Source organism: Notolabrus celidotus, chromosome 11 (assembly GCF_009762535.1).
Source record: "Notolabrus celidotus isolate fNotCel1 chromosome 11, fNotCel1.pri, whole genome shotgun sequence".
Taxonomy (NCBI): Eukaryota; Metazoa; Chordata; class Actinopteri; order Labriformes; family Labridae; genus Notolabrus; species Notolabrus celidotus.
The window spans coordinates 25,192,532-25,336,710 of NC_048282.1; the positions used below are offsets into that span (position 1 = coordinate 25,192,532).

General features: G+C 40.3%; 3 protein-coding genes across 3 annotated transcripts; 2 read left to right on the top strand and 1 right to left on the bottom strand.

Annotated features, from left to right (window-relative positions):
- Window positions 1-22,577: 22,577 nt before the first annotated feature.
- On the top strand, window positions 22,578-42,109 carry LOC117820881 (EMILIN-3). Its single transcript, XM_034694807.1, has 6 exons — window positions 22,578-22,762; window positions 35,985-36,107; window positions 37,082-37,401; window positions 37,514-37,860; window positions 37,952-38,302; window positions 40,112-42,109. The coding sequence occupies exons 1-6, from the start codon at window positions 22,578-22,580 to the stop codon at window positions 41,243-41,245; spliced, it is 2,460 nt and encodes an 819-aa protein (XP_034550698.1). The 3' UTR covers window positions 41,246-42,109.
- A 5,123-nt stretch (window positions 42,110-47,232) lies between these two features.
- On the bottom strand, window positions 47,233-83,890 carry b4galt5 (UDP-Gal:betaGlcNAc beta 1,4- galactosyltransferase, polypeptide 5). The gene is made up of 9 exons (XM_034695243.1): window positions 83,172-83,890; window positions 57,264-57,383; window positions 56,862-56,975; window positions 56,255-56,382; window positions 53,458-53,574; window positions 53,166-53,353; window positions 52,950-53,072; window positions 52,327-52,428; window positions 47,233-51,652 (listed from the first exon to the last, which is right to left on the bottom strand). Exons 1-9 carry the CDS (start codon window positions 83,275-83,277, stop codon window positions 51,505-51,507), a joined length of 1,146 nt encoding a protein of 381 aa, XP_034551134.1. The 5' UTR covers window positions 83,278-83,890; the 3' UTR covers window positions 47,233-51,504.
- Window positions 83,891-84,833: 943 nt separating this feature from the next.
- On the top strand, window positions 84,834-109,804 carry slc9a8 (solute carrier family 9 member 8). Its single transcript, XM_034695242.1, is given in 17 exon segments — window positions 84,834-85,203; window positions 87,292-87,473; window positions 89,603-89,683; window positions 90,715-90,773; window positions 98,201-98,284; window positions 98,778-98,879; window positions 99,142-99,176; window positions 101,413-101,556; window positions 104,557-104,698; window positions 104,784-104,889; window positions 105,007-105,123; window positions 105,208-105,290; window positions 105,382-105,493; window positions 105,958-106,178; window positions 106,889-107,008; window positions 107,010-107,036; window positions 109,035-109,804. Coding segments are annotated over 17 exon segments (1,971 nt in total). The 5' UTR covers window positions 84,834-84,961; the 3' UTR covers window positions 109,149-109,804.
- Window positions 109,805-144,179: the final 34,375 nt, after the last annotated feature.

Here is a 144,179-nt window from a genome sequence, read left to right on the forward strand (position 1 = left end):
TGCATTTCATTTGGCAACTTGACTGTAATGTCAGAGGAAAAACATTTCACTTGCCAATAAATGGCTCTATAGGAGTTAGTTCCTTACAGCAAGTATATAACATGTAACACAAAAAAATGCAATACATTGCAATATGCAATTTTAAAGGAACATCTGCCACAAAATCAAGCAGCTGTAACAATCACTGTAAAAGCATGCCAAATCCGAAAGGGGCTGCATGTTCATACATACATACAGGTATGTGCTGGAATTCACACACATATGTACTGATGTTATGCTTCTATGTTTATTGGCACAGGTGCATGCAGCGGCCTAGTCCAAGACTTTGAAGATGCCAGATCAGGAAGCCAGGAGAAATAGGAGGGGTTCTGATGAAAGGGAGGTGTAGGACCAGTGAAAGGTGTAGCTGGATGTTTTACTTACTCCAGATGGAATCGACAAGTGGTTTAAAGTATTCATGGTAGGGCCTTATATCGGACTTATCCATCCTGTACAAATTTGAACATTGCTGCAGAGACTGCAGACGTTTCTATTAAAGTTTATGGATAACAGGTCCTCTACTGCAAACCTGACTCACGTCCTGTTCTGTCTACAGTCATTAGTGTGTCCAATATGTTTTCTGTTCAGACGGTAGCTCTGCTGTTTGACCCCTGCGCTGTGAAACCTCCTAATTGTGGTTATATCGTGACGGGAAACAGATGCAGCAATTAGACTCCCATTGGGTTTAGGTGGAGGAAGAGCTGCAGAGGAGTATTTGGATTATGTCTTTCCTTACTGCTTTAAAAGTCTCCTCAGAATGTGAGAAAAGAGAGCACGCCTGTAATCAAAATATCATAACAGTGTCTATGCTTCAGTTGTATGTCCAGGATACCAGTATTTAAAGAAAGCAGACTGTGTTTCCATGAATTTTAAAATGTAGCCTGAGTTTGATGTCAGAGCACTACGTACAACTAGCAACTTGAATTGATTAGGTGTGACACAGGAAGACCTATTTTAGATTTTGGTTTGTGCTCAATAGGGCCTTTTCAAGAACTGAAGTACACTCACATTCAAGGAACTTTCTGCAGGAAATGCTGCACAGTTACCCTTTATTTAATCAATGTGTGTCTGAAATGTCATTGCAGTCTCAAAAAATGTCAACAGGATGTGTTATTTTAATTCAAACAATAAAATGCCATAAATCAGGTTGTCAGAGTCGCAGCAATGACATGCATGCTCCATTGTGTGTGCAAAGGTTTTTACTTGTGTATTTCTGCCTGTAGTTATATCCTAACTCTTTGTTTGAAGGTCCAGATCCAAGGTTAACATCCCCAGATTATGGGAGCTAAGGACTGTGATTGCAGTCTAAGCTGAATCTTCTAAACAAGAATCTTAAACCACATCATTCACTAAACACAGTGATGTCATTACCCAGACCCAATACTTTGGTTTTTCAGTCATTTTTCACTCTCTCTGGCTCCTTCTGCAGCCTCTGCTTCGTGGTCTCTCTGTGGTGAAGTTTAACATAGCAATAGCTGCTGGCACCAGCCAATGCGGCCTCTGCTGGGTTTCCTGCTTTTCCTTTTAACCTAATTGCTCACCACATATGTGACAAATGACGCCAGATGCCACAATGGAGAAAATCTGGCTCTTTTAGATTTATATGCTTCAGAGAAACAGTTGGCCTTATTTATAGAGGCCTTTTTACTAGACCTGGCCCCAGGGAGTGGAGAGGGACTGGACCAAGTGCCAATACAGACTGCCGCACGTGTGAACCATTAAATAGTTGGATAATTCAGTCAGGTGTGCGGAGCAGCAGGTTATGACTAAGTATGTTATTAGTGTGGAAAAATAGGAGAGGAGGAACAAAACCATAAATTTCAAATCAAAGCTGTTTGACTCAAAGTGTGCAATGTTTCTAATAAAATAAGTTGTCATGGAGCCCACTTTCTTCATTCCCTGTGTTAAATTTCCTGTTTTTTTTCTTAAATTGCTCGATTCCATTTTCATTATGTACTTCATGATCTCATGTCAGTTTTAATTATGCCTCTTGAGAAGATAATGATTGTTTCTATGAAAGACCAGCTGAGTTTAACTGAAAGGAAGTAAGGTTGATACCACCTAATCTGATGCCGGTAAAAAGGTATAAAAGGTTTTGTAAGACACAAAACTGGTTGGTATATTTTTTTCCACTTTCCAGGAAAATGGAGGTGGGAGCAGTGCCACTGTGCTGTGAATGTTTGTTTTACTTCAATTATCTGCAAAAGAGTCAGAGAGGTAGAGCCAATGAACTGCTTTTTCTACTTTGTTCAAAGTCTGAATAGATGGACACCGTAGTGGGGAAGAGCGGGACTGTAAACGCATGAGTCCAATGGGGGAAGGAGACTCATGATGGGCCTGAAATGAGAAAACTCTTTAAGTTATAACTTTCACAATTAAAATAAAATTGTCTGGAGTAATAAACATGGTTCTGAACTCTTAATCTGGAAAATATGTGAAGTGAAGTGGCCCCTCACACTCCTACGTGAATTTTAGTCTTCTGTGCAATAGGATTGATCTGACAACAGAGAAAAGAGGGAAGTCACTGATGCTTGAGAACCATATCTTCCCTCAAAAGAGAAAACCTGGATTATTATGTTAAGTTATTGTAATTAAGCTCATTTTAAGAAACTCAAAAAAGATAATGTCAATGTAAGTATACACTATTACAAAAATTCTCAGGGCTTCTCTTTGCCGTTAGAAAGCCTTGTGGAGGGGCAAACAGGGGCCAATGCCCCTGCAAAACTGAACATGGACCCCCCTGTGCCCCCCCCCCCCCCCCCTCCACACCGAAATAATATTATACAATAAAAAAAGCTTTGGTATCGCGCCGATGTTACAGGCAGGACACATGCATGTGGCACTTGGTTCCAGTCCCTTAGAGTGCTAAGGGACTCATGTTGAGTGTAAACAACCAAACAGCTGCAGTCAGTCTGCATTTTGATATAGTACACAGTAGTATATATGTCTAGTATAAAGGGATGCACTGATGATTTGCCAGTTTGTTCTCAGCTGGTCCTCGCCCTTCTCAGTCTCTTTTGTCAGGGTTGAATATGTCCCTTTGACAACACCCTTTACCCCAGCCTGGCCCCCCCAGTAAAATTGGTCTAGAACCGTCACTGCATGGCACATGTGTGTTCCTCCGCCTGCAGTGCACTTAGCAGCTGGTTGGATCTACAGGTTTCAAAGAGACAAAAATACAACTAACTCAAAAAAGTTTAAGGATTCTGCAAGGACCTTTGCAAACTGCCTTGCAAAAGTCAAATTATATTGAACAATCATATTTATTCGCCTTCAGTGGAAGACTTTCCATCTCAAACGAAGAGCATTTTTTTGACTGCGACAGCCAACAAGCTGTATTCCTATGTGTCCATTATTCATCCATCTGTGTTCCTTATTCCCCTGTTAAAGTCACTTTAACCTGGAGTTAAGCTTCTTGGGGCCACTGTACTAATACACAACACACCCAAAGGATCAGATCAATGCTGCTGTTTCTACCTCAGAGAGTGGTGAGGATCCTCAGCTTGGTGCAGTGTTTGAAATATTGGGCGGTACGTTTGATGATTCTCCCTCGTCTCCTCCATCCTGTCTCAGCTTCCCTTGGTATGCAGGCCAGGGGTTCTTGGCATCTACGGCTAGAGACTGCAGTCCAGATGAGCCCTGCTTTACTACATGTCTGCTGCGCTCAGCTAACAGGAAATTATGGAGGAAAGAAAAGGGGAGCTTAACCCCTGAGACATGATTTGGACATTTAATTTCAGCTTTACTTTTTATGATCTCAGTTGAGTGGGTTGTGCATTTAGGTTAAAAAAAAAGGTGAAAAAGTAGAGACATATTACACTCATTTTAAACTTGACAATAAGTCTCCTTGTGGGACAGAAAATAAACCCTCCCAGCGTCCAGATTCTGCTGTGGATGCTGAGAGAGTCATTCATGAAACTCATAAATGTCACTGACATGAGGTATTTCTATTTTCTGCTGAAAAAAGTGCTTTCAAATGTTTGTATGCGTGTGTTCTGTGAGTGCTATGTTGGCGGTGAAGGTCGAAAAAGAAAAACAGATTACAAGCAGTGGTAAAAGCCTTCATCGCGGGCTGAGATCACAGCACGGTAAATCGTCCCCTCTTGGCCTACAGCTCCTGCCAAACGCTCCTCTTTTCTTCTTTCTTCTTCTCTGTCAGTGGTGTTTGTAAATCATAAACTCGCCACACAGGCAGGGAAGCAGGACTGCTGCGCTCCATGGACTCTTTCATATGAATCCATAGCGCTTTTGTACGTGCCATTTGGAAGTAATGGCTTCACTCCTCTGAAAAGGCTGTTGTAATGGAACATTTTAATGCCAGGTAGATGGTGAAAAATAAATGATGTGTCTATTTCTTAAACCAACAACCTGTTTTCAAATTTGCACTATTTTTTATCATTGTGAGTGGAGTTTGTCAGATATGGTTCATATTTTTAAAAGTATTAAATATAGTAGCAAAAACTTAAATCTGCTGGCTGTTGATGCTACCCAAAGTGTGATAAAGCCGTGGGTTTCACCAATGGCTGACACAACTGAATGCTGGGTGGTCCTGATCGTAGTCCTCAGTAGATTTCCCACGTCTTTTTTAAATCAATAATCAGGCCATCTTTGGTATTTTTTTCTTTGTTCTCATTCAGACTCTCAGGGGGGTGATGGCTTTATTTATTGTTTTACAAAGTGGTTGTTGTTCAGTACTATAATACGGCAACTTTGATTTAAAGATGTGAATAAGCCCAGCTTGACAGGGGAATGATTTGAGGGGATTGCAAAAGTACATTTTTAGATTTTTTTTCTGCAACAAATCACAGTCTGAATAACTTTTGGGTGGCATTTACTTCTTTTTTTGTTGGCTGGATTCATTTTTAGAAACTCAAGTGGAGGGGCTCCAGGAAAGGCAATGTTACTCCATCTGTCCAAAATTCAACTAATACAGTTGTGCTCATAAGTTTACATACCCTGGCAGAATTTGTAATTTTTTTGGAGATTTTTCAGAGAATATGAATGATAAGAGAAAAACTTTTTTTTCACTCATGGTTAGAGAGGTTGGGTGAGGCAATTTATTGTCAAACAACTGTGTTTACTTTTTTTATATCATAATGTCAACAGAAACTAGCCAAGAAATCATAAATTCTGCCAGGGTATGTAAACTTATGAGCACAACTATATATCTCAACAACCATTGGTGATTCCACCAAAAAATTCGGAGCAAGCATCGGTGGTTTCCGGGGGATTTGACCACTGTCAATAGGGACCCCATCCAGCTTTAGTGGCTTTTGAGTGAAATGTCTATCACACTGATCATTAAGTTTGGTGTACACATTGTGTTCATCCGCTGATGAACTGTACAGTTGCTTTGATGGTTCACTGATTTTCATGTAGTGCCACCCAAAAAAATACCTCCCATGTTGAAAAATTAAGCCAGCCTTGAAGTGGAAAAAAACTGCAGTTCCTCAAGTGTCCACTTGAGGCTGGCTCCAAAATCCAAGGAGACCCCCTAGACACAATCTTAAAATGTTTACAGCCTGATGCAAAATATTGTTTACAAAATTTACACTGTTAGGGAGAAGGATTTTTTTTATATACCCTTTTTGTTTTTAAGCTATCACAGCTAAGAGTTCTGCTTGGATTTAGGGGGCATTGATGCTTTTTGCCAGGATCCCAAAGGCCCACCTCAACCCCTCCTATTAGTCTATTTCTAGGTGGATGAAAAGATACACTGAGCCAGCATTTTCCATTTTGGCGACTTCCATTGTTTGACTTCATTATGCCTCTTCAGAAACCAATGGGTGGTGTCACTGAGGCTACAATCTATATACATATATAACACATATAACTGTGGGACCTGGGTTCAAACTATTTACCTTACAATTGAGAGATCTGCTCTACTACTGAGCCATAGCTGCTAGTATAATGGAACTTTCCTGTATCAAGATAACCATGCAAAATTCTGACTTTCCTGTCAGTGTCAGCTGTGCTTTGTGGTTATTGCTAATTAGCACATGCTAAAATGAGTCAATAGGATAGTGACTATGATAATGATAATGATAAATATTCAACCTGTGAATAGAGCATATCAGCAGTGTCAATTGGAGTATACAGTATTAACATGTTGTGGAATTTGGATTGCAGCGTTGCTCTTTTAGCAAGCTCTTCCGAGCTGTCGACATGGCTGTAGACTACAACTGAACTTTTAGGAACTTTAAGTTGCATTTAGTCTACAGAACATATGTGTAGGTGTCAACTTTGTAAAGACTCAGTTTGATTTAACCTCATTTAATAACTTAGTGTGGAATATACCCACTTTGTATACAACACAGAAAGGTTCATACACAAAGAATGGACTGTGGCTGTTAAAAGCACCAAAAGTACAATGCTTGAAATCACTATCTTCCCTGCTAAAAGGTTTGATTCATTCATGGCAGTGTTGTTGTTGTTGAGTCACCAAAATGTTAACTCTTAGTCAAGTCTTGAGTCCCTAGAGTTAAATTCCAAGCCAAGAAAAGTCATCATAGAAGAATCTGAGGCCAGTCCAAGATAGGTCCCTGTTACAAATTGTATTGCGCAAACAGAACAAAAAATAAATAAATCTGCATCTGGGTGATATTTGCTGTCTGACTTGCAATTAACCATGTGGCAAAGTGTGACTGTGCCAAGGACATAGCATTCATAAAATCTGCATCCTGTCAAATAGTGATTCAATGCTGTCACTACTATGATGTCATGAGTGGTTTGTTGACAACCATTTGTAAGTCTCAAGTTCGGCATTGAGAGGCCTTTATACTGGTGAATGGGTCCCTTTCTGTCAATCACACAGAGCTGCATCCTAAAGTATTTTCTGCTCATTCTGTAGATTTAGCAGGGGCAAAATTGATACAATCCTTTCCTGACTTTGTCCCCTGACAGTGCACAAATAGAGTTGTGTGTACTTAAGCAGTTGTTCACCATGTATGCCTTTTTCTGTCATCAATTTTGGAACTTGTGTCTCTCACTACCGCTTTGACGACCATTAAGCATTACCAATTTGAGCTCCTTCTGTCTCTCGGGACTAAAAATAAGTGGCTGGGCGTTTGAGTGTTGTTGTTTTTGACTGACACTCCAAAGGACCTTTCAGTCAAAGGCCTTTAACACAGACGGGCCAGGAGGAACCAGTTGGCACCAGTCGTGATACTTTGGAAAAAGTGAAAGCTTATAGTAAATCCCAGTGCCTGGTCTCATTGTAAAGAGTTGTTTTGGACTGTGTCCGAGTATTTCAGAGGGTGGTGACACCGGCACCAATGGTAGTTAACGCAGCACAGAATCAGCTTAGAGAGGGAGCCAAGCTGGGGGCTGGATAACTACACTGGCCAGCCTCAAGAATTAAATTCCTCCATTATGATGGAGCGATGAAGGAGAAAGGGGCGGGGGAGGGAATAGAGAAAGAGATTACTGTCAGTGTTGCACCGTGTGCATTGGGAAACAAAAGGAAAGAAGTGACAGAGGAATGAGACCCGACAACTTTTTCTGCCAGATGACTGATATTTAAGGATATTTGCAGGGAAAGGCAGTGATGGCTTTAGTATTGAGAGTTTATGACCCCTTTAAGTGTTGACCTCAAATGAACCATTAACAGCCCCCTGGTGTGTGTGGGAAAAACACACTTACACACTTCAGCTTGCACAAATAGGGGCACACACAATCACACAACTTTACACACCACGTAAAGTTGTAAGAGTGATTGGCTCATTCCTGTTGTTTTCACCACAAGCCACAGGAAAGAGAAAACAAACACAAGAACAAAAGGCTGCTATTGTGTGTTTCTGCCTCTACTGAAGATAACACCAGTGGGAAATTACTAAGGCAGATTTCTTAGATTGATTTAATGTCTTCGCCGTGTGATAACCTTATCTGAAGTGATATAAGAGTGCAGCAAAGAGAAGCAGGGCTCACTTTTTCCAACTTCTCAAACCAAGCTATACAAATAAAGAGAGAGAAAAATGATTGCCAAGACTTCTTCCACCTCATCACCCACTTAAGCCACAGCAAACTGAACCTGTTGACCCTGAGTGGGCTAAATGCTCTGGAACCCTGTTTCAAGTCTCTCCAAATAAAATGAATTCCTCTTCTTCATGTGTGTCTATTTTGCTGTTGGAGATGCTTCAGAGAGTGAAAAAAATGGTAAAGACCACTTCTCACACACATGGAGAAAGTTATGCCCATTCACACACCCTGCAGTGCTATCATAAGACACATCAGCCTGGTGTATAGACTCAGCCTGCACTGTACATACTAAGCTGTGGACCCCAGAGAAGTGATAATATTTAGCCTCATACTCAAACTCAAACACAGAGATTTGCTTTTGTTGTAACAGTGAGCGCTATTTAATCTTAATTGTTTGAGGAAAGTGATTAAAAATGATCCATGGTTCCTATAGATTGATATTTTGCCAAAATACAAACCCATGAACCATGTCATCAGTACATAGTAAATAATCGTATCAGAGGAAAAGCAGTAAGGCCTTGCATATTTACAGCATTTTGGTTTATTTTATCAGTATTCAGCCATTACTACAGGGCCCATATTTCTGTCTTTTTAGACTGTGAATATAGAAGACACAACACAAGAAAAAAAAAAACAAAAACCCACAAGATTAGTTTTTATCCCACAGGGCAGAGTGAAATGAAAGAAAAATATGAACAAAGAGGTCTTTCAAGACACACTGTAGAGCAGGGGTTCCCAAAGTGTGGGTTGGGACTCCCTGGGGGGTCGCAAGACACAAATGGGGGGTCATGAGATGTCTTCCAGAATTTTCTTTTGGTATTATTATCTAAAAATAGTAAATTTTATCCATGATAGTAAAATATATCAACAAAAATAGTAGCTAAACTTGAAATAAAACCTTGAAAATAGAAAATTTGATGAGTTTTCTGCCTTTCTTTTTGCCAGATGACTCCTAAGTTTAGGGTTAGTGAACAGTTAATTATCAAAGCATCAGTAGCAGTAGGTTAATTCATAACGGAACAGCAAACACAACCACATGCTCATAAAGGTAAGCTTCTGCAGACCAGCTAAATTAAGCTACATTAAATCACTTTGAGGGACAATGGGGGTCACAAGACTTTGGCACCAATATTTTAAGGGTCGTGTGCTGAGAAGTTTGGGAACCCCTACTGTAGAGGAAGTAGGGGAGAAGTTTGACTTGGTAAGCGTAATCCTTTTCTGTTTTCTTTTTTCGTAATCTCTGGAAAAGGTCAAACTGGTGGAGATTGGCAATCCAATTAAGAACTTCTCCACTCTTGCATTATGTATTTTGCTGCATAAATAAAGTATCAATTTGGAGGTACGTGTCATTAAATCAACACATTAATGACGATGACTTCATGGTAAAGTGTCTGTCAATCATCCTGATGTGTGGTTATTGTAAGGCTGCTTAAGTAAAAGCCTCATACAGTGCATGCCTTGTGCTACAATAATGTGACGTGTTTACCTTCTGCCAACTCTGGCTAAGCTTTAAATGATGTGTGTATGCATGAGTCCAAGTGTATTTTTGCCCCCCTTCCTGTGTGCATGTGCCTGTGTTTTTGCTCGCCAGCGTATGTGCAGGCCCGTCACTCAGCCCTCAGCGCGGCAAACCTTGAGGATTGCGTCACAGGCAGAGAAAAGAGCAGCCCTCGCCAGTAAACTTGTCTTTAATCGCTTTGCAACTGAGAACACATTGCCGAGGAAACAAGGGGCTCATTGTGAGAGCGTGTTCATCTTAACACACCTCATATTTTTCTGCAGGCCGCTGACCCCCACCAGCTCCAGCACCAGCATTTACAATAAAACACAAAGCAGGCAATTAAAGTAGCGAGTGTTTGCATGCACGCTCACATGCAGACACTATTAACGTGTGTGTCTGCACTTCCATAGGCTGATGTCATCTTATAGCAAGTCAAGATGCTATGTGTTTAAGCACTGAGGATTAATGTGAAGTCAGCTTGCTCACAGGAGGATAAAGTAAGTAAGTAATCTTTATTTAGTATAGCACCTTTCACAGAGCGTAGTCATAAAGTGCTTCACAGAGTTTCAACATCGACAAGACAAATACAATGTGCAATAAATAAGACAATAATGCAAGCAGACAAAATAACAACAAATCACAAGATGGTCAAAAGCCTTGATAGACAAGTGAGTCTTAAGGTGCTTTAAGTCTCAGTGGAATCAGCCCAGCGCACTTGGGGCGGAAGATTTTTCCACAGAGTCGGAGCCACATGCTCAAAGGCACGGTCACCTTTAGTTTTCAGCCTAACACAAGGCACAGCAAGCAGACCCTGGTCTGAGGATCTGAGGGGGCTACTGGGGATGTAAGGGTGGAGCAGATCCTCCAGACAGACAACACTGTGCTTCTGTCTCACTCATGACGAGGTATTAAAAATGAGTGAGATTAAAATGTGTGTGCATATATGTGTGTGTCTCATGATAGATATGGTTTGGGTGGTGGTCGGCATTTGATGTAAACCAGATGTGGACTAGATGCAGAGTTTTGTACCCACTGCAGTGAGAAAGAAGCCTGTGCGTGCATGTGTGTATGTTGGTGCATGCAGAGCGCCAGCATTGATTACAGATCCAATGTAATTTTGCATCGCACCAACCGCATTTGGCAGAGCGTGGATTCTGTGCTGGCCTGGGGTGAGCTCATGCTTCATATGACCGAAACATAAATCATACAGACTGCATACAGCTGGCACCGTCTCAGGGCCATGCAACTGGAAAATACTGATATTACTACCGCCATTTAAAAGCTGTGTTAGATAAACTATGTCAGTACATGGGGGTTCTCTTTAACCTATAAACCCTGAGGTGTACATGCTGCTGGTTTCTGTTGGTGTAGAGATTTTTGACAGGGGACTAGGCTTGAGATTTATTTCAAAACCACTTTCCCAGGAAGGAAACCATCTGAAATTCTTAACTTATGTAATGAATGAGCTGAAACTGTTTGCAGAACTTCTGAATTAGTCAAATCTAATCAACCTTTGTGCTCAGGGCAGAGTACACTGGGTTCATGTTGGCAACACAAAAATTGGCAAAACACTAAAACATGTAAATAAGCAACGATCCAAATCCCCAAATCTTCAAAAGATGTTTCTACTCTTCATCATAGTTTCGGAAATTACTGAATGAAGAGAAAAAAGACCAGATTTTGATCAAATGTTTTCAACACATAAAAAGAGTGAAGGGGCATGGATTGTAAAAGTTATACAATAGGGATAGTTCTGTGAACATTTTCCAATTTAACAGATTTATTGTTGTATGAAAACAATCTGTGTATGCACAGTCTACTGGCTCTCAAAGGCAAAGCACCTTTCAGCATTTATTGAAAGTGTCTTTGCCACCTTCCACCTGATGCAGTTATCATTTTCACACTCAGTTTGTGTAAACAGCAAGTGTACTTATTCCCATGATGTGATGAGTCGATGTTTAGTTTAGTTTTTTGCTCGTGTTCATGCCTTGGTTTTTCTGGTTTATTCTGCATTAGTTATCCCTTGTAATCCATGTCTTTTTTTGTACTTAATTGTGTTTCTTAGTCTTGTCTGGTGTTCTCTGTTTTGTGGACCTGATCCCTGATTCAAGTTGAGTTACTTTCTGTCCTTGTGTGTTTCCCTCCTTTTTGATTACCCTCATTAGTTTCACCTGTGTCCTGTTCTCCACTCCTGTGTTAATTACTCTGTGTATTTAGTTCCTTTGTTTCCCCTGTCTCTGGTAAGATCATTATCTACCCCACCTGCATGTACCTCTTGTTCCTCTGTTCCAGTGGTTCCATGTTCCTAGCGTTCAAATGTTTTCCGTGTCTCCTGTGTTTTTGTTCAAAAAGTAAGTTTTGTTAAATTCCTAATTTTTTTAATCTGCATTTTGCGTCCTCTACTTCCTTCATTTTACCTCCTAACCGTGACACATTATAACTTCCATGGGTGTGTTGGTTTTAAAATGAGGTGAGATCTGACACACAGGTGACATCCTATTATCTTGAGGACACAGAAAGCCGCTGATCATTGAAAAGGTGTACAGGTGCCTCAGCCCTGCACCAAAAACTCCAGCTTAAGACAGACACTAAGCTCTTCATCATGCATGCCTACCAGTGACACTAACAATTGTGCCCACAGGTTTACAGACTGCTCAGTGTCTATAACACATATGGCCAAGTGATCCATGGGGAACAATAAGTAAATAAAAGTTTACAGCTTACCTTTCTTTGATGAAGTGCATGAATGTAACTGATGTTCAACATGAAAAACTAGACAGCAACAGACCCTGTCAAGTTTGGTGGGCAAGTCCATGGATAAAAAAAAATATGGAGTTATGCTACTGTGTTGTTAAGGGGCACAGTTGAAGGAGAGAAGTTGAATACTCCAGCTTGAGCCTGGTTTATTTGAGTAGAATGGCAGAAATCTGTAGAGTAACAGTAACAGGTACACCCAGCTCTTAAAGAGAATGAAACACCATGAAAAATCAAAGCACTTAATCCAACCTTATGCTCCACTTCTGCATTCACTTCATACACAGATTGTGCGCCAAGAGTAAATGCTAGTTGGACACATCCTCATTTCATTTAGGTTATGCCCTGACCATGCCCTTTAGGTCGGCCCCAGATATGGCATCTGCGCGATGACATCACTCGATGCCACACCTAGCCAACCTTTTCTGTTAAGGTTGAGTAACAGTGACTTTGTAACTATTCTTTTAGCATATCCAACCACTGAGGAGCACATACTATATGTATGAGTAAATCAAGGCAATCTGCTGGCATGCCTTATACTGTTGAGACTCACCAGCTATGCTGAATTTCATTTTGCTTATTTGAGCAGTGTCATTTTCAGTTGGTTTTATGTAGGATTGATAAAAAGCAGATGGCCAACACTACATGGATATATGCTAAAGTTTAGTGATGAATGCAGTTGTAATGTAGCATCAGTTTAACCTCTAGGGCAGTAACATTGGCAATCACAATCCATCATCGTCCTAAGAGCAAGCTGTCAGATGTTTTATTTTGCTTTAAAATTTTACACTAAGCTGAAGGTGAACTGCATACACCATGCCAAACCCCAAAGAATCCCAATATATATATATATATTTTTTTACAATTCTTGCAAATCTGGATCATATCCGGATGTTCTTTGAATCAGGACAAATACTGAGCAGAATTTCTGTCATAAAACATAACGTGTCCAGATATGTCAAATGTTACATGCACATCAAGTAAAATGCCCAAATATACCCTCAAGCCATGTCTTAAAATATATGGACTCGATATTTGGCTGGAGTTCTACGAAATCTTTGGCATATCATTAATCTTTTGATTAAACTTTAGAAATACTGACATTAGTAATGTTACATGTGTGTCATTTAAAATAAGGCATCTTGCGGCCGGCTTCTCCTTTGGAATTGCCTTGGCCTCAACCAGGCATGTGTCGGCCTTGTGGACGCCGACACCCGCAAGCAACCCTCCAGAATCCTGGCCGGCATAGCGCGCAGTGCTCACATGTAGCGGCATCCGCTATAAAAGCCTGGGCATGCTTGAGACCCATACACGCGATACAGAGGGGATTGGTGGTCTCTCCTTGAGATGGTGAACCCCAGGCAGCTGAGCAAGGTTGAGACATGATATCCCTTCCCTTGCCACCACCCGCGTCTCCCTGAGCAGCGGTAGCCAAAAGGAGGAGAAAATAATGGTGAAGGTCCGCCAACGACACGAAAACATCCCCGCAACAAAGACTTTTCTTGACTAAAAGGCAATGAAGAGACTGTAACGGTCTCAACAAAAATTACTTCCCATCAAGACAACCATGGTTCTGCGCACTACCTTGAGCTGCGACTGTGAACCGTTGAATGGAAATCCAATAAGTCAGGAGCTGAGGAGCTAGTGATCTTCACGGGGAAGAAAACGAGAATGGGTGGTGGGTGCCAGGGTCCCGTTATAAAGGTGGAAGGGCTGGCCCCTACAGTGTAGATGGTTGGTCTTTCCCACGACAGACGTGGTGATAGTAGAGCTTCCGTGATTGATCACGCCAGAGAGCGCTTCCCATAGTGAGATACCGAGCAAAGTTTGATAGAGAACTGAAAATATCTAAGCCCCATATTCTGATAGTATAAAAGTGGTCCCATCCCAAAGGTCACATATGATTAGATATGACATTTTACAATGCTGTGGTCGGATAATATCCCATACCAATCATTATATGGAAATATCCAGGGAAAAAACATCTTGATTGTGGAGTATTTTGTGAAGTGATATGTTATATTTTTTGCATTACAGTATATATGTTTGCCTAGACATGTTTAACAAGTCAACATCAGACATGCCAACCTTCCCATTACACTATACCAACCACAACAGAGTGATGATTGTAGTGTGGAACCCCCAACATACACTCACATATATATTCTGCACTATGGTTAAACTTACATGATGAATACATCCATACTCCATCATATTAGCATTAATATTTCATCACTTCAGAAACAGGTTGCATGAAAGTACCATAATACATCACGAGGCTTCTGTCAAACAACATACAGATGAAAATGACTCTGGCTACTGCGGAATGAAAAAGACTTCTGGCTCAGATCAGCAGCTTACTCAACTTCATTTTCCTTCTTTTGAAATTTAACTACAAAAGCAAGATGGCCAAGCAGAAAACCTGTCTTTCAACCTTGTGTTTCTGATTGACTGTAAGATACTGTTTAATATACAAAAGTTTACATGTTTCAGATAATGAAGACAGAAGTAAAGAGTATGGCAGAAGCCCAGTTTATATCCACCAAATCATCTGATCAGACAAGATGAGCAATAAGGAATTGAATACTCACTGTAGTAATAGTATGGCGGGGCAACCAGTGGACAGGCCTGACGATCAGCAACTGGCTCTATTGCAAAAGCTGCAGTTATTACTGTAAGACATTCTTGTAAACAAGTTATGCAACAATCTACTGTTACTTTGCAGTAACCACATTTAATTTCTTAAATTCCAGCAGCCTTATGGTACAAATGCTGTAAACAGATACTGTGTCAGTAGTCAAGAAAAATCAGGGAATGATTTTACCTCCCTGATCTTTTTGCTGTCCTAATAAATGGCATATGGAAGAATGTAAAATGAAGGAAATTAAATACTAAAAGCTCTGTACTTTGTGTATTAGATTGACATTGGGCTTAGTGTCTTCAAAAACGTATGTCCAGAAGTGTGCAGAAGGTCTATTTTCTTTTATGTAGATATGTAAATGAGGGGTGGAGGGAAGGTTTGGATGAGTGTGTAGTAAGAATGTAGTTTGCATTTCATCACAGACCTGCTGTATTGTTTTCATACATGCACAAAACTCTTAAAAAACTTCCCAAAGTTTTCTGGGTGGGCTGCATGTGTGATCGCAAAGTTTTCACCTTGAGATTACTCCAGCCTGCCCCAAATGAAACTTCCACATGAAGAAAGGATGAGCTGATTTGAGATTGCAGCAGAACATTCAGCAAGCAAGTGAGTAGAAGTGATTATGTTTATATCTAAACCTGGAAGAACAACACATACACAAGATAATAAAAACAATCCAAAGATGAAGAAGGAGAATCAATCTCATGCCGTGGGAGATGTCTGCACATCTGTCTTCTTGCATGAAGCATTGAGTCTTTGTTGCTTCATTGTCAACAGTACTCTGTGGTTTTCCTTGGCATGATCTTGATGTGATGTCCTGCCTCCTGAAACTACCCCTCACCACAGCCCCACACAAAAATTCAGTAGTTCATAAATGAAGTGGGCATAATAGATTTATTACCATATTCTTTCATTGGCCTCACTGCAACAAAGTATTCACATTAACTATTATGTGATGACACCGACAAAAACATCTAAACTTTGATGTAAAGTCTAGCACTGTTGTTAGTGCAAAATGCTGTGCCAGAATTGTAAATCATCAAGGAGCACAGTTGCTATCTCGTGTTAGACACTAAACCAAAGTGTTCAAACAAAGACCCACAGATACAGACAGCAGCCAGCTTTCTCATCTCTCCAGGATAAAACCTCCAGGAAGTGCACAGGTCAGCTCTGACACTGCGTCTCTGTTTCAGCAGCAACAGTTGTCACATTCCCACAGCCACGACCTACCAACACAGACTGAATGAGAAACCGCTCTGTCTCAAACACATACTGTATGGCGTTCCACCTCTCTCTCTCTCTCTCTCTCTGCATAACCCTTTGTATCCTCCTTTGGCTCATTTGAGGCTATGAACAGACAGTAAGCAGTAGTATACCTGACATGGAGTGACAATGACGTCGAGGAGGGCTTTGGGACTAGTGTGGCTGCAAAGAGAAGAGGAAAAAGTGACTGTAGTGGGTCCATGAGTACACACTGAAATGCCATTCCATTCTCACAGCTACTTATTTATGAGTGGACATCCTCCTGGTTCTGTTGTGGAAAAAGAAGCTGTTTCCATCCCAGGAAGGCCCCTTTGACCCCTGTGAAAATCCTGTTTGTCCACTCTATTTGAGGAACTGTAATTGCTAAATTCATTATGGATGTTCTTCGTTGAATTGTAAAAAAAATAAAAATAAAAAAATAAATTTGGAATATAATGTTTTTTTTGGGGTTTTTTTTATACAAAAGTCTGGAAGATCAAAACTTTTTTGGGATTAATGTAACTTACATTAAGTAAGCATTTTACTGTGGCACTCAATATATTAACAAGCCAAAATGAGTTTAAACCATTGGAGGAGGCATGTTTCTATGAAATTATGATGTTTTAGTTTAGTTTTTAATGATGTTTTTGACCATGTTTGCCTTTATTGGACAGGTAAGCTAGAGAAAGATCGGAAATGCAGTGTATAGAGTGGGGGAAGACATGCAGCAAGTGGTAGAGGCTGGAAGTCAAACCTATGACCACTGTGACGAGGACTTTAGCCTCTGTATATGGGGTGCATGCTGAGACAGCTAGGCCAACAGTTTTTGGTTTGTTTGTTTGTTTGTTTTGCACTTATTGTCAATTATAAGTTGGTGTTTTCCTTCATTAAGGTTTTCACGTCCCACCTCCCTGACCCAGAGGACCAACTAGCTAGCTGGCAGTTAAAGCTCGTCATTGTGTTTGTGTTTGCATTTTTCACATTAAGCTGTGTAAGCTAATTCAAAGGCCAGGTGATAACAGTGACAAGTCCCTCCCATGGACTGTATAAAACAGATGGATGGATGTAATCTCAGCAATGTCACGTAGGTCTCTGGAGTAAAGTAATGAAGCCAAGTGGCAACCGCCGGTCTAAAAATATGAGTCCAATGCGGAAGTGCTAAAAACTGCAGTTCATCGATGATCCACTTGAGGCTGGCTCCGGAAGTACCGGAAACCACATACACACCAATTTAAAAAAAGCCGATCTGTACAGCAGAAATAAACATGTTTACAGCCTGGTACAAAAGATGCGTGTGGTCTGGATAGCCCATTTCTTGATCGGGACACACTGTACGGGGGGTGAATTTTTTTCTAATGCCGCAGTTTCGAAGATATTGAGATTACGAGTCTTCCAATGAGAGGCACAGCTGACTTGATTGACAGGCGGAAACACTGTAGCTACTGGCTAGGAGGCTAAAAGCCCGCCCCTTTACGTCACAATCGCTCAACAGCAGCAATATGGCTGCCGCCGCCGATTGGCCTCAAACAGCGCTTCAGAACAGATGGATGACGTCACGGATACTACGTCCATATTTTTTATAGTCTATGAATGAAGCCCAAACATGGCGGTCGCCATATTGGAAATGGTACAACCAATTTGCAGCTAATCTACGAAGTGGCAAAGAGGTAAAACCTGTATCCTCCTGGCAAACAGCTGGAATTTTCCCATCAGTCAAATCAACCACGCCCCTAATTATGGAAATGTATGCATAACTCTTGGCTTTAATCATAGTTGCACAAATTGACATTTTAATATGGGCTTTAATGGGGATTCATTGGCTGTAGGAGCCTGCCTCAAGTGGACACTTGGAAAACTGGAGAGTTTTGCACTTTTCATCAACTTCATTTTTGAACAGGTTTGACACCTCACTAGATCCCTGCTTTTAAAGGAAACATGTAAATGTGTAGAATCAAAAGCCCTTTGCTAGTCATGTTCAACTTGCTTCATATAGAATACAAAAATATGAAAATTCCAAATAAGCACTACCCGCTTCAAAACAAGTGAGAAGAAAATTAAGTCCGAAAGGATGCTCTCAGGGCCTAAACTATGTTTGCACCTCATCAGTTCTTCTGATAGGGACTTCCTGAAAAGGCCACATTTTCCAAGCACTCCACATGAAATCTTACCATCCCCGAGCACATTCAGAATACTTCCTCTCCCCTTTTGGTTGGATACCTCCAGTGGGTCTTTAATGCCCGCAAAGTGGAGAGAGTGGGTAATTTATCACCGTCCATGTTGAACTGTTGTAGATGGAGGTCTGATTTTACTGCTGGTGTCACATGTTAACGAGCAGAGTTTATGGTGGAAGTGATGGAGGGTCACACCACCTAAGAGATTTACACCCCAAGTGACTCAAATGTAAATAAATCTATTTTCATAGAAGTTTTTTTGCAGGGTGATGTCCTGTAGGGTGCATGAAGAAATACGCTGTTACTTTTCACACTTCAGCTTCAGCTTTTCTTTCACACTTGTGATGATTTATTTTGAAAGAACGTGAACAAAAACGCTTTGGGAAAAGGGAAGTAAATGACAGCAATTCCCTGTGTCTTTATGCCTTAATGAAGTTTGGGTCACTTCCCAGGTCACTACTGTAAAAAAGGATTGGGTTTCCTCCTCATTGCTAAGTAGCTGATGTCACTAAACTGGAATCTGTCCAATTTTTTTTTTCTTCTTTTCTTTCTCTTGGTCTGTGTCCTAGTGTCTAAATCTGATAGAAGTATGTCCTGTGAGAGTCCTGGAAAAGACTGATATACTGTATATGCTGAGGATGGTTCATGGTGGGGTTAAAGAAATAAAAACGTACACATTCATTAACTTATGCATGACTTTTTTGCAACAACTGATGGCTCCTATCAGAAGGAAGAAAGTGGACGCAGGCAGTTTGTCAGTTTTAAAAAAGGGATTAAATGCTGAGTTCAAAGTCGTATAAAGATAGGGAAACTGAAGTATGTTTTGGGTCACTTCACTACCTTTGTATTCAGTATAAAATTCCTCAACAGGCTGCAGACTTTCAAAAGATATCCAGATATCAGATATCCACTTAGAATATGGAATCGGTCAGGAGCAGATAAGGATACTTATCTGAAACTGCTCACAGATGTAGCACAGAAGACACGCAGTCTAATATTGGAGAGGACGACCATGCACTCTGCGTTAAACACAAGAATACCCTGAAAGCAAAAAGAACTAATTGAGCACTTCTGAGGCAACAGAAACTGTCAGGGTTCACTAATTACAGTAATGACTCCAACAAATTGCAATTTTTGGCAAACATATTCCAATCTTACTAAATGTTTTTTATGTAATTTTTTCCTACTTCATGTGTTTTGGTTGAATATTTTGCCTCAACATGATTTTATTTCATGCTCTAAGTCATGCTCTAAATACTCATAAAGTAACAGCGAGAGAGTCACAGATATCTCTCGTTTCCCTTCAACATCTGGACAGTGTGCTGCGGCAGACCTCTGAAAAGTCTGCCAGTCATTTCTGTGAAAAATGGTATGGAAGAGCAGATCTGCCTGCCAGAGAAGACAAAAACTTGGAAACTGTTTCCATCTTACTGTCTCACTGCTTTCTTGAGGTGAGAGTTTCTGGAGCTACAGGGTGAATCTTCAGCGGGAGGATGAACACTTGAGCAGCTTCACTTACTTTAGATAGAGTGACCACCTGCTCACTTCAAATGATCCTGTTAATAACCTGGCCACCAATCAATGATGCAAGCATTGATGAAACTATTAGAATCTGTTGGCTTTTCCTTTCCACTAACCAGTCCTGTAACACTGCTTAATCCCATCGCGGGTTGAGGTTTGTGGTTGCTTCCCTCTGTAGTTTCTGCTTTGTTTGTTTCCCCCTCTCTTCTTTGTTACTTTGGTGGTGACTGGTCAGCCACTAACCAAAAATCACACTGTTTCCCAAATGTATTAAAATTAAGATTAAAGATATCATCTATATTGTTTAGCCTACTGATTTAAAACACTGAAGAAAACAAGTTTTGCCACAATGTTCACCAATTAATAATGCTAAAACATTGCTTCAGTGCCAAGTGGGAGAGATAAAATGTGTGGGAACTCCTATTTGTGGTTTGACGTGTGTGATTGTCCCTGGCATTGCTCTTCCTAATCAGGATTAATTACTGTTGTGTTTGGGTTGTGACCAATCAGAATCAAGTATTTAACACAGAATTAAGAAAGAGAGCTGGATTATACGAATTATGCCCAAAGTGCAATCATTGGAATAAGATATTTGATATAGAAAACTATAACTTAAAAGTGTTTTGCAGGTTTTTTTCAAGAGGCGTTGTCCTTTTCTTCAACGGCTAGAACTCACATTGTCTATTTAGTATTTGGAAACTCTTCCACTTATGGGTCTCTTTGCATACCGTGAAGTTGTGTGTTTTTCTTTCATACCAACCTGTAAATGAAGAGTAAATAAAGCAGGGTTAATGGTGCGTGGTCCTCACACAGGTGAGAAGGACACAGCAAACCAACTGGTCAAACAAAGAGGCTTATTTAGATACTGGCCTCTTTCACAAAGCCCTCCTACTTAGGGTGACCATCACTGATAAGTCAAGTGGTTAAAGCTGACCAGAAGTTGAAAAAGTAAAATAGAATACAAATTAAAAAAAGTCCACAGAAGCATCAAGGTCATTGCTTGGGGTGGACAAAGAGGTGCACAGAACTTTTTCACATCAATTTATACTCCTGGCAAACTGAACATTTGTAGAGTTCTGACTTTCAAAGTATGATATGTCCCATACTGAGGAAAGTTTCATCACTTGAACATTTGTTTTTGTTTCTCTTGCACCACAAACAGACTAAGTATGACAGAGGTTTGCTGCTGCACAACAGAAAAAAATAGTTACGACATCAAGAGGCTTCCAGGAAACAACAAAATCTGGCCAGCTGAGGACGCCAAATTATGTCTGATTGTGCCACTCATTTATGTAACATCCTGGAGTTTCCAAAAGCCTTTTGTGGCCTGAAAGAAACACAACTAAAGATGTTGTGGATAGGATGTGAATATTAATTACAATCAGTTTCACTGTTATTTTCTTCAGTGGCTTTGGTTTCTTGTAACAGTGTGTCTCGGACAAGTCAAAGCAGGACATTGACACTCCAAAAATGTATATAACCAGCATCACCTGACAACAATCTCCTCTGATATAAAAGGTTCAGAGAGATTTTTCAGGCCTGAAAGAACTTTAATTCAGACACTGATCAAATTCTGAGGCTCTCATTATTGTAATTGAATCACTCTGCCTAATTCTCAGTGCAAATCCCCTGAAAAACACAGAGGGAAGCAATGCTCGAATTCAACAACTACATGGAAGAGCAGCACAACATAAGCAGGGGGTCTGGGTGTGGATCGCAACTGAAGCTGTGACTGGGATTTTTAATGAGTGACCGCGGTGAGGCGAGGAGGAGGTCCATTGTGTCCGGAGCTACAGCGTCTTATGGCTGGCAGCGGCCGCAGCCACACACTGGGGCTACACTTTGATGTACAGCTGCTGCCAGAGCAGATGGAGGAAGAAAAGGAGAGGGTAAAGAAATGAAAAGTGTTAAGGGATCAGAGAGAGAAAAAACTGAAATTCTTTGAGATTGGAGAGAAAGGGGAGAGAACAGGATAGGGTATGACGAACAGTCCTCAAGAGGGAAAACTAGAAAGAGCTGTTTTGGTTCTTTAGTTTTGATTTAAACATGTGTTTTATGTGCTTTTGAATTTCTGTGTTTTAGAAAGATAGAGAGAAGAAAGGAATGACCAAATCATATTAGCCCTCACTCCCCCCCTACACCAGCAGAGTTGGGGTGGGATATGCAAATCCAGTCTGTCTGCCTGCCCCTTCAGAGGCAGGAGAGCAGCACGCTGCTGCTTGCACACACACCCTCACTCATGCAGAGGACTCAGAGGGTCGAACCTATATAGTCTGCAGGTCCCACACACTCGTGCATGTGTGTGTATGGAGCTGAAACTTTCCTAGAGACACTTTCTTCCCTCCTTCTCTCCTCTTTCTCCTCTCCTTTCCCCTCCTCCTGCACACCTTTGTGTTGTTTTCCTTGCCCCCTCTTCTTTCCTCTCCCCTCCCTCTTCAGCCTCACTAGTTCTCCCTCTGCTCTGTCCTGTGTGCTCAGACTGTCGGTGAGTGTGCAAGCTGAAGGGGTGTGCGGGGCCGAGATGCTGCTGATGCTACAGCTGTTTGGGCTCCATGTCTCCTTCAGGGCCCGCTGAGGAAGACGAAACTGCATGTAAGCTGGGGAACTTTAACTCAACACTCTGAGAAGCCTGCCTCTGTCACTTTTCAATCTGTTTCCCTCCAAAGAAGTTGCATTTGAAGACTCTGGAATTAACTGAACTTTTAAAGACTTGCAGAGAAAAACAGAAAAAATGAGGACCAAGTTTTGGAAACTGATTGCACAGATCCTTCTCTTAGGAGTGTTGCTATCTGTGGTGGACAGTAAAGGAACTTTCTATGGGGGCCCAGTAAATCCTTTTTATGGAAACAGATACAACCTGTACAAGGCTGGACTCAACCCTCACCATTCACCAAACAAGCCCATGACCCGTCACAAGTAAGTGCTTTGTTTTTTGGCCTTGTCACAGGCGCTAATGCACGTTTTATTCCCTCCTTCCCATCCTGCAGGGGATTGAATCCAAAAAGCATTCCAAGCAGGACCCACCTCATACTGTATTTCCCCTGAGAAACACATGTCACCGGCAAACTGCAGAGAAAAATATGGTACTAGTTAGGGGCATCGGCATCGGTTACAGATCCTTGAATTGACTCTCTGTTTCTCTCTTACTCACCATCAGCTCTTTTCTGTGGTTCACACCTAAAACCATCTGTGGCCGAGGATAAACATTATAGAGCAACAATGACATGCTGCTTTATGAAAACAAAGCCGTCATTATGGTCTTTATGGTGCAGCTAGGGGGGGTGCTGAGTTGATGACAACAGTATTGATCCCTTACAGGCGTTGGAAGTGTGTGTTGGTGGGAGGAGGGCTCAATTAGAGGCAGGACTGACAGCACAGCTGGGGACCTGCTGCCAGAAGGGAGTGGTACAGCTAATCTCTGATCAATGTAAAAGAAATATCACAGTAGTCTCATGTGAGTTTGCATGGGAATTGCTGTTGAGAGCTTGTTTTCCCCCACCAAACTTCTCCAGTGTCAACAACAGGAGGGGAAGGAGCCTCATTTTTTAAAATCAGATAATGCTGACACTGTCAGGACAGTCAAACCACATTTGCACGGAGGGATAAAATCCCAAACTCTGCATGCTATTTGAGAGGGATGAATCTGTGAGATAAACCAGAGTCTTGCAGATGTATTTTGCCTGGAAAGAGACGGCTCTATGTTTGGCCTTCAGGGCTGTTTCAAATGTTTTTTGTCTTCCTCCCTTTCCCCATCTCTTTTTGCTTGGCTTCCTCTGAGAGCTGTTATGTCTTTGGACAGCTCCCCAGCTACCTGCTGCTTCACTCAAACTGCCACAGAGCACCGCTGATCACCCAGCCCTGCTCAGTATGCCATGCACCCTCTCCTCCGGGGAGCAGGCTCTTCTGCATCGCTCACGCTGAGCGCAACATGTTTCTCCACCTTTCACCTACACTGTAACCTTCTTCCATCCCTCTGCTTACCTTTTTCAGTTTCCCTGTCTCTTCTTCTCTGACAAATAAAGTGTTTGTTTGTAAAGTGTTCTTTACAGACAACTCTTTGAAAGATGTGTCATTACTCTTTAACTCTTTCTTTCACCACTGCTCAATCAAATGTGCCTTCAAAGAACTACAACGTCACCCATCACAGGTTCTTTAAAATTTGATATTTAATGATGGATATCTGTATCATGCTGCACCACTCCAGATACCAGGAGTCCTATAATCTTAATGAAACTACAAGGTTCACAAGTTCTCCAGTTGTCCAAATCTACCTGATATAGCCAGGGAGTTCCTGAATGTAAGCTTGTCAGTTTGATTGACGTTAGCAAGCCAACTATGAACATTCAATATGTTACAGTAAAACTTAGTTACCAAGATTACTATCAAAATTGTTGGAATATAAGTGCTTTAATCTCATAAGTAAATGCGTAACAATTACTAAATCTGATCTTGATTGCATTCTTGCTGCCACAATTCAGGTTGAACCAATATTATTTTTGGTGCTTCCAGTGCTTTAAGGTCTGTGTCCACTAACAGCATTTTTTTTGCGCTGGCAGTGCCCAAGACCTCATTTCAGAGTGTTAACCTTGGACTGTCGCTACATTACAAAAGTTCTACTTCCAAGAAACCAGTGTGGTCAGGTTCTCTTCTGCATGGACATCGAACACTGTTGCTGATAAAGTTGATATCAGAAGTCCCACCCCTTCTTGAGTTTGATTGGTTTTATAGGGAGATGGGGCATTGAAGAGCATGGTGGTGTTTAAACACTGAACTATTTTCAGTTGAGAGTGCTGTTAGCTCAGCTAGAAAAAAACAGCCGACAGTAAGGGTGTTTTTGCGCTTAGGTTGCTGAGCACTGAAAACGCTGAGCTGCAATGGTTTTGTTTAAAAAATGGGCTGCCAGCACTAAAACGCTGTTAGTGGACACAGGCCTTTACTCCTAATATTGCTGATTCAACTTTATTTTTGGTCTTTCCTTTCCTTTTATGTCTTTCATATCCTGTTCAAGTGCTTTATGACTCATGTTTTTAATTCTTTGTGTTGCTTCGTATCAAACACTTTCTTTTGCCCTGTGGTTAAAAGGAGCTGCAAAAATAGATATGGCTTAATTTTCCTGCATCTTATTTTTCCTCTATCTCATACTTTCACTTTGCCTGAATCCCAAGATTAATAGATTAACCAGCCGTTATGGATTGTCTTATTCAAACTAAGTGATCAGCAGAGACAGATGGTCTGGCTTGTAGTTGGTCGCGGCTTCTGTTCCCCCCACATGTCTCTGTGTCCAACTATAGTGTTTATACAAGCACTGCTGACCCACCTTGGACACAGTGGGCCCCGAGGACGTGTCAGTGTCAGACCACCACCGCAGATATATGAGCTCAGTTGTTGTGGCCTTACTGGTCAGTGGAAATAGAGACTTAAAAATAACACACGTGCCATGACGTGTGTGTATGTGTTTGTGAGTGTTGATGAGTCTATGTTTGTTTATGTGTATTTTTGTGTGGGATTCAACCCATGTGCTTTTACAGCTTGTAAATACAAATGTTTGTTTTATACTGACCACAGTCACATGGACAAAGCAGAGCAAGGTCATGCTTTTTCTTTGTCGAGACATTTAAAAAATTCTCAGCTGTCGGTGCACCTCAGACTTTTTTCTTCATGTCGAATTATTATCTGTGTTTTGGCAGCGACGTCAGTGATTTGATTTCACAGTCATTCCTTTCACTCAGTGCAACCCCATGCTGCAGAGAGAGAGAAAAAATGTTGGCCTATCGCCTTTTAGTCACTGATTGTGACTGATATTAGTCAGTTACAAAACTGCGCCTGTCACTGATTTATTTCATAGAAGGTTATATATTCCCAAAGCTATAAAACTGAGCAAGAGCAGTTTGGGTCACAATTTCTGGAGTGTTTTGAGGTCAGGGCTTTGGCAATATCATGTAAAGAAACTATGTTTTAATATTGCAAGTGCTGACATTTTTGACATTACATATTGCTTCCATGAGTAACCCAAGAAAGGGAAAAGGCAGCAACAATAAATTGGTCTAATTCCCACTCACATGTCTCACATGTTGCAGTAGACATGCGGAAACTGCACAACAACAGGTGAACACAATCCCAGAGCCCACTACTCATCCCCGGGAATTGGCTGAATAAATCAATTAGGGTCCCAGCAGATGCCTCATGTCTTCACTGATCAGATTAGAGACATATCTGAGGGCTTTTTCCATGATGTATTGGACAGAGATCAGAGGGGAGAGGTCAGTGAGTTGGTAGAGGTTAGAGGTGAGGGTTGGCGTTGTAAGTTTTGTGTTGAGCGTCCAGTGGAGGACAAGGAATTGGAGCACAGTCTACTGCTCAGGGTCAGAGAGGCTGGGGCAGTAAATTCCCATGCTCCTTACCAGCACAAATATAGGTATGTTTTCTCTGACCCTACTTCCAAATGTTTGGCCATCTTCAAAGGTACCATGGGGGAGTTTTTTAATGGTTATTATTAAGCAGGCTATCAGTTAACTGACTACCAATGTGTCATTATTTGTGACTGCTGTTATTGGGTTGGGTTCTGATTAAGTGGTGTACAACATGCGTTTGCCTATCATTTTGTACAATTAAAGATGCAGAACTACATTTTTAAAATCTCAAATTAGAGCCACAAAGAGTTAAGAAGTATCTATCTTTTCCATAGAGGCAGCAAAATTGGCATGAAGAGAAAATTCCTGACTGTTGCTTTGAGTAGATCCATCGTAAACAGGGATTTTCACCCTCTAAAAGCCAGATGGCTGATTCAGTTTAATGACTGAGCAAATACTTTTTGAGTTCCGACGGTCACAATAGTGTCTTATAGGTTGACATCTGGATAAATTTCCTTGTTGCAGCATCTGAATCTTGAACTATGGTGACCTGAGTACTTGCCTCCCATTGACTACTGCTGGTTGCCAAAGTTGTAAGAAATGAAACTTTGTACATGCAGCCGAAAACAAGAAAAAGAAAGTAGATGGACACGAAACAACCAATTCTCTGCTCCAACAGGACAGACATGCTAGTCCTCCAGTGTTTCCGCTATCACAAGACAATGAACATGGATGAACTGGTAGGGGTGGAGGTGTGCAGATTATAGTAATGGGTTTGGACCGGTAACATCAGCTGCAATGGTAGATAACTACAACTTCAAGAGAGTTTTTGCCATGCTTGTGAAACTTTACTGCAAATTGTAAAATGTATTCCTCACTGTGTGCTATTTTGTGTTTTTCTGCTTGAGAGATGTGCAAACTATGCCTACTTGTACCAGGATGCCATGCATACAAGCGTTAACAGCCTCTACCTCATTTCAACAAACCTTTGGGTTTCAGAAAATGAAGCCCTAAGAAAGTGCTAAAAGCTTGGTTTGTTCTTGGAGCTCGCTCTAAAAGCCAAGGAATCCCCAGAGTAATCTTACACTTAGCTCTATTTTGTTGCCCTTTTACCTTCTGACACAGATATCATCTTAAAAGTCCTGTTGAAGTCGACATGGATCACGGATCATATTGGATCATATTTGGCTGCTTGTAGCTTACATCCATAATAGATGAGTATTTCTGATCTAAACGATCTTTAAACGGTTGGGAGTCTGTATATGATGTTTTATTTTGAAATTGGCGGATGTTGCATGCGATCCTCATGCCTAACTTCCTGTCCAGGTCGTTCTTTTCTGTGCATATTGAAGCATATCTCTGGCGGAATGGTACGGGGGCATGCTCCCGAGACGAAGCTGACACGCGCTGCAGTGCCCCCTGTGGACCCTAGAGCATTGACTAGAATGGGAACGTATCGGCTAGTTCGACATAAAGTTCATCTGAATCAGCATTTCCAATATGACAGCCTTGAATCGTCAGGCTTCAAAAACATACCGCTGACATCACTTAGACCATATTCACATTTCATAGAGTCTATGTTGTGGACACGTAATCTGGCTTGAATACACTAGGCTGAAGACCCAAGCTAGCCAAAACTCTATAGTGTCCACACTCGTATTTTGTTGATTGAATCACAAAACTGTGATGTAGCTCCCCATAAATATTACACAGGACCTACTGTTTTCAGAATATATTTTCTTTAACCGATTTCCTTGTACCCCTGAAGAGCATTGCTTTGGTTCGTTAAGCGTCAACCTTTTGTACAACACATTGCTACTGATTTAATTCTCAAGCGTGCAGAGCGTGTTGAGCCTAACAAATGTACAATTCTGTCCCAGTACCCTTTTATTTTTAAAACACAGAAAGCTATTCTTACTCAAAGAAGATTATGTGCTTTAGGAAATGCCTGAGGATAAGGTATTGATGTGTTTTTTTCCACTAATGTTGTTTTAGCCTCTGACTGTTCTCCATGAGAAAAATACAGCGGAACATAATAAGTGAACATATGACTTTTTGAATCAACCAACTTTGTTTTTCTTTGCAAGCCGTTTCCGAACTTACATGGTTTCATTTCTGTAGTGAGGTTTGGAGGACGATGGCCAAAATTTGAGCATGCAAAAGTAATATTCTGCATTTAAACTACAATAACCAGAGCTGGGAATGAATGACAGTGAGATCCCTCCATCCTGAAGTTCAGAGTATCACGTCTTTCCTCTAACCCCAATCAGAAACCACAAGAGCAACGTCAATCAACCCTGCACCAGTGCTCCTTGAAGACATGCCAGTTGGCTTGAAATAGGTTTCATTAAAAGCATATATATGGAAAGAGATGGTCCCTGAGGAAGGTTGTGAGCCCATAGACACAGTTGTTAAAGGTCCTATTAAAGATTGCACAGCTCTCTATCTGTCCTGCTGCGGTCATAAATCTGTCAGAGGCACCAGCAGTGGCCAGGGTTCAAACAGTCAGGAACCCTGCAGGTAAGAGAGCGGTTAGTAATGAGGGAGGTGAGGCCTTTAGAGCCACAGCGTCATAACAATGGAGGGAGGTTAGAGGGCCTGGAAAAGTCAGGGTCATGATGAGGCAACACAGAGGGGCTTCATTTCGAATTGAAAGGGGAAGGAGAAAACAAAGTATGAGCAATAGAACAAAGAGCAGTGCTGCTATGCTTAGATAAGTAAACAGAGATTACCTGCACTTTGCAGATTTTGCAGAAAAAAATGGGAAACAGCAGGTTATGAGAAAAAGGGGTGATTGAAAGGTGAGTTGTTTTGGGCCCAGGAGAGGGTGGAGGTTCAGCAGCAATAATATTGCCAAAAACTCTCCACATGAAAATCTGAGATGGGAATTCCTCTTTCCCTATGGGAGACTGTGAAGCGATTTTGGAGCTGTAATGCTATACTGGAAATATTTACAGTGGGACCAGACCAGCGGTCAAAAATGACACTTCAATGACTGAAAGAAGTCAACGTTAAGGGGTTAAAATCAGGAAGTTGCCTGAGGAGAATGTTGCTTTCATGTCTTGATGAAAAGAAGTGGTGATTGTTTTGAAATTGATTGATGACGCAGAGAGTAAGGTCAGGTGACAGTGGGATGTGCACGTGAGTTTTAAATACACTGATGAATTTAAATATGTGTTATGTCAGTTGGGTTGGGTAGTTTAGAGAGGGTGTGGATTGTCTGGAGACATGTTTTTTTTTCTTAATTACTTTGGGTGTTTCTGGCTTTTTTTTAAACAGGATTTGACATGTAAGTTCCTTACAGCATGAGCGAAATATTTGATACGTAAAAAATGTGCAGAGGTATTGAAATGTCATCAGAAATATTTGAAACTGCATCTGAGGAAGCCTGTTTGCAATTCTTGTTTGAGAACGATTTTTTTTTTTATGCAACTTTGGAAAGAGCAAATAGGCACTGAGTAACATGTGAGCATACTCATCAGCTGCAGAACAAGACGTTTAGCTGTGCTGACTGCTTGGCTCCAGGCAATTTAATGTTTGTATATTCTGTCTGCTTTAGCTTCAACCTATATATCTTTATCTATTATCATCAGTGCTTAGATCAAAAAGTGGCTAATTACATAGAATAAAGTGACCACACCATATGTCGGTAGTAGTGTGGCATGTGGCATGTAGCATGGCCAATGGTATGCCATTGAGGGGACTAGCGGCATGTCGTGGTGTGCCTGTCCCCTCAGTGGTAGGCCATCATTATGCTTAAATATCCTTAAGTATGGTTGTGTAGCACTCTCCTGAGAATGTTAAAGCCTTTACATAGAAAAGGATCCTACATCACACAAACCTTCCCTTTAAGGAAATACTTGAAATGGCTAACCTGTTGCTATCAATGTGGAGTATGCAATTTGTTACTGCATAGCTATGATTTGCATAAAGCTGCATGTTATGGTAGTAGATCCCATTCCATCTTGGTCCAGTGACTGGCTGCTACATGCTTCTGGTCCCTAGTTCCCATACCGACAGGATGGCCACTTTACCTATGGCAAGTCCAGCCATGTTGTTTTCAGGAACTAATGGATGGAAAGTGTGACAGCATGACATTGGTAGAGACACTTGTTTCCTATTCAAGATAACTCAAATAATACATTTTTCATTTCAAGACTTTTCATCATGTCCTGTTTTACAACAGAAGGGTGAAATTCGTACACTGATTCATATATGAACAAATTCTTGCTAAGGATTTTTTTTGTTACATGATTAGTTAATACCAGAATGCTAAGATGGAGAAAATGGAAACATGCCTAAAATCATATTGCATCTAAAAATAACATTTGCACATTTTACCATAATTTCTAAAGCTTTTATCTCAAAGCACAGCTGTTCTGAAGTTCAGCCTGACAATACTGCTAGCGGTAGACTTTTGCCTTGAGTTATTGTGTATACAGGTGACTTCCTATTCCTCTGACCTCCCCTTGTATTCTTTTTCCAAATCACTCAGGCCCTTTGAACAGATGCTTTCTCTTTCCCCAAGGGTAAAGTTAAAGTTAAAGGTTCATCAGGCCTTTTCTCTGGCCGCCCTAAAGAGAAGAAATAATTCACCTGCCCCCGGCTGACATCTTTAAATCTTGGTTTGAAACAAATTTTTTCATCCTTAATTGATTCGTTCAGAGCATCAGGATGACTTTCATGAAACACAGAAGTGCAGATGTTTGCTATGTTTATGTTACACCTAATTTCAAAATTTCATGCTGAGGTGTGTTCGCCAAGGCAAGTCGTTCCTCAGTGAGAGTCATAAATAAAATCAACTTGACCGGACTGACTTTTACTGTCTGGCACAGACTTGGTTATCCTGTAAGGCCAACCACTCCCATCTGTCACCAGTGAGCGCTAAAACAAACACCAGAATGTATTTATACTGTCTAAAACAGTCAGCTTTCCACATTGGTCAGGGTGAGGTGTGAAAATAGCTTGGAAAAGTCCCTGACTCAGATCAAACTATAGATCTGATTTTTATACCCTACTGAGAGTTCAGGTTTGTGTTGTCTTATTTAGGACATCTTCACAATACACACACAGCAGGCAAAATAAAGTTTTCCCCTATCCTGCTGCACCTGGATGGGGTTGAGACAATTGAAATGACTTAAAACAGCACATTTTTCCTCATATATAACAATTTACACATCATGGGTTCATATTTCTGTCAATACAGCTTGTTTAATCCTCGTCCTACAGAGCTGTAAAGTCTCGGTGGACGTATAAGCTGCATTACATGTGAATTACATGTGACAGAGTATGTGTTGTTCCAGCTCACAAACTATATCTCTATCTCACACGCTGAAACTCCCTGTTCATCCTGTAAAGATCGGATTTTACACAGCAGAGGAGGTGACCTGCTGTTGCCCTGACCGACACTGCGGCACAGGGGGACAGGATTTATCTCAGTGCTCCACTTTGATTCTCCCAAACCCAGAACCCCTTTTGACTGTACAACACTTGGGGATAAAATATCACTCACAGACCCAAATGACATTGACAGATCTGTGAAAACAGGCAAAGAGCATATAGGGAGGGGAAGGCCGAAACAGAGACCTAAAGAGTGTTTTTTTTCTTCCCATGTACATCTGGATTCGTGAACTTCTCAGACATCGTGTGTGACTTTGAAGGTCATTGGCTCCCCCCAGATGTGCACCTGACAAACAAATCGGTGAACATGGTCACTTTTCACTCCGCTGATCAGCTCTGCATGTAATGTGAGCGGGGTCTCACTCTTACAGTACTGTATACACAGACATACTCATACACTGAGTCTGGTCTCCATCAGCTGTCAAGAATCTATACATGCCTGTTGAACAACTTTTTTTTTTACTCACATAGACACAAAAAATAAAGCCTCTGTTTGCAGACAATACATTTATGTGCATAAGCAATAAACAGCCCTTGTCAAGCTCTAAAAGTGCTGCTGGTGGGCGAGACAAAGTCATTTAAAACTAACACAACTCATCAGCAATAAGTCCTACTTTCGTCTGACAACACTATGTGAGATATGCCTCTGGGAACAGATGCCAACTTTTAAGTAATTGCAGTATAGCCAACGAAGTATAGCCAAAGGAATTACAGCCAAGACCTTCTTTTTCAGTACAGCGCTCATATTGCAGACATAAAAGCCATCCGTCATTTCTTTGTTCGTCACATCCCTCATAGTAACCTCAATTCCTCTATTTCAAGTAGGTCTCAGTTTCACAGTTAACAGTAAGTTACCGGGAGGCATACCCTGGCTTATTTCAGTGGTATAAAGTCTGAAGAGGAAAACCTTGTTTTGTGATTTACCAACAATTTATGGTCTTGTCGCTCATATTGAAATTTTTCATCTGGAACCATTTGAGAGCTTAATGTGCCAAAATATATCTGTTTACAGAGATAAAAAATAATTGTTACATTACCATCTATGGGAGTATAGATTTTATAATGGCAGATATGTTTCACCTGCTTATCTCTCCATATAGACTGTTTTTCCTGCATAACCAGAGCCAGCTGTTACATGATTGGTCAAAACTGCTCCGACTACAAATGCACCACAAACAGAATCTAGAAACTTCTATGCTGAAAATGTAGTTATCTTTTAAAGATGTATTGGTGCAGTTTATTTTTTCTCAATTTTGAATGGCTAACTCTTCTGAAACAATAAAATATTGGAAAATATGTTCAGAAATGCATGTATATATTGCTTCTGGAAATTATATCTTAGTGTTTCATGTTAAGGGACATTCCAGAATTGGAAGATATTTGATGTCCCATCCATGAAATTAATAAATATTCCTTACAAAAAAAATCCTAAAACACACACGTTTGCAAACAATTTGTGTTTTAGGCAGAATGTAAAGGTAGTTGTGATAAATGTGATTTTAAAAACATTATTTTCAATACGAAAAAACTTTTTTTCTGTTTATTTCTGCTCATTAAACATATATAAAAGGAATCTGCACAAGAAATGGTCAATGTATCAAAGGTGTTGGTAGCTAAATCTTACTCTGGAATTACCCTTTCATCAAATTTTCAAATCGGACCTTGGCATTTTTAGGTTGGAAATGTTTGCTCTAGAGTTTTCAAACTCTTTATCCAGTCACTGCTAAAATTCTCAGCATAACAGTATTTTCAGCTTACTCCAGGGATCTCTATTACTACCACCATGTGAATGTAATCATGAAAAGTATTTACTTGTTCTGTTAAAACAGAGGAAAAATACCAGATTTATTTTAATGCCAAAGGCTCTGTGTGTTCTGTTAGTTGTGGATGACAGCAGAGGGAGTGACCAATGTTTACCCCCCCTCAGGGATCTTAAAGAAAAGATCCTGCAGTTTCGGCTGTTCAGAGAAAGACAGAGCTGTAAATGCAGCATCAGAGGAATGAGCAGAGAAGGTCTATTTGGAGATTGTGTTTTGCATCGAAAATGATCATGCAAGATATTTTGTGTGCTCAGATCAAATTTGACCTTATAACATGTAAGCAAATTCTTTGATGGAAAAAAAGGTACGTTTTCAGTCAGATTTCTTTAGGGGGGTTTTTCAGCCAGAAAATCTCCAGCAACTACTAAATTGCCCGTCTAAGTTTAAGTACTTCAGAAGCTCCCATCATACCACATCAGTTCGGGTCATAACCGCCATTTCCTTAACAACGTCTGACCTAGCAGCAGGTTGTCAGGCTGGTATGAAAGGAGCTCTGTCATTCTGACTCCTGCCCTTTTCCTTCCACCGCTATTAACATATGTCAACACGGAGAGAGTGGTGACACACACACACACATACTCACACAAAGATACACACACAAACACTGTCAATGATTTGCAGGGAGCAGCAGCAGTGCAGTGGTTTCTCACAGGCCGTCCTGCTTGTTAGCTCTCTGAACCTGTTAACTTGGCATGCTGACTCTGTTTGGCCCTTGTGTCCCTCCCTGCTCCTTCAGACACTTCTATTTGTCCTGAAACAGCTGTGGAGCAACATTAAGTACTGCATGTGTTGCTAAACGTTCCCCCCTGAATGTAAGAAATGCTTCACATGTGAGTCTAAAGAGCACAGATCATCGTTTCCTGTGGTGCACGGGGGCCGAAGGAACATTTAACAGTTGCTGTAGCTGCACTGGCAGTGGAGTGAGAGATGGTCCAGCTCCAGCATGATGCAACAACTGCTCAAAGTAGTTATTGTAGTAAAGTTGTTATGTGTGGGATTCTGGACATCTGAGCAGGTCTGATACTGAAAACTGTTTCAGTTATATAACTTGTTTCTGGTCTGTACTAATGATTTTATGTCCATGTTGACTGTTTTAATTAATGAGTCAGTGAGGGAAGAGCTTTGAGTTGGAAAGGAAACGAAGCAAATCCAGAAAATTCCTAGTAAAAACATCCTCTGAGATCATTTCAGAACTCATACATTCCTGTCAATAATAACATAACCCTGTTTTAAAAAACACTAAATCTGACAGAGAACAGACAGAATAATCAGGGTCGATAAGCTCCCATATCAGCTCACATTCAGAAGATACTTTTGGCAGGAAGAAATAATTTCAACACCCTGTGTGAGGTGGAGTCGCTGCAGTGTATCAAACAGAAATATCAAGGGGAGGATAAAGTGTTAGTTTATGACCTGTTTGCTCAAAGTGATAGAATGTTATTTTTCAGAGAAGAAATTGCCAATTTCTTCGCTTAAACAAGATAAACTGAAATGATAAATAATAGAAAAATACATTCCTAAGTTAAAACATTTGTTGTTTTTCTGATTCTGCCATATGGTGCTGTGACTTATTGTTGCTATATTCAAATATACATAATTTGGTTATCACATGATGAATGCTCTGAAGTTATACAACTGCATTTGGCATCTTTGTACTCACCATTATCATTATCACTTCAGTACTTACTATGAACTAAGAGTCTCATGCCCTTCATGCTAATATGCCTCCCAGCCATTCATTCAGGTAGAGGATGGTAACTGGTTTGTTGTTGCTGTCTGTCTCTATCCATCTCTCTCTTTTTGCATCTCTCTCTATCCCTTTCCTGATCCCAAAACAGTCCAGGCAGATGTTTGATCAACATGAGCCTGGTTCTACTGGAGGTTTCTGCCTGTTTAAGGGAAGCTTTTCCTGACCACTGCAACTTACTAAATGCATCAAAGAGCTCTGCTCATGGTGGATTAAGAGGAGACAATACTGAGTCTTGTACTGTATGATAGGACTGAATCTTATTCTAATTGATGTTGGGTCTTTGTAAATAATAATAAATAAACAACAAGTGTGCTCTACAGCTAGTCTTGTTGTAAAGTATCTTGAAATTACATTTGTTGTGAATTGGGGCTTTATAAATAAAGACTGATTGACTGATTGATTGTACGCTGTACAAACACAACTTGCAAAGGTCTCCTCACTTATGGCTCAGATAAATAAAAACAGAATAACACAAAATGAGATAATCTTAATAGCAAAACAAGACTATAACAACGATAAAAAAGATATGACTACATATAAAAACTTCCTCTGTACACAAACACTTGCATGTTTAAGAACATGACTAACAACAGGCTCAACAAACCAGACATTTAGTCCAACACACAGCATTATGGGAAAGGAGGCATAATAGGCCATTGTCACAATATGTTACATTTATTTTACATTCATAGTGGTGCATGCACTGATTTTGACAGGAACAGAGATAATAAGAGTGTATCATGTCTAACCAGTTTGCTATTGTATTATTTATCATTATGTATATACTCATGTTGTAAATGTGTCACTCTGCTCCATAGAAACCACTGTGCCTTTGTGGTCCAGAAGAACATCACATGCATCATGCAGGACGGAGTGGCTACCTTTGTGAAGGCTGAGTACACCACCAAGTGCATCTGGGGTCAGAAGTGTCCTGTTGTCATGTAAGTTGGTCTGCCAAATTATCAATATTATCAAATTAAAACCCTTATATTTTAACAGAAACATTTGAAAGTTGAGTCTTAGTCTTCATGAGTTGCTTTGAAAGCTTTAAAATGTGTTGATGCCAAGTTTCAATCAGCAAACGCAGCATGCAGAACACAGAGCCTGTATCAATGCTGCCCTCTAGTGTCCACAGCAGGTGCTGTCTTCTATTATGATGTGAAGGTCCACAGCTGCATGCACAGCTGTGTTTGTGGTCGGAGGTATTCTACAGACAGATGCCACTGGGGGGGAATGGTGTCGATTCAGATCTAATAAAACATCACATAGTTTTAAATTACATTGGCTACCACTACTGTGAGCAGCATTACTTTGTCTAAACACTGAAGATCCTCCAGTTCCTCCAGAGTACCTTGCCTGCTCACTTAAATGTTCAAAAATATAAATTACATACACAAAAATTGATATAACTGTTATATATAACGATACTAATGGAGTTCTGAAGTAGTGCTTAACCTTCTCTGTATCTACTGTAGGTATATGAGTGTGTATTTGCTTTCATAGCCCCTAAAGAGGGGAAGTTAGACAAGTAGATTTCTCTTCAAAAAGATGAATGTGCGTGTTTGTGTGGTCGAGAGAAAATGAAACAAAGAGAGTTAGATCCACAATCTAATAGGAATTCAGCTTCAACGAGATAACACTGACTTTGAATGCTGACCGTGGTTCAATCCTCTGCTGCCACACCATTTATGTTACATTTATCTTAATCTTCTAATCTCCCGCTAATCCACATGTAATCCCATCAAAAACAACTTCATCCCTTTATCTCTGCTCTGCGTGTCCCATCTCCTCATCCCCTGCCTTGGCTCTGTGCTCCTAAGTTGTAAAAACAAATGCAGCAATTCTAATGCAGTTTCTGACATGTCAGTTGTGCCTAACTCTTGTCAATAACTCTGTTTTTTACTATTTTCTTTAGGTACAGAACATTCTACAAGCCAAAGTATAAGGTGGGTTACAAGACAGTAACAGAGCTGGAGTGGAGGTGTTGTCCCGGATACTCTGGAGAAAACTGCTATGATGGTCCAACATCTCTGCCTGATGTCATGCCACCTTTCAAGGGTCAGGGTTTGCCCCATCGCCCGGGGGTGAAGGGCTTCCCCCATGGCCCCAGACCCCCTGTGGACCACAGACCCGGGGGAGGCCAGCTGGAGCCTGGCAGACCTATCCCCAGCGTACCCGACCAAAGACCTATCCCCACAGGACAGCTGCCCTCTGGGAATGGAAAGCCAAACTATGGTAAGAGCAAACTAATTTATGTTAAGCACTGGGGATTTTAACTTGCTCTACTTCCTAATCATGTGCGTCTAAGTGAACATGTTTCCTTTTTGTTTGGTCCTCGTAAATACAGGAAACAGATTTGGGATTTCAGGAGTGACAGGAGAACGTTTAGACCGCATGGAGGATGATCTGCGTCGCCTCACGCAAGGTCTGGACACTCTCAATGGGGTTGTCGCAGGCCTGGAGGAGCGTCTGCGCACATCTCTCCGGGAAGACACCAACAAGATCCTGGTGTCTTTGATACCAAATGGTCCTCGTGTTCCTGACTCTACAGTGGGATTTGGGGTGATCCCTGATGGGACTCTTGATGGAGTGGAAGGAGGAGAAAGTTTCACTGGTATAGGAGACTTGGCAGGAAGAGTTACAGAAGTGAGAGATGAGCTGCGGGCTAAAACTCACATCTTAGAAGAGATTAAGGTACAGATTTGGCTTATTGATCAGGCTTCAGTTCTCCATCTTCTTACCTTAATAAAAGCTAACTATTGTTCCCTCAACTGTGTGTCTTTAGGGGATGGTGATAGGTCATGATGGCCAGCTGAAGAAGCTGATAGATGGAGCAAGAGGCAAGCCCATCCCTGGCCCTGGCTCCACAACTCTTATAGATGAGATCCTGGATGCTAGGTTAGCTGATGTGCGGGCTGAGATCCTGGATGGCTTTGAGCGCCGGCTAACTGGCCTTGAGAGCCACTGTGACTCTAAGATTGGGGAGGTACAGAAGCAATGCCACAAGGAGCACATGGACGGCCAGGAGCACATGCAACAGTCTTTGGATGGAAGGGAGACTGGGCTCAGGGAGGAGTTGGGCACTTTGCAGGCTCAGATCCAGGGCCTAACTCTGACTGAGAGCTGCTGTGGACAGGTATGACATGGAGGGGATTGCTATATAAATTACATCCAGACAGCACATTTAATTTGTCAAATGACAATCCCTTAAATTGAAGCTCCTGTGCAGAACGTTTGGCCTGTGTCAATCATAGCAACCAATGTGGCAAGTTTTTTAAATTTTTTATTGCACAGCTTGCAGTAAATCCCTTTATCTAACACCTACCAAACAGCAGCAGTTTCAGGCTTTATCTTAACAATCATTCTTGTTACTGGTGGTCTAGTTTCCTTTGCAGGTCACTAACAGTTATCAGTATTCCTTACAGTCTAGTTCATAACCCTCTAAAAGCTCCCCACAGGAACTTTGGTTTACTTGCAGAGTACAGTGAAGGGATAAATCTTTAGTAACTGCTCGTCACAACCAAAATTTAGACAGAAAGATTAAACAAATAGTCTTTCAGATAAGTATCTAGCTTCAGCTTGAAGATGACTGAAGCTACTGACAGGGGGGACATAGCTAGCCTGGCTGTGACCAAAAATAAAACAAAGCCCTCTACAGGGCGCCGTTTGTTAAGTTATGCACCCTGAAAATAACAGCAACAATTCTCCACATTTAGCTCAAAAACATCATAACAATGTAGAGTGAATCTTTAAAATTCACATTAAGAGGAATATTTGTGATTTTCTTCACATTTAATTTTGTTGTGAAAAATATATTAAGTTAAAATGTTAATGAATCCAAATGCTAAATCTAAATCTAAATGTTAAATCTAAATATAAATATGAATATACATGTTAAATATAAATACAATTATTAAATATAAATGTTAAATATGAACATAAATGTTAAATATAAATGTTAAATATGAATACTAATGTTAAATATAAATATAAATGTTAAATATAAATATAAATAAAAATATACATTTTAAATATAAATATACATTTTAAATATGAATATAAATGTTAAATATAAGTATAAATATAAATGTAAAATATAAATGTTAAATGTTGCTCTGCGATCCTAAATATTTATTTGATATGCAGTTCACACTGCTGCATATCAGCTAAATATTTAGGATCGTGGAGCAACGTTTAGATTTAACTTTTAACATTTATATTTATATTTAACATTTATATTCATATTCAGAATTTGGATTTAAAAATGATTTTAACTTAATATATTTTTTACAAGAAAATTAAATGTGAAGAAGATCACAAATATTCCTCTAAGTGTGATTAAAAAAAAGTGACTCCACAATTCACTCCACATTTTGGAGTTAAATGTGGAGAAATGTTGCTGTTATTTTCAGTGTGTACAACTTTACAAGCAGCGCCCCATAGCCCTGCAGCATTTATCAAGCTATATTATCATGATGAATCCATTCAAAACAGAAGCGTAAAATGATCATTTGTTGTTGTACATATGGTATATTTGGAGCCAACTGCTAATAAATCAAAGCCAAAGAACCTGGCAGAGAAGTAGTCGGGCCTCTACACTTAAAACAAATGTAATATAACCTAGTAAATGGTTAGCTTTGGAGATACTGGTTGGGAGTTTTGCCTTTGGACAGAGCTAGGCTAACTGTTTAACCCTGTTTACAGTCTTTAAACTAAGCTAGGTTATGCTAAGAATCATTCTAGCATAAGATGTGAGAGTGGTTTCTTTATTTTCTTTCTTGTCTATGTCTGTGCAAAAAGGTATATTGGAGTAACTTACCAATATGTCGAATCATCCATTAATTTTATTTTCAAGACAGTGCTAAAGAGATATCAACATCTCTGTAACTGTAACCTAAGCTTTTGCTGGCTAACTTATTAACTTTTATCTTATTGATATTTGCAGGTGAACAGTCTGTCTCATCGTGTTCTGCTGCTGGAGGAGTCAGTAAAAGATCTGACAGAATCTCAGAGGCTGCTCCAGACGGCCCTCACTGACCAGACCATACATGTGGAGACTCGCATGGTGGAAATAGAGAGCCACTTCAATGTCACAGAGGGGGGTTCTGATGGAGTAGCGGGGCTCCCTGGTGGTCTGGATGGTTTTAAGACCATGCTGGAGGACAAGCTGAAGACCCTGGAGGAGAGAGTGTTTGTGGCAGTGGAGGAGCTGAGTAACGCTACTGCCCCAGCTCTCCTGGAGGGTCAGGTGGTACCGGCTCTGGAGACAGAAATTGAGTCTGTAAGAAGGAGACTGGAGGGGGACCTTGGGGGCATTCAGAAACAGTTAATAGACTTGGAGCTCCTCTGCACCTCTTCCTGCTCACCCTCCACCCCACCAGCAGGGGGTATCACTGTCCCTGTAGATGAAGAGGACTGTGAGGAAATGGAGAAGAAGATGACTGACAGACTGAACTCCCATTCTAAACAGCTGGCTGGCTTAAACAACACCCTAAACAGCCTGCTATTCCACATTGCGCAAGAGGAGGAAGAGGGCACCGTCCAGGGAGAGATCACCCTGCTCAAGATCAACATAAACTCTGTAAACCGCACCCTGAAGGGCCTCAAGGACTCTATTAGCGTCATTGCAGGTGAAGTAGGCCATGCTAACTCTACCTGGGAGCAGAGGGAACACCAGCTAATCAACCAGGTTCAAGGAATCACCAAACTAGTGGGCCACCAAGCGTCCCTGCTGGGTGCTGGGGAGAGGCGGCTTGCCCAGCTGAAGGCAGAGCTGGTGTCCTTGAAGACACGGCTGTCTGGGGAGCTGCAGGGCTGCAAGAGCACTGCCATAGAAGTCCAAAAGGAGGTGAAGGAGGTCGACAGCAGGGTGAGCCAGGTGGAGGGCCAGTGCAGCAGCCTGGGAGAACTGGCAGAGCACCTTGAAAGGATCAGGGCTGAGCTGGAGAGACACTCGGACACCTACTTGGCCCAGGCGAATGGCACCATGGATGTCCATTCACAACAGCTAGCCAAGCTGCAAGGAGAGGTCAAGAACAATGCAGGCAGGGGAGCAGCCAACCAAAAAGGAGACCAGTAGCATCCTTGTTACGGTTGTTTTTTTTTTGTTGTTTTTTTTAAAAAGAGACTCATGATTGCTTCTCATCAGACCCATGTGACTTCCTCTGCTTCTCTCCTCTCTCTTTCAAATCCTATCCCCACAGATGCAAATGAACTGAACCAGTTAAAGTCATTTCCCATAAGCTCCCTACCCCAGTGCCTCCAGATGTCCTGGGTATTTAGTTCAGTTCAGTGAGGAGAGAAAAACACAGAATACAAAGACACACCTTTGGTTGTATAGCTGGGCAATATTTTCCCATGAGGTTTTATTTTATAGGGCATTTTTTTCTTTGATCATGATTGTTATGTTCTGACATTTTACCCTGTTTTAACTTATATGAAGTGACTTCATTGCTATGATGTTAGACTGTGTGTAATAGAGCAATGATAACGAAACAAAGTGGATGAAATGGGACTAATGCGCTGCTACGGGTTTCTACTGACAAGCACACTTGACATCCCTTTGTGTGGACTCTTGTCTGGTCTTTTTGAACAAATACTGTACATCATCTTGGTGCTATTTACATTTTTTGTAAACTTCAATGTTAAACATGTTTAAAAACGATATTGTCTGCATTGACAGCTGTGTTTATTTCCTGATGCATTGATCCAGGTTGCAGAGTAGTTCCTAAAGTCACCATCAGGGGACAGTGACAACACATTACAAGGATTGGTTGAAGGAAAGAAATAAACCCTGAAACACTCCAGGATGATGGTGTCTTATAGGCACACATTAAGAAATGTAGGCCATCTTTTAAAATGTGTGTGGGTGGTTTATTCTAAAAATGACAATTCATAAAATTTAATTCAATCCATCTCCGTCTCTGCAAGAGGAATTGTAATTTGCAGCTTGTCTGATAGTCTAGTGTTATACGTGTACTTGTTTATTGTTAGATGGTTAGCAATCCAACCTGCTCTGCCTTTTTTTTTTTATAAATGAACCATACATGCTCTTGGGCTTCAATTTATTTACTGTGTGTCAACAAAGACACACAACAAAAAGGGGGTAGGGGAGTGATAGTACTGACATTTAAAAGGAAAAGATAAGCACATCATTTATAAAGTCAGATAACCATATGAAATGGGCAATAAATATCTAAATCATTAATATTAATAGTACAAGAAATCTTCATATACACTGAGAAAAAAAAATCATATAAAGGTGAAACATATCTATTTTACTAAAGGAGGATTTAGTGCCATCACAAATATGTTTATCATTCCTGGTTTGATGTCAGGTATACAAAAGATTCTGCCTCCTTAGAAATAAGATTGGGTCACAAAATAAATAAATAGATTAGAATAAAATGGGAAGATTACATATTCAAAGAAAGTTGATAGCAGAGACTGCTGTCTGGGCCTTTATTCAACACACTTGCCTCAACCAGCATTATCATATTTACTGTTTTACCTTTTTCATGTACACCACCAGTCAAAATTTAGGACACACCTTCTCATTCAATGTTTTTATTTATTTTAATTATTTTCGACATTGTAGATTAATATTGAAGACATCAAAACTATGAAATAATCTGGTTCTGCTATAATCTGGATTACAACAGCAGTCAGGACTATCCATTGTGTACTAACCTTACCTCTGAACAACACAACTGATGGTCTCAAACACATTAGGAAGGCAAGTCATTCTGCAAATGAACTCTTGACAAGGCTCATGTTAATTAGAAACCATTCCAGGAGACCACTTCATGAAGCAGACTGAGAGAATACCAAGATTGCGCAAAGCTGTCATGAAGGAAAAAGGGGGCTACTTTACAGAATCTAAAATATAAAACATATTCTGCTTGGTTTAACACTTTTTTGTGCATTAAATAATTCCATATATGTTCTTTCATAGTTTGATGTATTTGGTATTAATCTACAGTGTTTCAAATAATTAAAATAAATACAAACCCCCTGAATGAGATGGTGTTTGCAAACTTTTGACTGGTAGTGTGTTTCAAGACTGTCCTACAGACAGGCAGCAGCACAGTTAACAAAGTTTCTGACTAACAAGCAGCAGCAGTAAATACAAATATGACATATAATCGTGATTCATGTAACGAATGAAATTAGCATTACCCTCAAATCGTTCAATGAGATCAGTTCATTAAGTTCAAGTCTTTTTTAATTTAATTCAGATGCCAATCTCACTGCACCTTGGGGGACAGAGCCTTTGCCATCGCTGCCCCGGCTCTCTGGAACTCTCTGCCTTCACACATCCGCAACTCTGACTCACTTCAATCATTCAAAAACCACCTCAAGACCTACCTGTTCAAAAAAGCAGACAACACATGACCTCTACCCCCACCCCACCTCTGTCCTTATTTTGTTGTATTCTCTTTGTTTTATACTCTTCCTATTTTTAATTAGAGGATCATATGGTTCACTAAATTCCCCCTAATGCTGAACTGTCTCTTTTGAGGCAGACCTAATATCCTAAAGACTGTGATTGTAATTCAGTGGTCAATATGTGGTCAGGTGGGAATAAGTGAGAATAATCTCTTTCAATTAAGAATAGTTTCTGTCACAAAAGTAACTCTGGTTCACTTCAGTGATCTTTAAACAGATATTGTTAATATTATTATCACTGCTAAAGTCATTTTATTCATACCAACAGGCTATGGAGCGAGCAAGTAACTGAAACACAGTGAAAACTTTTCAATGGATGAGCACCTCCCTCTAGTGTAAGTGATTTTGAAATGAAAAAGTGCAACTGCAGAGGTTCCTATGTTTGGTCAAAATGAGAAATGAGACAGTATGTAACATAATGAACTTCCTTATGTTAAAAAAAAAAAGCTGCATTGCATTAACTTCTCTTACAGTGTAGGGACAGCAAACATATTGAATTATGACTGAGCCTTGTCAAGTTGCACTGTCTGCAGGGTTTTGCAGGATATCAGCGCATAGTTTAAGACAGCATCATCTCTCTCTGATTAACTAGCTGTCAGCATGTAATGGGGACCAGAAGTGTATCATTAATATATGCTGCGCAGCATATTGGCAGTAGGGATACGAGGTGTGACTGCACAGAGTAAGCAGTTTCTGTGAGAGAAATTCATTCTAACTAAAAACTCCTGACAAAACCAAACTGATATATAAAGGAGAGTTGGCTTCTGTGATAAAAAAAAAAAAAAAAAAAGAACAGAAAAAGTACGAGTACAGCTCACTTGCTCACAAGACTGGTCACATGAGGTGGTCAGATGATAAGGTGAGGTCATTAGGTTGAGAGTGTGGAGGATGTTTGTGGAGTCAGAGGTTGGGGCGAGACTCAGTGAGAATGAATGAAGCTGTGTGAAATGAGCTGTAAAAATGAGTTGACTTCGCACGAGTGAAGCGCCGTCAGCAGGTCTTCTGTACAGCATCAGCACATAGTTTTTAAACACAACATCTTTCGGTAACCAGAGCAGGATGAAGCAATCAAAACATAATGAAAACCAGAGGCTAGACATGAAATAAATACGCTGGAGCGGATGGAGTGGGTGGAGGTCACAAAGAGAAATATGGAATCAGAATTGTGTAACTGAGGGCATGAGAAAGGAGGACAATATGGAATGGATGAAACAAGAAGTGCAGTTAAAAAAAAGTATAGCTGTGACAGTTGAGGGAGGAAGGGAGCTGAAATGATGAAGTCTAATACTCAGGTTGATAGACAGAGATGTGACATAGGCAGGGCAGCTAGGGGAATAAAGGTTGGACAACATGACAGAGAGCACAGCCGTGTCAAGGATGAAGAGTGCCAGAATTGAAAGCAGATGTGTTACAACCTTCTCAGTCCCTCTGTGGCTTCATCCCTTGTTCCCTGATGGGAAAGCAGGCAGGAGTCACAACAGAAGAGAATTACGAGCCTGCTTGGATGCACAAGCATATACGCAACAAAAACAGTAGAAGTGTTACATTAAACCCCAGGGCCTGACAGCAGCTGGATTCTCCGCCGTCCCTTGGGAGGCAGCAACACACAAAGGACTGTCCTATCTGTGACCCACATGAGACACAGAAGACAGGGGAGGAGGAAATGGAAGCAGAGAGGAGGATAAGGTAGTTGCTTTAATGCTGTGTAATGTTCAAACCTGAGAGCATGACAAATAGTTACATAACACCTAGCAACATTACAAATTCATGTGACATCTACACATGCTTGGGCACACTGGCTCCTCTCTTCCTCTGCTTCCTCCTCTTGCACATGCATGAGACAGTACATACTCACACACACATACGCACACAAGTTCCCATAAGGTACTGTTGTGCTCTATTACTCAAACATCTGATTTAAGCAGATATGAGAGCACAGGCCTTTAATGCATGATGTCAGCACATATATCATATAGAAGCTACACACAAAGCTAAAAATTGGAGAAAGCTAAAGGGCACGTCTCTCTGGTTGTGTCCCTGAGCTTGTGCGTGAAATGACACACATACACGCACAAATGCAAAAGCAGTAGCAAGGAGGAAGCGTGCATGAAGAGTGTATTGTGATTCTGCACCACTGAAAGCCACAAATGTAGTTATTCAGCTATTTCCTGATGCAGATTCCAGTTTAAGACACTGCAGGGAGAAGTGCACTGACACAGGCGCACACAAGCAGCAGACAAAGGCATCAAAGCCTTTGAGAGGCATAACGCTCAAGAGGAAACGTGTGGATGAATTAATAACGGATGTGTATGTGTGCCGGCGCGTGTAGTACACACATGCCAGGACGGCTCTTGAGATCTTAAGAGCTGCCCTCTGTGTGTCTGACAGCTAAGTGACACAAGTGTTAGCATACCAAAGCCTTGTGTTTCCCGGACTCCATTAAGATGTCGCTACTCCAGCCGGGCCTTGAGCCTCTGCCAAGATTCCCACACACACTGCTAGTACTGTTACACATCAGAGGAGAAGCAGAGGCATTTTTAGAGGGGATAAATGGAGGCTTTTTGCACATTTATTCCTTTCCTAACTTTCACATTTTGCTGAGGACAACAGAGTGGAAATTGGTTCACCAATTCTGGGGAATGCATTTAAATTCCCATGTAGTTACCCTCCCTGCCACTAAGCATTTCTTTCCAATAGAGTGTAATTCAATTATCAGCTGTCACTTCTGCTAACTAGAGGAGATGTGCAGTTAATGCGCTAAATGCCACAGGGGCTGGAGCTGCTCCGATTCATTGAATCTTAAGCGACCCCTCATCCCAGCATCTCTTTCTGATCTCTGTTTTTCCTCCATGGGTGACAGGCTGGACAATCGCAACAAGAAACATCTTTGTTTGGGGTTCTGAATGAAGAACATGCACAGACAGATTCACACATGAACCCACTCACAGTAGAGAGGGGAAAGTGGGGCTATTTAAAGAACTGTACTAAAGTTGAAGAATCTTGTTGTGAGAAGCTGAGGTTTAAATGGGAATCACAAGAGCCAAAAACTCAGACAAGAATCCTCTGTTTAAGAGATGGCATGATGCTGTTTGTATCTCATCTGCCCCTGGGTGATCATGCTGGCAATTAAATTACAAGCAAACTTTGTTAAGTATCTCCAAATTGAGGAATCTGAAACCATGCTTTGTTAAATTAATGAAAGAAACTGGAGGAACGTCCTCTTGGACACAATCAATGAACATCTCCCAGTGTTACTATCATTTCCTCATCTGCGCCACACAGGCAACAAAAAAGTGACAGCCGTTGTTTGAAACCAAAGTCCAATTCTCCCAGCAGAGCCCTCTCACTGGCAGCTCATGCTCTAACTGTTGCCAAATCTGAGCTCTGTGTATTGTATGAGTACTGAAGTGTGAACTAAATGTCTCTTTACAGGAAGAATGGCTGTGTGCACGCCTGTTAACACTCCATCCAGCAGTCATAGTACGCAGCACAAGCACATTATTATTCTGAAGATCTAAAATAGAGCCTCTTTGACTGTGCAGAGAGGAGATGCTTTGGTAGAGGCCAGAACACTGAGGTTCATGCACAGCAAAAAACAGGACAAGACGAGGCAGCCAGTATCTTTACAAGTCTCATTTTATTGGTGTACTTTGACAATAACAATGATGGTATAAAAGAAAAATCTCCATCATACAAATTTCAATAATCAAAAGATAATATGCCGATACACAAACGGATTCACATAAGGCTGACATCAAGTTTCGACAAGTGGCTTCAAATGGCTTCAATTCAAGGAGAGTTTCTCTCCTTACAATCAGAGAAGATATATCTTAAATTTAGCAATCTGTTTTCTTTTTGTTTATTTTTTTTTATTAATAGTTAGCTTTCATACAAAAAAATTAATCAGTGTAGATTTTAGAGTGGATTGTGTGGCTGGTTTTTGGGTGCCTGTGTTTGGTTGCATTGTAAGCATATGGTGTTTTTGGCTGACACTCGCTATCCTGCAGTGCTTCCCTCTGACCTGTGCCTTACCCCACGCTGCTGTCGCTATCAAAGAGACATCACAGGCAGAAACAAGGACACTGATCGCACATGTGAGAACTGATGCCCACGTCTGCTGTAATATGTCTCTTCGGTGGCTACAACATGCATGGTACAAGGAGGTCTCAGGAGAGCAGAACACCTCAGGGACCGTAAGAGGAAGTTAAAAATTCATGGGATATCTTTATTTCAAGAAAAAAAGGAAGGCTGTGCAGGGTGATGTAAAAACGTTGATGTCTCTGTGTAAGCTTCACTAGCACTTAAATGGCACCCGATAACATCCTCAGCCAAATCCCTCCAAAAAGCCTTGTTCTTTATGCTAGCTTCTGTAGTGATTTAAGACCCTATAGAACTTCTAAAACACTACACACAACAATATTTACAATGATCATTTTCTTGATATGCACTTTTTTCGATTTAAATATTTTTCCGCTTATAAAAAAAATAAAAACTTGTGTGGAAAAAAAAAAACACTGCAATAAATTAAGAAGCTTTAAGGCTGCCGGTTTTGTCAGACGGCCAAAGAATGGTCCCTTCATTCAAACTGGCACAGAATGGATCAGAGTAGGTGAGATTATGAGAGGATGAAACCTCTTGGGGTGAGCAGCAGGCCTGGTTTTGGTCTTGATTGAGACCTTTTACAGTAAATAGAACAGGAACAGACTGTCAGCATGCTCTTAACAGAAAACTAACATTTCCTGTTCTGGATAAAAAGCAGAAAAGCACTGACTGATACTAGCCCCTGTTTTCAGCCATCTAGTGCTCAGAGCTGTCGTGTAGTCACAAAAAAACACATCTGATTTTTTATGGTGTTAGCCGATGGAGCTACTCATTCTACAATGTGGAGTTTAGATCCCTTACAAATGGACTCAAAGGTCTTTAAAAGGGCCTATTTCTTTTGAAAGGTTGCTTACATCATCAATTGGCTTTTCCTATGTGTCCATCTAGCTTTTAATTCAAAGCAACGCAACAAAAAAAAAGATAATGTACAGCGTAGCATGTATGTATCAAGTCCAAGACATGGACCTGTGAGTTGTTCACAACCAGGTCCTAGGTATGAATCTTATCAGTGCTGTAAAACAGAATGAATACAAACAAACAAACAAAAAAACTCTACATGGAGGACAATCAAACCTATGAAAGGTTAAGCCATTTCACTCAAACACACATGGAAAAGAAAACTTAACACGTATGCCGCTACTGTCCGCGACTTTCACTGGGAACCTCCTGAGTGCCTGGCTAAGAGGTAAACACGTGCTACTGTGTGTGAGGATGAAGCAGGAAAATAAATACACAAATCAGCTTCACCTGGTAGAATGAAAAGGCGCCAGGATAGCCTGGCAAGGACGTAAAAACAATCACTACAGGTTGGAATGACATGAAAGAGCCATACAAGTTTGAGGAATGTTTTGACTGTTGATTCTAGCCTTTATGGTGTAGGAGTTGGTTCCAGTGAGAGAGAGAGAGAACCCCTTAAAGGGAGCTCTGGAAGGTCAGCACCATTGATTATCAATTAGTATTAAAAGGAGGTGCTCAGTGAAAGACTGGGGCCGCTAGCGTTTTCTGATAGGCGTCTTGCTCTTCCTGTGGTTGTCACACAAAATGGCCTCCTCCGATGTCTGTTCAGCAGATTTACACACACCAGTTTAGCGGTCCTGTTCCATTTCATCATTAGTCTGTGTCGAAATGAAATGAAACAGCACCCCGTTTACACAGACCTGAACCCCACAGCCCCACAGAAATACACACAACTACAAGTTTCAGTGCATCTAACACAGTCTGTCATATGTCATCTACTAAATCATCACATCAACCGCAAGAAAAATAAAAACTGAACAATTACAGAAAATAATCCATAAAAGATCAAATAAATAAAACGAGGTCCAGCCTCTATACTTCTTATTTCATAGTGGGAACACAACAGTTTGTCAACCACCCATGTAATCCCCCAAAACATACATCTTAAGAAATGCATACAAGGCGATCTGTGTGAAATGAAGTAGCTGCATGACCAGAGGACAGACAGTGAGGAGAAAGTGTCTGTATGTTGTTTTTTTTCTACAAAGGAATTACATTTACAGTATTGGGATTTTTTTTTTTTTACTCAGAATCAACACTGTCAAGCACAAATATCAGAGGAGGGGGTTCCTAGCAACTTGTATGTTCTGTTAGAGTGCTCTCAGTCTGTGTCAGTGCACAATGTTTGCCTGCACGCCACCCTACACACCGTCTGCTAAGACCTAAACACTTCAAAGTTTGATTCATTTGAGCAAATTGTCAAGCCACAAGCTAACAAAGCTAATCAAGGGTTACTCACAAGTTGCTTCAATGCGCATTCAGCTCTGCTTTTCCCTATCCACATCTAGATAAAGAAGAGTCTTTTAAAAAAATAAAGGCAGCCATATATTGGTTGTAGAGATACAGTTTACCCAGCACCCACAGTGGAGCAGGGCTGGCTAGCTATATTGCAAACACTAGACAATCTGAAAAATAACAAAGCAAAAGCTTCTGTAAACACCAGTGACAGTGACGGCAATCAAGTATTCTCTTCCTCTGCTTCCTCTATCGTAAAAATGAAGGTGAGTAAATATTGAGGATGTGGGATCTAAAAGTAAAACGGCAATGGTTTTTTTTTCTCTCCCTGGTCTGGACTCACACACCACACACAAAGTGAGGTTCGAAAGTCAGTCTGTCACAGTTTCAGGGGTAAAGTGTCTGGGAGGTCACCCTTAAGACCTTTGCACTGACAACAGGATACATACAGGCCATTTGCATAGCTCTCCCTCACTTGTATACACACAGACGGGCACGTAGACACACACACAGGTTCCGAATGGGTGGTATGTTTGCTTAGGCAAAGGTGTGATGAGTGTGAGGTTTGCATACGCAGTCACTCCGTCTCTCTAGTCCAATGAGGGTATGCTAGCACCCATGCTATTGCATCTGTGGAGTGAGGAAGTCAGGTCTAAGTTCTGCTGTCGGATATTACAGCTTATTGCTAACAGGATGAGCGTCGCTCTCCAACATACAGCCACTTGCAGGCAGCCAGAACGTTAAATGCAACTACGCAACACAAACATCACAGTCTTTAAATGGTATGTTCACAGGACAAAACATAGTTGGTCAGAGATGATTAAGGTATTAATATTCTCTAAACTTAGGATTTCACATACAGTATACAGAACTGAAAACAAGCACTCTTTTTTTTTAATAGCATTTTCTCTCACTCTCTTCACTTGTAGATTTGGCATACCTTCTGCAGAACCAGCTGCAAGAGTCCGCTCGGTTTAAGTTGAAGTGTGGTCGTGTGTGTGCATGCAAAAATGTTTTCACAGGCTTACTGCATTTTTCTAAAAGAAGATGTGCAAGAGTAAAGTAAAAAAAAAAAATCAAAGCCTCGGGGACCGTGTCAGCACATGTACGTATAGCTAATGTGTGTGCGCATGTGTATGTGTGTGTGCGCTAATGTGCATGTGAATCATGGCTTATTTTCATAAACAAGCACACTAGTGAAGGGTTGGATAAGGAAATGAATGAATGAATGGATGAATGCTGAAGGCCAAAATGGTGCAAAAGGCATGTGGAGACTGCAGACTACAGAAGCCCAGATGAGAAGAGTGATGGACTGTGGCACAAGCAAGTGCAGCATTTATCCTTAATTCTGTTTATGTTTCATCCAACATACTTATTTCTGAGTCTCCTTTCTTTGCATACAAACAAAACAAACAAAGCAAAAAAAAAATATCAACCAACTTAAAAGTCCTAAGCAGTGCTGCAACTGGTGAGATATGGCTGATGTCCCAGAGGACTTTGATTCCCAGATGTTTTTGCAGTCCAGCTGTGCCCACATCAGTAGTCAGCTACGGGTGCAAGCTTTCTGCTCAAACTGACTGTGATGTTGGTGTAGAGAGGCCTCCTGGACACTAGGGGGGAGTAGTTGAGGTTGTTTAGACCATCCACTTTTTGTCTCTCCTTTGAGTGGCGTAGCAAACTATACCTGCAAGACCAGACAGCTAATTAGTCAGCTGAAGGGATTGGAAGGCTTACAAATAACACTTCTGCACCCTATGCAGGGAAGCAAGTTTATAGTTCAGGTTTGACATGTTAAATGGAGTGGCACCTGAGGTTTAATGAAGAAAGACACGAGCAGTGGAACAGGTTTCATCATCGCTGTAATAGAAAACTTGGCTGACATTGAGAGTGTCTGACAGAAAGTAGCAGTTGCATATTTATCTACATGGGATTGACTCATCAGCAGATTGCTGCAGTGTTGTCAGCCTGAATACACTGACATTAATCAGAACAATTTTATGGATGCATTACAAAAACACTTTCTTTTGAGGGGGGAAAATGTTCTTTTCCTTCCTGTTGTCACTTCCTTCAGTTTTTTTTTTAATATTGTGAAATGAAAGAAACATTTGTTCTGTAGCTGTTCTAAGTAATCAAGAGTGGGAATGATTGGAATCCAGCCCCAAAGCATACAAGCGTATCACATGCAAAGTCTTTAAAAGAGTCTAAAATCTCTCAAAGTCACTGTTCTGGCTTTTCATGTGACTGGCTTACACCACATGAGCCTAAGCCTCCTTCTAATTATCCTCCACTTTAGACCAAAGTGTGTATCTGTGTGTGCACGTGTGCATGTGAATGATCCATTCATGCATTGATACTAACCTTCCGAGAAACTGGACCTCCCCGCGGTGGTGATGTGGGATCGACATGTAGCGTCCCTGATCTCCGTGCGGTCTACTTACTGAGTAGTTGGCGTACTGCACCCTACACAAACATTTAATGCTCATTAATCTATAGTGTACAGAGACAAGACAGAGCAAGCATTGTATTATCTTTTATTGTCATATTTTCAAAGGAAGCACAATAGACATCACTTGGGTCTCCGTACAATCATGTTTACTCTGTGTGCCACATGATATGGACGTAAAAGAGGGGAAGGTTTCGCAGTGTTTGCATACAAAAAGGATCATTACCAAAAGAAACAAAAACAAACTAGTTAGAATTGACAGTGTGTTTTGAGAGCTTGGAGTGTGTGCAGCTGCCTGAGAGCTGTGTAGGCGGGGGGGAGGGACGACAATGCTGTGTGACAAGGGCACATGGATAAAAAAAAAAGAAAACCTGAAAACATAAAAACTAATACAAAGCCTGCTGTGCGCGAAACTGGTCCAACCCATCTTTTGAATACGCCTCATGTCAACAATAGTGACTCTCTCATGCTCCTACTCTGCTAGACAGGAGAATGATTTGTGTGTGTGTGCTTATGTGTGTTTGTGTGTTCAACTCACCTGTTCCAGAGGTCATCGTCCTCTCCTCCCCAGCCCCAGAAAGCATTAGGAAATCCATTAATCTTTTTGAACTGCTTCACCGTCAGGCCACTGACACCACCGAAGAACTCATTATATGGAAGGCTTGAGGGGGAGACAATTACATATATTAAATTAATATTAAGTAAGGATCACATTAGTAATGATGTTGCCCGTTGGGACAGATTCAGGACTCACATGTAGGAGTACTTGTCGAGTTTGACCGCAAAGTGTCGAGGCATGTCTGTGCAGCCATAGTAGTTTCTGTCGTTCTCCATGAGGTGGTCCACGTCGTGGAAGAGGAGACAGTCCCAGTCCAGGTCCTTCATGGCCTCCTTGTAGCCCACATTGAACAGCATGGCTCTGTTGAATGGCTCTGTGCCTCCCTGAGAATTTAAAGGAGAAACTTTCCTGTCATAACAATTCTGTAAGTTTGAGGAGTTTCAACTTTTCACCAACGGTCACATCCTTCGAATACTTGTGTTCATACCTGCTCTATGACATAAAAGGCAAACTGGAGTCTCTGTTTCTGCAGCACTGGTACCAGATGTCTTAGGAGGATGGGTAAATGTTCATGTCGGTTCCTGAACGGGACTAGGATTGCCACCTAAGGGACACAAATGGAGTCGACTACAATAAATTTACATGTACCACACTGACATCCTGACTTCTTCCCAATCCCAACCCCACAAACAAACCAACCTCCATGATCCAGTGCATTACACCCTTCTCCTATTCCCCTCCTGCTCTTTGTGCAACAATCACATTTAAGCTAGTGCAAAATATTTTTCTATAATATACAACCATGCTTTATACATTCATAACTGTACAAAAACATGGGTACTGTGCAATAAACATTGTAACTTGAATGAATGTTTGCTTCTCTGTTAACTGGGGATGCCTGAATACAGTAAACTATGTAGTTTGCTGAGCAATATACATGTGTGCTTTGCAAAATACATTATGTACTAAGCATACATGCCTGAATGTGGACCACTTAAGGTAAAGCATTTCTTAATTTAATTTAACACTGCATATTGACAATAAAGGAACTGCATGTTCATGTGTAGGGACACACAGGGGTACATTGTGTGCTGATACGTGCTGATGAGTGTCCAATTTGTTCCGAGTGAATGTTCTGGGAGTTGCAATCTCTCAGCATTAGGTAAATGGGAAAGTGTGTGTGAAGACAGCAAAAAAAAACAAAAACACTTATCAACACAAAAATCCACTGCAAACAAGTGTCAGGTCCTTGAAAATCTAATTTCCACAATGAGATGTGGCATGCATCAATCATAGAGCTACTGAGCCTCTAAACGTCTGTGAAAGGTGTTCATTTTCCCCCATAGACTGCTGGTTGCTATGACAGTCTCTGTTTTTTAAAGTTTCCTTTGAAGCTGGGTAAAAAGAAAACTGTGACAGGAAGGAACAAAAAGCAAGTGGAATAGGAGACAATGAGTGGTTCAGAGAGTGAGACTGTTGCGGTGGATAAGAAAATGATTGCCGGTAAATAAGAGAGATACAGAGATGATTGTCAGAACATACACGGTCCCTCAGGGCATGAATGTGAGAGATATGCAGACAGACAGATGGCAGGCAAGACTGCTCAGTTAGCCAAAAAAAGAAAGTGATAAAAAGAGAGAGCACACAGTAGAAAAGGGGGTTGACTAAGATTGAAACTGCTCAAACAAAACACAGAGGAACCTGTGGTTAGGATTGATGACTCTATGTGTATGTTGATTGAATGTTGTTCAGAGTGAGGGCATCATCCTGATTTGTATGGTTAGTGACAGAAAAAAAGGAAGTTGTGGAAAAGTATGTGTCTGACACAAGCTTTTTTAATACTGCCTGTGATTACCACAATTTAAACCATTTGTAACATTTGTATATATCTTAAATCTGTATTATTTTATTCATCTATTTTTATTTTACTTATTCAAACATTTTCTTGATTGTACTTATGTCTGGGTTGCTGTAACAACCGAATTCCCCCCCTGGGATCAATAAAGAAATATCTTATCTTATCTTAAGCTCTCACATGATTGTGCGTGGTTTGAGTGTGAATGCTGCCATAGTTCAAAATCTGATATAGATTATTTGCTCCACTTTTACTATAGAATGGGCACCTTAATTATTTAATATTTAATGTCTTTTAGAATTTTTTTGGATTATTAGAATTTTATCTGAAGTTGAATGGAAAAGTGTTTTCTTAAAAAAAAAATAAAAAAAAATGATTTTGTGAACGTTTTTTTTTTAAGGTTTCTGAAGTGCTTCTAGCTCTGAAAAAAAAAAAAAAAACTTTCCATATTTCAAAACCACTTCCTTTTGTGTTGAAAGTTAAAGGTACAGTCAGTGTGTATAAATGGGTATATTAAGGGATATCTAGTAGTTAAATTCTGAATTGAATCACTATATGCTAACCTCTCCTGTTGATGAAGGGACGGTGGCCTTCAAGGTCAAAAAGCTGCTATGATGTTGATCTTTACTAGTTTGTCAGTTCTACGTTACTGTAGAAACATGGCAGTGCAAGATACAGAAAAGTTCTTCACACTACACCTTTAATTTTATCTCAGTTGATTCAGTGTAAAGAGATGAGGTATTGGAATGGAGCATAAATCACTATTAATTAATTTAAGTTGTAGGATGACATCATATGAACTGAGCTTTTTGCAGCCCTTCATAAGAGTGTGCTGGGAATTCTGAAAAACAATAAAGATAAGTATAAGAAATTAAAAATGACAGATTAGCCACTTAACTCAGTAATCAGATATTTAAAGTGTTATTATTTCATCTTTTCTACCTGCCATAAGTTTAAAATAATGTATTCTACCTTGTAAACCAAAGGAAAACAAACTTCTTGAGAGAACGTTTGGTTGTGTGTTGAGTCGCTGCTGATAAAACAGTTCAACAGTTAGTCCAGAATTACATGTAACTGTTAATACATGCATTGTTTAACACCTAGAATTTTTAGTACAAAATGAGATTCAATTCACTCTGTTTTGAGCTTGGGCCCTATTCTCAAGCTTGTGTTAGTTTATCCTGGTGTCCATAGTCATAAATCTGTCCCTGTTTTCTATTTATGTAAACGAATGAACTGAAAGAGTTGAATACTCTGCTTTAAATTATCTGTCCAAATTTCTCTGATCATTTTCATACCATAACCATCCAGGGACCTCTGTGTGTAAGCAGCAGTTTCTGTTGTACACTTCTCTCATGCTTTACTCAGAGTATTTCCTACAGTGCTTTTCAGTGAATAGCTGTCCGAACACTGTCACATCCACACATACCTTCCAACGAGGTAAACAGTCTTTGGGCTTCCAGTAGCCTCCAGGGGCCATGCTGGGCTCTCTCTCCAGCAAGGATCTCTCCATCTCCTCCAGAGAAACCTCGCTCATATTCACCTCCAGCCTGCCCTCTATGTGTGAGAAAAACAGGGAGAGAAAGAATACATCAATTTAGCCATAAAATTACATAAATATGATGAAAAAAGACACAAGGGGATGACTAGCAAAAGACTGGTGTGCATCTGAATAACATTTAAGTAAAAAGAAGAATCAGGGAACACATAATTGTTATATTCAGAAATGGAAGTGAGAGAGGTATAGAGAAGGAGGAAAGAGGGGGAAGAAGAACAATGCATGTCAAAACTGGTATCAGTTGAGCAATCAGGAGGATACGTTGTTAAATAAAGTTAGGTGCATCACCAATTTAAACTAAAATCAAACACAAGCCCTGAACCACTTTAGCTGTCATTTGGAAAACAAATATGCACAAATAAGCATGTCTTTGTCTAAAAAGTTCAAACAAGGAGACTTTTGGTGCCTGATATGTTTCACAGATTCACTTGCTGAGCTCGTATCAAAGTCAAACTTGAGAACAAATCACAGTACTCACTCATGGAAGGCAGCCTCTCGGGGCAAACCTGGGAGGGGAGGTAGGTGAAGTCCTCAGGGAGGTATGTGGTGGGAGGAGCATCGCTCTCGCTCATGTTGAAGTCGTATGAATAATCTGCAGCCACGCACACATAAATGTATCAACATCACCATCAGCAGCAGCAGCAGCTTAATCCAGTCTGTATCAGCATGAGTCTACCTTTACTCTCTATTGTTTTGATGTTTTTAATCTGTTCACCTTTATTGCTGCTGGCCAAGCTTAGCCCTTTGTATGCTTATGTGAGAACACACTGAGCTCTTTTTTCTTTACTTTCTTTATTGAACCAAGGCCAAACCTGAATTCCTTTGCACACTCTTTCTAAGAAAAACACCTTGGTGTATGTTTTCTTTTCTTTTTGTTTACCTGTGCCATTGATGCTGTAAGCCCCTCTCACCACCTGCTCAAGAACCTGAGCCCCAATGTTCTTCACGTTCTCTCTGATCTGGATCCCTCTGGCTTGGACCATGAACACATACTCATTCACTGTGGACAAAAGAGGGGGGGACAAAGCGTTAAGCCATTTAATTCTTGGACAACGGCGGAAGTCACAAGTGTTTTTCATCCAGCAGATTGTAAGACATATTAGCAGGAATGGACAAAAAGCAGCTTAATATCCCATGATAAAACATAAAAGCAAACAACTACTGATCAAATAAAGGGGAGGTTGATGTCTTTACACATTTGTGAACTCATGACCAACATCTTTCCCCCTGCAGAACAATGCACACGCTCGAGAACGATAAACTTGGAGCATAAGCATGTTAATGCCTGCTCTAGTGTAAGCACACTCTTCCACCTGATCTGGCCCAAACTGATTATCTGCCTTGGTGACTTAATAAAGGGGATTTTCCAGCCACACATCAAGGGGCTTTCATTCCATAGGAGCCAACTGTTAGAATGTTAATCCATTACAACAGAAGTAGTGGAGAGGAAAAATGTGCAACTCAAACTTACTCAAGAACTGAGTCATTGACTTTTAATGATTGGTTGTTTTCAACTTTCGTGCATGATAATTGCAATGTTTGCCCTAATAATGCTGCTGCCACTGCTGTGCTGTCAGTCATGATTGTAATTCTATCATACATATTTTTGTAACAGGAGAGAACAGAGAACAGACAGACAAAATAAAGAGGAAGCACCGTAGATTTCCGCCTGCATTTCAATGTCTGCAATAACCACAAAACCCGCCAGGCGTGTACCATGTTCAGACAATCACAGGATCTGACCACATCCTCATATTGTGTTAAAAGTCTCTTCTTCCAACTGTAGTGTAGTTTTGCATGACAGTTACTTTGGGTAACTTTTTGCACAGACGCTCAGCGAGGGTTGACCTAAATAATGTCAAAACTATGGTCAACCTTAGAACATGGAGAGGGGATGTGGTTTAACTGTGTGTTACTTTTAAACACCTTGCACATGCAGAGCATCAGCCATAAAGTTTCACTTGCATGAGATTGTTTCTGGTTGTAAAATGGCTGTGTAATCTAGATTTACAGGAAAGTGTTTGAAGCTGTTTTTGAATGAAACAGACAACTTAATAGAGGTTGATTTTTCTAAACTCATCCCTCCAGGGTCACTTTCTGTTACTCCAGATTTCTTATTTGGAGCAGCATGCCCTGCACAGCTGCCAAATTAAAGTATCCCTTCAGTGAATCTGACCGTACCATCCATTAATCCAATCAGCGTTTTTATCTTAAAGCAATCCCGATACAATCCACACCCATCTGTGAAAGCACAGAGATGTGTGTATGTGTACATGCCAGTGTGCAAGTGCGTAATACTGCTGAGCTTGAAAACTACTGGATGTGATTTGTCATTAGTAATTGTATTACAGTTTCCATCACATTCATCTTGTTTTATACAAACTGCCTTGCTTGCAGAGACTATTGGCTAAGCGGTAACTGGAACCAATGTACTCATTTCACCTCTGCCACATGCAGATATTATAGTGCAGCCATAGCAAATCTGCAATGTATAATAATAGTAATAATGAAAAGGAAGAATACAGACTAGACCCTGTGCATTGTCACTGCCGCACTTGCAGACGTGGCACAGCAAACAAACACACGCATGCACGCACCCACACACACACACGCATGCACCCACCCACACACACACACACACACACACACACACACACACACACACACACACACACACACACACACACACACACACACACACACACACACACACACACACACACACACACACACGGATGGCCTTCTGAGGCACCATATGATGGAAAAATGCTAAGAGGCTTCTGGGGTGTGATCCAGTCCTGCAGGCACTGACATATTTCGACACGAAGGCGTCTCCTCCTGTCTGCCGAACATATGGATATACATCATCTATGCATGTCTCTACCAGAAGGTGCACCAGCGTGCACGATAAGACTGCGCAATGAATTGCAACTTCATAATCATACCAACATGTGCATTAGCACGGAAGACATTACAATAGGCTGAATTTATTGCACTAAAAAAATCGTATAATAATAAAACCTCTAATAAGCGAAGATTTCTCACTCTGCATGGAATGCATACACTTTACATATTATGTATGTATAACGGTCATGCTTTTAACTCACTCTGATGCAGTCAGACAACGCCAAAGCTAGCTATCTGCTGCTCTCAGATCACTTGGGTGCTCATCTTGAAGTGGAAAAAGATGCTTTTTGCATTAACTTTGGATTCAGGCAGTAGAGAATGTATTTGTAACATTAAGAACAGCAGGCAGAAATAAATATGTTTAAACAACAGATTTTGATGTCACTGACAATACTAAATCAAAATGATGCCTGATGTCTTTGAGCACCTGCTCATTCTTCTTCTTTAGTTTTTATAAACCCATCCAGGCTGAATCAAACAGCCAGTCAGGGTGAGCTTTCTTGTAGCTAGCCAATCACAATGACTCTATACAAAACATAGCACCATCCAGCTTTTATGTGACTCATGTTGGCAGTTGTCAGGCAAAGGTTGCGTCTGTCAGGTGCTATGGAGGCTTGGGGTAAATCTCTTTTTACTACTTTGGCATACAGTGCAAAAAAACTAAAAAGCCAAAAGAAGGAAATGGCTTCACCTGTACACCTGTGTTGTAGGGGCTGAAGAGCGATGAAGAAGTTGCGCTTATCTTGTCTGACAAGTAATGTTAGCTGTAGAGGTTAACAGCTAACCACAGCCCGTGGCTACTAGGGATGGGTACCTTTCATATTTGAACCGATACGGTACCGATACCCGATACCTGGGAATCGGTACCGGTACTCGACGGTACCAATTTTCGGTACTTTTGCGTGTGTTTATGTGGTAATAAATGTTAATTTGTTTAATAATAAAATCTCATTTTTTTTTATTTAACATATTTATTTCATTTAACATGAAATTAACAGAAACATGATTATATAGGTGATTAGATATATTAGCTGACACGTGCTCGTGGCGTCTAATTGCTCTTTCGGGAGTTTATCAATGAACACACGTGAATGCCTGCAGAAAGGAAAAAGTCAGTTCTCCATCTCTTTATAATAACATGACACACGACTTACTTATTGTGCATTCACGCACACAAGAACGGTTATAAACAGGGCAGGTAGTCGGAGCAAAAGAGTTCGTCTCAACCATAGACTGTAAATAAAAACTAAACTTTAATCCACCTGCAGTTCTGCCTCGCGGTCAGTGCGCGCCCGTCAGCTGCAGGCCCCGTTTGGCACGCTCCCGCGCAGATGCAGAGAGCAGAGACGTCCACCCGATCAGCCTCTGACTTTATTACAGGGCGAAAGGATAAAAAAAATCGCCTATACTTCAACTCCCTCACAGTCATAAGGATTAGTCTAGGTACCGAAACATGGTACCGTTTGATTTTACATGAATCGGTACTCGGTAGTACCGACGGAATTCGGTCGGTACCTATAAAAGTACCGAATTCGGTACCCATCCCTAGTGGCTACCACACCTAGTGATAAGTGGGACCAAATACCATGACTTTAATGATAACTTAAGTGGCATGGGGTTCATCATGACTGTTGAGTGGAACATGCAGTTTGCAGTAACAATGGTTGGCAATCTTAACTTTCCTGCTCCAGCCCAGCAAAACGCACGTGCCATTCTATGGGAGTGGCTTAGCAGAGCTATTCGGTACAGCAGAGGGTGAAGCCGAAGGTGTTTTCTGTTATGTTCATGCCACACACTGCCGCTAAAATATTTGTTTATCTTACTTCATGTTGCTATATTAATAATAAACAATGTAATTGCACTTTGCATATGTATTGCACTTCCTGCAGGCCTAGTGCACATGGAGTTTACATACAGTATGTCTTCCCTGAAGCTTTATTCAGTTCCCTTTTAAAAGGTTCTTTCAAGGGTCAGTGCACGTGCTCTGGCAAAAAGATGCAGAATGTGAACATGTCATGTATATAAAGCAGCAAACATACAGTTTTTCTCTCATCAAAAGTGCACTCTAGAGACTGGACTAATAGTTAGTGCCAAGGTATTCAAGACTACAAACTGTGACAAATGCAATTAGACAGGAGAGATGTGGAGTTCAGAGGAAGCTGCAACACAAGACCATTAGAGCTGGACATGTAAACATGGGGATTGAGGCACGCACACAGGTTTCTGATGTGTCAGGCATGGGACTTCTCATGCATACAAAACTTCCTGTTGACCCCAACATAGTCCCACCCCCCACTGCTCCTTATCCTATCAAAACCCCCACTGTAACCCATGACAGCATGACAGCAGACCTTGAATAACCTTGTCCTCTATAGTGCTCACAGAACACGCTGTCCGCATGCCAAGTCCAGCCCACCTCTCTTTCTTTCTCCTCTCTTTTTCTCTCAGTCTCACATCCCTTCCTCCCCATTATCTTTCCTTTTCCTCCATATCGTCCCTCTTCATCTCTAGGAGCCGCTGTCTCTGTTTAATGTGGTTTGTATCAGTATCTGTCGAGTCCGTTTGTTCCTATCGTTTAAGTAAATAATCTGAAAGATGATGGATTGCAGGCTTGCAGGGCCCATTTAGGCACCGACCTTGCACCCTGTCCTACTGTTCTGCGGTTCAGCAAAAAAAGAAAAAAAAAAAAGAAAACAACTACCAATAAACAAGAAAAAAAAGGATATGCACACAAAACTCCACCACCCCCCCAGCCCACCAACATGCCTTGCGTCTGAAAGGCAATTAACTCCACATTGATAGCTCAGCAGTGGGAGGTGATCGTTCCCATTCTGGAAGCTTCCTGATAAGAGCTGAAAGGCTGCTTTTTTTTCCCCAGTAGAGATGGTTTCTGCATGCACCCACACACACACACCCACACACACACACACACACACACACACACACACACACACACACACACACACACACACACACACACACACACACACACACACACACACACACACAGTTACACACCATACATGCACTCATAGCTTTCAGCATTTAAAGCTGTCGCTCACAGAAAGGGTCATTTTTACTGCCACTGCGTATCAGTGACACCCACAGACCGGCACATGCATAAAGACATCCAGGAAGTGGGCCGCTTTGGGCGCATAAATCATTTCTTCGCTGAATGCTGAATTTGTATAATGTCAGTGTAAAAGCTGAATTAATGGCACTATAAGCAATGTAACACCCTAAATTGACTATACATGATTCAGAAGCCCATTCCCTTACCTTATTGGAAAGTAAACAGCCAATTACTCAAAGCATTAGTGCTAAATCCTGCACAATTAGCAGCAACAACCACTGTAATTTCAGTGTATTGATCTATTCAGGATGTGTGGGACTAACATGGGATGTTGATGAAGATTATGGATTTCTGGTAGAGTTTTTTTAAACACACTTGTGTTCTTCTTGAGCCATTATTGGATCTCCTTTGAAGGACAAGCATGTTTTTTTTACCTCCTCTGACCCTCTGTGAGTGATGCTGAGAAGCCCTGAGCTTGATCAATACCCCCCCCCACACACACACACACACACACACACACACACACAGCAGTTTCTCTGTCAATATGCAAAACACAGACAGACACACACATACAGTGGGTTTTTTAATCGTTCGTTCAACTGATATATCTAATTATTATTATTATTATTATTATTATTATTATTATTATTATTATTATTATTATTATTATTATAAAACAATGTTTTTTAATTAAAAAAACTGATATAAATTGCTGGTATTTACCATAGACTGTATAAAATATGGATGTAGTATCTGTGACGTCACCAATCTGTTTCTGAAGCGCTGTTTTGAGGCCAATTGTCGTCGGCAGCCATATTGCTGCTGCTCATAAAGAGGCGGGCTTTGAGCCTCCTAGTCAACAGCTACAGTGTTCCCACCTGTCAATCAAGTCAGCTGTGTCTCTCATTGGAAGACTCATAATGTCAATATCTTCTAAATTGCCGCGTTAGAAAAACATTCACCCCCTACAGTGTGTGCCGATTGAGAAATGAGCTATCCAGACTACACTCATCTTTTGTACCAGGCTTTAAACATGTTTATTTCTGCTGTAAAGATTGTCTTTTTTGAATTGGTGTGTATGTGGTTTTCGGTACTTCTGGAGCCAGCCTCAAGCAGATCCTTGATGAACTGCAGTTTTTAACACTTCCGCATTGGACTCATATTTTTAGACTGGAGGTTGCCACTTGGTATTTACTCAGCAACAAACCCTCATGTTCCGAGACAGTAGGTAGCAGCAAGCGATTCACTATTAAATACAGAGAAGAAGAACTGCAAAAAGCTAATTAGCAAGCAAAAATAGTGTCGTCAGCATGTATGTTTTTCACTGTTTTGGTGTTGCATTCTGTTTGATCTCTGAAGTCAGAGGTTCCAAGATGCCCAGTGAAGTTGGAATTCAAAGTCACTCAAAGTTCTCAAACTCAGAGAAACTGCAGCACCTAACTAACAAACTGGAAATCCAATATGGCTTCTCACTGTCCTTTAAAAGTCATCATTTGCAACTTAGTCTTGTTCATTGTAATCAAATCAATCACACTGATAGTCATGTGCAAGTTCTATCTGTGGACATGTTGTTATGTTGCTTTCCCCCCACAAACTATATCATAGTGTGTTGTCCTCACCTGGAAATGGTTAACAATGCTAATAACAAAAGGAGCTAAGGGCAAAACAATTTTCTGAGTTGTTATTGCTCATAACTGGGATGTGGTCAACTCAGATCTGGCGTCATTCCCAGCTCTGGCATCTGACTCCTGAGGCAGAGGTCATGGGAATGAAGATGTATTGAAGAACCAAGAAGTGCTGTAGATCTAATATGAACAGCAATAAGTATACCAGAACATCCCAAAGCACTTTGTCGTAACAGCACTGACTTCGCAGCATTTGAAGACCCGCCTTTTTTTTTTCTTTTAGGTAGAAGACCAAGGATTTTGCCAGCTTATGGAGTATTTAGAACACTATCCAGAGTGATTACTACTTTGCAGATGTATCTCTGTTCTGTATGATATGATCTCTCCACATATTCACAGTTTAATCCACAAAATCAGAGACACAAGTTTCACAACGGATATATGGACTTCTGACGTTAGCCTAGTGAGTATGCTTAGTTGGATGGCCTAGTGGCTGGATGAAGACTTTAACATTAAAAAAAGATTATCGCATATAAAAGGAGTGCATCAGTATCATCGGTTATTGGATCAGCTCATCTATGGCATGCAGATCCAATTGAAAATCTACACATCTAAATCCTACCCTTGTGTACTTTTTTGGTTTCACAATAAAAGTGTTTTTAAAAGTGTGTTTCCTGTTGGGGAAGTACACCAATGCCAGTAAGTGTGTCACTCAGACCCATACAGAGATAACTATTGGTCCTCAAACACTTAAAAAACAACACACAAATGCCCTTACACACACACACACACACACACACACACACACACACACACACACACACACACACACACACACACACACACACACACACACAAACACACACACAAACACACACACAGTGGATTTTTCACAAACCACTTTTTCCCCTCTTTTCACTCCATTGTAACATTAAGTAGCACTTAAAGAAAGTGACTTCAGAGAACATCTTCCCATTTTGCAAATGGACACAGTTAGTGAAAGTTTTGGGAGTTTGTTCAGTGTAAATCTACTCCATTGTTAGGAGACTTTCTACTAAAGCTTCAAAGCTACATGTGGACACAGCTCTGGTATTTATAAAGTTGCAGATTAGATGCTGTTTCCAGTATTGTTTCAGTCACACTGGCGGACACATCCTCCCCCCATATTTTTAGGTTGACAGGAAGAGAGAGGGCCGACATCAAACAGGAGTACTTAGTTTATCTGTCATGGATAAAAGCAGCCTGCTCTCTAAGGTGGAATTTTCACTTCCTATCTCAGTCATCCATGTTCAGTCTTACTCACTGTCACTTATCTCTGTCTTTATTTATCTTTCCTTTTCACCCTTCCTCATATCTTGCAACCCGACCACCCCCCTCCCTCCCATCCATTTCTGTTGTCATGTGTAACTTAAGGTTATGTAAGCAGCAATGTGTAATGTTTTCCCCAAGGGCCATTCTGCACACACCTCCAGAGACACATCTACACGGAGGAATAAAGTTGCTGCATCCTCTTTGGGAAAGAAAAAAAACACTTTACTTAGGGGGGGAGAAAAAGTGCTGTGACTATTTATATGAGCTGCTAGTTGTGCTGTGAAATGAGCTTTGTGATGCAGTAGTGACCTAAATGGAAGTTGAGTATCAGTTATTGAAATGCTAATGATGAATCAGTCCAATTCACTTTATATACTATTTCTGTGGTGCTTTGAAGAGATAAAGCTGAAAGAAGAAAGAAGAGTTATCTACTGTCAAAGTGGACAAACATAATACAATGTCATTCATTCAATCTTTACTCTGTAGTTGACATGGATTTCCAACTAGTTGACAGTCTTGATGTCCTCCTCTGTTACATGTCGTGCGCGGTGTCTCACGGAGAGATATCGCAGGTCTTTTATTCCTGCAGTGGTCAGACTATATAACCAATAATATAAACAGTATATATATATATGTTGTAAGATATGCTTATTTTTTACCTCTTTATTTTTATTTTTTATTTTAATTTTAATTGCTAATAACTTTTAATAATTGTTCTTTATAGGCTCTTGTTTGCTTTATTTTTTATTTTTTTGCACTGTCTACTTTGCTACTGTGACACTTGAATTTTCTCATTGTGGGACTGGATTTCCAGATCCTATAAATGTTTAAGCTTCCTATTTTAGTACGTTTGTATTCCTGGCAGTGTCGTCCAATCATGTTTCAACAGGCTTTAATGCATTCAGAAAAAAAAAACAGATTGTGTGGTGAGCAAAAGCAGGATGAAATACCGTCATAATGATATTCCAGCTCGGTTGTAATCTGACGTTGATTCAGTTATTTCTGTTAACAGATGTATTCATGCAAGTAGAGCGAACAAACCATTCCAGATCAAAAATGTTAACTTACGGACAATCAGTGGTTACATTTCCTGATACCTGGAACGCATCAGACATTGTTTTCTTTTCCTCTTGACGACAGCCCTAACAAAGTTTGCATTTTAACTTTTTAACTATTTGAATCACGATGTTGTTATTTGTGCAAACCAAACACCAATTAATGTTGGTATACACTGCAAAAGGGTTTATTTTTGGGCTTCATACTGCTGAAGTAAACCAGAGAGGCCTCTGTGTAACTTAGTGTCTACTGCTGAACTGACACCTATTTGAAACGGATAAAGGCACGACTTCAGGGAATGTAAATTTAGGGAGCAAGAGATGATAGGAGGTGTTTGTGTAACCGATGTAAATTCAGCATGGAAAAAGAAGTCTTGGCTGGAACTCTTTTAACACTGACGGCTTGCTACACTGGAAATACTTAAAAGTTGACACCAGAGACAAAGAGTATATCTGGTATAGTGTTGTCAGACGATGATGAATGACAACCGAAGAGAAGGGTTACAAGATTGTCTGGTCAATGATTCTACTTTTTGTGCATTTCTTTTTTCTGTCTAAAAATAAATTAAGAAAACTTGTATTGTAATGTATATGCAGAAAAGAGAAAAAACCCAATCCTCCATTTTTTCTTACTTTACCATCAGAATCAGATTTTTTATTTCATTCTATGATTAACAGGAGCATTTGTTAAAGTAGCAAATACATTTTTAATCCCATCTGTAATCTAAAATAAAAATCGAAGTGTCATCTAAAGTAAACAGTTCAAGATTTTTTCAATAGGAGAGCATAATATTATTGTAACATGGGATAAAACATTAGCTTGAATAGCTAGTGTAGACAATCCATCCATGTCAACCCATGTTATGCTTGTTTATTTAGCACAGCAAGCCTATAGATTGCAGTTTGAACACTGCATAGAAAGTCTCTCACTTTCTTTGTTTGTGATTCACACCCAGTTTCCTAGTATGTGAGTGTCACACATAATCTATAGATTTTCTTGTTAGTACAGTAAGGTGTGAGCTCAGCGGTCAGGGCCTGAATATGGTCCATAGTTCATCATAAAACGAAGAAAGGAGAGTTGTAAAGCAACACCAAGAAGGAGGGTGCATGTAGGCAGATTGAAGGACACAAAAGCCATGACAAAGCCATCAAATAAATCAAACTAAAATGTGATTTCGCTCTGAGAGCCTGTTTCATGTTTGATATCTTACAGACACATACCAACATGAGCATAAGCAGTTGCAGCTGATAGTGAGGAGGATAACTGTCCAGAGCTTGTTCTGGTCACATGGCACTTAGTCATAAGTGGATCATGAGGCTTCCTTCAAGCCACACAGCTGCACTACACACAGCCCCTTTCACACCACACCCAAGTTGTGTGTGTGTGTGTGTGTGTGTGTGTAAAACTACAATGACAGGAAAACCTTCAGGACTGCATGAAGCAGAGCCCAGTCATGTGCACACTAGGAATTCAAAAATCTTCCCAAAAGCTTCATTCCTTCATCTGCCCAAAGGACATAATATAAAACAGATTGGCTGGCTTACGGACGAGAGATAAAGAAAGCAAGAATCCACAGTTGGCATATTAAAAAAAAAATAAAAAGCATGAAAGACAAGATTCCCAGAGCAGATGTCTCTTAGACGGAGTACTCTTCATTTACTGCAACAAGAAATGACGTCAGTGCTTATCACAGCCACTGGCTCTCTGCCCACTTCCTGAGAGCATCCGAACCACTCGCATCACCCTTCCTGTCTTCTTTGCTTCCCACTTCCTCTTGGCCAGTCAGTTTCATTCATTCATTCATTCATTCATTCATTCATTCATTCATTCATTCATTCATTCAAAGACCATCTCCCAAATCTCACTCTTCCTTCAACTTGCTTCCTACTGGAATTAAACATCTGCCTGTGAGTAAAGACAAAGGCTCCTTTTCCAAAATATCCTCTGAGGAAAACATCTGGAGTTCTTGGGATTACTTTCTTTGATGAATTAGTGCAGACAGGAAAACCCTTGCAGTGCGGCAGCAAATCTTCCACTCTTGCACTCCAACACTTTTTGTATTATTTGCTGTGTTTGTCTGTTCAGAAGGGCAAAAATGAGATGACATTCTCTCAATTCCACCACAAGAAAAAATACAGATCAACTCATCTGGTGAACAATCTTTGAGATATTTTCGGGACTTTCCTTCTCCCTGAACAAACCGAACTATTGAACGTGCTGGAAGCTGCTCCTCATCACCACATGGCTGTACAGCGCCTCCACCCACAAACTAAACTCAACAGAAAACAATCCTGCACACACCCTCAAATCCACACTAGCAGATACCGCATTTCCATTTATGCTTATTGCTTTTTCATATCAGCAAATTAGGGTGTGACTTCAGATACTGGAGAGATTACATAATCCAGGGTCACATTCTTCTCCCCTTTCACTGTCAGAGGTCAGTATGAGCCTACAGAAGTAACAGTGTTGCAAGTCTGTGTGTTCTTGAAACACCCTCTTGGATGACAGTTTGGGTTCATTGTGTCACTACAAAGTGACAGCAACCAAAATAAAACTGTTGAGTAAGTAAAGGTCTGAGGAAGATTTTTCTTTTAGTGCACGGAAAAAAAGAACAGATGCAGTTTAAGGAAGTGAAAAAAAAACTCTAACTCTTGTCCGTCTCCCAAAGTGTATTCATAACAAAAAGCTTTAACACAAAAATGTTACATTATGGCACAAAAGCTTTCAAAAGCAGAGCGTACATAAATTTTAGCTTCGGCATGTCGAAGCAAAACAGAGTATTTCAGACATCAGGTGTTGCAGTGTGACAACAGACACGATGTGCAGATATTTCCTGGGTGTGACGAACCAAAACTTCTACTTCTGTTGCGTAACTGAAACTATGAAGTGACGATGCAAATCTATGTGAAAAGAGAAAGTGTGAACATTTCCTCTTCAACAAGGTTCAACAGTCTTTTTAGTATCAGTAGTGTCACTTTGCGGTTGGTTCCAAATCCAACTAGAGGTAGGAATGGAATCCAGGAGATGCAGTACAGGAAGCCTCTGTTTAGCCTCTCTGATGGTGTCGTGGGCCAAACTAAACTTCACTAATCAGTGAAGGGAAGTCCCCACTTGATAACCCCAGTGATGTGCTGGCTCTCTAGTTCACACATTGCTCCACTTATTACAGTGTCTTTTAATAGACATGATGCTGAAGACTTGACTGTTGAATGGATTGATGTTAAAAGTAACCAATAATCAGTGGCGGTTCTAGACCAATTTCACTGGGGGGGCAAGGCTGGGGCCAAGGGTGTCGTCAGAGGGACACGTTCAACCCTGACAAAAGAGACTGAGAAAGGCGAGTACTTGCTGAGAACAAACTGACAAAACATCAGTGCATCCCTTTATACTAGACATATATACTACTGTGTACTAGATCAAAATGCAGACTGCCAGCAGCTGTATGGCTTTTTACACTCAACATGAGTCTCTTAGCGCTCTAAGGGACTGGAACCAAGTGCCACACGCATGTGTTCCACCTGTAACATTGGCGCGATACCAAAGCTTTTTTATTGTATAATATTTGTTTGGTGTGGAGGGGGGGGCACAGGTTCAGTTTTACAGGGGCACTGGCCCCTGTTGGCCCCTCCCCAGAACCGCCGCTGCCAATAATACTGCTTGTGAGAAAAATTCTGCATTGACACTGGCATTCCGTAACTACTGGCTAGTTCTTAAGGCCGGTGCAGCATAACAAAATGAACAAGATTGTTGGTCCAGATTCTAGCCCAAAGGGAACCATCATACATAATGAAAAAACAAAGTGAAGTGTATAGGTCTATTTTAAGTCCATGGGAACTTTAAAGTTTAAAGAGGGAGTTGAATACGTTGCACTAATATGCCAGCTTCACAGTGAAACTAAACAGATCAAAAAAGAAACAGTGACAGTAGAATCATCCTTTGTGAAAATAAGAAGTGGTGCCAACAAGGCGGAGAATTTTTAAAATGCGGACCTTGTTGATCCGTCATCATTAACTGGCAGTCACGACTCAGCAGTTGGTTTTATTGTTTTATTTGTAGCTCCTTCAGTTTCTTTTTCAAAAGGGGAACAGACCTGATTGCCCTTCACTACTCTTTACTGTATACTGTGATTCTTCAGCCCAGGTTGATCAATAACACTAATCGATTGATTAACCTCCAGTCCGGGGAGAAAACTGCTTTGCTAGTAGCTGACAAACACAGCACTGCGCTTATCACACTAAGGAGTGTTGAATGTTACCAGCAGATACTCTTGAAGAAAAAAGAGAGTGGAGCTGATAACATTTAAGAGATTTGTATTGTTCCGCGTGGTGTAATCGGAAACTATCTAATGGAAAAATTACAAGAATAAGAAGACAATAAAACCCCCTCGTAGAATAACATATCACACTCAGACGCGGTGTACACATGCCAGGAGGAACAACACAGCATCTACATTGAGTTCATTTTTGGTCTTGCACTAGCCGCTCTGTCCCTCCATCTGCTCCTCTTTCCCAAGCGTGTGTGCGCGCACATATGTGTGCATGGGTGACCCTCCCCTGAGTCAGTGTGTCTGTCGAGCCAATACATAGCAGAAAAAAAAAAACATGGACCAGACGCGGTGACAAGAATTACATAAACGTCACAGTGGTGCCAGGACCCCATGTTTTCACTTTGCTGCAGGCAAATACTGGAAAACAGATCTGAGGGAGGGGAAGTGGGAGACTGGCAGATTGTGTGTAGATGCAGGTGTATTAGTGTGAAGAAGACGCTTTTTTTCTTAGTAAACACTTTCTATTTATATATTTCTCAGTTACCTACTACTTGTGCAATTTTCTGGCATGATGAGATAATATCTTAGAGGAAATGGTAGGTTTACTCCCCTCAGTGTCATGTACTTCACAGCTTTGACAAAGCCAGTTTACCCTGAATCACAACTTTTGGTCTGAAAGCAGATGAATTGATGGGAACACGGAATCAAGAGGAAACAAAGCTGTTGTAGATAATATGAGGAAAGTAATGTGATTAAGGACAGAGATACTGAAACTTGTTGGGAGACAAAGCTCCATTATTTGGTCTCTCAAAAAAAGATGTACGTAAACTGCAGGTAAACAATGTCATAGCGGTTTGCTAAGTGTGGCTAACATTAGCAGAGCTACCACCTTCAGTACTCTGTGCAGGTGAACATCTGATACAGGGGTCGCTTGTGATAGTACACTTTTAGGCTGACCACACTTGAGACGATTTTAGGCAGGATTTAGGGCCCAATGATGACCTGATTTTGGCTTGTCGTACCCTATTATTTTTCTAAATAATCCTCAAGTGTGTGGGGTCAAAATGACTATTTCACTGCTACTGACCACGTCTGATCCTCCCGACCATGGAATCATAAATATCAAACATGTTTGATATTTATGATCTGCCTCCAACAGAATACAAGAAATGACCAATGAGAGGAGCAGAAACCTGACAAACATGGCAGGGAATGTACACATACATTTATCCCAAACTAAATGAAATTGATTAAGATCTGAAAGTCATCTAGTGTGTTGCCAGCCTTAGGTATTTACTGTGTCTTCATCAACAGTTAGCCTCCTAGCAAGACGGAGTATATCGTTTAGCTGTGTATCTATAATCTGCACAGATTTCCCCTCTTTAGGTTAGAACAGGAAGCTTTTCACAAGAAGAAAACAGTCCTAAAAGCTACCAGTTCTGTACACTACCAGCTCTCCCCAAAAAGCAGACATAATACTAGAATAGAGGGGAACTTTTCAATCAATGAATGAATCTATATTTAGTTATATAGAGCCAATTCACAACAAATGTTATATCAAGACCCTTTACAAAAACGCAGGTCTAGACCGTTCTCTTTGTTCATATTTGTTTCTTCAGAAATAAATATGAATACAATTCCAATTTTTAAAGCTATAGAGAGCTGAATGCTGTTGGGGACCAATGACTATCAGTTTTCACTCTGTCTGGCCTGTTGGGTGGTTTGTACAGTGGCCTCTATGAATAAGTGTGCCTCCACGTGATGATAACTCTCCCCCTCTACTCTGCTCTTTCCCTGTCCACTGCTGCTCCCCATGCCTGTTTGATTGCACTCTTAAATGTGTGCAGAGAAAGTACTGAAACTGCAGGTTTCATCACCCTTTAACTCAGCTCCTGCCAAATGCAACTACACTGCAGGTCAATAAATCAACCCTAGATTCACTCCAGTGTCTTCTCTCCATGTGTCCTCTGCTTCATTTCTAACCACAGTCTCTCTCTTGCCTAATAACAGCTAACCCAGCCCTGTTGCGTCTTTTTCTGACTACAAAGAGTGTGATTTGGTTATTACCTAATGGTTTATGCATGCAAAATATGGTTATGACTGACCGACGCCCATGAAACTATACATGAACAGTGAACACACTATCTTACACAAAGCCCTGTTTCAATGTCAGGACAGTAAGTGAGACTGTTGTGGTGTTGATAGGACTGAGCTGGCAAGCAGTAATTCATTCCTGCAGTACCCCTGCTGCTCCCCTCTGCCAGCCCATTTCCTCCTGCTTTTATATTTGGCAGCTGTCCAGAACATTCTTGTGTTATTGCAGTGGGACATTGTACTTGGTGTACAGAGGACAGACACAGACATAGACAGGTACACGTATGCGCAAAAACACACAAGGATGTAATGATACTGGCACTCACACACATTTTGCGTAAACCATACCGCCTATTTTTTCCTGCTTGCTCTATTTTCCTACAACCCCCCCTCGTCCCTCCCTCCCTGCAGAAAGATGAGGTCTCCTCACAGCTGGAGGTTACTCCTGTTGACTGAACAAATGGGCCAGAGCAGGCAGCTAGAGCACCAAGCTGTCACAGTAGCTACGTACAGTTGAGCAAGATGCAGAAAACCCACACATGCCCTTCCCTATGGATTTCTACATCTAATTTTCTGCAAAGACCTTAATGCGTCTGCAACACCACTGAGTAACTGAAGTTGCGCACTACACTGTGCTCTGAGTACACACCTAAAAATCATTGCAAGACACGAGATAATCTGGCTAGCCACGCCAGGGCTAATTTACAATCCTGTTCCGCTTCACTACAACAAAATTAGCCATGTGACTCACCTTGGGTAAACGTGAGGACATAGGAATATTAATGCATCATGAAATTGCACAGGGTTGGTAGCTGCAGTTAGTTAATATTTCATGACAAAGACTGAATTTGTTGCTTAATGCACTGAGGGTGAAGTAAACAACTCCAAGTGGTGGTAAATTGATTGAAGAATTTTAGATTGATGCTGTAAACCAAGTAATTTATGTCCACATGAATTCATAACATGGAACTTGTTCTCCATAAAACTCCACAGAAAAAAAATTTAAAAAGGGAGTTTGGTGTTAGTTGAAATTAATTTTTTAATGAAAGAGAGGTGAAGGCAGGATAAGCCACACATTTAAGTATGAATATGAACAAAATGATTCATTGTTCAACTGAGAAACAACACTTGATAAACATTATTTTCTGGATTGCAAATCATGAAAATGCAGGGAAGTTTCAAACATCTCATCCCCCCCGTAAAAAAAAAGACACTTCGTGCAGCACTAACTCTACCTAAAGATCAATTACATGGTGTCAATGCAAGCTACTTCACCATCTATACTCTAATCTTAAAGGCCAAACCATAGCACATCATAAGAGCTCCTCTGCTGTGCTTTGTTAATCAACTAAGCTGCCCCCCTGAGGTTTTATTGGAAGAGGTTTTTAATGAAGCTCCTGCGTCATTTCTGTGCTTACTGTTTGCATTTGCTGCCATGGCCAACACAAGTTGTTTATCTGAATACCTGAGAATAAGGCAGGTTTGAAGGTGCAATGTCAAATGGACACAAAGTCATAGTCATAAGGTTGAGCTGCAGTTGAGAAAATGCAAGCCATACAGAGGTGTAACACTAGCAATGTGCTAAATATGCTATTTAACTCAGAAGCGCCTCAACAGAAACTTCAAGTGACAAAAAAAATCCCCCTTCAAGAGTAGTGCCTTGGGAGCCTTTAAGCTTAGCTCTGAAATTAATGGTTTGTATGTTTTCATCACACAAGCACCTGTGGTAACACATCCACATCAGCACCACACCTCAGATTTGTTTCTCTCCATGCAGTTAAAACACAACAAAGAGATTATTTTCCATTCCAGCCTGGCTCCTCGGCTTTCCTAAAACCAATAGTCCCCAGACTTGTTTATGTTCTTACATCACTGGCAAACATTTCTAACAGTCAGACATCCAAAAAGGCTCTTTAACCACTCTACAGCCTTTATACAGAGAGTACACATAATGCAATTACACTGTAGCAACTTAAATCTGGTGCTGATTTTGATACTGCCTGAGACACAGGAAAACTATTCCATTTAAGCCACTGTAGCAAGTTGTTTAATTAACAGGGATTAGCCTTGAATCTATCATATTCCCTTTGGAAATACAATATCTGGCAGTGGGCATGAAGGCCATTCATAAGTAGTTTCTACTTTTTAAAGATAGGCATGCATGGAGTCTTCGGTCTATCTACCTCTACAAATATTCTTAGATAAGACTATTCAAAGGATTACTTTCTAATGCAAATGATTGTAAACATGCAAAAGTGATTGTAAGTCAATGCAGGAAGCAGAAGGGCCGTCTGTAGGCGTCCATGATAACGTTTAGACAGAGTATATTGACTCTCCTTGAACACATGTCCAGTCATCACAACCTTTATCCCTGCCATCAGCAGTATGTGCCACCCGTCATCACACAAACATTTGTTTTTGGATTACCTCACTGACATCACCCCTCCTGTGCACCAACTCTTCACAAGTAACAGTTTGACTGCCCTGAAACACATGACCAATGTAGCTATGGCAACAGTTTCTATAACAAAGGGAGGCCCAGACCAGGTCAACAAAGACAGGGATTCTCCTCAGTATGATTAGGTTACATAAATGATTAGCGCTTCAACACGAGACCTTCAGTCTGCCTCTGAAATGACTCACAGCTCGCCATCCATATCCTCTGGTACAACCTCCAGCCCCCCTCACGCCACTGCACTCTACTCCACCATCTGTCAGTGGTCAAATATCCACACTATAGGGGCTTGGTATGGGTCATCTTACAGACAACAGTTTAAGACATAGGAGTACAGTTGCTATGGGAATAGGGATCATCACTGGCTGCAAAGTCTTCTTACTGGGTGGACAAACTGGTTTTAACTGAGGTAACATAACCGGGAAAAAAAAAGAGATGTGGTTTGAAGTCCGACATACTATATCAAATATAGAAGAAGTTATAGGAGAGGAAACTACTCATGATAGAGTCTGAAAATGTAACTTACAATGCAGAAGAAACAGCAGCTACTATAACTGTTAAACAATATCATCTGCTTAAATGTTTTCGTACAGTCCCCAAATTAAAACTTACAGAACATATAATGAAGAAAACAATGCTCTGATGAGGAATTACCTATTTTTAAATATCATAGAACACTGGACAGATACAAAAACATATCCCCAAAGGTGACCATCCGTCCATCCGGCTTCATAGTACCACTGTCAACCATGCGGCTCAAATAAATATTATATTTTCTTGATTATACTCCAATAAAAACTAAATGATGTCATTAGCGATAGCTTTGAGTCTTCTCTTAAAAACGGATCATCGACAAGGCTGTGGGTGGCTTGTTGGCGCATCAAGTCAGGCTTACCTTTTGTGTTTTGCCATGAGTAATGGAATAAATATAGACTGAGTTATCTCAAAAACATTTGGGGACTTCTTGTGTAATACAGGAACTGAAACGAAACAACTCTGTGTCTCTTGCCTTTAACAACCAGAGAGGGAAAAGTATTTTTACTTTTTACAGAGTCTCAACCTAAACTGCTACATAATCATTTTCCTTTTCAGGATGTCTGCATTTTCCAGTAAACCATATTTGGAGCATACAGTAAATGTGTGTTTAAGATTGGGGATAGCGGGTGTTTGCGGGTGTCACACGGTCAATGGGAGGCTTTAGAAGGATTGCTCATGCCTCTGACTGACTCACAAGGTGCAATGAACTCCAACTCTATTGATGTTTAACTAAATTCCATTGTTAATGGAGTATTTAGCATCACATGTCCTGGACTGTGCTGGGCCGTAACAGACCACCACAGCAGACAGACTTAAACAAGTTTAAACGGTCTAGATGGAAGCAGAACAGCTTTGCTGTGTTTACTGAAATAATACGGCAAGTGTTGCTCTGGCCTGTCAGTGGTAGAGAGCAAGAAAAACCTGACCATCTCTGAAGGTATTTCAATGATCTATGGTCACTTTTACTGAAGGGTGCCCCTTTACAGTGTACAGATGTTCCAGACAAAGAGGCAGTCCATGGCTCTGTCCCAAATGTCTGTAATGACTGTATCCTTGGGGATTTGTTTTCACTCTGGTCATCCTGGGAACAAGGATGGCATGTTTCTGTGGTTGCTGTGACAATATAAAAGGAGTTAGTCCCTGATGGGAACAAGCCCTCTGGGAACCATAGCAACTGGAGAGAAAATGTCAAACGCCAAACCTTAAGTGCTTCAGGAATTCCAGTGATTGCACCTCATCCAGCTTTCTATCTTCCAACCATTTTGATTTTGCACATTTTCTTTCAATTATCACTAAACTGGAGTTGTTAAGGGTTTCAAATAGCTGTAAGAACTATATGGGCGAGAACAGAAGCTGCATAATTTATCACTATGTAGCTTGCTTGGTTATTCACAATAGAGTCCATGGAAGGCAGCTTGGCACCAAGTTAATATTTCACCTCAGCTATCCAGTCCCTGGAAATTAGCCTTAAGAGGCTGGCTGGATCGAGCTAAATGGATGGATCAATTAAGCAGCAGAGAGGGAGGTGGGGTGGGGGTAGCTTTACAGTGCTCCCTGAGAACTAGAGATGGATGGCTTTAAATACCAGGGAAGCTCCAGTGCATTTAAAAAGGAGGCATCAGCACTGAAGCAACATGACCACTAAGCATAAACTGGGCAGACCTTTTGTGGTAGACCCCAAAGTGTACTTTCCAAAGAGACGTCAAGTACACTACAAACAAAAATGAACAAAGACACCAGCAATGAATACAAATGTTTCTGGTTCTTGTCAATTCAAGCTCCATGGTTACCACCATAAAAGTTTAAGTGCCTATAAAAAACAAACAGTCTTACAAGACTAAGAAGAGGCAGTTAAACCACTGGTATGATTTGGTGTTTAGGTATAACTAGTGTGGTAAATGATAAAGATAATGGTTATTTATTATTAGACTTTTTACCTTGAATTAGTCCATCCTGCAAGATAAGCACATATCCAGGAAGTAAAACTCCATCTCTCACCTCTATAAAGTTAATGTTTTATCCTGACTAAATGGACCAGGGTCACAGATTAGCACCCAAACATTGGTGTTACAAAAGATACAGGCCAAAATACACTTTTCCATGTGTTTCTTTCCCTCTACTGCAAAACACCAAACAGCTCAAAGACAATCTCTTGATCTTCACAAGTGCCAGAATGTATTCAAATTAGGATTCAAATGTTTCAGGCAAAAGGCAGTCACTTAATGATATGCTGTAATGTCGGCTTTGGAGGAAGTGGCTGCACAAACCGACAAAGAAGTGGACGACATACTGTACTGTATGTCCATTTACACAGTTTGGTGTGTGTGAACAGAGGAAATTGAAACATACTCTGGAAAATAGCTTTCTACAAACACTGATGTTAGACTGAGGCAGTGGAAAAAGGACAGTGCCATTATGACTGAGAGGGGGTCTCTGATACTGTGGGCGGAAGACAATGATAGCCCATGAGGCAACCACAAAGCAAAACATGGTCCTTTAGCTAGCCTGCTACTAGGGTAAGAAGAATGAGAGAAGACGGAAACTAGGTCTAACTTTGAATGGCAAACTTGTACTATCGGACCAATGATTACAGAACACAGCAATATCCGAAAATTAATCCTTCCAACACTTCAAAATCAGCAGAGCAAACTGCATTACAAAGATATAGAGAGATGCAATGAAAAAGTGTGCACCAAAATGAGACACAATGAACACACATGACATTTAAATGTCAGCAAGCCATAAACTGTCAATAGACTGAAATGCCAAACAGCAGCACAGGATCAAAGTCAGAGTGTCTTTTGCAAATAAAGGAACTTCAAAAAACCTTGTTATGTAGCACCAGTGACTGTCTCCAAATAAGCTCAACTGGGATGTAAATTATGACCAAGTGTACTTTTATTTTTCCATGGTAAAGATGTTATCAGATGTAGCTAGTTGTAAAAACACAGATAAGTCGTGGTTTATTATAAAAGTCAAAGAGGTCTCACAAGCATACTTAGGAAAGCTACATTTGTAATGAGTTTTTAGAAAAAGACGTCGCACTGCGTGCATTTAATAGCAGGCATTTTCTCCAAAGCCTGAAAATAATGGCTCCTACAAAACTGCACTGTGCAGCAGTGATAGGTTTATCACAAGTTAGGCATTCACATTGTGATACATGCTGATGAAGCAGACCAACTTGAAGACATGACACCTGCAGATCTACAATTATTTACTGGGTGCAGGAGCAGGAGGTATGTTTACAACTTAAGGCTTTGGCTATCATTTGCCACTGGCATAGTTATTTACTGGCAGGCTGCACCCTCACCATGTTTTTCCAGAGAGGCTATCAGGTAGATGAGACAAGTGAAGGAGTCAATAAACTGATGAGGAGCTGTAAAAGGTAAGTACACTTCAAAGTCAAACATATTATCACTAAGCAAAAAAAACCCAAATCTATCTTGGAGTTTGCAAATGTTTGGCTTTGTCAAGTCAAGGTTGGAACAATGCCTGAGCCTTACCTTACATTGGTTTGTTTCAAATAATATGCAAGACAGCCCAAAGCTACTTTAAAAACCAAGATGGATTTCTACACCAGGGTGCCCACTTTTTTTCTAGAGATCATAAACCAATAATATAGGAAACCTAATTAAAAAACTTAAGATATTAACATTTTTGTTATACCACATAGTCCTGTGTCTTATAACCTTGAGCTTCAGAGTAAAGTAACACACAGCCGTCTGGTCCTTTCTCTGCAACTCTGCATTGACAATTTACCAAAATTCCATCCATTTACTTTCACTTATCCAGATTGATCAAACAATCTTTATTTGTATTTTATCAGAACACTGCAGTGCTCTCATTTTCCCATGTGTTATCTCCATGACTGGAAGATTAGTTAACTTCTATACAGGTTCTCCAGGTTCTCTAAGACACATAAGAACATATTTGGCTTACTATGTCCCTGCATTGCCTCACGCTGTGAAGCAACATGAGAGACACTATCAAGACTGTCTGCACACCACACCTACATGGAAATCTGGTTCCAGAAAGATTCATACAGTGCTACATTACACAGACAGGGAAACAAAAGCCTTACCCCCCCCCACACACGAACACACACCTAGCCACTCAGATGGGAGATTGAGCCTGGCGCCTGGCCTCCAGAGGCAAAGGGAAGCACCTGTCTTCTTTGCTCACCCCGAGTGGAGGTGTGTGTGTTTGTGTGTGCATCTGCGTTGAAACCTATAAATAGAACCTGTTTCTTCCCTAGCTCTCACTCCAGTGGGATCTCCTCATGTTTTAATTAAATAAACTGCTGCAATCAGGCCCAGCTGTGCCCTGCATTCCCAGCCTGCATCAGTCAACAGCCGTGCTCGGGGGCAACATAAAGGCTTGGGTGTCAGGGCATACGAGTACATGGAAACAGAGAAACGGAGGCAGAGACAGAAGCAGACGAAAAGAGAGAAAGAGAGAGAAATGGACTAAGCTGTGAAAATGGGGCATTCTGCACCAAGGCCACCTGGGTATCATAGGAAGCCCTGCTCAGGTGTTCTAGATGGGTTCCCTGATGTGCAAACCAGCAGAAGGAAAGGAGCTCGTCTCATCTCTTTCATCCATCCCCCTCCATTTCCCCAGCTCCTCCTCTCGCCTTTTCCCACCTTTTCCCCTCTTCTCTTTAATCTAAATGATTCTGCTAACTCCCCACAGTACGAATTCCTCTCAACAAATCTGTTTGCTTTCAAATGTGGCTGTCTCATACAATTATACAGTTTACACATTTGGTGTCAGAGCTCCCCATTTGATTAGATGTCTCATAAAGTCCAATGCAGAAGAGCTGGAATGGGAATATTTTGTTATTTACTTAATAAGCTCACACTGCATGCTAAATATTATATGACAATTAGCAAGCTAAATGTTGGAGAATGTAGCTAATGAAAGGGAAATGATGTGCAGGATTTACTGACATATCTGAAGCTCACTCTGACATTACTCCTGACTGCACCTGCTCTTAAAGGGATAGCGCACATTTTTAGACATATACAGTTTGGTTGTTTCAACAACTCAATGAAGATAATATTGACTTTAGCTCATGCCGAAACCACATCAACCTCCCAATACAACAGCAGTTTGTCAGATGAAAAGAAACAATAGCTGACATGCAACTAGATAACACTTTGAAGCAGCCACACAAGCAAACAGCATCTTGTGAAGCTTATTTACCTCTAAAGTACTGAAAATGTTGAGTATACTGGCATTTGTGAGAGGAGATTCCGAGAAAGGATTGCTTTTGTTGGTGGTGGTTGATTCAAATACTAATGCTAATGCTGTGTTGTGGTTTGATTTTGTTAACTGGAATCGTTTATCTCTAATGAGGTCTCCAAAGCTGCTGCGCACTGATGCATATCTGACCACAGAATAAAAAAAAAAACTTGGCTAATATCAATGCATCAGTGTCCCAGTAATTAAATCATCCAACCTTTTAAGGAAGGAGTACATGTTTCCCTTTAAGCACCATCCTCCTATCCCCACTTGATTTCTCTCTACCGTCAGGCACCCCTTGTGTAAAAGACTAAACTGTAGCTTTTAGTAAGAGAAGCTGAAGCCGCCCGGCTCCTGGTCAGATCTATAATTAATGGACTGGTGCTGCTGGTCCTTGTTCTGAAGCTCAACTAACCACCAGTAAAACCACGTGGCCATTACAGCCCAAGAGTCAAAACCCAGGAGGATGCATATGGCCTGAGATTGCTGCTGTCAGTAAACAGGCAGACGCCATCAATACTGGAGCTAGAAAAATAGTGACCAAGTGAGAGACGGATTATTTTTACCCTTCTTGTGCAACGATTTATACGTTTACTTGTTTCCCATTTGGGGGAATCATTGATCTCTGTTATTGCGACTTACACAGGCTATTTCTGTCAGTAATGTGTGCTCCATATGAGAATTGATTCAATTATTGATCAACTTGTCCACTGCAGGTAAAAAGCGTGAATGGATCAATACCCATTTTGATGAGTAAGAAGGAGGACCATCATGGTCTTTGATGTTTTAGGACAGCGACACAAGTATTAAATAAACACTATTTCAGTAACTCACCAGAACAACATGCAAGGCGTGTATTTTTGGCAGCGACAGGCTTTTACTTATTCTTTTTACGAAAAGTGATGAATATTTAAAATGTGTTAGACTTTTTTTTTCTGTGTACAATGATGTCTATCATTGTGTTTGGGACGAGACAAATGATTCACATCTCTTAGTGTAGACTGTTTTAATTAGAGCCAAATCAAGAAAGCCAAACATTGCCAAGGATGCCTTTTCAGCGAACACAACAGGATATCCAATCAACATTGGATTAAGCTGTAACCAGAAAATAAACTCTGAGTTGCCAACTGCACCTTAACTATTTCCTTGTGAACTTTCCTATCATTCTGCCCAAGATAAAAGGATAAAACAAACTGTTGTGGGTGGTGCCTACAGGCACAGTAACTTCTTAAATCTGTCCAGAGTTGAGTTATTGCACATCTGGTTGGCACAGAATCAAGAACAGAGCCAGGTGAAAGTCCCAATTTTACAATAGGTGCTATGCTTTGCCAGATTAGCTACAGTACAGTATATAATGTTTTGACGTCACATGGGTGATAAAGACTGAAATAGCAGGCATGATTGGCCCAACCTACCAAGGCTGATAGGACAAGTGGATCATGGCTTAAGCTTGTGGCCCTCCAAGACAGGATAGGTGAGACCAAAGACACCCAAGAACACTGGCATGACACCCGAGTCCACTCACATATTCCATGTGAGAGACAAAGGGTGACAGAGAAAAAGAATTGGGAGGGGAGGATCTGACACATTGATTAATTAATGAAAGGAAGGATTCAGGATATGGGGTATTGCACAATCGCATGTGACTTGAATGCAGCTAATAATGTAAGGGGTGATTTGTTTGCCAGTAATCAATGTCCAGATTGACCTCACAGAAATTAATTAGTCATATGAGTCCTCAATCTTAGCATGACCTTTTGCCCGGTCAAAATAAAATGAAATAGAAATCCAGGGGAAGTAATAATTAAGTAGCTTACAAACAGGTCAAATCAGACTGTTCCAGACATGCCAAAAATGATCCCAAAATTAAGGCCATTTTTGGCCTGTGGAACTCGTTGTTACTATAGTAATCATAGCTGTTAGGCCTACCTACATCAGCATGATTACAGTGGCCATGACGCTCATCAGTAGAATTACTCCTCTGTAATTCTCTTGCCCAGGTACATTGATATTATAGAATTTAGCACCAGCATCCAGCAGTGTCTCATCATCGATTGTGAGAGATCAAGGCTCACAGAGGCGCATGGCCCCACTGCTTACACTCCCTATAGCAAGCCGAGCTGTCACACATGACCTAACAGCCCATGATATAAACAACCTCTCTCCATCCTAACGCTGAGCATTTAAAATAACATCATCGGTTTCATTTTACTTACCGATTCCTGGGGCGGAGTAAATGAAGTACAATGCGGAGGTGGACAATGAAAAAAGGAATAAAAGCCCAAGGAATGACCTTCTCCGGAACCGCAAATGTGTCGGCATTATACAGGCAGCAAAAGCACACACAGGCACGTTTTGCGTTGAAACAACGACGATAGACCAGATCCGATGTGTCCAGATGCCAGAGCCAAGTGGTCCACGGACAGGCTGGGTTTAAATGAGCCAAATAGAATGACCGGTCTGCGGCAGCGGTGAGGAACCAGAGGCAACAAGGAAGTCTATTTCCGCGGCAGGTCTAAAACACGGGGAGCGGACCTCCAAGTATTCAGTCAAGACATTTAAATCCCGTTCCTGAGGACAGCTTCGGTTTAGGCAGAGAGTGGGTCCGATGTCGACACGGCTCACAATGATAGCGCAGTTTACACCGGCCTGCTATTTTCAGTGAGAGACCATCATTTGGCTCACACACTCGTCGCTGATGGATTTTTTTAGCCGCTCCTGCGCTTTGCCTGCCTGCCTGCCTGCCTACAAGCCCTATGAATGGGGCAGCCCCTCCGCAAAATGAGCAATACCTAAAGTGGGCGTTAACAGGACCTAACAAACAAGTACTGGCTCACAACGTCCAACAACGTAACTTGGCGACCAAGAAATTCTTTAACCATTCTGACAGCCGTTTGCAGCGTTGTCATCTTTGCGTAATGGGAGATGAAATTAATAAGCAGCTATCAGTCTTTGAACAGGATTCATACTGCATTGTGATTTAATTTCTGACTAGGCATAGCATTGATTAGTCTATTGCCTGCTTATTAGGTGCAAAGGCTGTAATAATCCATCTTTGTGCACAATCTTGTAGTCCTGGGCAACTTAATTGTTTAGGTGTTTGTGACATTTTCAGCAGCCATTAAACATAAAGCTTGCAAGTGCTCAACCACAGTCTCCATAGTGATCATACATTTCTCCAACAGAATATAAATCGGTTAAAAAAACAGCAGTCTTTTTTTTTCAAAGCAAAAATATTAATAAATATTCACTTTAACATATTTGGACTTCTTTAGACTGACTTTACATGACATGTAGGCTATGTGCTTTATATGTGAAGCATACAAATAAAGGTAGGTATAGCATTCAGGCTTTAGAAATTTGATCTAGCCACTAAACACAAGAACATGATTTTCGGAAGGATCTTGCAAAATAAGCCAATACAAAAAATGTATGTCTCATTAATGAATATTAGTAGCCCTAATTAAGCTACATTTTCATCCATTCCTATAAAAAATATTTAATTGTTTTCGTTCTCAAAGTTTTAAATGTTATTTATTTTATCTTTGTACACCTCAGCTCACATCAACCCATGATGACGGTGACAGGTGTATTTTTTGTGTCCTCCATCTGCAGGTAATTTGCAGCAGGTGCAGAACTACAACATCCAAAGAGCATCGGGCATAAGGCTGACGTGCTGCTCCGGTGGCTCATGGGAAATTGAGTAAACAGGGATTACTGGGAACTACCAAACACTCCATTTACACCCTTTACAACGAAATTTTATTCTCGTCATAAATCGCATACATATATTTATATTTTTTCTCAATACTTGAATCGAGCTGTATCCTTTTATTTGGACTTATGATACTGACTTCCTTAAACGACAAGACTACAACTCCCATCAAAGCCTAAACCAGGAAGTAGAAGCATGATGTCAACAGATACATGAAGCTGTTGACATGGAACTTCCAGTCATTTTTTACCACTAAATGCTGTTTTTGACTTTAAATTGACCGGTTTGAGAATGAGAGGCGGTTGCCAAAAGGTTGTGTTGCTGTTCTTTTTGTTGTTATTGGGAAATGTGTGCCTTTCACAACGAGCCAAGAAGGGAGACTCGTTGGACCTGGGTGAGAGAGATGACGAAGACGGAGGGACTGCAAACCACAACGAAAAGACTTCAGTTAAAAGCCAGCAAGCATCTATTCAACATTATAAAGATGATGGACCTGGTTCACACGACCCTCAGAAGGATGGACAGCCTGTCAGGTTCTTGCAAAAAATGCTTATTTCAGCCATTCTGCAGCTCAATGGTGCTAAACAGCTAGCATTAGCTTGGTTCGAACTGTCATTTAACAGGTTTCCAAATGCAACACTATTGACATCTGCCTTGCATGTTAATAACGTTACCCATTAAGCATCACCTGAAAAGTTCCGTAGTAAATAATCTTTCATTTAATGAAATCAAGCAGGGTATTTCCTATTTGCAGTGGTGGACAAAGTACACAGCTTCATTACTTAAGTCAAAGTATAGATACTCCTTGTCAAATATTACTCCAATACAAGTGAAAGTTGCTCTGTCAGATTATTACTTGAGTTAAAGTACTGAAGTACTTCCTTTTAAAAATACTGAAGTATTGAAAGTACTTCTTAAAAATCTTAAAACGTTGTATTTTCACAATCCATAAATGCAGTCAAGAATACATTGGAGTACATTCAGTCACATTATGTTTATTTAGAAACCATTACTTGAAATCTCTAAAAACTATACCATGGAATAAAAACAGAAACTAAGTTACTCCAAGCATAGGCAACTTAGTTTGAAATGTTCATCTGGAATGAAACAAATGTTATGTAGCTCAACACGCTTTCTCAGGTTGGACGGTGAATGTTTGTATGTTTGGGCAGAGTGGGAAACAGGGAGAACATTTCAAACCATACGTATCATTCTTCATTTCAAAAACCTCTAACACGGGCTGAAGATATGGACATGGATGCTCAGGTGGAGCCAGGTAGCCATCATTACAAACCTCTAAATGAACTGCCTGATCTGAGTGAAATTTGCTCTGTGTTTACGCCACGTTCAACCGTGGAGACGCATGATATACAGGTACGGCAAAACCACTGAGACAAACAGAACTACACAAACATGTTACTGTCTTAGGGATCAGATTTCAGAAAAGAGAAGGGAATTCATGAGCTGACTTCAAAGCTAAAGTAGTGAGTAACTAGAGCATTGATGGAAATGTAGTGGAGTAAAAAGTACAATGATTGTCTTCTGAATGCTGTGGAGTAAAAGTAATGAGTTTCCACAAAAAATAATACTCAAGTAAAGTACAGATACTCAAAAAAGTTACTAAAGTACAGTACTCAAGTAAATTTACTTTGTTACTGTCCACCACTGATAACTTTACACATTAAGTATCACCTGAAAAGTACTGTAGTAAATAATCTTTCATTTAATGAAATTGGGGAGGGAAATAAAGCAGAACATTTTCTATTTGTAATGATTTGTATGTAAATTATGAAATCTTTTTCAAGACAACAGCTAGACAACACGTGTAGATGAAAGAGAGTCCAACAGAACCACAGACGTCTAGTTGCAACAATTCAAAAAATTATGATACAATACAGACACATGTGTTGAGAGGTTGAGGCGAGATAGAGAGTGTCAATTTAGTGTCAGGTTTGGCACACATGGATTCTCATCATAAGACATTCAAAGTTGTCTTTCTGTTGTGTCGACTGAATGTAACCCACCAAATAAACAGCAATGATGATTACGTGTGCCTCAAACCGGCCTGTCCTGTATCAAACGTGCAAACGTTTGCTGTGTGTCATATGGGGGCATTGTAAACACTGAGAATTTGTGCAGGATTTCCAAAATTAGAAGTGCCAGACTTGTGGGAATTGAATATGTTGTGCATGTTTCCCACAATTATACCTTGACATTTAGGCTCTGAAAATGTATAGGGCCTGCCTTCCAAGCAGGATCTACTGTAACTTTAGAAGCAGAGCACTGAAATGGTACGGAGTTAAGAAAATAAGGTTCTTATCAAAAAGAGAACAACAGTCTGAAGGACCAGTATGACCTCGCATTGCTAAAATCAATCTCCTGTGATGATGAAAATAATATTTTCTGAGAGCTCTTGTTTTAAGCTCTTTTAGCATTTTGTCAAGCGGTATAACAGTTCAATATTCAGAACCTTAAAAAGGTAAAGCTTTAAATTATGTCAATTACTGTAATCTATTATATGCTGAATCTGTATCCTTATTTATTTATCTGTCTGACTGATTTATTTATATTCATTTATGTTTCATTCTAACTGGTCTTTTCTCTTGACCGCGTCTCTGCAGCAAGTCCAATGACACTGATAACAACAGCAATGAAACCCTCCACACTACAACACCTGCTGGCAAGCCGACGACTCTGGTACCCCCAACTGTCAAGCCCATTCTGCCTGTGCAGACAGGCGTCAAGGCCCAAGAAGAAGAGCAGTCCAGTGGGTTGACCATATTCTTCAGCCTGCTGGTTATTGGTGAGTAGCTTCTCTTTGTTGCCGCATTGCAGAAAATCGTCTGACTCAGTCTTTTCTGTCTGATTTTCTTTTGCAGTCCATTACTGTCAGCATAAACTACTCAGGCACGCTAGTGTTTTTTGAGGAATCTAGTCTAGGTTCGCTCTTAGTATACAGGGCAAGAAGTGAAAGAGGACACACCACAATGTAAGAAGTGGGTAAAGGACTGGATATAGTGTAAGTCTTCTTTAGAAAAAATGCCTTTTATGAGCTTTGGGTCACTTCAGGTTAAGGCTTACCACTGTAAAAGTTTAGAACAAAGACATTCTTTCAGTCATGCATAAGGCTGACAATTAGACGTATTCACGTAGTAGACAGAAAAATAGTTACCTCTCATTAACTGAATACTGGAAAGCTACAAAAATTTAACTTGCTGAAAGCTTAACATGTAGGGTGAAATAATAGACTGTATAAAACATGGATAATCTCCAAGCGGCAACCTCCGGTCTCAAAATGTAAAGGCCATGGGGAAGTGTTATAAACTCATTGAGAATCTGCTTGAGGCTGGCTGCAGAAACACCGGAAACAACATACACACCCATTCAAAAAACACGACCTTTGCAGCATTAATGAACATGTTTACGGCCTGGTTCAAAAACGTCTTGGCTCTACGTAGCTAATTTCTCTATCAGCACACACTGTACGGGGGGTGAATTTCTTTCTAACACGACGGTTCAGAAGATATTAAGATTTCAAGTTTTTGCCCAAATAAGGACATGACTGACTTGTCTCCCGGACGGAACACATAGCTGTTGGCTAGGAGGCTCAGACTCTGCCTCTTTACGTCACACTTTGACTTGTTGAGTTCAACATTTCCAATATGGCTGCTGCCCATGATTAGCTTCAAAACAGCGCTCAGGAACAGATGGGTGACGTCACGGATACTACATCCATTATTTATACAGTCTATGATAATCTCCCATCACCCATTGGTCTCTGAAGAGTCATTTTAAATCTCAATGGTGGGGCAACCATTTTGGAATTACTGACTCAACTTAACTGTCGATCAACCTAGAAACAGACAAAGAGGTAAAGAGCTACTATGCGCTCACCTGCCTTTCAACTCAGCCTTGCCCCAAATTGCACGTATTTATGTTTAACTTTAAGTTTTTTATATTATCTTAATGAATGCACTGTACAAAAAAATGCATCCCCCCCAGTTGTGCATATAAATAAATTAGCTATTTACCCCAAACTCTTTGTTTAACCAGGCTGTAAACATGTTTAATTATGCTGTAAAGTTGGGCATTATAATATTGGACCTAATGGGTTTTCCTGGCTTTTGCAGCTAGCCTTGAGTAGATTATTAAGACACTGCTGGTCAATTTTGCATTCTCGCACTCAGAAGCTTGCTTTACATTGTATAGGTCTATAAATGAGAAACCACCACGGAGTTCACACTAAAAAGCAACCACTTCTCATAAAAAGGCTTCCTGTGAACTATATTTGGGGTGACTTACCACTTCCCCTCCTTAATGTATTCTCTCTCATGAGAAAACAGTACAACTCTGATGAACAAACCTCTGCTGGCATATGCTATGTGTTATGTTTATCTCATCTTTAGCACTGCATTATTACTGTATGTATAAACTGCTGTTTACTTTACTTCATGGAGGCCTTGGGGTTCCTCATCATAATTAGCTAATGTGCATACACACTGATTTAACACATTGACATACACAGTTAAAGCCCTGTGGTACTATAACAAGCTAATTTTATGTTTTAATTGGGGGCAATTATCTTTTATGTACAGTCACAACTTTGATTTTAAATGTCAAGCAACTGCTTTGTAGTCATTTATGTCAAGAAAGTGCAATTTAACTAATTTGCATAAAATTATCTTAATAGTAAGACCAAAATTATGTGACTTTAGGTAACCATGAAGAATGGCAAGGAGAGAACTTTAAATGGAGCTAGATGACATGGTTTTCTAGACATCCCTGTCCAGTCCACACAGTAGGTAATGTGGAGGCCAAAAAAGAAGATGTTAACACATTATGATGGAGGGTCAGGTTGATGTGACATGATGGTAGGGACATGGATGGATTTGTCCTGAATATTCACTCACTGTTCTTTGCTCCCAACCCCAGGTATCTGCATCATATTGGTGCACCTGCTTATCAAGTTCAAGCTACATTTTCTTCCAGAGAGTGTAGCTGTCGTGTCCCTCGGTGAGTACTTCTTATGTAATGTGTAGCTCTGCTCAGGCTGGGTCAAGAAAAGTAACGGCACAATGTTTCTATATTTAAATTCTCTCTAGGAAGAGTACTTCTTTCTTTTTATTAGAGACCGTATGAATAATGGATTTGATGGCTTTTTTAAAAGATTTAACTCTCTTACTGCGACCTGGCTTTCTTTATTTTCTCTCTTAAACACATCATATGTGATTGTTAATTCCTTCCACTATTGCTCATCGTTTTGAGTCCAGCAAAGAAATGATGAAGAGACTTGCTTTAAAATGTTTTTCTTCTCCAGAGATTTTGTTTCCCTCTTGTTTAAGTTCACTTTATGTCCAGTCCACTTCCTCTAAGCCCATCCATTGTCTCTGACTTTACACGTTTGTGCAGTTACACTCCCTTCATACCCAGTGACAAATACCTGTCTTGACCCTGAAAACCTTTTCCTCTTACACGCCTTGCATGTTTCTAGTGAGATGGAGCTCATCTCAGAGTTGTCAGGAGCTGGGGGCTCTGCTGAAGAGAGATAACACTTTGCTTACAAATCAGGAAGGACTGCTTTTCCTTCCTCATCACTTCTTCTCACTCCAAACTACTTTTCTGTGTCTTCCTTTGCACTTTCCCATCCCATCTGCCCATATATCTTGATCTTCCACAAAGCTTTGATGCTTGTACTTAATTTGTTTTCACATCTTATCGCTCTCTTTCTTTTCTTTGCCCTTTACACGTCTTTGTGTCTTCCTCGCCCTTTTAATTAATGTTCTACAGGGCTGTGAAACAAGAGAGCTGGGGGCCCAAGGGGACTTTCTCAAAGACAAAAACTAAGACAATAGCCCTCCTTCTCTCTTCATGTCTAATTTATCCCTGGTGGACATTAGCCAGACTTCTGTTTGTTTTAACCACTAAAATAGCTCTCTGCCTGAGGTTTGCGCTCCATCTGAATTGTGGTTGCAGTGGAATTTTCCTGTGAAGTAGTAAAATATTTAAACAGTGGTATTGTTTCTCTGTCTCCTTGTTCTTTCTAGGAATTCTAATGGGAGGCTTCATTAAGATCATTGAATTTCAGGAGCTGGCCAACTGGAAGGTAGAGTTGTACTTTATGTTTACACCTTATTCCACAGAATCATGTGTGCATATTAAGCTTGAGACAACTCTCCCTCATGGTACATGCACATACACAGACGAAACACACCAAAGCAATCAAGGTTTTTGAATGTTGACGCACAGTTTTGTTCTGTGTACTTATTCCAGCGTCCTCACCATGACCCCTTGATTTGTCAGGAAATGTTGCTGCAATCTGTAAACAAAAGAGCTACATTAGGAGTAGGCTTATTGGAGTGTTTGTTTATTGAAATTGGCATGAATCTACAGTAGTTTGCAGTATAAAACCACTTTTCCTTTTATCCCACAGCAAATTCTGGAGAACCCACTCCACATTCCCACCCACCAAAACCCAATAAACATCTGTCGCCCCCATGCTGTAGTTTTCATCTCTCCTCCTATGCCTTTCCTTTTACTCAGTCATTCATTTCCTGGCCACCTTTTTTGTTTGTCACAAATCTAATCTTTGTATCTCCACTATGTTACCTATCCATGGTGACACAAACCATTCTGTGCCTGTTATCTGTTCCCTCTGTCCCTATGAGCCCTCCGTCTTTCTCCTGCCTCTCAAAGCCTTTAATTAACATTCCTTGTTCTCTGCCAGTGAGTGGGAGAACCAGTGAACAGGAGCAGGGATAGAGAGACAGAGAGAGATGCAGAGTGAGGGGGTAGGGAGGGGAAAAAGAGGACAGGTTGTGTCAATGTTTCTTGCACACTGGGGCCCTTTGTTTTTTGGCCTGGGGCCCCTTGGGTGTTGCTGAATCATCAATACTAGTAACCAGAGCCCTCAGAGCCCCATTCCCCCGTTTTACCCCTGTCCTGTGAATCTCCAGACTGCTATCTTTGTTGTTGTGTTTTAGCTCCCAGCAGGCAGACCTGCTCACCTGTGCTTATACTGAATAGTAGGCGCAGGCTTCATGGCCTGTTAGCACCATACACTTTGACGAGAGTGTAATATAGTTACTCTCTCAGCTTTTTTGCAGGGGCATGGAAATGCTACATTGTTTAATGGCTATTGAAGACTTCTAAAGACCAGGCCGTGATGGAAATCTTTTATGTCTGACCTATTTGTTTTTGAAAGAGCCCCTATGAAAGAGGCACACAACATGTAACCTGTTCAGTGAGTAACCCGGCTGGTTACAAAACTGTGGTTTCATCAAAGTCACCTTTTTAACTGGATCTTTTTAGAAACTGTTAATATTTTACAATCAGTGCTTCCTTCTCCTTTTTTATTCAAGCTCCTTTTGCAAGTTCAAACTGGCTACATTCTCACGCAAGTACCTATCTTAAGGGCTCAAACAAGTATGCATCTAAAGCTGGGCCTCTGTGCTAATATATCCTGCCTCCAGGAAAACCCCACAATCCTCAGAGAGGGTCCAAACCACCCCCCAAGGCGGCAGCATCCTGTCATCACTGGCTTTGCCCTCACCCTTTCACAAGCCTTCTACATTCTTTTCTTTTTTCCACCAACTTGTCTTCTTCTAGTCTGCTACTTAAACTCCAGCATATGAAGAGAAGCTTTTCCCTTGTGTGCTCTCTGGTACTGTTCACTGCTTCCCTGTCTCTCATCTGCCCATCTCTCCCCTGTGCTCTGACACAGATTGAAGAGGAAATAGCATGCTGGTAGAAAGTAACACACAAGAAGCAATTTGTCTCACAGGCCGAGCACGAGCACAGAGAGAGAGTCATAGGTGAAAATATTTGCATCTCCAGTGTACTCTAGGTAGTGACTTACTTTTCTCTCTGTGTTAGTATTCAAGCCTGCGCCTGTTTCTGGGCTCATCGTTTTTCCTCGGTGGCTGCAGTTGTGTGTTTTAAGCCCCAAAGGGCAGCACATACTTTTAATAGATCTCTCCCACGCCGCAGAAAGAGAGAGAGTGACACAGCCAGAGCCGTTTTAATTGTGGTTTCAGGGGCCTTTTTCTCATGTGGTGATGTCACCGTGTGTCAAACCTAGGCCCCTGGGAAGCCCGTACTCCAAACGAAGGTTTCTCCATCGTTCCCTTCATATATATTTTTTAATGTCTCGACACTCTTAACTGTACCCCCTTCATCTTCGGCATTCATCTTTTCTCATTTAGTACAAACTCTGTCTCACCACTTCCCTAGGGTGTGCTCATCCTGTGCTCTGTGGTTTGATCTGTTTCATCATTCAGTCCCTTACAACAGGGGTTCCCAAAGTGTGGGTCAGGACCCCCTGGGGGGTCGCGAGACACAAATGAGGGGTTGTGAGATGTCTTCCAGAATGTTTTTGGGAAGTTATCCAAAATTAGTACATTTTACCCATTATAGTAAAAAATATTGACCAAAATAGTAGCTAAACTTGAAATAAAACCTTGAAATTACATTTTGTAATGAGTTTTCTGCCTTTCTTTTTTTGCCAGATGACTCCTAAATTTAGGGTTAGTGAACAGTGAATTATCAAAAGCATCAGTAGCAGTAGGTTAATGCATAACAGCACAGGAAATACAGCCACATAGGTAGGGTAATTTTCTGCAGACCAGCTAAATAAAGCCACGTTAAATCACTTTGAGGGACAGTGGGAGTCGGAAGTCTTTGGCACCTATATTTTGGGGGTCGCAGGCTGAAAAGTTTGGGAACCCCTGCCTTGCAACATGTTTTCTCTTCTGTCTGTCAATGTCAGTGTTTCTGATGTCTCATTACCCTTTCCCAGGACACCTCATTCAAATGTTTTCAGGTCACCTGCAGCGTTCTGAACGAAGCTCTTCTGCTTAATCAATTAGTCAATCAACAGTTATTGAATTACCAAGAATTAGGTCCATTGATTAATGATTTGTGTCATTTGCACTCTTGTGACTTAAAAACCCATTTACCTCGCTTTAGGACTTTTACATGCACTTTTTAACCAAATAGTTAACCAGAATATTAAACAAAATATTTTTATATTGTTTAGAGTATAATTGTATTTTATAAGTGCAATCTTTATCTGCAGTTCTACTGGTCCTATAGTTTAACAATTTTCATTTTTATTAAAAAATGGAATTTCAAATTAATGTTCACATGACACCTTGTATACTTGACGCACAGTTCAGTGTTACACTTGCACAAAAATGGAGGAATGGGAGCATATGCATTATGCACAAATACATCTACATATGCACATACTGAATATTATTGCATTTATAATAATAAAACCCTTGCACATGTTAATGCACTCTCTAGAAAGTTAAATGTCTAATAGCAAGTATTAGCTTGCTGACATCTGCTTATTCAAAGCTGTGTAGTAGTAAGAATGCAAAGTCAGTGTAAGCGTGTTCAGTCTAGTAGAAATCCGTACATGTGGTAGTGAAATGTGTGCGTACATGACTGCATACTGAAGTACAGCTGTAGATGCCAGACTGTGCTGCATTTATAGCATACCTTCCTCTGACTTAGGTGTTAATATTCATTCCTGACCTTTCACCTGCCTGAAAGGAAGGCGTCCTGTCAGGGCAAATGTCAAGGAAACGAGTGGAAACCTGGGAGCATGCCTTGTTGTCCTACTTTTCCTGAAATTTGAATGCATAATAAGACAAAGTGAGTGTGAGAATAGCCTTTTATTCGAGCAGAGTTATAGTGTAGTGTTATTCCTGTATAGGCTGTATAGGCATGTCTCTATGTCTGACCTAATTTCACAGGCTGCTGTCCTGAATAGTGTACAGTTGCTGTTGGCATTTTTTTTTTTTTGTTGGAGCCACTGTTACCATCTCAACAGCTGATGTGTATTCCTAATCAGACAGTGTGCAGTAATATTGTCTCACTTGATTTGCCAATGGCTTTATATTCCTTTGGGTCTTAGACCTGAATGATCAGTGAGAAGCAGAGAAATAAATTATGCATCAAGATATATTATTTCTGTGTTCACATTTGTGTAAAGCTGAACAGTGTCGAGTAAATTCATAAAAACCAGACTTGGATTCTAACACAGTTTTTGTTGCCAAGAGGGTTTACACATGCACTGCTGTTTTGGTGCACAGTAAACAGATTGAAAAATGGAAACAGAGTTTGTGATAGTACTTCTGCTGTCCAGCCAATGGGGCAAATTCCCTCATGTCCATTAGCTCATCTCTAGTGGAAACGCTCTGTTCTACAAATAAAATCAAACTAAATAGAGTGCAGTAACAGCCATTTGTTGTGCCATCTTCACATATTTGATTGATTGTTTTTGGATATATTAGCAGCACTGTTATTTCTGTCACAGTTTAATTTCACCAGCCAAACAGTGTATTCAAATTGTAGCACTGCCAAAAGGGTGTGGAGTCTTTTGTGTTCAACTCTAAGCCGGGTCCAAGTCACAGAAGAAGACCACAAGTCAAGTGGAGTACCCATTACTGGAGTAATTTTCAATACTCTTATTTGATATAAGGAGGACCCAAACTGTTCCCAGCATGAACCTCGACTGACTCTATGTGACCTTTTGGAAGTGTAGGAAGCACATTCATTTATTTACAATAGATTCCTGTCTGATCCTGTTGTGTCTGGAGATTTAAATTGTTAATCAAGTTACAGCACTGTGTGTGGTTGTGCGTAAGTGCTCACCATGGCTCTGGTAATTGATACTGCTGCTCTGGAGGAATCACTGCGTACGTCTAAAATAGTCAAAAATACCTGGAGCCCACCCAACGTTAATCAGTGGTTAAATCACTTTAGTAGCAAAAGGTTAAGGCTGCTAGCATTAGCGTTAGTCCAAGTCCAAGGCTGTTTTCGAAACTGCCTACTGTAGCAGTATGTACTGATTTGGCCAAAATTCTGTTTGTAGTAAGTAGTATGTGAGAAAGAGCAAAATCTTCAGTATGCTAAAACTATCCGGATGTCAGACAGATTCAGGAAAATTTCTCAGCATGCATCGGACCAATAGACTGTAAAAAATATGGATGTAGTATCCGTGATGTCACCCATCTGTTTCTGAAGCGCTGTTTTGTAGCCAATTGGCAGCGGCAGCCATATTGCTTCTGTCGAGCCAGTGTGACGTAAAGAGGTGGAGTTTGAGCCTCCTAGCCAACAGCTGCAGTGTTCCCACAAGCATCTGTGCCTCTCATTGGAAGACTAGTAATCTCAATATTCCTTGAAATTGCCGCGTTAGAAAAAAAATCACCCCCCCTCACAGTGAGAGCACATCGAGAAATGAGCTATTCAGACTACAGTTGTCTTTTGTACCAGGCTGTAAACATGTTTATTTCTGCTGTAAAGATCGTCTTTTTCCCATTCATGTGTATGTGGTTTCCGGTACTTCCGGAGCCAGCCTCAAGCGGATCCTCGATGAACTGCAGCTTTTAACACTTCCGCATTGGACTCATATTTTTAGACCAGAGGTTGCCGCTTGATCGGACCAGTCTCCCTCGCGTACTGTTTTCCACAATGCACAGCGCTGACGTTAGGCTTCTTCTTTTTATTCTTTTTTGACGGTGGCACTCCGCTTTTAGATGCTGTGAAAATAATTTAATTCCATATAAACTACCTCTTAACTTTATAAATCATTAGTGAATGCTAAAGAAGCAGTTTCTGTATCAGCTTGGCCGTTGTTTACTTCTGCTTTCTGTCACCGGAAATCCAGTGACGTCTCGCCCAGCATGCTGCAGACCAGATCGAACAGAACAGTCTTTATACATACTTAATTCAAATGCAGTACGCAGCCCAAGGCTGTTTTCGAAACGGCCTGCTACATACTACTTATGAATGTAGTAGTAATACATACTGCGTTTGAATTTAGTAGTATGGTTGTTCTGTTGGATCTGTTTTGCAGAATGCTGAGCCAGACGTCACTTGATTTCCGGTTTCGGCAAGGGAAAGTAAACAATGGCTGAGCTGATGGAGAAACTGCTTCTTTAGCATTCACTAATGATTTATAAAGTTAAGAGGTAGTTTATATGGAATTAAATTATTTTCACAGCATCTAAACACTGAGTTCCACCCGTCAAGAAAAGCAAAAGCGGAACGAGCGCTGTTTCCCGGATCAGTATGGCATCCAGGTAGTTTTGGAATACTGCAGATTTTGCTCTTTTTCACACAATGCATACTACATTGGCATGCATGAACACACAATCACAGTCATCGTTAGTGTGTGAAATAAAGTCGAGACTTTTTGCAGATATTCTTTTCTAATTTGTGTTTTTGTGTTTGCAAGTACAATATCTCAGAAACAGCCAGACAGATTTGAGTGAAAATCAGGGGAATTAACAACATGAGCCGAGAAAACAACTAATTAGTATAGTATGAGGTTTCGAAAACAGCCCAAGTCACCGGTGCTTGAGTTAAGTCGAGTTACAGGTCGCAAAAATCAGTACCTGAGTTTGTGTCCTAGACTTAAGTGCTACAGCATGGTAGATGATAGTTGATTACATCTGTTCATGTCCTGTTCACCATAATATGCAAAGCAGCTCTCATTTGACAGGCAGCACTCATTCATTTTATGTCTTTCTGCTTGTGGGGTTGTTTGGATTGAGAGATGGACTCTACCAGCTTTCAAAAGGGCTCTCCATAGGACAATGACAGAGATTGTTGGCCAGATGGAGTTATAATAGGCCTGCCCTCCTCCATCTTTCTGACAGCACTGTCAACCACAGACAAGAAATAGATCTTCCCTCTGAAAATTCACAAATGCATCCTGGTACTTCCTTCTATTTTACAACCATAGATTATGCATAGAACACCCCCGCACACCCACAGACACACACACTCATGTACACAGGCATATACAACAACACATGGTGCATCATGCACAGACACATTGGCAGCCAGAGCGTAATGCACGGGCACATGATGCCTACGCCTGATCTGGGAGGCTGGCCCATTTAGCCAAGAAGCAACAATGATTTCATTATATCGCTGAAATAATCAGAGAGCTCAGGTCACTGGGATACTGTGTGTATGCATTTGTGTGTGTATTTTTTGTGTAATATTGACTTAAAATATCAAGGTATTCACATGTCCCTTTAGCAGTATGTATGAAAGATTGAGAGCTTATCAGTTGTGGTGTGCAGGGAATGGCTGGCAGGCAGGCATTCCTGATATGTCTGTGTGTGTTTGGCATCCAGAAGTCAGCATCCCCATGTACTTTGTCAGAGGAAGGGTTGTTAACAGCTGAAACGTGCCTTCTCTTGTCACCCTTTCCCCTCCTCCATGACTCAGTAAGAAGTCAGTTGATAACCACGTAGGTGACTGTCAGCTGAACAGCAGAGTATATTTGTTAAGGATTGCGTAATTACCACAAGCACATGTTTCATTAGTCAGTGACACATACATATAACGGCTCTGTTAATAACTTCACTGGTAAGCATTGGGGATTTTAGTTTCATGTATTACCAAGTGTGAAACTCTGAACCAAGGGAAAAACCACTCTTCTGTAACCTGATCACACTCTTTATTTTTTAATGGATTGAAGGAAACTTATTATCTGTCTTTGTTTTAAAGGAGGAGGAAATGTTCAGACCAAATATGTTCTTCCTTTTGCTGCTGCCGCCCATCATCTTTGAATCTGGATACTCTTTGCATAAGGTACGACACGCAGCGTGCATGAACTGAATTTACACAACTGAAAGATAAGGCTCTACACTGCAAAGAATTAACAATGCTGACCTGCATAAGTATTTGCACACGATTAACATTATATAGAAATATCTATTGTATTCTAAGCAGCAATTTCAGTCATCAAAGAGATGAAGAATAATAGTGTTAAGGTTTTCAGGGCTCCATATTTGCTTATGCCTCAGGCTGACTATGACATGAAGGCATTATGGCATCAGCAGCCCTGCACTGTCAGCTGTATCACTGCTTTTTGTTGTTTCCTTCCAGTTGCATCATTTATAAGCACTATTGTCTACATGCACCTAACTAGTGTTTAGATTATAGAGGTTGACACTGTGCATATGTACCCTCTGTACTCTACTTTCCTTCCAATGCTAACTACATGTTGTGTAAGACTATGTAACTGCAAATGTCATGCTACTGAACCTGTGAATACTCAAGCCTTCTGTTCATGTATGTGCAGGGGAACTTCTTCCAGAACATTGGCTCCATTACTCTCTTTGCTGTGATTGGCACTGCTTTCTCTGCCTTCATAGTTGGAGGAGGGATCTATTTCCTAGGGCAGGTGAGGACTGTAGTAGAATCTGTCAACGGCTCTGGCATTGAGAGCCTGTCCAGAAGAAAGAAAAAGTGTGAACTTTATTACACGTCTTAATGAAATATATCTATAAGAGTGTCCCTCTTTGACTTTCTGAGAAGAGCTTGTTAATACAGAGGGTAGTTCTGTGTTTGAAGGCAGCGTTTATTATCTCTGTTCAGAATCTCTCCAGCAGCTTCACTCCTGCACTTCTAACACTATGTGTCTGTTTTCTGACGCGTTTCCTCAGGCAGACGTGATCTACAAGATGTCCATGACTGATAGGTAGGTATTAGTATATAAGCCCAGTCTAGCATTTTTTGGACTAGGTCATGTTTCCTTCCTGTATCAGAGTAACAGGGGATTTCTCTAAACCACCACAGACTTTTGTGCCTGTAGGCTTTTCACATAAAAATTGAATTCTTGTCCAAAATGACTTCAAGGAAATCTGACACAACTATTTAAATTGGCATTTCACACTGACGCTTCATTAGACCCGAAAGTTTATAATACTCAAGCCATGAGAAGCTTCCAAGTTTAAAGGCCCTGGAAACGTAAATAGAATATTTAAAATTCACATAGAATATCAACATGAAATGTTTAATCAAGCTTCAATAAAAATCTGAGCGAACATAAACACCTATAACTATGAAAAAACTCTGTTCAAAAACAGCTTATTTTACAGGTCAGGGCATTTTTCAGGACTGTGTTGGCGTGGCCGCTAACTCTTTCATTGACAGGTCAAGAGAGAGTTCACAGCCTGCATGTTTGAGCCATCTGACTCTGAATCTAACACATGAAAGCTCCAGAATCTGAAAATTATTCATTTTAAATGGTCTCTGAATGCTGAGTTACAAAATACTTCAGAATCAGGACTTATATCATTTATTAGTTTTATCACTGCGTAGTCTCCGGGGCACTAGGACCATGGGATGCCCAGAGCAGCCGAGCACAGTGGTGCAAAGAGCAGAGAGACAGCTATACAGACAGATTACAGGCAGTACGTGATTAGCAAACAAGCTAACAGCTAAGGCTACACTTAGAGGATCTGACTGAGATGTCAGGAGACGGTCTATGCAGGAGCAGAGTAGTGTTGAACATGTGTGCACTTGACTCAGTGTTTCATTTCTGATTGGTTAGATATTTATTACGTAATAAAAATCTGGTTAAACCTGCCCCCTTAAAACACAGTGTGAAAATGGGTTAAAAACTTGAACATATTTGAAAGTGATCAAAGTTCAGTTATAATATTTTTACATAGTTTTTAGTATTTACATAAGGTCTGAAATATCCTAGAACGTTTTTGTTGATTTGGGTTCCCAGGGCCTTTAACAGTTTATGAGCTTGAGACAGGAATTAAACCAGCTGCTCGAGTCCACTGCTGAATAATCAGATCAACACTCCACACCCAGGTGTTTTTTTAGAGAAGCTTCAGCTCGCAAGTATTCATACTCAGGCCATGTTTACATACCAGTTCACATCAAGCTTTTAAGCCGTGACCTGGTTTAATTTTTCTCTGTGCAGAAAGTTTACAGACAGTATGAAGTCAGTGAATAGCAAGAGGTTCCTTGTGTTCTAAGTCACCATGTTCTAGTCCCACCCTGTACATTCAGAAACCTGGATATGATGTTGACATATCACACAAGTAGCATTTTCAGCTTGTCAAACCCAGGAATAAGGGCTTGTACAAATCTCTTACAAAAGGATATGGTGTTTACATTTGCAAAGCATAATCAGGATACTCAAAAAAAACTGTCATAACCAGGATACAGCATGCAACAACACACAATCACAGCCAGTGTTAGTCTGTGGACTAAAGTGGAGACTTTTTGCAGATATTCTTTTCTTCTTTGTGTTTTAGTGTTTGCAAGTAGAATATCTCAGAAACAGCCAGACAGATTTGAGTGAAAATCAGGGGAATTAACAACACGAGTCGAGAAAACAATTAATTAGAATTTGGTGGGGAAAGTCCAAAAATGTTTCTATTTTTTTTTCTTTTCCAGATATCTTTAGTCAACAAGTCTTGTATATTTTGTCTTATGTCTTCCCATTAATTCAAACATTTCAACCTTTTGAATTATTAACAACACGTGAATAACCCTAGAAAGCTTTTAATATTTAGTGTCAGCTGAGATTATTTATTTCACAAGACACATAACATAATGCATTAACGATTTTTATGAGGATATACTACTTTACAAGAATTGTTTACAGTTGTATTGTTGCAGGTGTGGCCTCATTGACACAGACTGCACTTAGGGACCTCTAGATGACTCACCCAAACTTGAACAACTAGCAATACACAACAGCAATTTACAGGATTGTGTTGCATTAGTGAGCACACGCACTTCCTGTCTGCATCCCTCTGACCTTCTCTGAAATTACATGTTTGTGGTTATTTATTATTGTTTCCCTCATGTGTTTGTTTCTTAATTCCTTAAAGTATATTCACGCCTGCTGAAGTATCTTATAATTATCATGACTGTTTTTCTCTCTGCTCTCATTCGCTCCCTTGTTGTAGCTTTGCCTTCGGCTCACTTATCTCAGCTGTGGACCCCGTGGCAACCATCGCCATCTTTAACGCCCTGAATGTGGACCCGGTGCTCAACATGCTGGTGTTTGGAGAGAGCATCCTCAATGATGCTGTCTCTATTGTACTGACCAAGTAAGAGTCTCGACATAGTCCCTTGTAGGTTGTAAATGGTATGTGAAAAGCATGTTGGCTGACCTAAATGAGGTGAAATGTTGCAGAGGTCAAAGAAAAGTCTGCAACTGTTAAAATGTTGCATGCAAAGAGACTCTAAAAGCCACAGCCACATTCCCCTCTGTTTAGCGACGTAACAGGCAAGGAACGACTGTAGGGTATCTATATACTCCCCTGTAGTATACTGTCCTATTGTATATACAGATAATTTTACCTCTATGTAATCCAAAACCTCCCTTACAAAGTCTCTAAGAATTGCTTTGTTGCAAAAACAGCTCTCACATACTTTGATAATGTCACTAGGTCAAATGTGTCAGTATTTTAAACACATTTAAACTTCATTTATCAACCAGCTGCTGCTGCTGCTGCACTAAAAATACTCAGCCAACCTTTTTGTGTTTTAATTCTGTGACAGGAATCCAGTGGAGCACTAAAACAAGTGACCCAATTTTTGGCTTGTAGACATGCACTATAAAACAAAGCCATGGTTTTAAAAATAAAGGGATGATCGTACATTTATGTTTAAATCTGATAAATATGAACTCTTAAAGTCTTAGAGACTTAAACTAGTGATTCAATTAAAATGAATGGCAATCACAACATTCCCAGACAAGGCTTGTTGATGGAATGTTTTCTATCTGATTTTGTCACACCAGAAACTCAGATTTCCAGTGAAGAGCAGAGAAAAGTTTTATTGTATCAAGTGACAGAAACCTGGCTGTAGTCATCTGGAACACTCTCTTCAAACCATTACTTTCTCAGGATTGTTTACAAAGGCTGTGCTATGTGCACTGACTGTTGGCCACACATGCCAGCACACCAGCAAAATCTTGACAGACAAGTTAGACGGAAACAGACAGTTGGCAAGATTACTTGTTTGTAAGCACTGCTGTCATCCTATCTGCTGTATCTGTACTCACTTTATTTGTGCTTTATCTCTTCTATTCACGACCAGCTAAATGTGCAAAGTGATCTCAAGTGTCTGCAGGGCCCTAAAGAGTAAATGAGTGCATGAATAATAGATAGGCTGAACATCCCTTGGCAGTTAGCTAGTAGTTAGCACCTCACAGGCTTGGCTTTCAGTTTGTAAGGTTAGTGTTAGCGTTAGAGGTGAGTTTTAGGGGTTAGGGTCAGGGTAAGGATTAGGATTAGGAATAGTGTTAGGGTTAGGGTAAATGTTGGGGTTAGTGTTAGGGTTAGGGTAAGGGTTGGGGTTAGGGTTAGTGTTAAGGGTTAGGGTCAGGGTAAGGATGAGGATTAGGAATAGTGTTAGGGTTAGGGTAAGGGTTGGGGTTAGGGTTAGGGTTAGTGTTAGGAGTTAGGGTTAGGGTAAGGATGAGGATTAGGAATAGTGTTAGTGTTAGGGTAAATGTTGGGGTTAGTGTTAGGGTAAGGATTAGGAATAGGGTTAGGGTAAGGATTAGGATTAGGAATAGTGTTAGGGTTAGGGTAAGTGTTGGGCTTAGGGTTAGGGTTAGATTTAGGGGTTAGGGTCAGGGTAAGGATGAGGATTAGGAATAGTGTTAGTGTTAGTGTTAGCTGCTGTACAGAATTGCCGGATGTTTTGTCACTCTCAGGACATAACATCTCTTCTTTAAGGCTGGGGTTGGTAGTCAGATTTAGATACACTTTTTGTTATACTGGTTAAAATTATCTTTATGTCCCGATGGCAATCAATACATAATGTGTTCTTAAAAAAGAGCGGAAAAAGCCGCTATCTACAGCCAGAGTAAACCTTGGAAAACACCAACCAATCCCTGCCATCAGGAGCCAAATTATGAAACCAATCAAATCCCGTCCTGCCGTTCTGCCCGTCTCCTGCGCTTACATTTCATGTTTGTTTGTTTTTTTTAGCTTTCACTATGATAATGTTTTGGTGTTTTCTTACCGCTGAGTGAGACACAAGTTGACATAGTGCAAAACACAAAGGATGTGCTGAGGACCGGTTTTGGGGTTAGATGGAGTCCTGAGGAAATGCTACATTCAAATTCATGCTAGTTTTCTATGACTACCAACCCTGGCTTTAAGTTTTGAAATCAAGATTCTGAATAATGTCATGCAATCAGTCCTATTTTATTAGTTTATTTGAAAGGGACCATGCAAACAATTATGGAGTGGCTGTGTCATAGTGGTAAGGTTGTCTCAATCGAAAGGTCAGGGGTTCAATTCAATCCCAGGTCCCGCTGACGGCATGCTCAAGTGTCCTCGGGCAAGACACTTAACCCCACACTGCGCCTGCTGCTGTGCTAACAGTGTGTGAATGGGATTGGTTAATAATAACGGGCTCTACATAGCAGCCTCTGCCATCAATGTATGAATGTGGTGTGAAAGTGCCATCATGTAATGTGAAAGTGCTTTGAGTGGTCAGAAAACTAAAGAAAGCACTATAAAAAAAACCATCCTTTTACAATTTACAACACAACTGCTGAGCCAGAGTTAGCGATACAGCTGTGGGCCTTGTTTGTGAAGGTGACTGTTATTGTGAAGCAGATTTACAAACTCAAATCAACATACAAACTGAAAACCCTTCCAACCAATTAGAACAAAGTCCAAAAAAATTTTCACTTTTAGAAACAGTTGAAGAAGAACTACAGTGTATATATTTTTTTCCCCGATATGTTTTAAAGGCACACTAGTTTTTAAAATAAAATAAAATGTACATTTAATATTACAAAATAACTACCATTGTGTTACATGACTTTGTGTATATGGCAGAACATCACAACACAGGCCTTTAAATTGTATTACTTTTGAGTCTTTGATAACAACCTCTGTTAAGCATACAAAATGATAATGCCTGGGTAACAAACGTTCCTCTTGCTCCTATCCACATGTTCATATACTCTCATACTCTGTTGGATTCAGTAGTGGAGTGTTTCTGCCCTCTAGAGTCAGATCAAGGTATTACAACAAAAACACATGACACTAAATTTATACTTCATTTTCTTTCTCGTCCTCCAGCACAGCTGAGGGGTTCTTTTCCCGTTCAGACAACTCCATGGTAACGGGCTGGGAGACTTTTATACAGGCATTGGGTTATTTCCTCAAAATGTTTTTCGGTTCGGCCGCCCTGGGGACTCTAACCGGACTCATCTCAGCTATCGTATCCTGACTCATAATGTGTGTGAAAGAAATGTTAAACTTGTGTGTGTTTTGAGCGTTTTTGAATTCCCTAACTCACTGATTAGTTTCTGAAACACTTTGATCTGAGGAAGACTCCTTCACTGGAGTTTGGTATGATGATCATCTTTGCGTACCTTCCCTACGGCCTGGCAGAAGGCATCAAACTGTCTGGTAAGCGCACAGACACACAGGCGCACACACACTCCAGCATGCCAAATGATGCAATGATGTGATATTTTTTTATGTTCTAAGACTTTCTCTGATGCCATGTTTTGTTTCCACCTCCAGGGATAATGTCCATCCTGTTTGCTGGAATTGTGATGTCACACTACACCCATCACAACTTGTCTCCTGTCACTCAGATCCTCATGCAGCAGACGCTGCGCACAGTGGCCTTCATGTGTGGTGAGTGAATGTCCCGTCAAATTCCAGCTTTCTTTACGTTTCACAAGAAGTTCTCACTGCTGCTTTTCAAACTTTCTTCTCCAGAAACGTGCGTGTTCGCCTTCCTCGGTCTCTCCATCTTCAGCTTCCCTCACAACTTTGAAATATCCTTCGTCATCTGGTGCATAGTGAGTGCTTGTGCTTTGAAAAACAATGTCTGGATGAATATTTTTTATTTCTCCTAACTGTGAAAAATTAAAGTTGTTGTTCTCTCTGTAGGTTCTTGTTCTTCTCGGTCGAGCAGTGAACATCTTCCCTCTGTCCTTCCTGCTGAACTTCTTTAGAGACCACAAGATCACACCCAAAATGATGTTCATCATGTGGTTTAGTGGTAAGAAGACACAAAGAACCTTTTGACTAGGATGGTGTTTAAGGAATGGCAGCCTGTTGGCTATTACCCTGAAATGTTATGTATCACTGTGGGTGCAAATAAAAAAGTACCAAGTGGAGATTTAAAAAATAAATAAATAGAAAATTCTGTGATGAAACAAAAGTAATCCATAATTATTTTGATCACCACTTCACTTCTTTGTGTTTAATTTATTTTCTTTAGTTTTCATAAATTTGAATTTCCTATTATTGGATTCTGAGAAAGTAAAAAGGTCCCCTTTCAAAATTTGCTGACTATTCCTCTCAACAGAATGATAAATCAGTTCTTATTTGCAGCTCTGAATAATGAATCAATCAAAACAATTTACTGTGTTCAAACGTCAAGGATTTATATTTATTTTCCTAGTGCCTGATCCCTTATATCCTTCTCACCTCAACACTCACTCCTCTCTTTCTGTCTCGTAGGTTTGCGTGGTGCCATCCCCTATGCCTTAAGCCTCCATCTGGGCCTGGAGCCCATTGAGAAGCGGCAGCTCATCGGCACCACCACCATCATCATTGTGCTCTTCACTATCCTCCTCCTTGGGGGCGGGACCATGCCGCTAATTCGCCTCATGGACATCGAGGAAAGCCAGACGCGGCGAAAGAACAAGAAAGACATCAATCTCAGCAAGACGGAGAAAATGGTAATGGTGGAAGGCAGCACTTGAGTTTCGCTTCAGCCTGCACCACCAAACACACACAGACACAGATTATTTACTCGCTGCATTGATACTAGTCATGTTGTCTTCTTATCTGCCCTAGACTCTCTAGAGTTCTCTTCAGGAGAGAGGGTTGATTGAGGCTTGAAAGAAGGACACTGAATCAGCAGGGAGCAAACCGCTCTCATCACAGAGATTCACATGTAGACACAGAAAAACTCTGACAAGCACAAATAAACCCTTGCAGGGGGCTTTAACGCAATCTCCAAACACTGAGAACCAGACTATCGTGTTAAATAATTCATAGACTCTGTCAGCTAAAGCATCTAAGGTACATCCTATCATAGATGTTGCTGTGCTGTGCTGTGTTTGCATGACTTGTGTGTACAGTATTCGCATGTTTGATCTTTTCCAAAGCTAAGTATTACACCCCAGAGTACTAGCAACTACATCTATCAGCCCTCCATTTTTCCTTAAAGCCCTCATGCTCGTTTTGATGTAATCTCTCTGCTCCCTTTGCTCTTCTTCCTTCATCTCTGCTCCTTATTCATGTGATCTGCTCTCCGCCACTCTCACCTCGCCGTCCTCTCCTCCATCTCGTCTAACTCTGCTTCATTTGTTGGCACCTGTACTTTCATTTCATGAAATTTATCCAACTCATCCCTCTCTTTCTTCCGTCTTATTTTTCTCCCCAGGGCAACACAATCGAGTCCGAGCACCTATCAGAACTGACAGAAGAGGAGTACGAGGCTCACATCTACCAGAGACAAGATCTGAAGGGCTTTATGTGGCTTGATGCTAAATACCTTAACCCTTTTTTTCACTCGGAGGCTCACCCAGGAGGTGAGAGAGAGAGAGAGAGAGAGAGAGAGAGAGAGAGAGAGAGAGAGAGAGAGAGAGAGAGAGAGAGAGAGAGAGAGAGAGAGAGAGAGAGAGAGAGAGAGAGAGAGAGAGAGAGAGAGAGAGAGAGAGAGAGAGAGAGAGAGAGAGAGAGAGAGAGAGAGAGAGAGACACAGACACAGACACAGACACAGAGAGGCAGACAGACGGGGGGCTCACAATCATTTGAATGTATTTTATTGTTTTCAAGTCTGACTGTTTTTCTCTTAGGCCTTGTGTTTGAAGTTCAATACACAGGAAGGCTTTTCACAACATCCACACAGTACATACCAACATGGTGATGCTTGTAGCGGAAAGGGGGGATTTTTAAAGGCTTAGCTTTTCTTTCTTCTCTCTGACACAGACAGACATGAGTTTGCTTGTGCTGCGCAGTCATCCCATGCAGTGATGCTGGAGAGCAGGGCTGTTTATCTGGCAAATTGTCGGCTGAATCAAGCCTCAATCTAACCTTTGAATCATTTCTCATATACTATGAACGTAGAAATAGGTTCAAAAGATAGTGCTGAAAAATGGCTTATTTCTTTAAGAGATTCTCATGCTGTTGATCCAGCCATACAGAACTAACATCAGCTCATTTGGCTGTGTATTTTTAGACTAATAGAAGACCATAGTATTATTACTCGGCTGTTTAAAAGGGGAGTCCAGAGATCTAAATTAAACACAAGTTAGTAAAGGCATCTTTTTAATTTCACAAAACAAAAACCTACTCCTCTTTAAAGATAAAAAAGTCTTGTTAAAGCTAGGGTTGGTAGTCACAGAAAACTAGCATGAATTTGAATGTAGCATTTCCTCAGGACTCCGTCTAACCCCTTCCCCCCTCCCCTCGGAGCTCCTCCAAAACGAGGCCCCCGCTCACATGCATGAGCGCCGCTGATTCACAACCATATGATAGTGACTGATTCAAAACTGGTCCTCAACACATCCTTTGTGTTTTTCACTATGTCAACTCATGTCTCACTCAGCGGTAAGAAAACACCAAAACATTATCCTAGTGAAAGTTAAAAACACAAACAAACATGAAATGTACGCACAGGGGTCAGGCAGAACGGCAGGACGGGATTTGATTGGTTTCATAAATTTTTCCAGGTTTACTCCGGCTGTAGATAGTGGCTTTTTTCCACTCTTTTTTAAGAACACATTATGTATTATGTAACAACTTACAAAACACCCTAAAACTCTCAACATTGACTCCACTAACAACCTTCAAGCTAAAACTTCAACAGATTTTAGTTGACTGTTGCTCCTGCTGATCACTTCGGACTATACTTACATGCATACTTTTGTACACACATGCGACATAAAGATCATTTTAACCAGTATAACAAAAAGTGTATCTAAATCTGACTCCAACCCCAGCTTTAATGGATTTAGATATCAGGTTATGAGGTAGGACATAAATATAAATGTCTGTTTTCTTGGCTCTGAACTTTTTATAGTCTGGCCCATATGAAAAACAACATGAGTAGGCCCTCTGTAGAGTAAACACAAAATACACTATACTGACTCATTGTGGGGATTTAAAAAATGTATCCTTAAATGTTTGTTGCTTGCTCCGGTAAATAGTTCCCATAGTCTGCTGTCTTCAAAAATGTACCTGTGAAATGTTGATTGTCAAACTTCTGCTGGAAGGGAAATACTGTCTTGAAAATCAGTTCTGCAGCAGCCCTTTCCATTATGATTTAAATGTGTTTCTGCCTGAGTCATCAGTGATCATGGAATGTACTAGCAAATTGTGTTTCATTTGGAAACACACAAAATGTCAAACTTAGCCAAGAAAACATATTTACAAAAGTTTGATGCAAAACCTCTCACAGAGAAAAAAAAACAGTGCATAGCTTCAAGGAAAATGATTTGCTTGGGTGATTCTATTTTCTAAGATTTGTTATTGTCCTCTGCCTGTTTATGTGAATATTTCAGTATGTTTATTTATATGTCTTCCAGGACCTGTTGCATGGCCGGATCCAGATGAAGACTCTGACCAACAAGTGGTACGAGGAAGTTCGCCAGGGACCCTCAGGCTCGGAGGATGATGAGGACGAAGCAGAACTTCTGTGAGCTTGACAAATGCCTGCAGATCACATGGAAATGAAAAAGAGACTTTTTGAGGCCTGTGCAGAAGGAGTGTGTGCGTGGCTTTTTCAGTGTCATACACTTTTTTTTTTTGTTCATCTGCCTCTAACTCCATGTGACAATAGAGTGTTCGTCTGCACACAAAGCAAGTGGTCAAATCACAGTGAGGTTGCAGAAAACTGAATGGAAAACTGCAACACTGAATGAAGAAAAAGAGAATCTGTGAAAATGAAGTTCTTATGAATGCCATGTTGTACCTTTACCAGTTTCTTTTCTTCATGTTTTAGTCTGAAAGGAGGATCACACAGGCTGAGGGGGAATGTTCGCTTGTAAGCAATTCTGAAGCACCTTTTTTTTCTCATCATCTCTTCTTTTTGTTTTGCTATGTCTATGTAGCACTGGGTTCTTTAAGGTCTGTTGGAAGTTTTTCTTTGTGTCAGAGGGAAAGATACAATATAACGTAGCGTAAGGCTGCATTTTTAAAGTGGGATTTGTAATAAGTCACAGGTGCCTGCTTTGAATAGCTTTCCACAAACAAGATTTCATTCTCCCTGGGTCTCTCTCCACATTTGTATGCATTAATGACTCTGAGTCAACACTTATATTCATTCTATGTAATGAAAATAAAATACCAGAAGTGATGCATGAGTAGGGTTACAAAGGGGTGGAAAATGTCTGGTAGATTTCCATGGGAAGTTAAGCTGGGGAATTTTGGAAACTTTCCATGGGAATTTATGGGAATGAATGGGAATTGAAAGTAATTTAATGGAAATGTATCATATCCAAGCATAAATATTTGTTTTGTTATAAGCAGACATCCATCCAAAATAATACAATTAAAACAGATTTATTTGTAAGGAGAACATTATCAAGTGTTAAATATTTTATTGAACAATCAATTATTTCATTGAAGAACAAAAACATGAATGTTGAGTTAAATATTGCTCATCCCCCCTGACCTAACCTATTCAAAAATTAACAAAAATGTATTCCCAACAAAGTCCCATTCAAAATATTAAATGAAAAGAGCCCCTCTCCCTCCAAAAAAGTCCCACTCAACATAAAAGGTTCCAACTTTTAAAATTCCCAGAATTTTGCAACCCACTAAGCATGAGCTACCGCTGCAGCCTCCAGCAGCAGAGATACACGCAGGAGAGAGTGGAAAACCAGTGATATGTGTTGAGTATAACTAATAGAACATTGAACATCTCGCTTGAAGAGGAATAATTCTGCACCAGATAATTGAGCAATGCATTCATTTCAGAGGATGGTTCATTTCCTGATTGATCTTTTCTGTGTTTACGTTCACTTCCTGTTGCGGACCTTGCCACTGCTTTGTTTTAAAGAAGAACTTGAAATGTTAATTTGGTGATTTTCATATTTTATTTCAGATGAAAATCAGCACCAATGAATGTGAAGGGTAAGTGGGAAAAATGTCTTGTGAGTGTGTATGTATTTCTTTTGTATTTATTTATCTGATGTGTATGTGCTGTATGTGGGATAAAGGCTTTTATACAAGCTCTATGAGCACTGCAAACTCGTAAAAATATATATAATAAAACATATTACATCTTTTTTTTTTCATTGTACTGGAATCCACCTTAATGGGAGGAGGGTTATAAAAATGGACTGTTTTGCTCATTTCCTTGAATGCCTGCTGAGATAAAACAATCCCTCTTAGGTTTTGAAATACCTGTTGTTAGGCAGATGTTTAATTTATTTATGATCTCTTTCTGGTGGTCTTAAAAATGCATTTCCTCATACAAGCAACTTTTTAAATTTAGAAAAGTCAGACTGAACTTTAAATCAATAACTTAATTAGAAGAGTTCTGGAATATTGAATGACATCTAAGAGCAGAAAATCAGATAAAAATATATCAAGCGTCATCATAAATATACAATTACTTTGATTTAATGCAAAAATTAAGTCCATCAGATTAAAGTTGGAAGACTGTGCTCATTAAAACACTCATGTACAGAGAGAAAAAAGTGAAATAGATTAGATAGATAGAAATGTTATGGTATGGGTAAAAATACACTCTGTTTTAGGAAGACTCTGTGGCTGCAGGCTTTTGGTTCCCAGTTGTCCATCTGCACGTTTGTCCTTTCTCATTCTTTTGGACACAGCATCTCTGGGAATGTCTTCAGCTTTGGCACAAACATCCACTTGTTGCAAAGGATGAAGAGATTTTAATTCAGTGGTCATGTAACCTCTCACAAAACACTACAGTAATCTCTTAAGAATATAAGTTCTATTTATAACACAGTTGTAAACATATTTAATATTTATTTTATAGGTTCTAACGATTAGGTAGGGACTTTTTATTTCCCCCCCAAAATGTCAAAGGTCACTTCACTGTAAGGCCATCATTTCCTGGGAAATGTTTTTGGGCCATTGTTGTTCCATTCTTTTGCCATAACTATCTCAGGAACCATAAAATGATCTACCAGCTAAGACTAAAGGAAAATCTGATTTGATGGTAGTCAAAGGTCAAGCTCACTGTGAGCTAATTTCAGTCTGTTTCCATAGATGTCACAGTCTCATAGTTTTTTTTTACTTTGACATTCATAACAAAAGTTATCCGAGGACACTTAACAGAAACAGATGGTCTTAACTGTACTCTTTGCTACATTATTTACAAAGTCTGAACACTAGTCTACCATGAGAAAGTACTTGGTAACATTTGGCAATAGGGGCAAGAAAAACGTCCTCAAACAGGCAGATAACTTGTACAGAACCAGACTTCTGTTGCAGCTAGAAGGGCAGAGATAGTGGGATAGAAACAGGAACGTCTGGAAATAATTCAATTACATCTGGTTACTAAATATGTATTATGCATGCCAGGAAATGATAAGTAAACTTATTCTATCCCTGAAGTCACTCTTTGTTCAGCCACCATAAAATAGTGGACTGATAATCATGCACTCTTCAGATAAACTGATTTTCTACTGACATGTCTCTGACATTTTTTAGTGGTGTACTTATACATATATATACATGCTAATTTTAACTTATTAACTTTATTAACATTATTATTATATTTGAATTCTTTACTAACAAATCAATTGATTGATACATTAATTTATGCATTTATTTTTGTTTATTTACTTTCTTCTATCCTTACATAAACAATGATCTACTTTGGAAAACCAATCCAACTACAAGCACACACACACACACACACACAATATCACACAGTCTTCACTGCTATTACTTGAAAACTCTGGGTGTAACCTGCAAGTTTACAGGGTGACAATGGCACAAGCTGCAGAATATATTTCCAGGTTTTAGTACACTGATAACTTTTCTCATCACGCAAAGAATCAGATAATAAAAAAAGAAGAATTGAAAAGCAAAGTATCACATAAGTAGAAATGTAAGAAAATAAAGACCCTTTGCAAAATTCAATCAATTATTTCCCCTCGGTTAACCTAATTTATCTTGAAACTCATGATTATAATGACCTACAATGATTTTTAGAACAAGGTTTGAAATGTGAGTCAGAGCAATAATGTCATTATTCTATTGGATCCCATTGTCCTTATTCCATAAGCAGCATGTGCTAATTAACGACAGATTGTAAAGTGTGATATAATTATGGATAAGGGTAAAATAGGAAGTCAGACTCAGGGTCATTAGAAGTCATGAAAAGGTTAATGTGTTGTCATACTGGGCAACTATATTAAGTGACCTACAGTCTGAGCTCATGTGTCCAACCCTGAGGAACACCCATCTGTCCCCTTGAGACGTCCCATGGGACCTCATTAGGAATATTGAGGAGGGGGACAGTGTTAAATTGGATGACAAAATCATGTCAGCGTCCATGAGAGAAATGTGATTAATATTGGCTATTAAATGGTCCTCTAGTCACAGACAGTGACAGTGATGGTGATGTAATGGTTCATGCACTAACTAGATGATCTCTTTAAACTGATGATTTTACACTTGTCCTTTTGATGCACTGTAAAGCACTTTCTTATGCAGATTTTGAATAGCGCTCTATAAATAAAGATTATTATTATTATTATTATTATTATTATTATTATTATTATTATTATTATGGATTAATGAAGCATTATTTAAGTCTAATCATCAGTAGTTTTTTTTTAAACTTCAGTTAACTAAGTCACCACATACTTATACACATATGACATATTTTTATATAATATTTAACTGTGCTGTGGACTTGCAGTTCACATTAAGAGGCCGTTTTTAAAACTTTTATTTTGTTTTTGTAAAACTCTTAGTTCATAAAATGTGCATTTAATCATTGGAATAGATAGGTTCACGAATGTCTGAAAAAATAGTTGTTGTAGTACAAATGTATAACCTTTAGGGGGGGGTCTCAACACACAGCATTGGTTCATGAAAAATTAATAGCATCACATAACTTGAACGGGAGTGCTGTTCTTACACACTAAAAGCTGTACATAATAATAATAACAATAATAACAATAATCTGTATAAACTGTATTCATAGAGCCCTTTTTTTAACATAACTACTAAGTGCATAAAGTGCTTAACACCAAAAATGCTGAAAGATTAAAAAGAAAAAAAAGATTAAAAAAGAGACACTGAAAAGGAGAAAAATCTAATAGTTTAGGAATTCAGAAATGCTTTCTAATAACAGAAGGTTTTGAGAGAAGATTTAAAAGAGGCTTAACATGTGGACTGTCTTACTGAGTTTCACAGTCTTGGAATTTCTACCTAAGGCGGGAGCTCAGTACATCCAGAAGTCCATTTAAAGTTTTAAAAGTAATCAATCATCCTAAAATCAATATGATAAAAATCAGGAAGCCAAGGTTCCTGGCGAGGACAGAGGGATGTGATGGTGTTTATTGTTACCCGTTAAAATAGAAACAGCTGCCTTATGAACCAGCTAGAGCCAGTAAAGGGACCTCTGGGTGATACCAGTCAAAAGTGCAGTGCACAAATCTAAACAAGAAAAATAAAAACATGAATGATTTTGTGGAAATCAAGGGAGTAAGAAATTGTGTTATTTAGGTGATTTGTTTGAGATGAAAATGCAGGAGTGGACTGTATGCTTTTTCATGGGCATCAAAACAAAGATCTGTGTAAAATGTCAATCTCAAATTCTCAGCTTTCATTGTAGTGTTATTGTTCAGTGTGACTCGTACTTGCTATGGAGGAGGTTGGAGGAATGAGTGCGACCAAAGATTTTGACTTCAGATTTGTCTAGATTGACCTTTAATAAGTCAGAAACATCCAGCATATAATGTTGCTGAGGCTGGTGGAAAAATGATCGGAACTGTCTGGATTATTTGAATGGATGGGAACTAACACGTGTCTGTCATCTGCGGAGAGGTGGCATGTAAATGGGAAATAAAAGCAGGTTGAGAACAGATTCTTGAGGTACACCATAATTAAAGGTACAGTGAGTAAAATTTAGCTGCATTTAGCAGAACAGATATTTAAAAAATGGAATAGATTATTTTTAAGCAAGTTTGAAGTGGTGTGTAATCACCTGAAAATATATGTATATCTTTTCATGACTCAGAACCAATCTTTTATAACTACATAGGGTTGGGTCCCCTAACATGGAGGTCGCCATCTTGCACTGCCATGTTTCTACCATATCACAGAAAGGACAAACTAGTAACCAGTGGGAAGATGAAGAGGACAAGAAGAAGAGAGTTGCCTTTATGCACAAGGTAATATGTATTGATAGGTTTTTGTATGGTATAAACTTACAAATTTAGTATAAACTAAGACAAATAGAGGCTCATACTGTTCATGCATCACATGTACTTCTTGTCCTTGAAGGGCACCCTTGCTTCTCCGGCGGGAGGAGTGAGCAAGGGAATGTTTCAAGTTAGAATATGACAGCTAGATATCCCTAAATATTCCCATTTCTACACACTTAACTGCTAAATCAGAATTAACTAACACGGTTCTGTCATATATTCACCAAAGGTGGTTAAATAGTCAATATTAAATAACTTGTGCATCTAATGATATTCTGAAAAAAATGCATACAAAAATGGATACATTGACTTTACTACATTATTAAAAAAAATGAAATTGAAGGTCAATAAACAAGATCCTCTGTATTTTAGATACAAAATCTTCCAATGTTAAATGTGATATGTTATCACTTTTGTGAGATATTCACAGCTTTTTTGTATCGTCATGACATCAAACCCGATCTTCACAACCCCTTATTTACAATCTTTCATTAGAGATTTGATCAATTATGATGAGAAACAGACTGGGAGTGTGAATCCAGCCAGATCTCTGCTATATAGCATGTGAAATATGTTAGCTGGAAAAATAAGAATGTAATTACCATTCTAGTTGCTCAGGTGATGAATTAATCTCACACTGGAACTCTGACAAATTCTGATTATGTTTATAATCTGCAAACATGTATGTGAGATGGATTTCATAGTTCCCAATCAGGCTTGTTCCCTACAGCCGGGGATTCACTGATGCACATGCAGTGAATAACAGAAAAGGGACTCCTTTGTGAATTTAGAAGCATTTGATCAGTTCTTTGCTCTCTTTTGGTTCATCCCTGAAGCAATAACTTCATTTCGCTTTTGTTTTTTGTTGTCAAAATGAGCTAGGAGTACTAAAAATAGCATTTGCCCTAAAAGTTTAACTAAGTTGTCTAAGTTAAACTAAGTCTTGAACATAGGAACAACATGAGTCCATGAAACACTTTCTCAGCACTGGGCAAATCATTTTTAACAGTAATTACTGATTCCATTTTAGAAGGACTCCAAGACAGCGAGAGCATCCGGACCGCACTGTAAAACATGTGTATATCTGATCAGTCTGAGGTCTGAGACATTGATCTAATGCTGCTGAGAAAGATCCTTGTATTTTTACAGATGGCAATGAAGTCTGGGAATATTAGAGACTCTACTTCTCCTGATTTGAGACCAATGAGTTGCCATTGGAACCGACTCCAGGTCAGTGATGGGTTGTTTCTTTCGAGTGAGAAACTGAAGACAGCTTTTCACTCGGAGAAACAAGAGAGTTTGGGAACGATGTCTTGTTTTGCCGAGTTGTTTCAAGATGTTGTTCTGGTGCTTACCTGAAGCTGTTGGAAATAAGCACTGAAGTGGTACATTTTTAAGTCATGATGAGTCTAACAGAGTAGCTTTCTTACTGCTGTCCTTTTTTCTTTTGACAAATTTGAAAAAAAAACTTGTTACCCAGGATCAGAAACTACTCAGATTGTTGTAATCAAAAAAGTCTCCTTTTTCCTCTCTGTATTTATGATGGGCTGTGAGTACCTGAAACCCCTCTGACCTGCCAACTGGTCTTACAAACTGAAAGCACTTTGTGCCGCCACAGTCCAAGGCTTCTCCCATAGTCAACCGAAACCTACAAAATATCACAATGAATGAGTAGACAAGCAGATATCAAAGCAGAATCCCAATACACTTATGTCAAGCTGAATTCTGGAGTATTTTAAAGGTCAAATTAATTATGGACATTGGGTTTAACAGCAAATTCTCAATCATGTAAAGATGTATGGTAAGCAACTGTTTTTTTTTATGTTTTTCTCAATGGAATCCATTATAATGTCAGCTAATCTAAGTCCACAAATAATTTACAGTAGGCTGTGCGTGATACGGATATGCAGCATGGAATAATGTTAATTGTCTACAGTGACACCTCAAGTTGGCATTGGACTGCTTTTCGCAGCGCTGCATAATCTTCTTTGATGATTGGAATTAAGCAATACTCCTCCTTCCCTAAGTACTCATGACATTTTCTAGAAATTTTCTGCAGCTCTGCCTCCAGGAGCTTTGTAGTGTGAGATTTGGATTTAATCACAGACACAGTTTTACAGTAGCGTGAGGGTTCAGATGTGCCAGCATATTAGGGTCTTTTTGTTAAGATGAATGTAGAAAATAGCTATTTGTAAAACAGTAAAAAAAAAAAAAGTTTGACGCTTGTAATGCTTGGGAGCACTTTGCTCTTATAGTTTCATTTAAAAAAATCCAAGGATGCAATGAGTTTGTCTACTCAAATACAATTCAACCACACTTGCAAGACATTTTTTAAACCATGTTCCTATCATTTTCTCAAAAACCTTGCTCAGTCTGATATACTGGCCGGAGATGTTGTGGGTCTAAATCATATTTCACTTCTCAGTGCTGATTCATTTTGGCAGGAAGGTATTGTTAAAAAAATAGATAGTTAACAAGTAATTAGTTATTAAAAAGCTGTTTCTGGTACCAAAGGACTGACTTATTTATTAAACTGTTGCTGAACCCCCTTTTTTAACATTTTATTGTCAAAAACACTCCAGGAGAACATTAATTACTGAACTTCCCCTCATAACAGATTATCCACTCCACTTACACTGCAATTAACCAAATAGACTTCTCATAAACTTTAAAACACAAAAATACAAGGCTAACCCCATGTAATATTACACAATTATGACATTATTATGGGACAGGGGTCTCACACAAACTGTGACAAGACTGCTAAGTGACACCATTACCGCCTCTGGCATGGAGATGATGTGTGATGTGGTGTCATCTGGACACTTTTCCAATACAGCTTCCCAGCTGAAATGTGTGTAACTCTGAGTGTGTTTGCGCACATGTGTGTGTGTGTGTGTGTGTGTGTGTGTGTGTGTGTGTGTGTGTGTGTGTGTGTGTGTGTGTGTGTGTGTGTGTGTGTATGTGTGTGTATGCCTACATGATAAACTGATTTACACTGGACATGGAGTGGATGTGAATGGGGTGAATTGAGCACTCAGCAGAAAGAGGCATAAAGTCAATGGTGGCAATGAGAGCGATCAATAACACACTGTACAGACTGATGATTAACGTTTTGGAGGTAATTAGATGATTGGATTGAGAAGTTTATAGTGGCTTACCACGCTGACATTTCATTGGATAACCAATATGGGTAATCGATAGCTGCACTTTGTTATTGTGTACTTACTAGTAACACCTAGATCTTTGCCCTCTCGCTGTAAACCTCTAACACTATCGAAAAAAAAAAATGTTTTCCTTAGACAAGACTTTTTCTAAGGTCAGATTATTGGAAAATTGTAAATATGACTCATTGAATGCATTATGATAGCATTCATAGACATGCACAAAGCAAATCATAGGAAATCAGCTGTCTTATTGGTATAAGGTCCAAAAATAAAACTGGAAAGAATTCAAAGTGCGACTTGTTTGGATGATCACCAAATCTACAATACATGGCATGAGGCAAACAAACGTGTTTACCAAATTGGATTGCAATAAAAACAAAAAACTGCCTCGAACGTCATCAACAATTCATCATCTGAGTATTATAAAGTCTAGTTCAAATCCTTTGCCATTCTTCACAGTATATGGTGTTGTGTTTCACTGTCTTCTCTGTGCCGTACATGTCTAGACAGACAGCTCAACTCAGCTTAAGTCTCTGAATATGTTGTCTGCCCGTCCACAGGTTTATTGATATAACAGGAAAGTGTGGAACTAGACAACAGACAATCATAAGACAAAAAGACAAACATAAAAAGGCAATCAGTCCTATGTCAGGATGTTCCGAAGCGACTCAGTTCTTACAGTTATAACTTAAGTTTGAATCCTGACTAACTGACTAGTCCACACTCAAATTGGTCCTCAGAGTGTAGCTAACATTAGCAAAACTAGCACCACCAGCCCTCAGTCCACCCTGCTGTTTTAGGTTCACATGCTTGTGCTGGTTAATAGAACCATACAACTTTATCTCCATTCTCTAAAAAACAAAATAAAAGCAGGACCCTGTGCAAGACACCTTGATCAAATAAAATCAGGAAATGCTCTTCGATAAAAGTATGTTTTGAGCAATGATTTAAAAGAGAGCACAGAGTCCACCAACCTAATTTCCTCCAGCAGTTCTTTCCACAGCTGTGGGGCCCGGACTGAAAACGCCCTGTATCCTCTAGTGGGTTTGCTACAGCATTTATCCCACCAATTGTGACAATCACTTGAGGCCTATACAGTATTAAAAATGTTAATAACGTGTATAACCGACAAGTAATTCTGGTGCCGACCAGCGAGGGTGAGGATGCTAATTCATTAAGTCGCCGTATGCACAACCCTAGTCCTATGATCTACTCGGAAATACACACAATGTAAAAAGACACTATCACTTTTACACAAACAAATCTGTTTTAACTGTTAATGTAATAATAAAATGTATGAAATTATATTGTAACCCATTATCAGTCATTTTTTAACTTATGTATTTGTAGTTATCTCAATTAACTTTTGTTAGCTGAGGCACAGAATAGCAATAATTTAAAAAAAAACTTCAAACAATTACAACATCAAGATAAAAGAACATTTACCAAAAACTAATCATCTACAGATAAAGGATTAAACAATACATACAGACCCCTGTTGCTATCAAAGGCATGATACATATGTACAGATGTCACCAGCATACACTCTAGCTCAACGTCACCATGTTGTTGTATGCCCACTAACTTCACGATTACAGTTTAAGTGACATCACTACTTGTGATCAATGTGTTGTGGCTCTTAAAAAGACTTTAACCAAAAACAAAAACACTACCAAATCACATGATAAAACAGGAATATACTCTAAACATATGAAGTGTGTAACCACTCACTACCACAGTCATCAGGGATCAATCACTGACCTCTCATCTGTGGCAAATCATACGTCTGAAACCTTCAAAGTGTCAATCTCATGGGGGTACTAAAGAGAAGGTAAGGGGGAAGCATGGATGTTTGTACAAGGTTATATGGCAATCCATCATGGTGGGTGTTGAGATATCTTACATAGTAAGAAGAAAGCTTTGATCTCCCAGTGGGGCTCAAGTCAGGGGATCAAGAAGTCATTAGGATTTTTAGGCTGGGCACCAAGGATATCTGTACCATATTACATGGGGATCAAAGCATAAGTAATGTGAACTATTTCAGTCTGGATCAAAGGAGTTGGCTGAGTGATTGACAGACTGACAGTACAGCCAAACTTGAAAATATAGAAATGTTTTCTTATATAAGGTGTAAAGTATTAACAGGTAATGATGAAGTAAAGACATAGAGCCCAGTCATTTAAAGGATTCATTCATAAACCGCATTGAATCTCAAAAACAGGGCAACTAAAGGCTTTCTGTCTGGAAGGCTGTTGCATATCCATTTCAGTCAGGAGAGACACAGTTTGAAGATTACATGTTATCTATTACAACTTAATGAATAATGAAACTTGACAGAAATCTTTGGTGTAAGGACTCTATGGAGATAATTTTTGTGAGCATAGGATGTGTGAATTTGGCAGCAGAAGAAATCCCCCTAGAGTCCAGACACTGGTGGGTTCTAGGAATTGAAGACTTGCGGAGACCAGGTGGAGATGGGGAGGTGGAGGTGTGCGCACCATCAATGCAAGAAGGAACTAAGTGGAGAGAGAGACACATTTAAAAAGACAGCAGAAAGTTGATAGGCTGACGATAGGGGCGTGCCACTGAGCTATTGGATAACAGCTGCCGCTGATTAATCAATGACGGCTCCGGAGCATGTATCTGGAAGCGGGTGAGCTATCGAACGAGGAAGAGGAGAGTTAAACAACTGCTGTGATTGCTTTTATAGTCTTCCTGTCTGAACTTTCGCTAGAGCTACATTACTCAACTCAACAGAGCAATAGCCAGCAGCATTACAGTGAAAAGGTGATCAAATGATTTAAATGGCAGAATGATACACAGACTGGCTCTATAATGACCTGCAGGGAGATTTGCATGATCGCAGGATCTGACTATATGCAGACTAATTCCTGCCAGTCACCCTGTAAAATGCAGCAAGAAGTCAGTTGATCTGGTGTGAGGATACAGCAGGGAATATAAGGGAAACTCCATTGAGTGGGGGTGACCAAGCTACAGGTTTCAAACCCTGACAAGCCACTCATAACCAGATGGTTATAAACATCAGAGGTTAAGAAGGAGAATAATTCACATGATGAAAAGAGAGATGTCTGTACACCCATCTCTGTTAATGTAGCATTGATAAAAAAAAAACTGCCTCTGCTGCTTTGTCTGCTTTCATGTTGTGAATTCATCTCCTGCTCCTGTCCATCAAACTCCTCGTCCTACTTTAGAGACATCATGCTGTAAAGGAAAGGAACTTCTGACAATTTTGAGTGCATATGAGACATTTTTGGGGGAGAAAGAGAGATAATGATTGCATGGTATAAACTCCCTTTTCAGTAAAAGATGCTGTTAAAAAATGTATTGCATCACATTAAAAATGTGATTCAAGTTTAGGATCTGGTATGTTGAACAGGATCCTGGTTTAATTGGATGTTAAACTTGCTTTAAAAGTTGAACTTTTTCTCTTTCATTTTTCTTATTTTGAATGTGTTCTGTATCATTACTTTGGCGTTATCTCTACTTTTATTTTATGTATGTATTTTATTGGTTGTGTATTGTTGTGCATGTTGGTGCATGTCGTGCTTTCTTGTAATTTGATTGCAATTTTACCAACTGCTTTGGTTGTTCAACACTTTGGTCAATGCGAGTGGTTTTTAAACATGCTTTGTAAAATAAACGTGACTTGACTTAAACAATACTTTGTGTGTAATGGTTTTGAGTAGACTAGCATCCCAGCAGTGTTTGAGAAAAAAGACAACCCTGGTCATGCCTCTGGTTAAATGATTGATGAGCTCTAATGACACTCATCATGTATCAGGACACGTAACATGGGTGATGCAATTGTGTTTTGTTTCATTGGAGCAGTTGGATTTTAATTAACATTGATGTGTCCCATGTTGTTAATCATAGGATGGCTTGCTGTGCATGGTAATTCTTATAACAATAATAATAATAATAATAATAATAATAATAATAATAATAATAATAATAATAATAATAATAATAATAATAATAATACATTTTATTTATAAAGCGCTTTTCTGAAAACTCAAAGACGCTGCACAGAGGACAAAAAAAATAAATATTAAACAACAGAATAATAAAACACATGTATAAAATACATTTAAAAGCAATCATATGTTAAAAGCAGTTCTAAATAGGTGGGTTTTGGTGAGTGATTTGAAGGTGGACAGGTTGGGGCAGTTTCTAATATTTAGTGGTAAGGCGTTCCAGAGAGTGGTGGCGGCGACAGAGAAAGCTCTGTCCCCCCAGGTTCGGTGCTTGGTGTCAGGTGGTAGGGAGAGGAGGTGGGCGTTGGAGTATCGGATGTTACGGGAGGGGGTGTGGTGGTGGAGCAGGTCAGTGAGTTAGGAGGGGGCCTGGTTATGGAGGGCTTTGTGGGTGAGGAGGAGGATTTTAAAATGCATTGTTTGATGGGGAGCCAGTGGAGGTTTTGGAGGAAAGGGGTGATGTGATCACGGGAGCGGGTGTGGGTGAGCAGGCCGGCGGCAGAGTTCTGGATATATTGTAGTTTGTTGAGTTGTTTGGAAGGAAGGCCGTAAAAGATGCTATTGCAGTAATCGAGTCTGGAAGTGATAACGTCTTGGATCATGGTTTCAGTGGGGGAGAAGGAGAGGGATGGACGGAGACGGGCGATATTTTTCAAGTGGAAGAAGGCGGTTTTGGTGATGTGATGTTCCAGAGTGAGATGGTTGTGAACATGTGAGGACGGAGTGAGGGAAGCATTGTCGATGGAGAGGTTGAAGTTGATGGTGGTTGTGGTAAGGGATTTGGGGCCGATGATCAAGAGGTCAGATTTTTCACAGTTGAGTTGGAGGTAGTTTTTTGGCATCCAGGATTTAATTTCGGTCAAGCAGTTGCTTAGGGTGGAGAGGGTTGGAGCAGTTATGGAATTGGTGGAAATGCTATGGCATAGGGAACTAAGGAATCAATTGCTGATTATTTTTTCTTTTTGTGTGCATAATGTGTGATGAATACTGACTTCTGTAAAAAGACTCAAAAAAAGATCATATAAGGGATCATATACAAGTTAAAAGGGCTGCACGGTGGTTTCAGTGGGTAGCGCTGTTGCCTCACAGCTAGAAGGTTCCTGGTTCAAATCCCCGGCCAGGCAGGTGCCTTTCTGTGTGGAGTTTGCATGTTTTCCCTGTGCATGCGTGGGTACTCCGGCTTCCTCCTACAGTCCACAAACATAATCACCAGGTTGATTGATCACTCTAAAATTGCCTGTAGGTGTGAGTGTGGGTGTGAATGGTTGTCTGTCTCTCTGTGTTAGCCCTGTGATAGGTTGGCGACCTGTCCAGGTTGTACCCTGCCTTCCGCCCAAAGCCAGCTGGAATAGGCTCTAGCCCCCCGTGACCCCTAACGGGATAAGTGGTCAAGATAATGGATGGATGGATGCAAGTTACAGTTCGTTTTTAAATGTAATCCAGGGAAAATATTTTGGAGTCTCATAAGCTAAAGAAACATACAAATTTAAGTCAGGATTAATTTGTTGGTGTTTGTGCAACATAACGAGCGCATAAGTGGACGACAACTAAGAATGATGGTGTTTGTAAAGGCAGCAACAGATTAGAAATATACTAAATGGAGAAACAATTGTAGTGATTATACAAGAATAGGATCAATCAAATGGTTCAAGGTGCAAACAGGGATAATTGATTCCTTGAAATGGAAGGCATGCTTGAAATACGAATCAAGGTGGACATGGTGGTAAGCAGGAACAAGAATGGAGACGTTGAAAAAAGGAAAACACGAAGAAAGAGATCTCAGTAGACATCTCACTCACAGGAGCACCTTCAGTAGCACAAAGATGAAGCACAGACAGCACCAAAAATCTTGGCATTTAAACTTAAAAATTAATCCACCTCATGCTGAGTGATGGACAGCAGAGACTTGGGATGCAGCCTCTCTTTCACCTCTGCTTCTGGTCAGCTCATATATTGTCTCTTCATGCATTGTGCAGTACTGTGTCTTTTTGAATATGAGTCATTACAACTTTTGTATTACAGGAACTTAGGGTAGGTTTAGGGTTTAGGGTTGGGGCTAGGGTTAGAGATGTTTGAGCAATATGCTGCACTCTGTATTTGATTGAATATTTCTTTGTCACTTAGATAATGTGTCAAATGGTGTTTTCTTTATGTATTTTAGTTTTACCCTTATTCAGGAGACAATTAAACTGCAATAATTTTGAAGACACTTTGTCCTGTTTGAAGAATTCTAAAGAACTTAAAATCTTCTTGGGGAAACAAACATCAGTACTTTTGAACACTGGTTTCACAATACAGCAGATAAATCTATACACTTAAATCAAACTTTTAGAGACTATCACAGATATTTTGCACAGATATGACTACAGCTGTTCGGCTTCATAAATGTGCTCATGATGCATTATAAGTGGTGGGTTCATAGAAAGTGCTACCTCAATAGCTTGCATTATATATGTTCACAAGTGAAAATGAGGGAACTGAGGCAGGACTGGAGGAGCAACGCCCCCTTATTATTCATCACAATGTTAATACACGTCATGAATATATAAAATATGACGACATTAAAGAAAATCCCTAAACATTTCCCACTCATTTATCAATGGATAGAGCTGTAGTGTTGACACCAGTTGTGGCAGTGGTGATATGTCATTTGTTCAAAGCTGTTTCTTCAAATAACAACATAAAGTAGGTGTTATATAATGTAAGAAAGTAGACAAACATTTAGCATCACATGTCTCGGGTCCCCCAGAAAGTTTCTCACACTGCTTAGCAACAGAGCCCTGTCCGTCATCACGATCATCTGAAAATCTATACATAGTCTTACGCTATTAGTGCAACTTGAACGTTTTTGGCAGCTGTTTGTTTTAGTTTTTTCACTCTTTTCTATTCTATTTTTGGAACTAGTGGGAAAACTGGGAGAACTGGGAGATCTTCAGGGACGATGACCATATATTTTAAACTATGAATTCATGATAGATCAACATAGATGCATATTTTTATAAAGAAAATGCTGCTGCATCCCAGTATGAGTTCACCTCAGATGCTTTCCTGACTCTTTCATTGATAGAGTAATGCCCAGAAGCTGCTGATTTGATGCATGGCGGTAAATACATGGCTTGAAATATGCTTGCAGTGTGACTCTTATGAACAGATTTAAGATAATTTGTCAACAGCATCAACATGGAAAACAAACTATGACAAGCTGGTCAGCATTATGTAACCACTAAGCGCAAAGCATATCTCAGCCTACAGTAAATGTCTCAACTGATGCATTTTCACAGTCCTGGTTAAGATACATCACACAGATTCAAACCTTACATGTCAGCACAGAGAGATTTCATCAGGAGGAGGGATTTACACATCCTGTGGTATCAGTGGAATCAGCATTCATCCATGGTCACTGTAATTTCCTTATTGTGACCTGTGAGTATATAGAGGGACGTGTAAGATATCGTTTAGGGTTCAGTTTGATCAATGATTGGCACGCAAAGTTGCTCATGAGGTCTGTAACCTCTATTTGTGTCTAGAAGCTGCAAAGCTTACATGGTTTAACATAAATAAGGCAGCATAATTTCAGCAGCTCTCCATGTGCAAAACCTCATCATAGATACAAACACATTTACATTCCATGTCAAACTCTCATTACAAGCGTGATAGTGTTTCATGACGCTTGTAGTTGCACTTTGACCTTTGTCTCCTTGGCATTGAGCCTCCAGAGCTCATAGGCAACCTTGGAATTTGCATCATAAACAGGCTTACCAAATGCAACAAAGTGCCTTTATTCAACGGAAGGCAGAGGTGGTCAGGAGTGGAGCCTGAAGAGTGATGGAATGAGGAATAAATGATAGTAGGAGTACCAAAAGTGAAAGCACACATCACAGGAAGATGCCCCATAGAGACTTGTTTATTATGACCTTCTTGGGTTGTTCATTCTTCTGACAACTTTAAATATGTTCAGAAAGTTGTTGCTACAAATTTCTCCATTTTCTATGCCGTTCCGAAATCCTGCTGTATGCGACAGTTTAGAATGTTTCACCTGCCAAGTCTTGAATGAACTCAATAAAATCTTTTGAGAACTTTGTGCAGATAAGTGGAAGATTTGTTAACTACTGTGTGTAAATTCCAAAGGCGACAAAATATGGCCATAGCCTCAGTGACGTCATCCATACATTTCTGAAAAACAGTGTAAGCGGTAGCCTCCTGGCAAACAGCTCCACCGCACCCTCCTGTCAGTCATCTCAGCCACAGCCCTGGTTATGCAAATCTATGTATAACTCCAGCATATAATATATGATATAATAAAACAATCAAAACAAATACAGTTGTGCTCATAAGTTGACATACCCTGGCAGAATTGATGGTTTCTTGGGTAGTTTCTGTCGTCATTATGATATAAAAAGAGTAAAAACATTTTTTTGATAAAAATTTTGCTTCACCCAACCACTAACCATGAGTGAAAAAAATTATTTTTCTCTTATCATTCATACTCTCTGAAAAATGGTCAAAAACATCACAAATTCTACCAGGGTATGTAAACTTATGAGCACCACTGTAGGTAATACATTTTTTTTTCTGTTTAACCCATTTGGCTCTACCCAACTGGTGTTGATGGGTACTACCTTGGCTTTTGCTGCCAGCCTCAAGTGGGCAATCACGACAGCAGATTTTGACACATTTGCAGTGGCTTAGTTTTTCAACAACCAATGTTTCTGCATGTCAAATTTCTGCAATGTTCTGCAGTGATATTGTAATGTTATAATTATGTGACATCTGTGATAGGTTGGCGACCTGTCCGGGGTGTACCCTGCCTTCCGCCAAGCCATCTGGATAGGCTCCAGTCCCCCGTGACCCCTAACGGGATAAGCGGTCAAGATAATGGATGGATGGATGATTATTATTATTATATGATTATTATTATGTGACATATTTGCCTGAATTCTACAGACTCTGGCTTTTGAAGGTGTGTGGGTTATAAACAAGCATGTGCTGAAGGCCTGCCAATTGCTTGTGGAAATGTATTTATTCTTATTTTGTTTTGTTGTTGTTAAATAACAATAACGAAAACACTGTATGAATGACACTGATTAAAGGGCTGATTAATGGCATCTGGAAGTAATCTGCAATGGCCAATGCTTGCGCTTATGAGGACGATTAAAACAATAAATGAATAATGTCTGCAGACATCAGCCTCTTCAGTGTGGCTACTTTCAGGTAATGTTAGCGCTTTCCCTTATGTGCATTTCACCATTCTGTGTTCCACATTCTACATTCTATCAGCATTGGCTTCATCCACAGAAAAATACAATAACCGTGAACCACTACACTGTTGACTCCCTTGTTCTTTGATGCACAACTGTGGCAGCAAGCTTGCTCTGGCTGCTGTGTTGACATTTCTGCTTATGCCAAGGGGCTTCCTTGGCTGCTGTCCATGGTGCTGATCTGACTTTGAGTTCAAGGCCACATTGACTAACTTCCTTCATTACAGATAATCTTACCTCCAAACGCACTATACATACAATATGTGACCATTTACAGGTTATTGAATTACAGATCCTGCCAGTTTTCGTTGTATTTGTATGTGTAATATGGCTATTTGTTGCAGACTCATTATGATCTTCTTAGCATTCCTCAGGAAATTGTCACTTTCCACTACAAAAATAGGCCCTAATTTTCAGCTTGTCCAGGCTGTGCATGTTTCTTTAAATTGCTGATGTATAAGCAATCTTTTCTTGTGTTTTTTATCAGCATAATAATACATACTGAAATATCTGACACATACTGGTGTATACATGATGACAACTGTGACCTTAACATGGGCTTTTTCTTTCTTTTTTTTCTGATGTAGCTCATTTTATCTGGCTTCTTCCATTCTCCTCACGGAAATAATTTTCTGATATCTATGTGTAACAAGACAACTTAAAAAAAAAATGTCATGGTTCCAATGCGGTACACCTTAATTTATTAAGCAGAAAACATCAATTATAAACATGATCTTTTGTCCCATGCTCATCACAAAATGTGCTGCTTACAGCAATAGTAAATGTCATCAATGCCCTTAGGGAAGAGCTGGGTCATACAATGGGCTTTTTACCCCAGTGACTTTAATTACAGAGATTCACTTTGGCTTTGATGGTCACAGAGCCTTAACCTGTACGTTTGATTGCTCCCTTTCTTTCAGAGACCACATAAAAAAACCTCAATATGTTACTACCCATTGCTTGACAGGTGGTGAAATTGTATCAGAAGTATTTCCACATCCTTTATCACCATCTGATTGTTCTCCAGCGAGCACTACAGAGCCATTTTAGCTGCCTCACTTCTTCAATCTTATTTCAATTACCCCATATCTGTAGACCAGGAAAGTTATATTTCACCACTTTTCCTCAGGTGCAAAGAAACAGTTCATTTAGAAGAAAAACTGCACACTTTAAAATGGTTGGCCCATGGGGTGGAAAGAACAGTAGATCCATTCTTCTCAGAGCTTTTATTGCTTATATTACAAACTAGTCTGGTCCATGTATATCCGCATCTACGTGGAATTACACTTTTCTTTCTGACTGTTATGAGCAGGTGACTTCATAAAAATGAAATAGAGTCCACACCCTGTTATGGCTATGCCTTCTGTCACAGTCTCATTCTCATTGTATTCCCTTTTTGATGAAATGAACTGTTATTAACTCTAACCATTTGCCCATGTGGGATGGGAAGCTAAATGTATGAGTTTTTAAAGTTGCGAAATTGTATAATCTGCTCAATTCTTCTCATCTGAGTTAGAGAGAGAGGACTCTAGTTATAATGCAGTATTCAAGCCTTTTACTGGCGATCTCTGACAGTTATTGTGCAAGAATAGGGGTTGCTGAAGGAGGCTCTGGAAGGACAAATGGCTGGTAATGGCTTGGGACTAAATCTGTGTTGTTGAACAAAGCCTCCTCTCTGCCCAAGGTTATTTTGAGCTCTGTGATATGTACCGCGGCATTTGAAGTGTTATGATCTCACTCCAAGGCAGGAATTAAGTGCCAGAGGTAAGAGGTGAGTCTCAAAAGGAGGGGAAGAAACTAGCTTTTCTAGTTTAATGCAAATGATGCATGACTGAAGCCTGAATGTAGTGCGCTTATCCAACAGTGCTGTAAAATACTAGTTTCAGTGTGAAGGGAGATTACTATTATATGGGACTGTCAATTTTCTTCCAAAGACAGCACCATGTTTTTCTGATACTAAATCCATTTAGAGATATATTGTCGGCAGACACTGTGTTCAAATTGTTGCATACAGATGTATATGATTATCAACCATGACATCTAGGGGCTGGAATGCTTCCGTGAAAAGGATTGTTGATCAATTGGACAGTTTTACCTTTAAAGGCTGTCTGTTTTTGTTGGTCCTCCTTTGGGAAACTAAAATTACCCTCCACAGGATTTATTACATTTTGGAGATGTTACCCTGCAAGGAGAAATCAGTAAGAATGTTTATTGGTCCCACTCTAGATCAATGAAGAGTGATGGGGAGGGTGGTGGCTGGCTGAAGCAGTGAGGGGGGGTATTGATGTCATTTACTCTACAGGGACTTGCCCTTGAACATAAACACCCCATGCACCGCTACCACACAGCACACCATACAGAAGCAGAGGAATCATAATTGACCATGAGTGCAGGGCGCTAGCTAGCTTAAGTGCTATGAGGCATGACACGACTTACAATGAACTTCGAGTCAGGTGCCAAGAAAGTCAGGTGGTTGCATTACCCCACGATACCCTGATATCTCACGTTATGCATGAACCAAGGTAATTGTGAGCAGCACTCATCAATGGCTTTAAATTGAAATACACCAGGGGGGACAGTGGTGTGAAATGAGCTGTTGCTGTCAAAGCCACTGCTCAGTGAGCTTTTCCAAGTCATTTAAACAGTATTTTATTAGAAACTAACGCAAACACAAGGTTTTACAGGACTTTATGTGTTATGTTAGTTCAAATAATGAATGTATCTATGCGTTTTGAAGGCTAAGTAAAAGGGAAAACCATGCAAAAAAGAGACATCACAGATAAAATGAGACAATGCTGTCACAGCTAATGCTCAGCAAGCTGGCCCAAGGTGTTATAACAATATTTCACTAAAAGTACAACAAAAGCAAAATAATAAATTAAGCAGTAGCTGTAAGTGGGAATTGCAATATAGAATGTACTGAAGGTGTTGTGTAGTATAACAAAATGAAAAGCAATATGAGCCATGTGATCAATAACTTCAATTAAAACAGAAGCTAGATTACATTTGCATCTGTAGTCTTTTAGTGAGGGGCGGTTACAAAATTCAAATGGGGGAGTATGGGAGGGTAGAGCCTTTCATGTCCTCTTTCTAATATCTCTACAATCTCTTCTCTCTGTTTAATCTCTCCTCTCTTTTCTGATAAAATGAGCGATTGGGAAGGGAAGGACATACAGCTTGTTACAAGGGGGCGGAGTCCAGGCACAAAGAAGCTTCTCACCCAGCCTCTACCTTCCTTGTCCAAAAGGTATAACATTAACCTGTACCTCTAAATTTGTGGCTGCAATTTTGAATGTATTTCTAGTATAGTCAAGACATATAAAAGGCAAAACCCAACAATATAACGAGTAATCAGTAATGGGTTTAAACTGAGACAAATTTAAAGCTAAGGTTGGTATTCTCGGAAAACTAGCAAGAATTTGAATGTAGCATGTCTTCAGGACTCCGTCTAACCCCTTCCCCCTTCCCCTCGGAGCTCCTCCAAAACGACGCCCCCGCTCACATGCACGAGCGCCCCTGATTCATGACCATATGATCGTGACTGATTCAAAACCGGTCCTCACCAAAACATTATCATAGTGAAAGTTAAAAATACAAACAAACATGGCCATTGTTAGTACTCACAGCTGTCATGCTAGCATTATCCAGTTGTACTGGTGACACGATATCAGGAGAAAAGTTATAATACATATAATACAGAAAAACAGCTGTCAGAAGAATGAACAACAGCAAAACAGCTCTACTGTTTGTTAAACGTGTTCAGCGTAGATGTTCTTAATTCCTACAGTGTTGACAGTCAGTGAAGGCATCAGAAGAGGTGTCGTGTGTGAGCCAGAGAGAGGAGAGACAAGAGAAGTTTTTCATTCATTCAAACATTGATTGTTGCTTTGTTGGTTGGCGTGATCACGGCCGACAGTGACCGGTTATTAAAGATCAACGTGTTCACGAATCGGCTCGTCATCCCTACAGTGACAATACATCTACATTTTCTGTAGGACTTACTAGATGTCATTAATTCCTTTGCTTGTCAGAGCCCCCGTGGTGAGAGCTTTTTAGATTCTGATCCGGACTACAGTCCTGAGCAAAGCACCTCATCGGGTCAGAGGGGACCGGCCCAAGGTTGAGCGAGAGGGGCAGTCAGTAGAGTCAGGGGAAGCAGAGGCAGGGAACGGGGACTCGGAGTGCAGGCTGGGGAAATGTACGCGCTGGAGGCGGGCAGAACAGCAGGATGGGATTTGATTGATTTAAAATTTTGGGACCCAAAAACGGTGATTGGTTTGTGTTTTCCCAGGTTTACTCCGGCTGTGGATAGCAGCTTTTTTTGCTCTTTTTTAAGAACACAGTATGTATTGATTGCCATCAAGACATAAAGATAATTTCAACCAGTATAACAAAAAGTGTATCTGAATCTGACTACCAACCCCAGCTTTAAGGCTCAGTAAGCTAGCCAAAATCAAAAGCAAGGTAGCAACTTAAGCTGTTGTTTCCAAGTGGTTGAATAATTAAATGTATGTGTGCTGTTGTAAAAGGCAGATTGAAAGCAAAACCCAACCAAAACAGCTAAACAATTTATATTATAAATAGATGTTACAATAGTGTTATAAAAGCAGATGACTGTTACATGAAATAGAACCTCTAAGAAAAAGGCCCCAGCTTGTTTTGTTCCATGGCACTCCTTTAAAAGGCTCTACCCAACTCTAAGCAGGAAGAAACTCAGTCTGAAGGGGTCACATTGCTGGCACATAACAGAGTCTGGTTTAATGACAGTTACCCCAACTAATGAAAATGTATGGAATGGGTATAGTGTGCATTAATGCGTTACCCTATACATATTTGAACCAATGTGTAACGTGTGCAGACTCTGAAATTGGTTCAATAAGCTCCCTCAAGCTTCAGCAGACATGGTTTAAGTGGAATCTGATTGATATCAGGGGTTTTTTTTTTTTTTTTTGAGTACGTGGTGGATTAGACATATAGTGTGTTCCCAGTAGGTGTGGATGGTGTCTTGTTGGTGTCTGTTGTTATGTATGGAGGAGAAAACCAATGGCCTGTTGGAAATTCTTGTGGCCAGCCCCTCCACCTGGACTCCAAATGGAAAGCCTCCCTCTGGGCAGATTGGTGGGCAGGACACAACACTGCACCATGGAGGGCAGAACAGACAGAAAGATAGATACATGCAGCTACGAGGGGCCATTTTCAATAATGTGCTTGGCTTCCAGTGAACAAGACTAACAGGAAAGTAAGCAAAGGAGGTCAAAGATATGTAAATTGCTTGAGCGCTTGGAAATTATAGCTAAAGTTCTTGTTTATCTATTTTTTTCAAAGTGCTGTGAAGTTATATCTGCTTCCTCTTTTAATGTTAATGTTTCGGCTGTATTTTTTTTTAGCAACCAACATATAACAGGCTCAGCAAAGGCCTTGTTGTACATCTTATAATACATGAACTAATTTTTGTTTTAAAAAAATAGTTTTACAACTAGGGAGATTCTTACATGCAGATTCCTGGAACTGGAGGGACGCAACAGTCATGTGTGCTGCAGTCAAATAGAGAAAAATTATGAAAAATTATAAAGGCATGACAGTTGTTAAGGGAAGAATAATTTAAACCAATAAAAAAGGGCAAATAGGGAAGTTGAAATCATCCAAAAACATCAAAAATAAGGGAGAAAGACAGAACATGTAAAAAAAAGGATCCAACCATTTTTTAATGAGGTGACCTAGAGTTACAGTGTGCAGCAGAACTTCCCTCAGTATTAATTAACTTCAGCATTGAGCAGGTTTCTCCACCCTGGCCTCCCTGCAGCACACATCCTGTTCAGTCCTCACCCCACAAGCCAGGCTGTCTGTGTAAGGTCTGGAACATGGCGTGATGGTGCGTGGCCTTGTGCTACCCCTGGGACACCATGTAACATCTGCTGCTCCCTCCAGCTGTTTGAGCCACTCTTACACAGAGAGAGCAAATAGTTAGATTTGGACATGAAGCTGTGTGCATAAATATGCAGAATATGGGTGAGCACAGATACACAGCAAACGAAAGATCAAAGAAATAGGCCTTATTTACAAAGAGATCATTCTGTTAGCAGGGTTTAATTCACTGTGTGACCCTGCTTTAGGGCAAAAAATCAGAAGGAAGAATGCCAATTCAATTTAACACAAAACCACAGTGGACTTTTATGATTCAGGACAAAATTTTCCACCACAATTGGCTGAATGGAGGTCAAAACATGGAAAACATAATCAGGACAACTCGGGACGTTCACATGTAAAATGGCTTAGATGTATCATCTCTCTGTGGCTTTAATCCCCACTGTCTGTTTCTGTGAGTCTATTAGCCTGCTGGTTTGGTTTATTTTGTACTTAACAAGAGTACAACATATTTTCATTTAAGGTAATGTGGGTCCACCTCGACCAGCTACTAATTAAGGTGTTCCACATTCTTGTATCAATAATTACATTACAATGTCCTGAGTTAAAACTTTGGATGAGTAACTGAAGAGATTAAGAAATATTGTGTGGAATCTGTAACATTTAAATAGCCCAAATGCCAGCCATTATTCTACTGTGCTCTTCTTTATGTTGATCCCTTCATACTGCTAGTGTTGCACATTTCTCGTAAATCTGAGTGACAATGTGAGTGTGTGGTCCCACTGGTGACCGACTGTGCTGTGGCATCAGGATTGGATAACTGCACAGCTTCCCTGAGCTCCATGGTGCCAAATCTGTTATCTCTCTACTCGTTTTATTACCATTACTGATGAGACATGTTCTGGTTGGCACAGGCCACAATCTGTATTGGTTTGAATGACTAAATATTACTCCTGGTAAGTGTAGCTAATGATACAGAATTAAACATGGTGGTTTTGAATGCTTTGTGGTCGACAGTGTTCAAAGAAACTCAACTCTGGGCCCCCAGAGGCCATTGGTTTCTCAAGAGGAATAATGAAAATCAAAAATAGCCGTCACCATGTCGGAAATGGTGACTCCACCTAACTGTTGACTACTCTAGAAAGCAAAACGGAGTTAAAGCCTGGCTGTTTGGCAAACAGCTACAATGCCCACCCATCAGTTAAATCAGTCACACTTATGCCCAGTTATACATAACTCTTAGCCTCAATGTAATCAAAACAGATAATCCCCTTAAAGTTGTCCCAAATACAGAATTAGGTAAAGAGACCAAGATTCTCAACTGGAAGAATCGCAGACTGTACACAACATGTACATAGTCTCTGTGATCTTACCCATTGGTTTCTGATGCAACGTTTTGAAGCCTATCAACAGTGGCGGTTCTGGGGAGGGGCCAACAGGGGTCAGTGCCCCTGTAAAACTGAACCTGGACCCCCCTATGCCCCCCCCCCCCCTCCACACCAAAATAATATTATACAATAAAAAAAGCTTCGGTATCGCGCCAATGTTACTGGCGGAACACATGCGTGTGGCACTTGGTTCAAGTCCCTTAGAGCGCTAAGAGACTCTTGTTGAGTGTAAACAGCCAAACAGCTGCTGCCAGTCTGCATTTTGATCTAGTACACAGTAGTATATGTCTACTATATAGGGATGCACTGATGTTTTGCCAGTTTGTTCTCAGCCGGTTCTCAGTCTCTTTTGTCAGGGTTGAATGTGTCCCTCTGACAACACCCTTGGCCCCAGCCTGGCCCCCCGGTAAAATTGGTCTAGAACCGCCACTGCCTATCAACACTGGTCACCAAATTGAAATACTGACTCAATCTTTTCTTAACTTTTGATCCACCTACCAAGAGGCAAAGGGATGCAGTTCATATCTTAATGGATGGAGTTAGATAACTTAGTTAAAAAAAAAAAATTCTATTTTACTATTTTAGACTAAAACAATTTTTTCCCACTGGGCTATAAACACGTTTATTTTTGCTGTTAAGATGGGCTTTTTATTGGTGTGTGTGTGTGTGTGTGTGTGTGTGTGTGTGTGTGTGTGTGTGTGTGTGTGTGTGTGTGTGTGTGTTTCTGGTGCCAGCCTCAAGCGCACAGTCAATGCCATTAGCAGTTTAAAGTTTTAGCACTTCCAGAATTGGCTTTAGATTTCAAGTTAGCAGGTTGCTACTTGTTGAGGAACTGCAATCATTTTGCACTTTCCATGTTGACTCTTATGTCAGCACTTGAGGTTAACATTTGGTTCCAATCCAGCAACCTTGCTTTCCATCCTTGCTTTTCTATTGGCCCAGAAAGCCTGACATGGGTACTGTGAAATTGTGACTTCTATGACAGAAAAAAAAAATACAATAAGTGCTCTTGCAGATTAGCACTTTCAAATGCATTTTTTCTGAGAATTCTGAATGGGATTGAATGGGATTCACTTGTACTACCTCCTCCTTTTCAGGGTCTGTAATCTCCCTCTCACCACAGACCACAAATATTCTAACATCACAACAACAATTTGCACACCTCGTTAGTTATCACCTTGTCTCCACCTCTTACAAATGCACATACAAGGCTGCCGTAAACTTTGCTGGTGTTTATCTTCATTTCAGCGTCAGCCATTTATAGTCCCCACAGTGCCATGTACTGTAAGTGTCATACAAACGCACAGAGCACATGATGGCCACACGTGAGAAGAGCCCCCCTCATACATGTTACTGAAGGGCTTTCCGCATGATGTGCAGGACAGAAATAGTCCACTCTTTAAATGAACCATGAACAGTCTCTGGCTTACTGGAGGTCTGAAGATAGAGAGGCCTCCTAATGATTCAATGCACATATGCAAGGCAGCAAAGATCGTATGGCGCCAACATCGAAGTCTTTATCACTCTTACTTGACTAGCTTTTGAAATTGAAAAGGGTCATAAGCTTGTGTCAAAGACTATAACACCAATAAATCAGTACTAAATGGAGGAGATGTCAAATAAATCTCGCAGAGCAGTTGTGTCACTGCACACCTCAAGCTGGGACCTGAGTGGGAATAGTCCCCTGACTGAGTGTATGTGTGTGAATGTTACAGAGGCTGATAAGAGTTGCTTCGACGTGTCCTCTGGATGTCACAATTCCCTGGGGGAGAAGGTGTCACAGAGGAGGATATCAGGCAGAACAAGTACTACTCTGCTCTGCTCTCTGTGATTCCTCTTCCTCCTCCACTCTGTGGTTCACCTCCCCACACCTCTGTTTTTGTCCAGTGCCCCAGTACTCCCATAATTCATTCATTTGCCTAACATAGGTTTCATTTTATTCATATCAAGGTCTAAGTGATGCTTGAAATTGTTATAATAGCTTTAGTTAAAGCAACAACCGTTGGATATACCCCTGTTAAACTTAGTATCAACATTTGTGATTCTCAAAGGATAATCTTACTGACACAGACTGTTAGTTTTCCCTGAGCACCGACTTTTTACCTTTGGGTTTTGAATTACATATCTCAATTGCTGTTGGGTGGATAATCACATAACTTAGGCTCACGCTTCCCTGTGAATGAATAGCAAAAACTTTGAAGATCCCATCACTTTCCATCTAATTGACACAAACCTAATGATTTAACAGTGAATGGTATTACACAGCTTTATTTTCCATTTGATCTTTATTTAGCCAGCAAGTCCCAAGGGAGACCTAGCAAAGACTGGCAACAACACAGAGTTTCAACTTACAACGATCTTACAGGGCATATATAAAAAACACAGAAATGATCTACTGAAAAATGTACATGTGGAAACCCTCATTTCAAAAACTCTCACTTAGTGGTTTTAAAATCATCCAGACTCAATGCATTTTGCAGTATAAAATCAGCCTCTTTGGACAGATTCCAACTTTCCAGTAATTCCAGTTTAGCCAGGGGTTAGCATTAATTGACTTCAAGCCAAGACTTAATTTTCCTGTGCTGCGCTCAAATCTGCAACATAAACACCATTGTTTTTATCTATATTAACTGGGTAACTGCCTGTTTATCTGTTTCATGAATGTAGATATCATTTATCACTGGATATCAGTTTATAGAGACAGATTAATCACCATCAGATTATCACTGATGTGAACTGTGGTGCCATTACAGTGTGTGTTCTGCCTGCTTTTGCTCTCCACACTGACTTATTTACATGTGCAAGTTAAAGCCTGCCTGACTGCTGCTTGATTGGTCAATACTTTGACTATAATCAAACTACAAACACAAACCACAACACTTCCCATGGTGAAAATTCAGAAAGGAAGTCCGCAATTTTACCCAGAATGACTTTCTAAACCGAGGTATAACCAAACCGGAAAGCAAACTGGAAAGCAAATATTAACAACTGTGCTTACCATGGTAAACATTTTAATTTGAAATCAATATGTCAGCATGCAGGCTGCATGGTGGTGCAGTGGGTAGTGCTTTTGCCTCACAGCTAGAAGGTTCCTAGTCCGAATCCCAGCCGGGCAGGTGCCTTTCTGTGTTGAGTGTGCATGTTCTCCCCATGCATGTGTGGGTTCTCTCCGGGTACTCCGGCTTCCTCCCACAGTCCTAAAACATGCTCACCAGGTTGATTGATCACTCTAAATTGCCTGCAGGTGTGAGTGTGTGCATGAATGGTTGTCTGTCTCTCTGTGTTAGCCCTGTGATTGGCTGCCGACCTGTCCAGGGTGTACCTTGCCTTCCGCCCGAAGTCAGCTGGGATAGGCCCCCCGTGACCCCTAACGGGATGAGCGGTCAAGATAATGGATGGATGGATGTCAGCATCCTGGCGTCAGCCTGCAACTCAAAACACCATTGTTACCTAGTTGCTCACATGACTGTCACTCAGTAGACATCAATCTTGTCAAACCTTTTAGCCATTCAAAAATGTTAGGAGGTGTTTAGCTAAACTTAGCATAAAAAAAACTACAATTAGTCTTGTACTGTTAAGCCAAAATGAATAATATAAGTAAAAAGGTCTGCAGTACCAGTAACTGAGAAGCTGTTTCCAAGTGCAAAAGATATATTTGAAATGATAGGCGAATATTTAATACCAAGCCCTGCTCATATTTTAGCTGGCACAAATATTCTGTAAACACATAGTTTTACAACCTGGCATTTAGCCTACAACTGATCTGTATGCCCCACATCAGGCTGCTGGTTTCCCTTCCTTCACTCTTGCCCTGATCCACAGTCAGATTTTTTTGACTCCCTCATGTGGATAACAACACACAGGCCTATTTTAAGTAACTGCAGTCGTGTCAGGGGTCCAAGCCAGAGGAGAATAAGCGTCATTCCTATAATGACTTCTGTGATGTTTTTCTCCTCTTCTTATTTTTCACTGTTAGGGTTTGGATTATGTAACTCGGTTCACAGAGACACAGACGGAGATGTGACCTATAGTGACATACACATGGTATGTACACACTGTGTACAACTACACACATAGACATAATTCACAGAAACAAATGCTCACATGAACAATGGAGGATTATGTTGTTGCTGTGTTGTTTACTGTGAAAAGAGGCACATTATTAAAGCAACACATCTATATATGAGAGTGTAGCACATCTGTTTTCTCTTTACTGTGAGTGTGAACAGAAAATTACAGTAATATTTTTAGATTATTCATAAAGTGTTATGCTATATAATTTGTAAAAGTATAACATATTTGATGGTGGTTAGAGTTTAACCAAAAGCTCCTTTCTCTTATGCACTAAAGTGGGTGACATCATTTTTGGGTTAAGACCATTAAAACAAATTATATATATTAAAAATTGTCTTGAAAAAGAAGAGAGAGGCTTGAGTAAAGTGACTAAAGCAGTTTTCAAAAGAGGGGAAAGTAAGGCGAGGTGAGACGGAGAGAAAATAAAGATAAATAATGTGGTGCATGCTCTGATAAGCAGGCCTTGGACACAAACCCAGATCAAGTCATGGGTTATTTTCCAAACAGGTCACCTCCCCAAGCAGAATTCATTCTTCCTCATGATCAGACTCACACCAGTTTTTTTTCTGAATTCAAAGGTCATTACATTGTAGGTAATGTTTTACTGCATTTAGCACAACACCATGTTAAAGTTTGAACATTTCCTAATCACATTTAAGGTGGAGTGACAAAACAGCAACCTTTTATGTTGATGAATGAAGCCAATGCAGAAATGCAAGGAAAAATGTAGTTCCCTATATGTCCACATGAGGCTGGCTACAAAAGCCAAGTAATCCCCATCAGGTCCCATGTTAAAATGTTTATACCATAGATTGTATGAATAATGGACGTAGTATCCGTGACGTCACTCATCTGTTCCTGAGCTCTGCTGTGAAGCCAATAAACGACGGCAACTATATTGGTAATGCGGAACTCAACCAGGCAGAGTGTGACGTAAAGAGGCAGGGTCTGAGCCTCCTAGCCAACAGCTATGTGTTCCCATCCGGGAGTCAAGTCAGTCATGTCCTTATTTGGGCAAAAACTCGTAATCTTAATATCTTCTGAACTGTTGCGTTAGAAAAAAATTCACCCCCCCTACAGTGTGTGCCGATAGAGAAATTAACTACATAGAGCCAAGCCGTTTTTTGAACAAGGCTGTAAACATGTTTATTAATGCTGCAAAGATCGTTTTTTTTTTTATTGGTGTGTATGTGGTTTCTGGTGTTTCTGCAGCCAGCCTCAAGCGGATTCTCGATGAATTGCAGTTTATAACACTTCCGCATGGGCTTCATAGTTTGAAACCGGAGGTTGCCACTTGGTTTATACCTACAGCAGAGATAAAACATGTTTACAGCCTGGTTCAGATAAGGGTTTTGGTCAATATACATTTTATATTTATTTATACACTCTATACAAATAGTGTAGTTTTTTTGTTTTTTTCAAATGATGCCTCTAAGTTCACTTGCGTCATTCATGTGTCAATTAACATCTTCTATGTTAACCACTGTTGGAGCCATGAAGGGACTTCAAGTGTTTATATTATGTTATTTTGAGGTTTAGGGTAGGATATTGTTTGTATACTTTTTGTGGTGTTATTTATGGTGTTTGTTTACAATATAGTTTATTGTGGGATTAGTTAATTAGGTTATTTACGGGTCATGTGTTAGGGGCGGGGATACCAAGTTAATTTAGGCCACCTGTGTCCCATTGTTTGAGGGGTGGAGAGAGGGGGTGAGCTGGGTCTCCGTACTTTTTGTTGACCGCTTGCTTTACGCTTGCTTTACGCTTGTTTTTCGCTTAATGAACGCTTATTTATCACTTACTTTTCCTATTTTTGTTTGTGCACTTTATCATGAGTTTATCATCCTTTTTTGATAATAAAAGGTTAAACTTATTTTTGTGCATTAGTGTTTTTGCTTTAGCGCGTCTGGCAATAACTGGGCCCAGCGTCAGCCTCTCAGCGGCTTTTGGCTCCTAGTAGTCGCTACAACCACTTTGATGACCTTGTTTTTGAAACCTGTCAAATAATCAAACTTGTATAAGTAACATAAAAAATAATGTTGGAATTTAAAACGTACTCTTATGTGGTCAGGAATAGGTTCAATAATAACAACAGAATAAAACAGAAAATGTTATTTTCCAGTCTAGCATAGCAGAAAATGCAACATGATTCGAAGAAATGAAAAAAAGAAAACGCATACACCGTGAAAAATGTGCATGTTTTTTACGCTGTTGTATAAGAACTTTGGAGCATTGAAATAAACTGCTGGTGGTACCAATTCTGCACTACAGTAATTGTTTAGCAATTGTGGGTGCAACAAGACAAAGTAATTTAAAGTATTCAAAGTCAATTCTATACTTATTTTGCTCTATTCCTGTTATTATCATCCTCCCTTTTCCATCCCTTTCACCAACCCATGAGGATAGATTTTCATTAGATCTTGTGTACCTTAATATTAGATTCAAATAAGTTCCCCTTGTTTGTCTGCCTTTACTCTCTCTGTCTGTTTGGTGTTCTTGTTTTATAAGTGTGTGCTTCTTAGCAACTGTATCATATGCAAGATCATTTACTGTACTGGGGTCATTAATGGAAAAAATGATGATCAAGGGTTAAGAGTTTCAGACTATCTGGCGTCACAACGACTATTTTCATTTCACATCTTCTTCATGCCCAGTTTTCAAAGTCATGTAATTACTCGCTAATCTATCAACATTTCAAAACAATTAGCTGTATTACATTCCCCAGAATTTGCAAGAAGGCAAACTGTAAGTGAATTATCAATGGTTCCTATAGACCATGACACTGATCAGAAGAGCACTATGTCCTTTATGAAGTCTTCATGGGAATCCTTTTCATGTCCTCAGGGTGGGAGAGTCATTATGCCTCTTCTTTTGATCTTTCACACTAATAAGGTCTAAGTTTGGACCTCCTGGAGGTCAGTGCACACTTCCTGCTGTGCACACGGACATTCCCATACCAACACGTGTCTTTATGAATATGCTGTACAGTAAAAGTACACAGGCATACCCACACACAAAATATACATGCACGCTTTGAAGATGTGGTCTTCGGCCATCCAGTGACCTTACTGAGAACACCAGGAGGACTTCAACTCTTTAACTTACTTCAATAAGGGTGTGCACTGATGTAACTTACCCACCAGGACATGTCCTCTCTGTCAGACAGAGTGGAAAATCATTCTGCAACATGACTGCCTTGTAAAACCGATGCATATCTGCTTTGATCAAGGGCTAGTGGACTAAAGGTAATACATGATAACTGAGTGATATTACATTATTGGCAAGTTACTTACTGAAACACTGTGTTAGTAGGTAATTCAATATAAATGAGTCACATTCAGTGTTGAAGTGGGGAAAGTTGGGCTGTTACTGCAAATTAAACGAATACAACACAGCAGCAAAGTGAAGTCTAGAGAAAATAGTCAGCTTAAGAGCTTTGATCAGTGACCATTTGCCTCTGCTTCCTCCTATCTGTGTGGAGAAAATGCCAGGGACTGTGGGTTTAAATTACCTGGTGTAAAAACACAGATAGCATCAGCAGCTTGTAAACTTCCAGCACTATACCATGGGAATTAATTAATCGCAAATTAGATATTAATTATACTGAGGAGAGATGTACAGACTATTACTCAGACTATAGCTGTACCATCAAAATGAGGATTAATGAATCGTGCCCTTTGATGACCTTCTTTACTGTAATAGTAATCTGCTGACATTTGAAGTGTTAGTTTCACCTATAGCAAACTGGTAAAAGTGAGAAAAGGGAGACTGACAAGGGGGTCATAATGTATTCATTACTTGTTAAATGCAGAGGCTTCATAATGTGATGTGTATTAAAGTAAAATCCCAGTTTTAAATGTTTTTGTTGATCTAAACTGCCCAGAGAGAATGTTATAGCCAGTGCCGTGACACTGGAAACTCTGACTTTAACTCAATATATCCAAGTTTCCTCTTTATTCTTGCTCAAAGGTCACGGCTCAGACACAGCAGTGTTCGTCATGGCTGTTTATATCCCTGAGGTATTGACAGACATTTTCAATCACTCAATCTCACAGGCAGAGGTACCTACCTGCTAAAGACTGCCACCATCATCCCATCCCCAAAACTCCACAGTGACAGGCCTGAACGACTATTGGCCAGTAGCCCTCACCCCGATATTCATGAAGTGCTTCGAGAGACTGATTATGGCCCACATCAAGAGCGTCATCGACATCACTGTGGACCCGCATCAGTACACCTACAGGAAAATCGCTCCACTGATGACGCTATCTTGTCAGTGGTGCACACGGCCCTCACCAACACCTGGAGGGTAGGTGCAGGGAGAACACCTCTGCATCAACACCCAAAAAAACAAAGGAGATGATTGTGGATTTCAGGAAGGGCAGACACCAACCCCCTCCCCTGCACATCAGAGGAGCAGCTGTGGAAGTGGTCTCCAGCTTCAGGTACCTGGGAATACACCTTGCTGAGGACCTCACCTGGAGAATGAACACTTCCTGTCTGGTAAGAAGGCCCACCAGTGCCTCTGCTTTCTTAGGAAGCTGAGGCACGCAGGACTCGGGAGCTCAGCTCTGAGAGCGTCCTGTTCTCCTGCATCACTGTGTGGCATGGCAGCTGCTCTGCTGCAGAGAAGAAGGCCCTGCAGAGGCTGGTGAAGGCAGCACAGAGGATTGTAGGGAACATCGTATCACCAACCACAGACATTTACACCAGGAGATGCAGGAAAAGGGACTCTCTGGCATCATGAAGGACACCTCCCACCCTGCACACACCTTGTTTGCTCTTCTCCCCTCAGGTAGGAGGCTGCAGAGCATCAAAAGCAGACCACCAGAATGAGGAACAGCTACTTTCCTGAGGCTGTAAGACTGCTGAACTCTGGTGGTGCTCTGTAGTCTCCGGCCGCTCCCAGCCATACACTCTGACATGAACAGTACAATAAAACAGACTACCTCAAAATTAGCGCATTGTACATTTGCACATTCAATTGTACTATTACATAACGCAGTCTATTCCTCACATACGCACAATATTTATATTTGTATTATTGTTGTCTTCTTTTTTAATCATGTGTTCTTATTGTGGTTTTATACAGGACCTAGAGAATTTTTTTTCGTTCCATCTCATGTGACAGCTTGTGGTTGGTATGACAATACAAAACCTTGAATCCTTAAAGAAGTCTTTTTCATGTGTGAGTGGCTTTAGGCAGAAGATCAGGCTGAGCGCTGAAATCGCTCAGTGCTGTCAATGCTACGTACTATGTCCTCTCTGCCACTCGGTGATGCGATTCCTCCGCCTACTGTGTTACCCACATCATTTCTTTAAAGACACAAATCCTCTTCAGATTAAACAGTCAATTTATAGAAGTATTATAATCAGGAAAACAGTGGGAAAGGCCTGCTGAATTCTCTCTCCTTATAAGCTCAAAGATGTATAGAAGTCACACTGTGCCTCTATCTTCCAATACTATGAGACATAATGAAGCTCAAAGGTCAGTGCAATAGATTTTTGCTGTTGATTGAGCAGATTATTGAGCTGCCATTTGTATGTCCTCAAGGTGGGGTGG

Coding starts and splice junctions, on each gene's coding strand:
- LOC117820881 (XM_034694807.1), top strand. CDS start 22,578: ATGAGGACCAAGTTTTGGAAACTGATTGCACAGATCCTTCTCTTAGGA. Junction 22,763..35,984: donor AAGCCCATGACCCGTCACAA/GTAAGTGCTTTG, acceptor TCTGCTCCATAG/AAACCACTGTGCCTTTGTGG. Junction 38,303..40,111: donor CTGAGAGCTGCTGTGGACAG/GTATGACATGGA, acceptor TGATATTTGCAG/GTGAACAGTCTGTCTCATCG.
- b4galt5 (XM_034695243.1), bottom strand. CDS start 83,277: ATGCCGACACATTTGCGGTTCCGGAGAAGGTCATTCCTTGGGCTTTTA. Junction 56,383..56,861: donor CGAGAGGCTGCCTTCCATGA/GTGAGTACTGTG, acceptor TCTCACACATAG/AGGGCAGGCTGGAGGTGAAT. Junction 53,575..56,254: donor ACTGTTTACCTCGTTGGAAG/GTATGTGTGGAT, acceptor TGTGTCCCTTAG/GTGGCAATCCTAGTCCCGTT.